General features: G+C 41.7%; 5 protein-coding genes and 1 long non-coding RNA gene across 12 annotated transcripts; 2 read left to right on the forward strand and 4 right to left on the reverse strand.

Annotated features, from left to right (window-relative positions):
• Nucleotides 1–2,528: 2,528 nt before the first annotated feature.
• Nucleotides 2,529–18,492, reverse strand: LOC137140214 (uncharacterized). Its single transcript, XR_010916429.1, has 4 exons — nucleotides 18,364–18,492; nucleotides 11,680–11,821; nucleotides 6,116–6,215; nucleotides 2,529–5,398 (listed from the first exon to the last, which is right to left on the reverse strand). It is a non-coding gene; the product is annotated as an uncharacterized lncRNA (long non-coding RNA).
• Nucleotides 18,493–20,348: 1,856 nt separating this feature from the next.
• Nucleotides 20,349–26,836, forward strand: LOC137139037 (transmembrane and death domain protein 1-like). Its single transcript, XM_067525705.1, has 6 exons — nucleotides 20,349–20,546; nucleotides 21,436–23,512; nucleotides 23,854–24,045; nucleotides 24,289–24,408; nucleotides 25,215–25,367; nucleotides 26,375–26,836. Exons 2-6 carry the CDS (start codon nucleotides 23,443–23,445, stop codon nucleotides 26,560–26,562), a joined length of 723 nt encoding a protein of 240 aa, XP_067381806.1. The 5' UTR covers nucleotides 20,349–20,546; nucleotides 21,436–23,442; the 3' UTR covers nucleotides 26,563–26,836.
• Nucleotides 26,837–34,093: 7,257 nt separating this feature from the next.
• On the reverse strand, nucleotides 34,094–42,100 carry LOC137139041 (solute carrier family 26 member 9-like). Its single transcript, XM_067525713.1, has 21 exons — nucleotides 41,941–42,100; nucleotides 41,276–41,402; nucleotides 40,931–41,070; nucleotides 40,728–40,838; nucleotides 40,393–40,568; nucleotides 40,111–40,275; nucleotides 39,706–39,858; nucleotides 39,496–39,578; nucleotides 39,246–39,393; nucleotides 39,036–39,149; nucleotides 38,808–38,885; nucleotides 38,603–38,698; nucleotides 38,401–38,507; nucleotides 38,234–38,303; nucleotides 38,051–38,143; nucleotides 37,819–37,959; nucleotides 37,446–37,670; nucleotides 36,444–36,498; nucleotides 35,995–36,131; nucleotides 35,221–35,280; nucleotides 34,094–35,101 (listed from the first exon to the last, which is right to left on the reverse strand). The coding sequence occupies exons 1-21, from the start codon at nucleotides 41,966–41,968 to the stop codon at nucleotides 35,090–35,092; spliced, it is 2,319 nt and encodes a 772-aa protein (XP_067381814.1). The 5' UTR covers nucleotides 41,969–42,100; the 3' UTR covers nucleotides 34,094–35,089.
• Nucleotides 42,101–42,130: 30 nt separating this feature from the next.
• Nucleotides 42,131–45,495, reverse strand: slc48a1a (solute carrier family 48 member 1a). Its single transcript, XM_067525714.1, has 3 exons — nucleotides 44,773–45,495; nucleotides 43,626–43,793; nucleotides 42,131–43,491 (listed from the first exon to the last, which is right to left on the reverse strand). The coding sequence occupies exons 1-3, from the start codon at nucleotides 44,900–44,902 to the stop codon at nucleotides 43,355–43,357; spliced, it is 435 nt and encodes a 144-aa protein (XP_067381815.1). The 5' UTR covers nucleotides 44,903–45,495; the 3' UTR covers nucleotides 42,131–43,354.
• Nucleotides 45,496–46,265: 770 nt separating this feature from the next.
• rapgef3 (Rap guanine nucleotide exchange factor (GEF) 3) lies at nucleotides 46,266–64,698 on the forward strand. Of its 6 annotated transcripts, none has more exons than XM_067525708.1 (28): nucleotides 46,266–46,488; nucleotides 48,430–48,515; nucleotides 52,313–52,357; nucleotides 56,430–56,536; nucleotides 56,622–56,743; nucleotides 57,233–57,410; nucleotides 57,598–57,682; nucleotides 57,942–58,002; nucleotides 58,357–58,433; nucleotides 58,548–58,694; nucleotides 58,814–58,920; nucleotides 60,100–60,188; nucleotides 60,309–60,387; nucleotides 60,624–60,774; nucleotides 60,910–60,995; nucleotides 61,082–61,112; nucleotides 61,222–61,297; nucleotides 61,457–61,594; nucleotides 61,735–61,832; nucleotides 61,998–62,123; nucleotides 62,433–62,614; nucleotides 62,733–62,823; nucleotides 62,974–63,024; nucleotides 63,193–63,280; nucleotides 63,387–63,451; nucleotides 63,566–63,620; nucleotides 63,721–63,792; nucleotides 64,043–64,698. In XM_067525708.1, the coding sequence occupies exons 1-28, from the start codon at nucleotides 46,281–46,283 to the stop codon at nucleotides 64,156–64,158; spliced, it is 2,817 nt and encodes a 938-aa protein (XP_067381809.1). In that variant the 5' UTR covers nucleotides 46,266–46,280; the 3' UTR covers nucleotides 64,159–64,698. The 6 variants fall into 6 exon arrangements, 5 of the variants coding, with proteins under 5 accessions (XP_067381809.1, XP_067381810.1, XP_067381813.1 ...); XM_067525709.1 differs by having other exon boundaries at nucleotides 60,913–60,995; XM_067525712.1 differs by lacking the exon at nucleotides 48,430–48,515 and having other exon boundaries at nucleotides 46,407–46,488.
• Nucleotides 64,699–64,724: 26 nt separating this feature from the next.
• itga5 (integrin, alpha 5 (fibronectin receptor, alpha polypeptide)) lies at nucleotides 64,725–95,585 on the reverse strand. 2 transcript variants are annotated; one of them, XM_067525707.1, is made up of 31 exons: nucleotides 95,141–95,585; nucleotides 86,782–86,912; nucleotides 83,129–83,229; nucleotides 82,550–82,673; nucleotides 82,365–82,426; nucleotides 82,239–82,284; nucleotides 82,017–82,142; nucleotides 81,881–81,925; nucleotides 81,635–81,678; nucleotides 81,354–81,410; nucleotides 80,763–80,815; nucleotides 80,377–80,585; nucleotides 80,002–80,193; nucleotides 79,862–79,907; nucleotides 79,566–79,679; nucleotides 78,274–78,329; nucleotides 77,773–77,930; nucleotides 77,519–77,656; nucleotides 75,104–75,171; nucleotides 73,452–73,602; nucleotides 73,233–73,325; nucleotides 72,607–72,686; nucleotides 72,398–72,478; nucleotides 72,190–72,295; nucleotides 71,687–71,842; nucleotides 70,978–71,085; nucleotides 68,619–68,732; nucleotides 67,837–67,938; nucleotides 67,596–67,718; nucleotides 67,394–67,492; nucleotides 64,725–66,759 (listed from the first exon to the last, which is right to left on the reverse strand). In XM_067525707.1, the coding sequence occupies exons 1-30, from the start codon at nucleotides 95,347–95,349 to the stop codon at nucleotides 67,409–67,411; spliced, it is 3,177 nt and encodes a 1,058-aa protein (XP_067381808.1). In that variant the 5' UTR covers nucleotides 95,350–95,585; the 3' UTR covers nucleotides 64,725–66,759; nucleotides 67,394–67,408. The 2 variants fall into 2 exon arrangements, with proteins under 2 accessions (XP_067381808.1, XP_067381807.1); XM_067525706.1 differs by having other exon boundaries at nucleotides 64,725–67,492.
• Between the last annotated feature and the right edge of the window lie 18,534 nt (nucleotides 95,586–114,119).

The raw sequence follows: 114,119 nt of genomic DNA on the forward strand, positions 1-114,119 counted from the left end.
TTTTCTACATCAAACATCAGACTTTAAGTTTATAGTTATTTACTGTGGATAGTTGCAGTTTTTAACAAGCCATTGTGTGTGTGGTGATGTTTTCCAGCGTGACTTTAACACATCTTTTAAGCAACCATGTGTCAAAGATGTGTATTTCTTTTTTTTTTTTTTTTTTCTGTGCTTTTCTTTCAATGCACTTCAGGTGTCTTTGAATCCGCTCGCCCTAATCAACATGTAGACAACGTCGGTGGCTTCATCACAAGTGATGGCAACTGAATGTGCTGTCAGCTTTGTGTCAGTCAGCTCTATCAAAACAAGAAGCCTGGTCCACAATTACAGCTTGCTGTCACTGCTTGATGAGGCATTAAGACAACAGAACAAGTTGTCAGATTGAAGCTCACACTCACTCTGATATTGTATACATGACATCAAATACAGCACGCGACGCTTGTCTTTGCTTCCCACTGTACAGGCCGCGCATCTTGATGTGCAAAAAAAAAAAAATTAAAGAAGAGGACGTTTTGAGTGACAAATTAATCAACAATTGAATCTCATTATTTAAAAATAATGTACTAAAGCTGCACTAAAGTTGAGATATGGTCTCATTACCGGTTTGTCCAACAGAGACCGGGAAAGCTTTACAGTACACACTAGGGGCAAATGGGTTTTGTTGGTAGCAGCTATTAAAACAGAGAGAGTTGTTCCCATTAGTTAAATGGGTGATTAATGCACTAATGAATCATTAGAAGAGATCATTCTGGGTTTGGGTATGTCATTTCATGAACTAATTGAGCTTAATTAAGTCAATCTCTTGAAGGGCTTTGCCTGGTTCTCCCACTGTCTGACCACTGTCTGATTGACCTCCAGTCAGCACCGAAGGTTCTTTAGTCATGGCAGCACCAGAGGGGCCAACAGCAAAGCAGGCAAAACCCACATGAGACGAAGAAAGAACAGAAAGGCAGAAAGCTTCGTGTATACATCTTCGAAATAAGCCTATGCTCCCAAAACAAATTGGCACTCGCTCGCAGTCCAAGTGCTGCAAGGATGCACCACGAGGGAAAAGAATCAATTCCACCTGACCGTCCAACTTAATCACCTCTCGCTCCACTGCCGCTCTGTTGAGACCCCCAGCACTGTGAGGTGATGCAAAGGGCAAGGCCTGCGGTGGGCCAAAAGTCACTGGAGAAAGCTAAAGTAAGCATTTTTGATTCAGTGTCCAAGTCGATACATGTAAGTCCTCCGACAGTCTTTACTGTCTTTATTTTTGCAGTGTTTGAAAGAGTACTGTAGTTTAACAAAGTATTCATGTGTACAAGGATTTAAAAATTGCTTAGTATAATAGTAAAAATGTGTTTTGGATATTTGCAGCATTTCAAGTTATATGATACAATACAATATAATACACATAAACCTACACAAGTAGTGTAGTAATTGTTGCCATTTGTCCCCTTACTGTGAACAAATAACCAACATAAATTTTAAATGTACTTAACTAAAATGTCAAATGTCGGTACTGTCATTGACTAAAGTTACGTTGTGCAAAGCATCACTTTCACTATAAAGCATTTTATAAGTGTTTGTTTGTTTGTTTAGAGGAGGAGAATATGTAATAGGACTGAAGTGAAACACTACAGTAGATTCACGTATACTATATATCAAACACTGCAGAAACTTGTTGAATGTTTATAATAATAGTTTGTGTAGTGACGTGTGCCGACAGTGCAAGATGATGCTCACAGATATGAAAATGAACTTTATTTTGAAAGTAAGTTTAAGCTGTTTAGGAAAAATAGACATACAACAGATTCAGTTGATGTAGAGACTTTGGTGAATAAAATCTGATTTACTTTATACTAACAAACAATTTAAAGCTTGTTTAATATATATATGTGTGTGTGCGTGTGCTTTTTTTATTTTTTATTTTTTTTACCATTCCATCAATTTCAGATTTTTAGTGTTAAAGCTCTTCACCCTTACAAATTCCATATGTGGCCAATCAACATCCTTCCATAGCTTAGTTGTTGGCTACTTCTTTTGATATATCACAACCCTCTACTTCCTTTTATCCCCCAACATGTCAATTTTCCCAGTCGAGTGAGTCTGGTGTTTCACCTTATCCATATTATCCACCTGCTGGCACTTCTCTACCACAAGGTCCAGACTAATGGCTTTACATTGTATGAAGCTGCTAAAATTATGTCCACCCAAAGTCCAGCCAAATAATATGTATGATAATCTGAAAGCTGTTTGCATGTAAATATTAAAGTGGTTTTTTTTTTATATCTTCAAAAAGCACAATTCTCAGCCTTTAAATGCAAAGGTCATTACAATAAATATTCCTTAATTGTATCACTTATTGTATCATTTATTGTAATGCAGAATGTTCCAAGATTCTGTACTGTAAATCATCTCAAGTTTGTTAAGCTTGGGAATGTAAGGCCCCTTGCCACCTTGAAAAAGAAACTTAAACTTTGATTGAAAAGTTAGCAGAAATTTATTTTATAAATTATACATTTCTCTGTATTATACATTTTTCTCTGGATATGTTTTCTCAAATCCAGTTAACTAAAGATATTTATGTTGACGCTGCAATTTTGTTTAGTTACAGAGAGATTTGCTTTGCATATCTTTCTGTTTTATGATTCAGTTTTTTATGCGACATAATGAACTTCCAGCTGCTGCTGGTGAAGTAATTTTGTCCTACATCAGTCCAAAGACAGAATCTGAGGCAGTGACTTAATTGCTGGAAATTCATCATTGTTACCAATTACTTTAAGAAAAAAGTGTAATTATTTTACAACCCCAATTCAAAAAACGTTGGGAAGATGTGTAAAATAAAATAAAATAAAACGGAACGCAATAATTTGCAAATCTCATCAACCTAAATTGCATTCACAATAGAACATGTTGAAACTGATACATTTTACCATTTCATGGAAAATATTAGGTCATTTTTGAATTTCATGGCGGAAACACATATAAAAAAAGTTGGAACAGGGGCAACAAAAGGCTGGGAAAGTAATGGCTGCATATCAAAAACAAATGGAGGAGCATTTGACAAACAATCATGTTAATTGGCAACAGATCAGTATGACTGGGTATAAATAGAGCATTTCAAAGAGGCTGAGCATCTCCAGTGTAAAGATGGGCAGAGGTTCACCAATCTGTGACAAATGGTGTCTAACAACTGTGGAATAATTTTAGAAAAATGTTCCTCAACGTAACATTGTGAAAACTTTGAAGATCCAACCATCTACAGAATATTATATTAAAAGCTGTATCATGCAAAGAAGAAGCCATTTGTGAACATGGTCCAGAAATGCAGCCGTGTTCTCTGGGCCAAACTTCATGTAAAATGGTCAGAGACAGTGTGGTCAGATAAATTTGAAAATGTTTTTGGAAATGCTGTGTCCTGCAGACTAAAGGGGAGAGGGACCATCCAGCTTGTTATCAGTGTCTGCATCTCTGATGGTATGGGGGTGCATTAGTGCCTATGGTGTGGGCAGCTTACACATCTAGATAGGAACCATCAATGCTGAAAATTACATAGCGGTTTTAGAGCAACATATGCTCCCATCCAGACAATTCAATTCAATTTAACTTTATTTATATTGCACCAACTCACAACAAAGTCATCTCAAGGCACTTTACAGAATAAAGTCAAGACTGTAAAGATGTACTGGATCATCTTGAAAGTAGGGAATTACAGTAGTCCAACCTAGAGGTAACAAATGCATGGACCAGTTTTTCGGCATCACTTTGAGACAGGATGCTCCTAATTTTGGCAATGTTCCGTAGGTGGAAGAAGGCTGTTCTAGAAATTTGTTTTATATGTGAGGTAAAGGACAAATCCTGGTCAAAAAGTACCTTGCAGTAGTACTGGAGGCCAGACTTTTGGCAACTAGAGTAACAATATGGTTGGACATCATATTTCTGAGATTTTTGGGCCCAAATACTATGACTTCAGTTTTGTCTGAGTTTAGAAGTAAAAAATTGTGGGACATCCAGGCCTTTATGTCTTGTAGACATGCTTGAAGCTTGATTAACTGATTTTTTTCATCTGGGTAGATATAGCTGGGTATCATCAGCATGGCAATGGAAATGTATGGAGTGTTTTCTAATAATGTTGCCTAAAGGAGACATATATAAGTAAAAAGTACTGGTCCTAACACAGAGCCTTGTGGAACTCCATAGCTAACCTTTGTGTGCATGTAGGATTCATCATTAACATTGTACAAATTGTAATCTAGCAGATAGATAAGATTTAAACCAACCTAGTGCAGTTCCTTTAATCCAGTGTTCCAGTGTTTACACAATGGTAAACACCTGTTCCAAGTTTTTGGAGATGTGTTGCTGCTCACAAAATCCAAATCATTATATATGAGACATACATTAATAAGAAACATACAGTAAGTTTCCATCATAAATTCAACTCTTCAACAAAGGCTGAATAGTATGAACAATGCATGCTACTTTCTTTAAAACTTTAAAAATTCATTTAATGAGTTGACTCAGCAACACATTAAATCATCTCTTTATTGTTGTAAGTTTAATGGTCAATACAACTCTGGAAATGAAAACTGGACATTCCTAAATTAAAGCTTGGCCACTAAATTCATGTATAATGTTTGACAGTGTGCCATGAAAGAATATGTTTTTTTAAAAACGTTTGAAATTAAATATGAATAATCACATTTACTGCATTATTTATTATTGGTACCACAAATAATCTGCCAAATACACTGACATTTTTAAGTAAATAACGTTCCTGTAAAAAAAAAAAGAAAAAAGAAAAAAGAAAAGAAATGAGTTTACACAACTAAAAAACTATCGGGTCCAGTAAAAGTACTGTGCACTTATTAGTAAGTAAAGTCAACTAATGTAACATTACCTGACCTTGATCAGCAATCTGGGTTTATTGTTAAAACCATGCAAACCAATTGCCTTAAAATGACCAAGTATAAATTACTTATACAGTACTTTTAAAGTGCAGCAGTGCACTTTCAAAAACTGTAATCCTACCTCCATCAGCACTACAGTCATCTAAAGAGCTTCCTTGGGAAAGCTGGTTTTTAACTGTCATGTGATCTAAAAAGCTGCTTTCTGAAATCAGGATGATTTTGGATCCTGGAGACCGCAGATTTCTTTGCCATGTATTCACGTAATCATATTTCTAAACAGCACATGTGCAGAGGCTGCAGACAGGGAAGGCAGCAGGAGGAAAGGCTGAATGAGGCAGTGATCATCAATGGGCGGATGCCACTTTGTTTTTAATCAGAATTCCCCTAAAGTCTGACACAAAATGAAACCAACACTAACATGTTGAAATAAGTCACTTACAATTTTTTTTTTTTTTTTGTATTCAGACTCCCTTTACCTCCTTCCCCCTGCACTCCGCCTCTTCTCTCTGCAGGGACACAAACACAGCAAAATAAATCAGTGAGTCATGCTTCCAAAATCAGTTTAACGTGGAGGAAGTCTCCTCTATGTATACACGGATTTCCAGTAATTAGGTTTCTTAAGCATATGTAAATGCAGTCAGTGATCTTGGCTTTTCAACTACACTAGGTTGATGAATTGCAATAAATGCTGTGCCCCCTTAATACTTTCCTGAAAGTTTTCCAGAGCAGGCTAAGCAGCTCTTTGTGAATTGTTGCTTCCCCTGGTGTTGTAGTGCCATTGCCTCATTAGCTATTGTACTGTTGTGATTGTTTCAAGTTAGCTTCACTAATAATTAATTAGGTTTTTTATGATTAGCAATTAACTGTAACTAGTAAGAAGTGCACATCGTTGATTACTGAGTAGAGTTGCTATTGTATTTTACAGTGCAGTTCTTCCTCCCAGGAAGGAAAATTAGGGTGTTCACCACCACAACATTAATGTTTTCCACAGTTGTTGAAATTATTGTGGATATTATGTGGATAAGGGAGCGCGTTGTTTTCGAAAAAGGCTCAGTTTAATTACTGCATTTGGTCCATCTTGTCTGACAATATGCAGATTTCTTTGAGTTAAAACCAAGCAAAGACATTTTCATAGAGAGACTAATTCTACAGAAAATGTCATCCATTATTCTATTTTCTCTCGTGGTGATTTTGCATTTACAGTCATTGCTTCTGAGTCCTACCTGTGCAGAGCCCTCTCCAGGTGCCCTTCAATGAAGGATAGGGGAAAATAGCTTCTCTCCTCCACTTGCTGATAAGCACACCCAGGCACAGCCGGGCCTCCTGAGACGACACAACACATGAGCGCTAGTCTGCCCTGCAGAAGGTCAATGAGAGAGAAACCTGCCTCTGCCTAGGGACCGGGGCTGTAGAGAAGACTCCAGTCCAACTAGTTAAAGTGGTAAATTATATATGATCTAGTTTGCGGACAGCAAATGTATCCTTGTTTGGCTTCATGCACTTGAGAACATGAGATGGATGATGAAAGGACAGTGGACTTGTTACGTCAAACATATGGCAAAAGAAATTGAAGTAATGTTTTAGATTGCCTCAGGAGTTTGCAGACACTATGGCTTTCCTCTACATTTCACAGGTCAATATTTGCTGGATGTATTGGATCCAGTAAATACTACAGACACACACACAATGCTCATTCCAGCAGAGTCTGGGAATAGAGTTCTCAACTAGCTGTAGAGTGTGAAATGTGTTGTGCCCCAGTAATGACACCACACAAAGCCAGGCAGGTGGTAATAAAGATTGTCTTTCTGCAGAGATGCCTCATACCCTCACTCTTCTTCACCCTTAATTTATTCCCTGAGGTGCTATGAGTGATTTTGTCTGTTCTTTCCCTTATATTAAACATCCCACACTATTAGCTCTCAATAATCATTTGCTGCAGCCCAGGACACAATGATTTCCCATGACACATAAAACTGCAATAACGTCAACTCAGTTTCAGAAATAATATTGCCAACATTCTTTTTTTATGTGTCTCCCCTGGCTGCAGAAAATGCCTCTGCATGACTCGCCCACTCTTGTATGGAGAAAAGAGAATGTGCCGACTATTTGTATCTTTCAGAAGTTGCAAAAATCTAATTTCTGCACATTCCTCCAAAAATCCATATCAAAGCAAAAGAAACATTACAGAGTGAGAATTGACTTCACACTGAGAGAGACAGATTGAAGTTGTCTCATCCACAGTGTATGCACAGTTTCCACCAGTTCCCTGACCCTACTGTAAGAATTACAGAGTCAGTGTGCAGTTGCCATAACCAAAATAATGTTGAACAAAGCCAAATGTCTACTGTACAATCTGCAGGGATTATTTCCAGTGCTGCAATGTTAAGATTCATCTGTAAAGAAACCTCCAAAACCTGATTTATTGAGAGAAAAAACTTCTGTCCAAAAAGACATGTACCCTTGGAAGAGCTGAATAACATGATTAACAAAGAGTTTGCAGATCTGCCTCCAAATCCTCCAGGACGGTCCTGATCAATCTGTTTGGGGTTAGAAAATATCTGTTTATCTGTTTGCTTGAGTAAAGGTATGGATGTTGCACTTTTTGCACATTTCTCCAAAAATCTATATCTGTTTTCCAATACTCCAAAAAAAAAAAAAAGTGCAAACAGGCAGCAGGCTACACACTGAAAAGGACAGATAGTGGAACGTTTTCCATAAACGTATACAAATCATCCACTTTTAAAAACAAACTTTTATGAAGTAAAGTGTACAAGGGAAATACAGGAAATGATATTTAAAATTGTCTAATTGACTGTGTTAGTGTTGATGCTTTGTTGCTTTTTCCAACTCATTTTTTACTGAAAAGCTGTGATCGCTCCTGTTCATGGACAATAATAACTTCCCAACATGTTCACCTCCAGTGTTGAGTGTGTATCAGGCAGAATTAAATTAGATGTCAAAAAGGGAAAAGAATGTGCTGGAACCTATTGAACAAGGGCAGGGAAGTCTGCCCATTTCACATTTCTCCAGTCACACACACTGCAGACACACAACAAATTTCTATGGTAATAAAAAAAAAAAAGTCTGGGCAAGAAAGGTCCAGGAGATATTCTCAGGTAAATCAGACAGAGTAGAAGGACAAATTCCACTAAATGTCAAGTTTCAAATAAGCTGTTATAGCTCATTTAAGTTAGTTATCAACTGATTAAAAAAGACAAGGTAATGGCGTATTGTGTCACACATGCAGTGTTTTATCACACTGATGTGAGTTCTGATTTATGCTGATGATATAGTAAAAGATGTGTTTTTTTTTTATTTCAGGGAAATTCATTCAGTGTTAAAATAAAACCAAATTTCCTCCTTTTCTCTGCTTGCCAGCTCCACTGTTGAAAGCTTATCTTGAAATTGTTATTTATACGTCAGTTCGTGTTTCTTTCTCAGTGTTTTCTCAAAGTTCTGTCACTTGCCTAAAACCATTCTGGCCCGAACCCTCTTGAGAACTTCCCTCTTTGCTTCAGTAGATGGCGCACATGTGCATTTTCGGTCTCACGCTTTTGCCATGCAAAACAAATACTTAATGACCTCCTTGCAGGTCATCAGTGTATCTCTGCTGCTGAGATTGTTTCTGTCCTCTTGCAATTCACTTTTGTTTCATTTTCCCGAGGAGTAAATTGGGTAACTCCAGGAAGTCTCTTCACTAAGTATTTTCCTTATTAAAGGACAATGGGGTCGCGTTTGCCTAACTCAGGGATCTCTCCTGATCTTTATCAGCATCAGGGCTGATAATGGTCAAGCATTGCTGCTGTTAAAGCTTAACTACCCGACCAAAATGAGGTTTCAAATTGTGCACCATTATCAGGGACTCATATCCCATTACCTCCATGGAGATGTGTTGCACTGATGCATTTTGATGGTGCCGTACTCCCACATAATAGAGAATGTCAAGAACTGCCTAACTACTATCCACACTTGCGGCAGGCAAACTGTATTACCTTTCCATTTCAAAGGAAATATCACCTCTGGATCAGGTTTCTCAGGCAGCCAGGCAGGTCCAGTGATTTAACCGGAGCGGATCACAGAGGACCAGGAGCTTTACAAAGCTGCGGCTCATGTTGCCCTATGTCAGCATCGTTTGGGAGAAAATAAAGGCATCCTCCACTCTGTCAAATTCCTGCAGAAACCTCAGTAGGATACGTTAGTGTGTGAGGAATGAAGGTGGAGGAAGAGATGAGAGCACAACATTCGTTTGTGAGTCGGCCTTAAGCACATGTAGAGCTTTGCCTTCGTAAAGCCGCAGTTTGAATCTTCTTTTCACATTTATGTTTAAGACTTGAATTGGTACAGCAACAGATGATGTTGTATTGTATGTTTAGGAGGTGAAAATGTTTTGCAGTGCTTCTCTTCTTCCTGCTTGTTTTGCCCAGGGCCTGTATCCAATACTGTACATGAAAATGGTGTTGGTAATAATAGCTAAGCATTTTATTAGCTTCTAGTTCCGCGTAGTGTTTGTCCTGATACGCAACTTTGTGGGACGTGATTCATTTCAGTTGTGTTTTTTTAATGACTGTGCTAGTCTGCACAGACATTCGAGGACATTATTTTCTGCACACAGTGCGAGAACCGAAGACGTGCTCCATCCTGTCAACATTCCACAGCTAAGATGTAAGAAACACTTGTGGAAATTTCCGTCCTCAACGACGGTGGGGAAGACAGAGGGGTGGAGAATTTTCCAAAAAAAATCCACAAAAATCTGTCCTTTAAATGCTTGAGGGGGTGCAAAATAAATGTTTCGTTGTCGGCTAATTCCTCAAAACCAACACCAGCTTTACACAAACTGCAGACTTTTGACAAGCTGCAAGTCACAATGAATGCAAAGCCCTCCCTGAAGCTTTCGCACGAAGGAGGCATTCAAATGTCATGGATCTACGGCACGTCTTAGAGCTGACCAGATAAATTCCCATTAATTCTGAGCTCCACAACAATTGGACATAAAAGGCCACGGGATGAATATTTATCGCAGATTAGATGGCAGTGCCTTCAGTCAAACCCCAAACCCGAGAATGCCATTGTTATCCACGTGTAAAGTAGCAAGTATTTATTCTAGCTGTACGTACTTCAGCCAAATAAAAAGGCCCACGCTGGGCTATACATCTGCCATTCTTGTTGCCCTCTCCTCATGTAGAGAGCTAGGCCTGTGCAGAGCAATCAGCATTAGATGTCGATACATAATTTAGTCTCCCAGCTGCGTAATCCAACCTTTGCTACCAAATATGTAAAGCCGGCGGCTGTAGCTGTTATTTTCAAAAGTCAGAAACTCATTCTGCTCCTCATGTTCTATTCAGATAAGCAGAGGCTAGAAAATAACCAACGCCAGATTACAAACTCTCAATTTAGTTCCAATGAATTCCACAAATTGAATGATGTAGGAATTGTCTCTGGGCTAAATATCAAGCCCCCTTTGTCTGTGTTTGTCATTCGGGACAGTATTGATGTTGTTTCTTTGGAGTTGGTTAGAAATCCTTACAGCAGTCAGAAAAGTCACTCAAAGTCTTCCTGCTCCTTTACAAATGTATTCACTTCAATTTAATGTATACGATCACCGCTTTAAAAAAATCCATACAATGTTTGAACGTATTTGTAACTAACGCAGATAAAAAAGTGAATCACCAGCATGTACACACACACCCACACAGACACATACACACAAACACCACACCTGCAACCTGTCATGTACTCATCCCTCCCTTCCACTGCTTTTCCTCATCCAACGGGAACCAAACATTCTCAGGAAATGCTTCTGAATGCCAACATTCGCACACACGTTCACGACAGATCACACCTCTCTCCGTGGGAACCTAACGTCACACCTGTTACTCATGGTAGCAAACGCATTATTATCAGCTCTCATAGCTCTGTTGGTGTACATGAGCAAGGGACAAAATGGGATCGCAGCCATGATGAGGGTGGGACCTGAAGACCTGTTGGATAAAGTGATTCTAATGAAGTATCAAATTCCAAACATGGCAATGCTAAGAGCCTGCTTATCTTACATCTTACCCAGTGGGACGTGTTGGCACCTGAGGGTTTGGGTCGGGTTTGAGAGAAATAAAAAAAAAATCTCTTCATTTTCATGTTAGTCATCAGGTTTTAAAGTTTGATTGTTTACATTAGTTCTTTTCCTACTGTGACATGAAACAAATGCGCTTCAGTTTATACGGCATCACAAAAAGATCTGAAGATAATGAAGTTATACCCTCATTTCCCTATATCAACTATAAGCTCATGTGCCCACCAATAGCAGCAGTCTGCATCCTGATTTCATTTTTAAATTCACATAAAATAATACAATGCAGTTTGAAATCATCTCAGCATTAGTTTCAAATCGTCACAGGAAAATGTTTGAGAAAACCTACCATGTATGTCATCACTGCATTGTCTATGTGATCTCAATATGCAGCCCTTCAACGTTCATCATACTTTCTTTTTCTTCTTGTTGTTGTTCTTTTCTGGACCTTTGAATGCTCATCAGTTAGTCGTCCACTGTTTTATGTTATTATGTGGTTTGCAGAGGATTTTTACTAGAGTTGACCTCTATAACTAATCACATTACTAACTTGATCACATTATGCACAGTTTACTGTTTATAACAAATGTATGTATATAATAGTGGTAACGTGGTAGTTTGACTTGGGAACATTAATATGAATAGCAAGGATATTCTGTGACATAGGGCAGGTGTTGGCCCACAGAGTCTTTGCAGTGTGGAGGGAAATGAAGCAGGCCTTACCTAAAGGAAGCTCCACGTGAACAAGATTCTTCTCTGATGACAGCACCTTCCCACGCATACCAGACACAGCTTCTCTCTTCACATCTCAGATGTAAATATGGCAGCTCTGCACCCCAATGAATGTCCCTAATGAAAATATCATCTGTTGCAAACATAACAAGTTCATTTGCAAAGCGTATGTCAAGTCTACCACAACTCATGTCCACAAACACACACAATATTACGTACTGTTATACTGAAACTGGACTGCAAGATCAATACGCTTAATGAAATGCAGTGATTATGTTAAACATTCCAAAGATTTGGTCATAAATGTTTACAATTAATGATCATGTTTATATGTTATACAACAATATGATGTCATTATATCATAATTTGTGTATCTTGCTGAATAATTAATTCATTACTAATTCATTATTTATTTAATTAATTAATAATTGATTACAAATATTTAAAGGACATTGTTATGTGACCTATAAAGTATAAACTCCATGAAAAATGTAGCACTTAAAGAAAGCAGAAAGTATTTGTTAAGGTTTCAAAAAAGATGTACTACTTAATGTACTTAAGGTCCTATTATGGTTTTCAAATATTTATTGCTGGGTGAGCAATGTCAAGTAAAACCTGCTAAAAAAGTGTTGGCTTTAAGTCGAGGAAGAGCACAGACAAAATACCTTTCCCCTTTTCTCAGGTAGTTATCAAGCATCCCTGTCTATGTGCACAGTTTCCATTTTCCTCTGTGTCTGATCTTGTAGACTCTTAACTGACGTGCCACTAAGAACTTGGTGTCACCATTAATGTGCTCCGCTGGGCTTAACTTGGATAATCCTGTAACTCTTCGTATATAGAAATGAAATTTGGAGACTTTGGAGGAAAACAACTCCATAAGATCTGGTTTAAGCTTCAGCCTTTCAAAAGCTATCCGGCTCCACCAATCCTTAAAGATTATAAGCTTCAGAGTGACAAGTGCAGTTGCTTTGTTGCAGGTTTCTAACTGCTGCTGACCTTTGCCAAAACCTTTCCCACAGGTTGGCATCAGTGTTTGCTGCTGTCAACCATTTGACATCAGTGTTACTGGAAGTGACTGGCCATTAAACCGCATCCCTGATAAGTGAATGTGAATCTTGTCAATCATAACTAAGCTCAGCTCTTTCAGACCAGAGCAAGGTTCTCCTGGTGGTAGAGATAGATCCTTGACTTTGTTGTGTTTTCCTTGACGATATGCAGACGATATGAGTGAAATAGCCACTATTTAGCGTTATAATAACTATGGGCGCGATGACTCACAACAAACGTGGAGCATTCATTTCAAATCAGCTATTCTTTTGCAAATTACTGTTAATTTCGAATGAACATCTGTTGTTTAACTACACATGCGACATGCTGTTATCATGAGGTTTATATTGGAGCATTAAAATTGCTACTGGCCACTGTGTCACAAAAGGCAGTTACCTTTTTAAGAGAATGCCTGGTTTTTATGTGTCTATAATAAAAAGCTGTGCTCTAAAAAGTAGTTTTCATTTTATTAAAACATCCACTATCGAACACACAAAAGCTGAATTTGGGAAATGATTATTTAAAAATCCAGCATATTGTTACACTGTGCACAGCACTTCGAGGATCCATTGTAATTTTAGAATTTTCACATCTATGGCTATAATCAGCCGACAGTAACACTTTCCAACCGAGTCTATGTGAAAGCTTTAAATACCTTTAGGTGAGATTGCACCGTGTGCTTGAGAACAGTCTGGCACAATGGACCCACTCTGCTTCGATTCTGCCAGGCCGGTTATGAACAGAAATCCTGCTGCTAAATTGTTGTTTTGCATAGCTTCGCGATCGCACTTCCTACTCATTTCACAGAAACGGCGTGCGTGTTGATTCAATTAAGAAATTAATGGTTACCACCGCATCTAATTTCAGTTGTCATTATTTCTCTACAGCAAAACGAAGGGTTGATGCCAGTCTGAACTGAATTCCCTAAATTAAAATCTGGCAACATGATGACCTGATATTTCATCAATGTTGTCCCAATAGCAAAAGGTTCCGTATTGCCTGTCCATCTATAGTAAATACAATTAGTTTATTTGTACATATGTAGTAGACGGCAATAAGCTTGAAGCTACTGATAGCAACTGCTCAGCTTAGCTCAGCATAAACACGAGCTTAGCTCTGTTTAAGGGGGTCCAAATCTGTTGAACAGCACTATTTAAATCTACCCATTTATCAACAGCCATTTCCTTATATTGTGCCCTTTTTTGTTCTCCGAAAATATATTTAGAGCTGTTTGTTTTTTTTCAAATATCTGTTTATTATGCTGTAGGTGCTGGATTCAGTATCCACAGAGACCACTAACATCTTGTCTCGCTGCCTGTCGAATGTGACCAAATAACCTTTACAAATGACAAACTGATGCAGTGTGCCCACCCCCCCACCCCCCCACACACACACCTTGCTCACTTTTTCTGCAGCCTGTTTTGTCTCTGGATTAACTTTTGACTTTAGAGGCTGAAGAATCTAAATTGGCTCTCAGTGACCCCTTTCAGTCCCCTTGAACAATGTATTTACTTTCTGTGTTAAGGCCCCCAAATGCTCAATCCAAAGTTTGCAGGAGCACGGGGGAAAATAATCAATCCATCAATGATCGGCGCATTTGAAAGCAGGGATTCAGGATATGCACCCTGACCAACCTTTACTTTGTCCTTTGAGTTTAACACTCAGGTCGGCTGACGCGGCTGAATTGAAGAGTGAAACTACGGATGAATTTAGATATGCTTTTAGACGGCGCCTGAATCGAGGGACAGCACTGAAAGGACAAAAAATAAATAAATGAAAAATTAGACAGCATAGTGCAGGTCTTGATACAGAACTCAACACACACACACACACACACACAAAGAACAAACCCACTGATCACCATTGTACACTATCATGTGGAAGATGAAATTATGTCTGTTGTCTGCAGATTAACTCATTAAGTAGCTAATCAAAGAGTGTTGCTCATGTTTACCTCCTCTTTGTCAACACAGTGTTGACCTCACAACCACACCTGCCCCCTGTCCCCACCCACGACAGAGACACAGAAGCCCCAAACACACTCAGTCAAACAAACCAGGACTAATCAGCACCTCTAGCCAGCTGGAATGTCCCCAGTTTCTATAGAAGTAGAGGCTTAGTGAAAAACCAGACAGGTATTCTGAACTGAAAACAAGCCCAGACTCATTCACTGATGAGGCTGCAGTGCACCATTATAAAGCCTGGGAGTGTTGTGGGAGCTTTTGTATTTATGGTTTCACTGAGAGAAAACACATTTGGCGGAAGAGAAAAATACTGCAAACGCCGGGAAATGTGTCTGTGAATGCAGCCAAACATAATGAAATAATGTCTCTTATTACAACTTAATGTGTCGAGTCCCATGGCAGCAGAAGTGATGGGTTTTCTTATTGGACTGGACAGAACAAAAACAACTGATCTGGTGTCTGTGGCATTGTGCACTGCAGTGATGGCCCTGACTGGCCATTCACGCTCCAGTAATATTCAGATAAGGCCTGATGTTGCAGCAAAATGGAACATTTTCAATGATTCCTGTTGCGATGCCTCTAGTGTTATTACTGCACGTTCCATTACACCATGTCAGCGAGAGAAGTACATAAACACAGGGTACAGACAGACCCCCTGTCTCACACATGAATGGGAGAATTACCCAGCTCCCCACTGCCTCAAGACATTCATTTTGGGAAGCAACATTTGACGTGTTGTTCTGATAGTTCTATTTAATCTATTTTTAAGGTTTCCAATGTGCACTGTGTAGTGCTGTGCACTAGCTGCTCAGCATCCAGACTCATGCAGAAAAAGCTATTTCCTGTCTGATGAGCAAATGGACTGTACAATATATAAAATTAATACCTAGCATTGCATGGCCAATACTTTGTTTGGCAATATTTTCAGCTTTGCATTGTGATAATGGAGCGTACACTGAACCTCTGTGGGTTAAATGTTTGCAATAGAAAGAGTAAATGCAGACCCTCATTTCAGTCGGTTCAACTGTTTTACAGTCTCATTATGGTCGGCTGGGTATCTTCTTTTGGGACTGGCCATTAGAAAGCACTCTGTAAAAGGGCAAAGTGGTGGCACAGTATCCAGCTCTCATAGCCTAATATATCCGTGCTTGCAGCCCAGAGTTGCAGTTTATGGTTGGTACCATCTTTTGTGCTTGGAACCAGGACCTTCCAAATGAAGCTTAGTTAATGCTTTGGCATCAGATCTACACTGTAGGTTCACTGTGGCCACATAGCCTACATGCCACCCTATGCCAACATGGTGCCCTTAGCTTGGTGTGCACTTCTCTAGCAATGTAACTGCTATGATGCAGATCACAACAAGTGCGAATGGGCCATCTGGTAGCTGTGCATTTCAGACAGACCGTCTCCTCTGGTGCCTTCACTCTTTTCTCCGTCGCAGTAAAAGTAACTGCTGTTCAACATGTATTAGCTCCAACACCACAAAATTGTTTGCTCGGTTTTCGTTTGTCACCATTTGTAGCACGCTAAAATGAAACTCACCACACTGGTAAAAACAGAAAAAAAAAAACTCAACCCAGTGGCATAGAAAGTGTTTGGTGGTGTCTTTGCAGAGCAAAGTGCATGCACAGCGTCCGGGGTTTGCATTTGGCTGCACGTCATTCCCCAACTCTCCTCTGTTTCCTCTCTGCATGGCAAGCAGAGTGGCTCCCGTCAGAGAGGTAGTTTATACATGTGTAGGTAACTTTAACCTAGCATCGAAGTCATTTTGACTGGTAGCTTAGTCTATTTCTTATTATTATATGCTGGAAGGTGATTGTGTCAGATCTTCAAAGAAGCCAGTAACTAAAGCTGCTAAATACACGCAATGAAGTAAAAAGTCCAATGTGTACTTCTGTAGTGCATTAAAGCAGAAAATATGTATTATTATTATGTAATTGACATTGTACATAATAAATCAGGCTCACTGATGAAACATCACCAACTGTTTCCTTTTTAAGCACTTTTACATTTCGTTTTGTGATTATAATTAAGGCTGGAATGAAAATAAGAACAATATTAGCAATATGCGCGATACTTTAAAAAGCCAAACTGTTGGTCATTTGTATTCCTGGCTCTTTCCAATAGCAGAAATCCTGGGATTTGATTATGAGTCAGACTTCATTATTCATTATTTTGTTTTGTTACAGTGGCAGTGATTCCCAATAAAACGTAATCACATTGTGCCATATTTGAGTGGAGCTCACACAAATCATATTCACACAGGGCCGGCGTTACTTTCCAGGGGAGAGACAGTCCATTTGTATTCTGGGTGTGAATCTGCATCCAAATGAGGAATGAAATATTTATACTGCAAAATTATGGCACTCTTCATTGTCAATTTGCCTGAACACAGAAGTGTGTTAGAGAAGGTAGGTGCATTCCTGCCCAGGCAAGTCAGAACAGAATCAGCCAATGAGGCATCACAGAGAGAGAGACAAACAAAGCGAAGGGAGTATGAAGGTAGAGAGACAACCTCTGGGCGGCCTCAGGCTATAGAGCCTGCAGACAAGGCCAACACCCAGGAATCTCACACAGAAACATTCAAATTGCAATAAATGTCAAAAGCCTGTGAAACAAATGCCATCATTAAAACATGAAAAGAGCCTTTGTTTCATTATTCAGAGGTAGGATTATTATGTACATTTGTTCTGAGGTATCGCTGTTTTTTCTTTCATGGGAGTAGAAAATGCAGAGCCGAAATGCGAAGCAATGGCAGCACATGAAGCTGGTTCATCTCGTTACGGCAAAGCATCTGTGACAGCTGTGATATTTTCCTGTAACATTTAAGTGTGTAATTAGTGAACTAATTTCTGTGGTAGTGTTATAGTCCAATGTGGAATTTACATTTTAATGCAGATGGTAATGATGGAAAGTTTTGCAGTGATGATACACTCTAACATCACACAGCAGATTTTCCATCCCTGATGGAGATGACATTGGGATTCACATCATCTGTTCTGTGTGTAAAACCACTTTTTCTATCACTTCAGCTGATTGGCACAAGTGCAAAGCAGCACAGACAATATCAGGTGTATCACCATGATCCTATTGCCAAATTACTTTGTGGCTCTTTCATTTTGACATTTATTTTGTGCCCTTGTCACAAACCAAGATGTTTTGAGTGATTATGAATTTAATACAAGGGATTTCTTCCTGGTATTATGTTAAATATCGTGCAATACTGTTGTGTTTCTGTAAAATCTATGTACTGATTACAGGAGAAACACACTTGCAGTATTTCAGCCGCCTGTGGAGGAGCTCAGAAAATGCACCTTTTCACACCAGCATGTTGGGGCGACCCTGCCCCTGCGTGGGTCAGTGTCAATTGGCTGCACCTGGACCCTGCGTACTCCAGTATTATATTAGGCTGTGTGACTTGTTTTGTCTGCCTCTCTCCCTTTTGCAGGTCCCTAAGTGTTTTCTTTGGAGTTTCTTGTCTTTTTTCAGTTAATCTTTCATGTTCCTTTTTCTATTTATGTTGAGGAAATGACTTCATTCCCTTCAATCTTAGCCCGTCTCTCCTTTTCTCACTGCCTAGTCTTGTGCCGGTTTGTGACATTATGCACATTATGTGCCATCACAGATACTTTCTACAAAATCTGCATGCGACTTTGAAACGCACCTTCCTCACAGCGATGTGTTTCAACGGAGCCTTCGCTGCCGTGCTGCCTTCAGGGAGTGCAGTGCTGAAATGCAGCACCTCTTCATTCATCAAATCTCTCTGTCTAAAAGGATCAGTCCTATCCCCCCCAAAAACATCTCTGAATGACTGTGCGAGTCTTAGCGGTAACCTTGTTTGTCACATTCCAGCAAAACCTGGAAGGGCAGCTTTCTTAGAAACATTCATTCACCAACCTGTCAGCTTGGAGGTGCGACTCCCACTGAGCCAAAAACACACGTTTAGGCTAAAAACAACAGCTTTTCCCTCAGTTAAATCACTCAGAATAGTAGAAGTAGCTTTGAAAACACGGAGAAATTTAAGACACCATCCTACACAACGCCAAACAATTTAAAGTGTGTAAAACATGGAAAACTAACATTATGTAAGACAGATCTGAGGCACAGCCATAAACAGGCAGCAGCCAGATCTACTTAGCATCATGTTGAAACAGGCAAACACACTTTGTAAACTGCTTGTTATCATTGGATGCTTGATGTCTACTTGTTTGCATATGGTTTTAGTAATATGAATTAAAAAAAAAGTTGCTAACACAATACTTTTTATGGATATAAGCTGCCAAAAAACGTGGATCCTTTGATCTGAGCTGAGGCAGCTCCCAAAAAACAGCCATTTGTCAGAGGCTTCGCGGAGATGAGTGGATTTATTCGACGCATACTGATTGACACATGCAGTAAAGTCCGGCCTTGAATACAAAAGATTATCTGTTCATTTGCATATACGTTTTAAACTATTAGTGAGAGCCACCGCGGCCAGTGGAGCTAAAAATACTGGGAGCTGCAGAGTGTTTCTCACTGTGGTTAGTAAGCCCGACGTTGTGCTGCCTTCGAGCAGAGTGTTTTCAGAGGCTCATTTTTCAGCTGTCACCTTGCAGTGGTCCACGAGATTACCCTGAACAAGTCACACTGTCCACAGCTATCTGGCCCACACAGAACACAGAGGTAAAGCACAGTCTGTCTCTGGAGAACAACAGCTCATAACTCAAAGATATTGGTGTCCTTGTCAATAAAATCACATATAAAGAAGATTGGGCTCAAATAAATGTGCTCTCAAGAGAAATATCTTGTCAGGTGGGGCTTGGTGCAGCTCTCTACCTCAGGAATGTGTCGGCACTGCTCCTCCTCACCTGCCCACCCCCCCAGCCCAACCCCCCCCTCCAAGCCCCCCAACCTAACCCAACCCTGCCATTGTGACGGGAAGGAATGTGTTTCAAAAAAGTCCTCCTTTCAGTCCCTCTCTCAGTGAGGGATGTCGGGTGTCACCCCATCTTTCATTTTACGCTGAGAGGGGGAGTGTGTACGTGCAGCTAGAGTTTCTCACTAAGTGGTGTGGGTGTGTGGGTGTGTGGGTGTGTGGGTGTGTGTGTGCCAGAGAACAAATAATGCACATGGCAGCTCAGTTACCTGCACTGATTAATTATTTGATCACCATATGGATAATAGTAGATACAACAGAGTATGTATTTCACTAACTTAAAATAACTTTTTTTTTTGACAATTAATCTTTCAAATACTTTAATAAAAATAGGATTTAAGGGCATTTGAAATGCTCCAGAGACGCTACTGGCCTAATGAAGAATGGTGTTTAATCTAGAGAATGACTCAAAAAGGAGCAGATAAAAACAGAGACTCACAAAATACTGATCACAAGGTCCTTAGCAAAGAATAATACTTGAACCTTCTTTATTACATTTGTGATGCGATGCCTTCTTTGGAGTATTTGTTCAAAGCATTTGAAGCACATACCGTATGGTGCTGTGCCTGCTGAGTTATTAAGAGATTTAAAACATGTTGATTTTTCTAATATTATCATTTGATCACAGCAGTTTTGAAAATACATCTTTACTTTGATTCTTGGAAGAAGAAGAAGAAGAAGAAGAAGAAGAAAAAACAAGCCACATGGCAGGGTGTGGTAAGATTTAATGACTGAAAAATGGGTGGGCCTACTTAGGTGCCTGCATCTTATTGGCCGAAGCAAGCTTCTAAAACACCAGTACCTGTATCAGGTGGAGAAAAAAGTCTGAAAGGGGAGACAGATAGCACCTTGTGAAGTCTGCTTCGTGTGTTTTTGTTGTTTGATTTGTACCACACTCACAGAGGCACTGGGGACCTAAAGGAGCAAATAAGGTGAGTAATGTATTTTAAGCCAGGGATAAAAGGAAAGAAGTTTAATCTTGCAAATACCCCAGAAAGATTTGTCTAGAGCTATAACTATACTAACCAATAGTTTGTTAAAAAAAAAAAAGTATGTGTAGTCAGTTTATTAAAATGATAAGATCACCCGGAGAAATTGTATGTTTGGAAGCAGCATTAAGATTCAGTGGGGCCAACAAAGATTCTTGGGCGTAGGAGGGAAAAAAGCCTGAATGTGTTAACTGCATAAAAGAGGGAGAAGTAGGACTAGGAAAAAGCTTCAGGTGTGGGAGGTAAGCAAAGCCTGGGCTGCTGTTGTGTTTCCCCAGGAGCGGGACTCTGAGGTGGACGGATAACAGGACTGACCGTGGCGTCTGGTGGCAGCGGTGGGCTCCAGGAGGGCTGTGGTGCTGGGGTTACATCACTGATGACTAAACAGTCAGTCAGCCCAGGCCTGTGATAACGTGCCAGAGCCGAGCATTTCAACAGCCGCCTGAAAGCCTGGGGCCACAGAGTCCGGGCAGGCCTGGTCTCGCTCAGACTTAGGCTCAAACTTAAACTCGAGAAAAAAAAGGGAGAGGCCGGCATCCAATTCCTGCTGCACTCACAGCCACCCCCTCAACCTCAGAGGCTTCCACAGAAATCACACAGTCCCAATCGTCTGCTCTGCACCAGATGCCAGGGTCGGCCTCCGTCCTGAAGCCAAAGCGTTGAAAGACAAGGCCTAAGGCTTCCGTTAATGTAACTTAGCAGCCAGTGCTGCTGCACAAACCCTCTCAGTATTGTGGATCACTTTGGGAAAACTCTGATGTATCTGAGAAAATCTGAGAGTGAAGTGTTGTTGTTTTTTTTTAACAATGTACATTTGTATCTTTCATTTCAGACACTCTCTGGGAGAATATTCCATGTGTTCTATCCTTCATTCCACCGGAGTCTGTATCTGTATTTAATCAGATTTCAGTGGTGTGAAGTGTAAGAGACATGGGGATACGGCTTCACAAGCTTCACAAACAGTCAAAGTACCAGAAGGCAAGTCAAAGCAAACGCTTTAATAATTTGTTCTTAGTTGTTCCGTACTCACTACGGTTGTACTTTAACAGGATCCTACTGTTCATGATCTTTATGCTTATGTATACTGCATGTAATAGTTTCTCAGACATATAGAACAAAATGTAGAATAATATACAGTGCTATGTAACACAGTAATGTGAATAAATCTCCTGACCTTGTGCCCAGTGTTTCTTTTTTCTACAAGTGCAACATCTCAAATCATTACAGAACCATTATACCACCCACACCCAAGTTTCTGTGGATCTCAGCCCCAGAGCATGATTTTTTTTTCTTTTTTTCTTTTTCATTAGCCAACATTGAGAATTTGAGACTCAGCCCACACAAACAACCTTTACTGTTTGGCAAATGAAGCTTATTAACAATTTAAAATATGCCCTCGCAGTAGCCCACACAATAATGTCATTAAACATGTTTCTCTCTGCTAGAGAGATGCATCTCAAGTCCTCCCAGCACATTTCTCTCCAGCAGTGCACGTTGAAGAAAAATACAAACATTATCATCTTTTCTGTCTTTGCGTTTCCGTAACCGGTGTCTTACAGTTTCACTTTCTACAATATATGCATTACCTTCTTTTGCAACGCAAGTAATGACAGTTCTAGATGTAAGCTAGTGCTTTGTAGTTTTTGTAAAGCTGAGAGTCTGTAACTGCAGGGTCTTTCAGCCAGACCTGGTTTGGGTAAAGCTTTTATGTTCAAAAGAATTTTAAATAAAACCGAGCATTGCATCTGTGGAGGTTTGTGAACATGTCCCTTCACTGCTGGGGTCTGTTTTTTGGTTCCTGCCAATCAATCCCCTCTGGAGACTTTTAAAATGGGAAATAATAATACAACAGAGCAAAGCAGCATGTTGTTGCCCCGTGGTTATGCATGTGTAAACTCAAATATATATATAAATGCATCCTCTTTGGCCCCCACCCCACCCCCCACCCCCCACCCCATTGGCCTCTAAAGTATCTTTGTGGCTTCACAATATCAGACCTTTAAGTGCATAGCTACAAGTGATGCTAGACTCTCAGTGTTCACCATGTAAAGAGTTGACTTTGACCATTTCATATAACTGTAAATGAAATGTGTTGGATAAATAAGCAAAAACATTATAGACAGTTAATTTTCCTATTTTTTTTTAATTATTTTTATGGACGATAGCTTTTTTTCCTTGATCAGAAAAGTGGTTGATTAATCAGCAACATATTATCAACATATTATCATTATTTGATTATATGATTGGCTGTTTTAATTTAAAAACACTGTAGAGGTGATCTCACTCGTATCCCGTGGTCCAACAATCACCCGCTCCAAACACTGAACATTTATCGAGTTCCCCGTTTCCCAACTGAGCCGATAATTTAGCGTAACCCTTTTACGAATAGTCATTTCACAAACACGTTCACAAATTAATTCCACTCAACAAGTCTCCACAGCTACACACGGAACCTCTCACTTCTACTTTGTTACCATCCCAACTACCTTGTAGTCCAATCTTTCTGTCAGCTCTAATAGCTGGACTTAAATCTCTAATACCTGACGTAAAAGGTAAACTTCAAAGGACAACTTAAAATGGCAAACTTCAAAGGCAGTTATATGACATCATTAATGATATCATCAGTGCGCTTATACATAAACTTCTTAATCTAACTAACCTTACAATACACAATATAAACAAAAACAGAGGAAACTCATGAGGGTTTGCTCATAGAAACACTTTTTAGTTGTATTGTTCTCAACTGAACACATTCTAGAGTCTGTGATTTAAAAAAAAAAAAAAAAAAAACTCCCTTGATATCAGCAGCATAAGTTGAGTCTATAGTATTTTAGCTGACATGAAAGTCAGGAAATTCTGTCTGTTCTTCATCCTTCTACATCTGGGCTCAGCACTCGGAGAAGGCACAGGTGAGAGCTACTGTTCTTAGCTTTTTTTAAGATGCTGATTGCTCTGTTCTCTGTCATCGATTGTTGATTGCTGAGTTTCTATGTTCCACAGCTGAGGAGGGTAATATGACAGTTTTACACCACACGGGCAGCACTTGCTAATTGAGAGGACGACCATGCTGCAGAAATGTTGTATAGTGTCAGCGCCGCCGCTTGCTTAACTGCAACGTACACTGTTCTGTATGGTTCAACCTCCATTTGACAAGCTGTAGTTGTGTCAGCTGTTAGTTAAAACCAGTATTGGTTCTGTTTCTCCAGCAGTTTGCACAAACCCCTAATTACTCTGTGTTCTGTGTGTTTAGTGGCAGAGGACATCAGCGTCCATCAGCTGGAGCGTTTAGTGGAGCTGCTGGCACCTAGAGAATGCGAGGACCTTCTGCTCACCCTCTCTGAACCGGAGGAGGACATCTTCCAGCACCTTGACCACCTCTCACCAGAAAATAATCCACTAGATCTCAGGCCTCGGGACAAAAGAGCCATTTCTTCTGCTCAGGGTTAGTACACGTCTCGTCTGACACTTTGACACTTGAGACACACATCCTCGATAAATTCCAAGCTAAATATCATAAGAGAGAGTCCTTATTACACCATGAGCTGTAATGAGGCGGACGTTAAGAAAAATCCAAACCCATACCCGTCTCTTCCCACACATCCAGCTCAGCTTGGGGGTGTTGGTGGCAACAGGCTGACTGTCAGAGACCTGTCTGTTTGAGGGCCATATGTTCTGTGTTTACCAGGTAGCGAGGCTCAGTGCCGAACAGCCCTGACAGGCTGGCTGCTGAAGTACGGTGAGCAGACCTACTACGACAGGCTTTCTCGTGCCTTGCAGCACATCGGCAGGACAGACATCGCCATCGGTGAGTGGAGACAGGGAGAGCAAACGTGTTTGTATTTCCAATAGTGCCCATTTGTGTGGGGCCACTGATGTAATGGCTTTCAAATCAATGTAGTTCACTTTCTATGTACAGAACAGTGTTGTTGGTAAAAACAAATCTCACAAGCACAGATCACAGCATGTCCCTCGACAAAAGGAAATTGGAACAAAGCTTCATTTGTGTCCATGGCCGTGTATTTTCAAACGTGGTTTATTTTGGTCAAGAAGGCCTCCTCAAGATTTTAACAACAGCGTATAATTGCTTCATTACTTTGAAATTCATTTTAATTGGAACTTCAAAAGTGGCATATTTTGCACACTGCCAGTCTCTGGCATGTGTTGCTGTCCAGTGTGCGCACAACTCCACAGCCGAGTGGCGTTGGATAGAAGGAGGTGTAAATGATCTGACAGAGGACTCGGTGGAGCTGACACCAGCCACAGAACAAACCATCTGCTCCTTTCATCAGCAGCTTTGGAGGAGGGAAAAAAAAGGCAAGGAAAGGATGGGAAGAGATGAGTTATAAGACATTTGGGGTGGGGGGGGGGGGATTGCAGAATGCAGCAATTATCGCACACTTGATTGCCGTTCAGAAGAGAACTACTCATACATGGAAACTTGAGTGGTTCATTTTGTCGTTGTTCTGAAGGACAGTGGCTGCTCTTCTGCCAGAATTAATTATGCGTGGGGCAAGAAAACAACAATTTGTATTTAAATTTACAAGCTTCAGTAAGATAGAAAATGTACACTTGAGGTTTTTTTAGACTGAGACCGTTCTTTTGTTTTCACAGAAATGGGGAAGAACATTAACCAGGACAAAGCCTTGAGCCTGAAACGCTATGTTGAAGATTATCACAAATATGCCACTTCTTTAAATGTCCCACCAGTTCAAGCAGATGCAAATAGACAGGAGAATCTTGACCAACAGGCCAAAACAAGAAAAGGTATGAACATTTGTCCTAAAACTTGAAAAAGCCGTATTAGTTTGGTAAATGATAAAATACAGACCCCATGTCCAGAAAAGCCAGGATGTGTAAGATGTACATGAAACTAAATAGAATGATTTGCATATTATGTCAAATCGGGACTTGAGCAGGTGCAACTAAATACTGGAAAAGTTGTGTTATGCTAAAGAAATAAATAACAGATAATAAATAACAACCGCAACTAATGAGTTTAATTGGGAAGAGGTCAGATTCATGATTGGGCAGAAAAAGAGCATCTCAGCATTGCTGTAAAAAAAAAAAATGCTCAGTGCCATGAGATTAGCATTACTCAACGTTAAATTGCAAAGGATTTGGGGGCTTCATCAATTACAGTTCATAATATCCTTTAAACTTTTGCAGAATCTGGACACAAGGGACAAGCTCTAAAACCAATATGGAAAGACCATGATCCTCGGGCCCTCAGGCAGTGCTGCATTTAAAACGGACACGAGTCTGTGGGGCAAATGACAGCGTTTGTCTCTGAATGCACAAATGCTAAAACGCTACCATGCAAACAAACGCCCTTAATATTTATTTACACTTTAAGCAGCTTCCCAACGTTTGTGGAAATGGGATTCATTGAGTCTTAATGAGAGGCCATGTCTAAGCCTAAATATCTTGGGCTATTGATGTCAAGAGGAGGTTTTTGGGTTGTCCCTCTGGAGACTGTCTGAATGACAAATGATATAATGTTTCACTGAACCCTGAATCTATTAAGCCTTTAGATGAGATGCTGGATTAGATTCGGTGGCCGTGGGCATGCTTCCAACTCATTACTTCTCAGTATCAACACTCTCACTATGTGCAGAGTATTTCCCAAGACACCTGGAAATTCAAAAATGTAATTATCACCTGTCCATTTATCTTTTTTGTGTTAGTCTCCCGGGTGCTGTGTTCAAGCTAAAACTTGCTCCTATAGTGCTTTGAGAGGTTACGTGTGTTTCTTTTGTGTGTTTGTGTGGTAGTAAGGGATCTGACATGGCGTGACGTGGACTTGATTGTGGAGCGGGCACCTGTCCCTCTGTATCAGAAGGGGTCTTTGCATGTGGTGCTACCGTTCCTCTATGGCATCCTGCTGGGCTTTGGTGGTACCTTGCTTGCAGGCACACTTATTCTCCTCCTTATCATCCACATCTCCCGCAGAGGCATGTAGAGCCTTCAAGCCGGGGTCAGGATCAGCCGTAAGCTCACGGTTGAAGATGTGATGTTGGAAGATGCTGTTTCTGGAAGGTCACGTTACATGTAACAACTGGCAGCGATGCACAAATAAAGATAAAACAGACTGTTTTTTTCTTTGTCAATTCATTTTTTATATTTCTGTGGAAGATGTAAAATGCCTAAATATCATTGTCCACAATAAACCAATACAGAAAGTTTGCATCAAGAAAACCCACAGCTCATTATGACAAACAGGACAAGAATTCAGATAAAGTGATTTTCCACGCTGTGTACTTCTACACTTGTAAGCACTATTGTCTTGCCAGTGGGTAGATGACTTGTGGTGTGACAGATGCGCTGGAACCCAGCCCTCACACCAAAGGTTGTTCCGGTGTTACTGTGATAGCGATGCCACTTTCCATTTCCCCTCCAAGTGACGGCAATGTGCCCAACTGGCATTAAGCAACAACTAATTATCCAGCCTCACGCCTGCCTCCCTGGAGCCTGCCGATACCTCCACAGGCAATCCAGAAGACTAATAACAATGACAATGCTAGCACACAATGGAGCACGCTCGGTTGTGATGGCAGCTTCTGGCAGGTTGCAGGAGCCAAGAAAGACAACGCAGAAGCTATACAGTATTTTTGAACATACGAAGTAGCGAGAATCGTCAGGAAGCTGCAATAACGTGATGTATGACATGCTGCAACAAAGAGGGTCCCAAGGCAAAGCAAACAGAAGAGGGGGGAAAAAAATCCATATTAGAGGATTCAAATTAACTTTGCTGAATTAAAGCTGGAATTAAAAAAAACAACAAAAAAAAAAAAACATTTGCTCATAATCAGGCTAGTTTCCCAAACTCTGCTGAGACAAACAAGTTTTATAATAGCAAGACGAAAAACCCGCTCATGGCACCAGAGTATTTCTAGCTTCTTGTTCTTACATTATACCTACTTTCGTCTTTGCAGCCGAACTAATTACTTCATTACACAAATCTGGCCTAACGTGCTTCGGGAGACAGACAGCTTGGATTAACAGTGGCACACAGCAGCAATTACAGACAATTAGTTCATAAATCAACATTTATACAAATTGTAGAGCAAAGCAGAACTGTGTGAACAAACAACACACCAAAAGGCCACGGATTTGAGTTTTGACTAGTGATTGGCAGATGAAGCTTTACCACTTTCTTCCATTAAAATTTCTGCAGCATCGGACTTATTTTAATAGATTATTTAGTCATAGATGTTGTCGTGTTGTTGTTAAATCTGTAATACGTCTGTGACGCATCAAAATAACCTTGTACACGATGTGACAGTAAATTAATTAATACTTACTTAATACTACACATTTAAATGGGTTTTATTCCTGCTAAGACTTAATGTAAATGTACCTTATTAGTGTAGTTCAGGTCGAGCGTCGCTGTGTTTCACTTGTTATTCACATATTCATTTTAATGACTTTTTATATGGTTTGCATGAGTCATGTGTTATGACAGGAGAATGCTATTAATTAAATTAACCTTTTATTACTTGGTATCGAGTGGAAATGTTCTCAGACTTCTGATTAAGTGCCAGCCAGTTTAGCTGCAAACTTCCAGCTCTCCAACTCAGTGAAGAGGCTTTTTCAGCACCAGTGACGTTTGAAGCATCAGACACCACCAGCCACACAAACCGTATGTTCACAGGAGGGAAACGTGCTTTGGAGCTGCAGTATCATCTGCTCATAACAAAAGGTTTTGACTTAAACTAAACAATCGGACGTGCAAAGTTAGATTTTAATAACTAAATCCCTGAATGCGTTTTGATCTCATTTGAAAACAACAGAAATTAGCTGATTTCAGTTTGTAAAAAGTAAAACCAGCGAGACTTACTGGAGTAATGAAACAGTGGTAGCAGTTTGTCTTTCTCACCATGTGTCTTTAGACAACACTGGGTTTCACCTTCATCAGTGGACTTCCCAGGTGGCACAGCAGAACTCTTCATGGCAAAACTTCCTCTGTCCTTCAGTTTTCCCCTGCTGGCTCTTAGGATCCTGCAGGTGCTGACTATGACAGGTTCTCCTGCTGTGGGCTCATGTGTATTTCTGTAACCAGTGGAGAGGAAAGGCAGAGTACTGTATGCCTGAATAACTCACAGAAACAGCATGCCACACGGGGTCTGCATCGTGGTTGTGACACTCCTTAGCATAGCCAAGGTCCCACCAGGAGGCTTCTCCTAGTTGGTAAAGAAAACCATAGGAAAACACCTCGAGCCTGTTTAAGCACAATGCATAACTTTAGAACTTCGCAGTACAGTGCATGATTTCAAATTCTATGAAGCAGAGCAACCTGTCCCATTTAAGATGCATTTCATTTACAGACATCTGAGCGCCAGAATGGGCCAATGTTCATTTCCAGCCATTCTCATGCAAAGGGACGAAGCAATCACAGACGTCATGGATGAATAGAGAAAGAATCTGACATGAAATTGACATTTACAGCCAAGGCGAAGCCAACATGAGAGAGTACGTTTTCCAGGCATATCCATTCTCATGTAAAATAGTGTTTTTTTCCTTCTTTTTTTTTTTTATCCTGGCGCTTTCTTTGGTATATTTAATACTTTGCCACGCAGCAGCTTATCAAAGTGGATTCTCTGAGGAGGGCACATCTGTCTCTTGTCATTGGCTCATCTCGGCAGAAGGAGTCAAGTGTTTGTCTGGATAAAAATGTAGATGGACGTAGATGTGGCGTGCCAAGGGGATGCTCAGACGGAGGGGCTGCGTCCTTGATGTGCTGAGGCTGAGCGTTCTGCACCAGGGCCTCTGGGGTGTGCTTAGTGTCACTAAAGGCTTTAGCTTCCCCCTCCCTCCATTTGCATCTTCATTCATCTGCTGGGCCACTGAGGTGCTGCAGTCCCCACTCAACCATCACTCTCCCTTTGCTCAATATATATGGATCACAGGAAACAAGATCACAACACCAGCTCTTTTAAAGTCATACTTTTTTTTTTTTTTAATCGCCTCAGCTCCAGCTTTCACAACTTTGTCTTTCATGGTTTCCTTGGGGGGAATCTGAGACTTCTTCAAAGTTTTTAGTGCTGATGAGACAAGAGCAGCTCAGGGGGGTTTACAGACAAACCCACAGTGTCATCCTGTGGCCACAGCGGGTTATTACAGCAGCCATAGAGCGAAATCATGTAGAATTCTGCTTCCTGTACTCGGGAGCTTTTAAATGTGTGTAATACGAGTGCTTCCTCTGATAGCAGGAAACAATGAGTTAACAATTAGTGTTTTTTCACAGTGACACACACAGAGCAATGAAACTAAGAAAAGGCCTTAACGTTTCTACTGCAGTTTCCTGAAATATATTTGATTAGTTACATGTTTACCTTCATGCTAATTACTCCTAAAGTTTGCCACACTCACATGCAAGGTGTGTTATTTTTACTGCTTTACGTGTAAGAGCAGCTCTGGAGAAGTAGTTACACCGTAAACAGAGGCAGTTGTTGTCAATTAAAATGCAAGAGAGATAAAATGTGGCGCAGTCAGGCAGCTGTTTTTAGAACACAAGCAGCACTGAATCACCAGCTGCTGTCACAACCACAGCAAAATGCTTCATGAGCCTGAACATGTTAAATGGCCAGAGCTTGTGAGTGTAATGTCATGGGTGGATGTGCTTCCAATTTGAAAATGAACTGTTGGGAGGATTTCTGCTGCAAGGTATCGAGCCAACTATGCTGGAAATTTGAAGCAGTTTACTTACAAGATATGTTTAAAGAAACGGTATGATTTGAAAACAGGAGCAGGTAATTAAAGACTGATCGGTATTATGTTTAATAATATCCCCCAGAGGTAATATTATATCCGTTCAAAGCCTGGGTAATAGGCTTCATGTCAATATTCATGCATCCAAAGGATGAATTTAATTTAGCTCTAATGTAGGAGAGCTAATAAATCACCAGCGCAGTTAAATTCCCCTGATGAGAGGTGAGTCATGATAGAGAGGTAAACAAAAGCAGTGAAGGGTTTTGGATAATGGCTGCCTGGCTTGTCTATTTATTGAGAGAAAAGCAGATTTCTCCTCGGAGCTGCAGACAGGTGTGTTTCCTCTGCAGAGACAGAAACCGGCATCTATGGGACACTTGACAACAAGAGAGCAAACAAAACAGGGCTGAAACTTTTAGTTGAAATTCAAAATCCAACAAATTTCCACTGCTGTTTCCCCCCTTTCCTTTTGTTAGCAATGCGTTATTATATTATTATATATATATTATTATTATATATTACAGTATTATGCTATATATTATAGTATTATAACCCTCTTGCTTTCCCATAGGGCTTAATGGAAAGCTGAGTTGAATGTGTTCGTGTTTATGATTCCGATATATTATGCAGCAGGGGTCAGTGTCACTAATGCACATGTGGGTTAATTGTCTCCGCCTGCCCTCTCTTACAGGCATTTGCAGATACTGTCAGCTGAGCCACACTTGACAATTGTCAATTCTGAAAGCAGAGTTTCAGAATTCAGTACAGAATAGAATGTTACTGATGTGAAAGAGGCTCTTAGATATTTGAAGTTTACTCTTATTCTACATATCGCTACTCAATACTTTAAAAAATTCTGTTCCCTACGAACATGTATATGTGCATGTGGTTAACATATAAAGTCCCCTCCAAAAGGACAAATTAATATGAAGAACAGACAGCTGTCTATGGGAGAAAAAGAAGACATTTTCAAAGCATCAAACACAACAATTTCCAATGTCCTAAAGTAGAAAGAAACCACTTGTGTACTGAGCAACGTACACAGAGCAGTTCAGCCAGTGGAAACAAAAACAGCTGATGACAGAGGCTTTTGAGAGCTGTGAAGAAAAATCCAAAACCATCCCTAACACACAATCACAATCCATGTTTTAAAAAAAATAATACCAAGAAAAATAGAGGTCATGGCACAAATTTCTGAGTAAAAATGTTCAATGTTGCTTTTAATGTATCTCGGTATAAACATCGCCAAACCTTTTTAATCTCAAACCTTCATTGTATAGCACAAACACAAACAAATATGAATTTGACTTGCAGATCCAATACTTTTGGAGGGCATTTGTATTCATTTTGATCTCCTGTCTATGGAGTTCTTGAGAAATGCGGTACACAAATATATTACTTACTGACCGAATCCAAGCAGCTACAATCATAAACGTTTCCTTGTTTACAGTGTGTCGTTCTTGGCCTGGGTGTTTCTCATGCAAAAACCTCAAAATTAATAAAGTAATTGTGCACAAGCTATTAGATTATGATTGTGTAATAACACTCACAACACCCCCCCCCCCCACCCCCCCAGATTGGAAATCACCGTGTGGCTTCCTCTCTGCTGTACTCTTCTAATGAGTTCCCTTAGCGTTGCACCACACTGTGTTGTTTTGCATTGTCGTGCCTAATTTCCCCACTGATACCGAGCACCTCAGTGAGGAGCTGGTATCTGCAGTCACCACGCCGCGGTTTTCATCTAATAAGAAGAGAGAAGTGCAAACAGTACCTTTTATAAGCTGATGGGATGATAAAGTGCTCCACTGATGCCAATCACTTGCATATCTATCCAACATGATAGCTGCATAACTGCGTTTGTCAATTTGTTTATCTTTAAGCATTAAGTTCCTGTTTCACCGCCGGCTTAGGACATTCGTTATTAAATTTTAATTTAATCCTTCCTTCTGTTTCTCACAGAAGAATATAAAAATAAATAAATAAAACCGTTTTGGAGCTTATTTGCAGCCTCAACTTCAAGTTCTGGCGGTTTGTAGTTACTTAATAAAGGTCAATGTCTTCTAAAAAATAATTACCCGAGTGATTACTTTTAATTTAATAATGGTAGCATGAAATCAAAGTGCTCATTACATCTATAAGGTGCAAAAGAGAATAAGAAAAAACAAATGGCGAGCAGGTTGAGCAGTGTTTTCCATCGGACGTGGGGTTGTGGCTTGATTTAACTCTAAATAATTAATCCTGCAGTCAGCGATGCAGACTCAATAATTTTAGGCCTTAATTAAAAAGGAGAGAACGCTCCATTGTTGCTGCACTTAATTGATGCTGCACTACCAGAATGAAACAATACGTAACATTAATTAATACCAGCTATCAGTGGTCAGATTTGCCCTCAGTAGCTCAGTAAACCAACCCCGCCTAAAGAGAATTTGCTGACATTGCACCATCAAGATTTATGATTCCCTGGCTGCAAAGTGGTTTGTTAATGAAGTAGAATAGATCCCCAAACAGAGGTCTATAAAATGCATATGCAAAGCACCGACTGCTGGCGCTTGATCAATGTCAAACAAGCATTTTTTTTAAATTTACAGGAGTGGTTTTGGTTGCTCTATCATCCTCATTCCCTCAGATGACTCGTACAAGCAAAGAGCCTATTAGAGCAACAGTCCTTTAATAAGATTTGACTTCCTGGCTCTTTATTAAAGTGCTCCAAATTTAAATCTCCATTCAGAAAGGTCAGAGCTGAATATTTTCTCAGGGATGGCTCTTCATAAAAGCCGGCGAGTGCTAAACGACAAGGTCTCATGACTCAACGATGAGATACCCTCTGACACCATGCAATTACTCTCCACTGCACGAAACCACCGGGCGTGTAAACAAATTTAATACATAAATCTCTCAGTCTAAAATTTACTAAAAGGGACCTTGTTAATTAAACCATCACGGTCAATGAATGTGCAAGATGTACAAAATTAATTTGTATGTGAACTCGCAATTACAGGGATTGAGAAGCCTGTGTATTGTAGCAGTATCTACTTAACTAAATGTTTTTGTTTGGGCATTTCATATTTTAATGTAATCTTCATTTGACCTAGAGAAAGGTTAGAGTTTTTCCGCCTATAGCTTTACTGATGAAGTTTAATTATATGTTGCAGTGCTTAGGAGGTGAAATTAATCAGCAAACAGGCCAAAACCTATAGTGAAGCAAGATAAATGAAAAGAACGGAACCCGAACGCCTTAACTTTAGATGTAATGAGGTAAAAGAAAAAGTGGAACTAAAGGCTGAACTGACAATAGTGGGTGGCTGTGTTCCATATGTGAGCTTAGTATTAGGTAAATCTCTGGAAGAGGTGCAGCCACACAAGTTGAAAAGTGATGAACAACTGATGTGTGCTGCAATTTCTGAAAGAAGAGATGATGGTAACAGACTGCAGTGCTACTATAAAGTACACTAAGCAGTTAGTACACAAGAAAATGAACGTACAAAGCCATGGGAGTAACCTACTTTATTACGATGGATGTAAGATGTTATATGGTTATTAGTAGATTTTATTTTGTCATTTTTTCCACTGTTAGAACACTAATATATACAACCAGGATAGAATATGAAAAAAAAACTGTGACATTCTCTTTTCTTATGGATTCAAACGTTCAAAGACAAAAAAGGCAGTGCAGGGTGGCACAATAATTTATAATCTAGTGACAAACAATGAACTATGTGATTCTTTCAATCTAAATATTTCCCCATAACATTAATAAAATCAGTTCCTAGCAAACCGCTACTACAGACAGTGTGAAAACAATGATTGATAAAAGAAAGAGAAGGATGAGCTGCAGGTGATGATATTAAATACAAACACGTACACACACACACACACACATTAAGTGATGAGAGATTTTCCCAGAGCTCCAAATTAAAGCTGATGGCCATAGAAACCTTGTAATCACTTGTGGTGCCAATTTGCCGCAGAGAGGACGGGGAGCAGAGGAGCAGATGTGTGCCAGAATACCTTCGGATGATTTCTTAATAGCTTCATAAATCCATTCATGCATCACAGGCGTAACAGCACCACTGTCTGCCTGCATGCTGAGAGGCTACACAACACAGGCCTTTAAGCACCTGCTGCACAAACACAACTTAGCCGGCCCACATCTTTCTCTTTGATGCACTGATGATGCAACTGGCAACAATTACAAATGTTGTTTTGGTCTCCATCACTTTCCTGTGGCCCTCAGTGGAGTTTATAGGAGACAAAGTTTGGTTTCTGCCGACTCCACGCATTCCTCCTTTCATTCGAGTTTAGCTGTTCTCTGGGGCCTTGCTTTCACAGGGACTTAGCCAGGCTGCTCAGCTGGCTCTACCTCACAGCTGTGCCCATGCACATTCTCAGTTAATTACAGGAGCACCTCAGTATGACTGCACAGTCAGCAGGTTCACTCCACAGTTATTGTGAGGGGTGGGTGAGCTGAGCCTCAGAGTTACTCTCATTACCTGCTCAGCACTTACTTTTTGTTGGGGTCTCTTGTGCTGGTAGGTTTCAACCCATCAGAGGAGTCAGTCAGGTAATTCTTACTGTGCCCTCCCACAGATTAAAGCATTTTTATTTAAATAATTGTTATTCAGCAAACAAAAAAGGAAAAGAAATCAAAGCAAAACAAAAAAAAAGAAAAGAAATCAAAGCTCTCTTTTTGCAACAAATATATCCATACATTTCTGCGACCATGAAAATTATTGTTAGTATCTTCAGTTTCTTGTGCTTATATTCACTGCAGCAACCGCTCAAAACATTTCCTGTAAAAGTAAAAGCTACTTTTAAAAACAGAATAATGGCTCAGGAGAAACGCTGTAAAAGTACTGTAGGTAGGCAAAATTGGCATTTTGTCAGCTTGAATGGGCAAAGCAGTGCGTACCTGTTCCAGATCTGTCCCCTCATTAATGGAAAAGGCAAGTTCCTGCCTCGCTGTCTGGGCCTGAATCCAACATAGTGAATATTCATTTTTAAAGTAAAAGAGACATGTACACAGGGCAATGTTGTACACACTGAAGGATTACAGCTTAAATATGATAAGTTGCTAACATGTAGTGACCTGTATTTAAAATATATTTCTAATTTTTAAATCAGAAAAAACTTTGTTTTCCAGTTTAACATGATTATAAACATGATACCTGCTACCATACAGCTAAGGTATGATTAGTTGTACACACGCATGAGATTATTGTGTTCACATTTCTTGGTTGAGCTTATAGACAAGACACTAAATGACCAAAAAGTGACCCAAAACGGACCCTTCTCTAGTCTCCTGATGGGCAGAATATTAGAAACACCTTCCATAAAATGCAGTCCAACATGTTACGTTACAAACGTAGTCTTTTGTGTATCAGTGTTGCATTGGATTGTATTAAGATTGAAGAGCTGTACCTAATAATGTTGCCGGTCAGAATCATAAAACGTTGCCCATGCTCATAAAAAGACACACCATTCATTCAACATGCAGCAGGACCTTGTTTGTTGGAGCTCTCAATGGGATATTTCTGTTTACCCATGATGGACCAGATAAGACAAGTATGAGGAATAAGTCTTGCTTTGCTGCTAATTTTACGTCTTAAACTTTTCCTAGAACCTTTGAACAGCATGTGGTGGTATTGGATGATATACTGTATATGATAAGGTTACTGAAGCGTACCTTTAAGGAAGCTCTCCTATCTGCAGGTGTGTGCTGAGCAAACAGAATGGCATCGTGGACGGAAAGGAAGAGATTACTGCGCTCAATATTGCCATCTTCAAAAGCTCCTCCAGCCTCCAGTTCCTCATACACCTGGGCTGCGGGTGGCAAGTCAAAAAATATCACACAGTGAAACTCAGATTTTTGCTGGTACTCGTATTTAAAATGAAATTACACAGCAACGCTATTTACAAAGAGCACAACACTCAGTCACAACCACCATGGATTGTCACGTTTCCTTTTGGGAAATTGGGGACATGTGTCCTCTATGACAACTCTTTCGAAATGTCTGACTGCAAGTTTACTCTAGATGTGTCCTCCACAGAGCCTATAGACTCAGTGTCGAATGTACTGTGTGATTAAGATTTAGTTGCCATGCCAACACGTCAACAGAGCAAGTGTGATTTTACCTTGAACGTTAGCCAGGTAAAGTTTGATGCCCAGCACTGCGTAGCGGGAGTTCATCTGTGTGCAAAATAGAAGAGAAAGATCAGTTCACAGACGTGTAAAAGAAATTGCACGTGCAGTTTTAACTCAGCAGGAGGTTCAATTTGTACTAGCTAATTGTGCCTAAAATATTATATTAATAAAAAAATAAAAGACTTTGTTTGAATCTTTTTGTCATTTCCAAATAAGGACATGCAAACCTTTGAACCCGACTGTACTCATGTATAAAGTAGAAAAAACTGCACAGCAGCATGCTTGCCATGACAGACAGGTGTCAGAACACAGTGGATCACAGCGTATGAGGCCGGTGACCGATGTGGATGTGAAATGAAAACAGAGCCTTACCATTAAATTGACAGCTACTGGAGGTTAGAGCTGCACTAACCCAATTCTGTCTAAAGCAGTTTTCATTTTTACAGAGAATAGTTTAGCAGAACATTAATATGTTAATGTAAAGGGAAACGTCTACTTTAGATCAATGAATAACTTTGAAGGTTCCTTGCACATCATTTAGATAAACTACGCAGTGTATGGAAAGTATATTACAACACCTACACGTGTTTCTCTTTGTTTAAGATTTTCTTTGAGGACAATAGCTTGTCTAACAGTAGTACTAGCCATCCTCATATTACATAGGTATTGTTACTCAGAGGCATAGAATATGTATTTAGATAAGGTTGCTGAATAATGTGCAAATAGATATTTTCTACACAACAGCTATTAGTCAGAACTGAATAGAACTATTTTTTTTGTTCTCAGTTTTTCCATTTCTATTGTGAGATAAAGCACTGATTCTGTATCAACTACTATAAACAGGAAAATAATATACATTATGATTATTATATTTTTGTAGTAGTACCCTAGCAGTAGCAGTATTACTTGAACTTAGGGTTTTTCTATGATGTAAAATTTCACAACCTGACTCTCTTGTACAGTAGCACTGCAAACAGGCTTAAAGCAATAACCTTTATCAATACTTTGATGCCCATCAGATCAATGAAGCAGACTCCTGCCAAATCGAGGATCAGGGTGTGGAAGGGCATTGGCTGGGTCTCCAGCGTGACGTCGGAGGGACTGGGTAGCTCTTGCTCACTACAGTGGAAGTTGACGTAGCAGGTGGGAGTTTCAGCTTTGCTGGCACTGCCATCATTCGTATCAAAGTCATTTTGCAACTCAAGTTGAGATATGGTCTATATTCAGAGGAAATAGATACACAGAGGTGCACAGAAGAGGTCACATGTATTTTCAGGAAACATTTGGAATGTTTAAGCCAAGCTGTGTATGTTTCTAGCGATGGCGTGTGTTTGTGTGTCATGCATCCTGTACAATTGATCTCACCTGAGGTTTCATGTTAACCAGAGAACTGGGTTTCCTCCTTCGCGTCTCCTTATCCTTCTTCTCCTCCTTCTCTTTTTCCCTTTGTTCTTTCTCCAAGAACTTCCGTCTGGCTAGAATAAGTTTGCAAGGATCTAGCCCAGTCTAGACACAAACATGGCTATGTAAACATTTAACACTTCCCCTGAATACAACCTTCAGTGATGGCCAAAAAGAGGTTAATTGTTAACTGTACCTTTCTGATGACCCTCTGGCGAAATATTTCCGCATTTGCAAAATATAGTGGCGAACAATAGTTCACTATTTTCACGCCTTTTATTGACATGACCTGTGGAGGTGTTGAGAATGAGTGGCTCTTCCCATTACATTTTGTATTTTTGTAACAACAGAAAGACAGAGATGTATGTTCTCTTCCTACCTTACTGTACACTTTTGGGTTTTTGTAGATGTCTGTATCCATAATCCGCACCATTGCTGAACCATTACGACTATGACAAATCCATTAATCAACATTTTACATTCTGCTGCATTGTCCTTTTAAAATATTAGTAATAATGTTACATATATAAGATGGAGTTTACTTACAACTGAGTCTTGAATATCACTACTAGGATGGAGAAGGCCACTCCGATGGCGACACCATAAGGCAGGCTAAGAAAGAATGTGGCCAAAAATGACACAACCCAAACACACTGGAAGAGAACGATAGAAATAAAAGCAAAATGAAAAACAGAAACACTACATTTTGCAGCAATATTAATTGCTTGATTAATTAATCAGGACTTACACAGTCTAATTTGCTCTTCTTCCATAGGAAATAGGGATCAGAGAGCTGTAGGAGGGTGTTTTTCAGATTGACTGCGATTAAGGCTCCAAGCACTGACTGGGAAAACAAACGTAACACAGGTTACTAATCATGTACTCCGTCTACCTTTACATAAATGTTGTATAGTTATTCAAGATGCTAGTATGAAACTCTTATATGCACGTACTTTTGGAAGTGGTTTAAGGTAGGTTCCCAAAGCCAGCATGGTAACCATTACGACCAACATCACACACATACTGGCAAACTATGAGAGAGCAGCAACAGAGATGCACCTGATAGTAGCTTGAGGTATTACAGTACTGTGTTGTAGTCCGTGCTGTTTGTCTTGGTTAAATTTAAATACACCAGACTAAATTACAGTTACAGTGCAGTGGAAAGATAATATAGCACGTACCTGTGATGTTCCCCCCGCACTGTCCACAGCTAGGGTTACAGACAGGGCACAGCAGATGACATGGATCTTAAAGAATGCCCCAAGGAAATTGCTGCAGCCAAGTGCCAACATTTCCTGTAAAACAACACAGGCATTTACAGGAAGAAATAAAATACACAAAAGGTATTTAAAAAAAAAAAAAAATTTAAAAAAGCAAGGCAGTGCTCCTACCTGGTTGGGGTCCACATCGTATCCATGCTTGGCTGCCAGTGTCCTGCCCATAGCCAAGTTAATGACATACCCCACTATGGCCAGGGAGAAAGCTGTGCTCAACATTTCTTCCCATTGACTCACCGTTGGCAGGATCGGTGCTGGGAATCTAGAAAATGGGGACAAGAACCAAACTGGACGGTAAAAAAGCACGAGTCGTTTTAATGAATGAAGCGCTCACCGATAATGAATATGCTGATACTCGCTTTACCCCAAAGGAATGTCTCCCACTATATCCATATGATATTTCTCAGGAAGGTGGAGAGGGCCTGAGATGGCTGTGGCCACCACCACCTGTGTAGAACAGCAATAGGAATCAGTGACCAGAATTGTTTTAGTGCCACAAGCGATGTACAACAGAAGTGTCACTCAGTCACATGCCACTACACACAAACTGAAGAAGTCCACACAAACTACTCACAATGATGATCTCCATAGGGATGGGGAAGGGCAGTTTGTGGCGATAGCGTGCACTCAGCTCCTTCACAACAATCAGAATTACGCTGCTGACCACAGCAAATACTAACGAGGCGACATTAGTATCCAGGAGTCCACATATTATATCTATAAGAGTCTGAGACAAAGAATTAGACATGTTTTATTGCGAAATCAACTACCAACGTCTTTTTGCGGCGTCTTGTGACGCGGCTGTAGCTCAGTTGGTCCACGAGCTAAAGGGTCAGTGGTTCGAACACCCGGTCCTCCTGGCTACATGCTGAAGCAAGTTGTCCATAGTCTCTACTGCTTAGTCGTAAGTGCTTTGGATAAAAGCATCTGCTTAATGAGTAATTGGTTTTTTGAATCACTATTTAAAGGAGTCACTTACATAGATAACAGCCAGTGGGCCACTATAAGGTGGCACTTTGATGCCGAAGATGTATTTGAGCACTGAGATGAGGATCTGCAACCCTGCAGCGGTCATGAAGCCTCTGACGAAGGATTCGGACAGATAGATGGCTACAAACCCAAACTGCATGAAGCCAAAGCCAATCTGCACAGACACAGATATAGTGGACAGGAGTCATTATTAAATCAGATTGGACCTCACGTTTCTTTGATTGTGTTTCAACTTCACTTTAAAGCGCCGAACTTTGAAAAGTACAAATACCTGTATGATTGCGGTGAGGCATGCCAGGGTGCCAGATATCCCCAGGCGAACGTTATTCATTGTCTCTGTGTCCACTACAGTAGCATTAAGAGTGGCATTGAAGTGACTGAAGTCTGACTCTGGGGCCAATCGGAGACACACGATTCCCACCATAATGCTGAGGACAGCGAAGGTGCCTAGATAGAGATAGTAATGTGTCACATCTTTTTTTTTTTCTTTGTCAGTCTACCAACCGGGCAGAGCGAGGCTGAGAGCAGCTGATCTACACTGTGCACCAGCAGCAACTTATCACTGCCATCGGAACAAATTGCTAGAGATAAATCACCCTGATTTACCTGGGACCATCTGGTGAGCTGTGCCCATGAAGAAATACGGGATGAGGGGGAAGAAAGAGGAATAGAGACCATTGACCGGAGGAAGGTTTGCCAGGAGGGCAAATGCCATGCCTGGGAAGAACAGAAAGCTTTGTACAACTGTCAAATAAATCATGATAACATGTCATATCAGAGACATCAGAGAAAGATGAGGACTGACTGACCTTGGGGGACCTGAATGGTGCCGGCGCTGACCCCGCTGACGACATCACACAGCAGGCTGTCTTTCACTTTGTACTTGGGAAGCCAGCTCAGCACAGGCAGATGTCTAAATAACAAGCCCTTCAGTCTAGACACAGAGCATCTGACAGAAGCAAACAAGAGAGATGCTTTGAATAACTCTGGTTTCCTTGTTGCTACTTTGAAAAAGTCCATAGCACACGTCTAAAGTTTGTATTGAGTCATAGCTACAGGGCTCTCTGCCGTTTGATCACGACACAAAAGCTTGTCAGAGGCAGAGTTCGTGTGATAGGAAGGAGTTCGTGTTGACTGTGCAGCAAGATGTATACCTGAAGTGTTTCTTCACTTTCTCTCCAACGTGGAACTGTCGACTCTTCTTGTCAAACTCTCTGTCAAAGTCTGGAAGGCTGTACGCTGGCCTATCAATCACATAACGTGGGCGGTCCGGCTGCATTGCTACAGCACGGAGGAAAGTTCAGTTCAAGCAATGTTCTGTTAATTCAGCGTAAAATTGTATTATCCGACTCATTTAAAAACCTTTTTTAAATTCATTTTATTTATAATAATCTTTCACTTAATTTGTTTACTTCAAGTGCAAGTACCTAATCTGACCTTGAAGGATCAGGTCGGTTCACTGCTAAAATATTTGACTACGCCAGATAAATAATCACGCAAGTTCACCCTGCCCTCTGTTATCCTAGGCAAAAAAAAATTCATTACATGTTGCTCATTTTAGAAAAGTATATATAATAAACAGATATAAAGCCAGACGCAAAAAAAATAGACACTATTTAATGACAAAAAGTTTAGTTAATAGAAGTAAATACCATTTTCATTACTTTTAATTTCTGCGTAAACAATTAAATAAAAATGTCAAACTGGTTTTTACTTATGAAACTCATCTAAATGTTTAGATGCACTGATCCTCTATTCGTTTATACAAAAAAAAAAAAAAGCATTAACATCGAAAAAGTGAGAAAACACAACACTGTACCTTTGTGTTGAAGCACGTCTGCAGTCATCTGGCTCTGATGTCTGTGTTGCTCACTTGTTTGATTTGTTATCAAAGACCCTCTACACCTGTTGGGTGGAGCTTAAACTGAAAATCTTGAAAACTCTGGCAGATGCAGCCTTGCAGAGAAACACTACTTAAATCCCTTAAATGACTGAAAAGGCATCGATGATGTAATTAACAATAAATGCATCTTTAATTGGTTGTATATACACATAATAGCATCATCACATTCATTCTCTCATCAACAAAAATACAATTTTACACATTTTATGGTAGAAGGTAGACATAAGCTACAGCTGAAGCGAAACCACTTACAAAGCGTAATCTAACTTGACACGGAACATACTATGTGTAAAATAAATGATACATATAAATAGTGTATTTCAACATTAAAAAGGGTGCGACAGGGATGACAATATGTAAAATGTGATTTTGTTCCATTGCGTCAGGATCTGAGTGCAAAACAATGGCATCAATATCAAAGCCTAAAGTGCAATTATTTATCAAATCCATTTGTGTTTTCTCTAAAGAGGAATGTCAGAATTTTCAAATGGACTCAACACAGAAAAGCAAGTCTCCCCCTGGTGGAACACAAAATGAAAAGCACAAATTCCATAGGAATGCATTTTCTTTTGGGCATGATATTTGTACAACTCAAACAAGAAGTTTCTTTGCAAAAAATGTATCAGGTGTATAAAGAACTACTTTTCTAAAAAAAAAAAAAAAAAAAAAAATCTCTGACCGTGCAACTATGCAAATCTGTGACTGAATCAAAAAAAAAAAAAAAAATGCTTCACTAATGATGAATGGAGCTAAAAGGCTATTTTGACACTACGGCGGTGACTGTTTATGTGACTACTCTGTGGTTTGAAGTGCAGCAAAAACAACCACGGTCGTCTTAGCGTTAGCAGAGTGGTTTCAGGTCGGTGGTTTTAGTTTTGGTTTAGAGGATTTTATCTTAGGAGCATTTTCTCTTTCATTTTAACAACTGCTCAGTGGATTAAAAAAAAAAAAAAAACTGTTAGAATGGGGATCTCCATAAGTCAGTTCTTTGACGATAAACTATGTCAAGGTAAAATATGTCCCAAAGTTCGCCTGCATCGCTCAAGCATTTTTCCTTTCAAATGCAGTTCCAATCATAGCTTTAGTCTTGTGACCATTTACAGAAATACAATGAGAGTCATTAAGAGTAGGAGAACAAGTTACAATCCAAATACAGAGCTTGTTAAGCAAGTGCAACAAGAGCAACTTCATGTGGTAGAATTCAGAGGACTTTTTAAAATCAAGCCACGTCTGAATTTGTCTTCTCTTTGTTACAAAAGCTCTTTGACCAGCACCCACTGACAGCCTATAAACCCTCAAAGTCCATTGCAGTGTGTAAAATCAGTACTGACTAGAAATCGCTGAGGATGCTGATGTCTGCAAACTCCTGGCGGTATCTGTAAGAGTATAAGCCCAAGAGGAAGGACCATTTGAAAGTCAGGAGGCTCCACACACAGGAGAGGTAGAGGCTCCTCGGGTCAGTGAGAGCTGCGGCACAGAAGAAAGACAAGGTGATGAGAACTTGCATTAGGACATCTTTTGGCTCGGTTGTGGACAAATGTTTAATTCTCTAAAGTAAAGATAAGTCATTATACAACAGGAACAAGGAGAAGGAACGTTACATTGCCGCTGTGTGATGGCGAGAGTTAGGAAGGTGATGAAGGCGGTCACGGCCAAAGCTGAGAACATCACCCCAACAATGATGAAGAACTTGAGCCCTTTGAGCCAGGTGCGCCAGTAGTCCTGTATGTACATGATGTGTGTAACCAGAGCCCAGAATGCCAAGACTCCTGTGATGAGAGGAAAACAATTTAGTGAGTGGATGGACTATATTAAAAATTCATTGAAGCATTCATAATTTTTACGTTACGCCTGAGCTAACTAACTTTTATTTTTACTAGGGATGCGCTGGTTGTGACCAAAACCAATACTGATGTTTAAAATGTATTTATTTGGGGGTTTTTTTTGTCTTTTCGGCTTATCCCGTGAACTCAGGGTCGCCACAGCAGATCATTGTCCGCATATTGATTTGCACTGGGGTGTTGAACCACTGACCCTGTGGTCCGTGGACGACTGCCTTTGCCAACTGATCCACAGCCGCACAGTCAAACTTACAGTTGCATGGTGGAAATGAGAAGCTGATTATAGAGAATGCTTGGAATTTTGGCTGCTAAAAATAAAAACTTTAGCCAACAAGCAGCTTGTTTTATTGCCATCATTCTACTGTAATCACTTCAGATACAACTAGTTAAAACGTAGCTAGACCAATTAATGTGTTGTGACAATATACCAGCCATTACAACACATGAATTTTGTGTCAATCAAAAAGTAACACGAAATTCCTGTGCAGAGATGCAAACATAGGATGGATTTCATTTAGTGTCTCCACTACAATACGTGCCAAGATTTCTTACTCAATCCTTATTGAAATCCTTCAATTTCTTATTTACCTGTGTGTAGCAAATGTCAATATCAGGTGATGGAGGACAAAGGGATTCACTTGAGCTCCAAATCTGATCATATGCAAGTGCGACCTACGATGCAGGATTTAGCCAGCTGACAGCACAAAACGTGTTTCAAACAAATGCTGACAGCAAATGACGTAAAGATACGAACAACAAGAGAGTGAGTCTCATCTCACGGAGCGACGCTGTTGGAAACAACAGGCCGTGTGTGAGGTTCAGCTGCAGGCAGGCTCAGCTGAATGCTAACCCGTGTGAAGAAAACGACATTTATTATTTCACTCAACGCTGGCAGGTGAAAACTTACCTGAGAGGCCTCCCATGGCCGCTGTCCACGGCTGTGCATAAGCAATAGTCCAGACTAGAAAAGCCGAAAGTCCAGCCAGGGCACCAAAGGCAGCATAACCCAAGCTAATGTAGATCCTGCTGAACCCCATTGTAGAACACAAGTACCGCTAATGTTACCAGGACGTTTGCAGCAGGCGAGAGAGGTGAAGTCGTGACGTTATTTATTTTATTTTGGTTTTAAAAAACCAGACTGATGTTGAGCTACATCAACAGCTCACCGCCACATTATGTAACATCCTGAAACCCTAACGACAGGAAAGACCAGATGAAATTCCCCTCGGCCGCAAAACAAGCGAGGAAAAACGACGCCTAACAGCCTGAAATCACTGTTAGCAAAAGCAGCTAAGTTGTGGAAGTAGCTGAACAATCGTTAGCTGGTGACCCATTAGAGACACACCAACACACACAAATGAGATTTTTAGCTTTTTAAAAAAAAGCCGTAAAAAAAAAAAAACAAGAACAAGACAAGTGTTTATCTGATGTACACAGCAAAGATGGGAAACGGAGCCTGAGAAAACAACACAAGCTTCGTTTGCAGTCTTCAGCTAATGACAAAAGATATCAGCTAGAGCCACAACGATCCGGTGTTATTGTGCTAAACAGCTGCTCAGTTGTTAGTAAATGCCTAAAATCTTAAATAATGGTTGTTTTTATGCGGACAAAAATAACAGACACAAATAATCGTCTCCAGTTGTTTACCTACTCTGCTACAGAGTCATCTATCACTTCTGCATCGACCATCTTTGCACGGAGGAAACCCCCGACTGGTCCAAACACCGCCCCTAGTGGAAGGAAAGCGAAACAGCTCTAAAAATTCAAAGCAGTGTCATGAAGAGTTTTAGTTTTCAAATATTGGTTGTGAGCACGTTTTGCCTTTAAAACAGCACAGGTTGTGCATTATATTGAGATCACACATCTTGAGATCACATCACTGAACACTGGGTGCAGGACAGAGTTTTAGGTTAAAGTTAAGGTTGTTTGACGATAGAACAACTGACTGTTAAGAGGCTTGTAGTTTAAATTAGTTTGATGTTGCATAAGGTCATTTGGTCAAAAGGTCAGTCACTGACATAAACAGACTTCCCTTGACTACATGAACCCTGTGATAGCACATGCTGTCAGCTGGTAAGAAGTAAGGAGAGTAACAATTATAACATATTTTAAAAAGATGCACAATTTTGAAAGAACAAAATGTTTCATTTATTCCCTGCAGGAAACATTAAGATAAATATTTTTTATTTAGATTTAAAGAAACTTCTTAGCAATTGTTTTTACAGTTTGAATATAAATACAAACAGAGACTTTAAATCTCTACACCATGCTTCAAAGCTTTTTTGTGGCGGTTCATAGTTTTGCTGCAGTTGAGGATGTCACAGAAAAAAACCACAGCATTTATTTGTGTGTGAAAGTAAATTATATCAAAGACTTTGCAGTTGTGTGCAGCATCTAGTTCTCCTGTCCTCACACATGCACACACTGCTCTGTCTCAGTGTTGTACTCAGCCCCTGCCCTGGGGGGCTCTATTCGAGACCAAATACAGGAAACTGTTTCCAGCAACTCTCGCCACAACTCACAGAAACTACACTGACTGAGAAATCATCTTCATACGTATGGTTGGAGCAAAGACTGAGAAGGAGACAAGAAAACCCAAATAACTTACGAGAGTGTGACACTGGTGAGTTACCAATCGTCTATAAAGATAATGAAACAGGCTGTATAGTTTAGGATCACTTTATATTTTTTTACTTTAGAAAGAAAATTTACTCTATATTCTTCACTAGATGCAAACATAGGATTGTCTTGGCACTTGTCGTCATGTGTTACAACATTTTATCAGCAGCAGATATTTAAGGACCAACTTCGAAAGAAATGAACTTGTTTAATAAATAATATGTTGATTTATTTGCTGCCTTTGGTGCATATAACTGAATTCATTTGCCAAATATCGACATGTGACTAAGCCACATGAGGCAGATGTGCTGGAGCAATGCTGACGGAGACGGGGTTGAGCAGACATTAAAGTTAACGTCTCTGTTTTAAATGTTTTCTCTCAAGTTTTCTTTACTTTCTGCTTCAGTCCTTATTTGACCACAGGGTCAAAAAGATTCATTATGTCGCTGTCTGTTACTGTTAAGTGACCCCCAGGGAGGAAGGAAAAGGTGTGTGTGTGTGTGTGTGTGTGTCTTTGTCTGTGTGTCTGTGTGTGTGTGTCTGTGTGTACCAACATAGACAGTTGGCAAAGTATACATTCCATGGGCGTAGATGTGTCGCAGGAAATCCCACTCCCATTCCCATGGGATCTAAATATAATTACAGAAAAAGAGAGAGAGAGGCATAAATTCCCATCATCAAAACACTTAAAACCTTTTTTTATATCAATATAGACTCTTTAATGGGAGTCAATCAATGTGACTTTTGAAATAGTTTTCTTTCTGTCCTCTTCACTTGATGCAGATTGCAGACCATGGGAGTTCTCAGCAGAGGGCAGCATTTGTTTTAACAGGCCAGCATGTGAACTGAAGTCTTATGCAATGCAAAGTGGCCCAGGACTGGCGTCACTGAAGAGTTTCATGTGTCAGAAGCCCACATTTCTTCTTGATAACTTTACAATGCTCCTCTGAATCTAAAACAAGGTCATCAAACAATGCAGCAGTGTTAATGAGCTTTCATTTCAATCCCATGGCCACAAAGCAATTACCCGTCTCGAGCAGGCTTTTCTCAGATATCAATCCTGAGATTATCTCCATCCTGTGTTGATTAACCTTCTAGAAAGTTTTTTTTTTTTAGTTTAATGTAATACTTAAAATAAACTCACCATAAAATGAACCACTCTCCTTTTTTTCAGTGATGTGCTGCTGCTCAAACTCGATGAAGGCCCTGTAGTTATGTGTTCTCCTTATCAGCTAAACTATCATGTTAATGTTCCCTTGGGTAGTCATACGGAGCAAAGCTGGATTCCTTTATTGTGACCATTCTGAAAGTGGTCTGGGGGAGTCTTTGTGAAGCATTTAGACACACACACTCAAACATTTAGAAGTAGTTTTAATACTGGCTTTTAGGACAGCTGTAACAGGAGGATCCTCATGACTTCACAGAGGTCTAAACCTGGTGAGAAGTCACATTCATTTCTGAAACACAGGCTTTAAGACGGAGCCAAAAAGGTCTAAATCACTATGGACATTTAAGAGCAATAGGTGCCGGTGTTTGATTATGAAGCACAGAAGCGCTTGTTCCATTGCACTACCCTCGTACATTTCTCCCGCTGGATGGACGACCAAAATGAAAGCATGGAAAGCAGGAAAGAATGGATGTTGTTGTCTGTGTGCGTCTTGTGGAAAGCCAAGGCAAACTGACTCGGGACATTGAGGTCATTACAGGAAGGGCAGCCCTGCATTGAAACAATGGCTGGGATTTAAACAAGTCTTGCATAATGTGTACAGCAGCCTGCAGGACACAGTTGACCAGGATCCAGTTATAACTGGAGGTGCATGGGAAATTAGGTCATACAGGGTCCACTTGTACTTGTTTATTTGTCCTCTGTCCTCATCGCTTTTTTAGACACATTACTGACAAGTACTGTTAAAGAAACTAATTATAACCCTGTTTGTCTATACAGTTACTGTTCACACCAGCTTCTCTATGGAGAACTTGGTCAAATCCATCGGTTCTCCTCCGAGACGTCGTACAGCAGAGAATGGAGAAGTAAGTCATCCTCTTGTGTCCTGTGCCAAAAAAAATCCCAGCAAAAGATGAGGTTGTTCACACAAATCAGCCGTTCATACATCAATCAGTAAAACAAGGTGCATGTGAAAGTTTAAAACCTGTGTTCACACTGCAAGTGGACAACACCACTGATAGGAGACATCGAATGTTGTTGTTACCTAAACTGCCCTTGCAAAAGTTTATCTTCATGTCCATGTGCCACCGGACCCATTGAGCCAGACAGCTGCACTACCTGATAAGTCTGTGTGCTCAGTTCTGCAGCTCTTGTGGGCTGCTCTGAACTACTGCCCTGAACAAGTTAGACTATACAGTGCCTGCGTGGAACATTAGGCCTCTTAAAATAGCCCTTGAGTCCAGGTGAAAAGCCGGACAGGTGTTTCCAAAATTGAGTTTGTGTGATTTAATTGAGACTGACAACATGTTAAACCAAATTTTAAGAATGGAAATGAATAACAAAATACTGTGATGACATGTTTGTTTGGTTTTCTTCTTATGAAAGTTTTGGGGGGAAAAAAGTCTGAAAGTGCCAAAATGTGATTGTAGAGGTACAAAATTCATCCTGACATTTCTAACTCAAATGCCTTGAATTAGACTGTAAAAATGCCACAGAGGAGGACGTGTCTAATATGACTAATGACTCCGTGTGTTTCCTTGGCAAAGCCAAAATAGCGCACACACGCAGCTCAACAACAAAGTGCGCCTGTGCTGCGAGGGATGGTTGAACATTATACAGCCTGTCTCCACTGAGGCAGACACGTCTGGCAAGCTCTCGGTGCGGAGACAGGAACGACACACAGAAACCTGTGTGGACCCTGGAGGGCACAAATCCGGGGGACAAAATGTAGTCTTGACCGGAGAGTGTCGGGTTGCGGTGCCGAGTCGTCGTTGCGCGCTCAGGAGCTGGTGACGGGTCGATCCTCTGCGCTGGGAATAATGCCTGGACGTCTGCATTCACATCCTCTTCACACTGGGAAAGTTCGGCTTGTTTTAATCTGAGACAAGATGCATCTGTTTCGGAGTCACAATTACCAAGTGTTCCCGGACCGCTACTCGGGGGAAACAGCGACCATACGGGGCATCAGCTGGGTACGTTTCCTTCAGGAGCTGAGCACTAGTTAATGGAGCACAGAGCAAAGTCGTAGCACAGTTATATGATGAGGAGGAGATGAACAGATGATGATCAATGCACCATCATCATGTGTTGCACATTACGTGGAAGGGAGCTTCACACTTTGTTCTCTTCCCTACGGTGGATGTCACTTGCTTTATGTAGAAGTGTTGAATTATTCATTGAAAATATCAGTGAAATGTATATTCACAGCGGTCATTAGACGATCTACAAGACGATTATTACTATATTTAGTAGATGTTCTGCTACGTTTAACGGCATTAAAAATCCTAGTTTTCGTTTAGGTTGACAACCACCTTGTAGCATAGGAGGTAAAACATCTGTGTTGAAACTCTAAAACAGATTTGCAGAAAAGGTGGTGAGGAGATGGCAAAAGTGCTAAAACGTTGTCAGAGAGGGGGTGCGGTGGTTTTTAGAACTTGCAGTGTTCAGTGACTTGTCTTCCTCTGGCCTCCACTGTAGATGACACACTTCAGGTTCCCCAAAGCAGCAGGTTGGAGACATTCCAAGAAGGCTTCCAGCAGACTGATGCAGAGCTTTCTATTGTTTTAGCAGCTTGTGTGTGTGTGTGTGTGTGTGTGTGTGTGTGGGGGGGGGGGGGGGGGGGGGGGGCTCAGGAAGGTAACAAAGCACAAAGTTTTTATTAACCTCAGGTTATAAATAGTGAATTGTTTTTTTGTTCACCTTCGCAACAACCCCCCCGTTCAGCTTACAAAAGAGTTTATGGAAGAATGCTGGCGGTGGATGGGTGGGGTGGGGGTTGTTTCCAGGTTACAGGAAGACATAGAACAGTTGTGAGCCTCTTAGCTTTCAAGTTTACTTGACCTTTAATCATCGGTGGGTCAAAGACAAACATGAATCTGCAGCGTATTCTGAACTTCCTGCTGCTATACATTGCACTTCACCGTGATATTTCACCCTAAGAAACCAGGAGAAGCCTCTAGAATAAACAGTCAATGACCCACAAGGATGTTGTTTGACAACTGACACCCTGAGTTTAATAATCACTTACTGTACTCACAGGAGCGTTTAACTTGTCACTTAACCGTGTCTGTCTGTGTTTATTCAGGCTGTCTTTTATGTCATCGGTTACACAAGAACACTTCCACAAAGATGTCCTGGTCTGTTTAACAAGATTTGCACAAGTGTAGAGTCGACGACGCACTAAAAGCAGCCACTCATATTATTCATAAACACACCGCCTTTGACATTATACATGTGATTTTTCTTTTCATTTGGATCACTGTTTGTCCCCACTGGCACAAAAGCTGTGAAACCTTTCTCGTATGAGCTCAGTTAAATAGTGCCCAGTGTTCGGGCCTTGACGTGTCGGCTAATAGCTTTTTGGGGGGCTCAGACAGTCAGGTCCTTCTAACAGAGGCAAAACGGAGGCCAGAACAAAACCCCATACATTCATAAAGGTTCCTACGTGTGTCTAGAAAGACACTGGTTTTTCCAGATTTTGCTGGGGTGTGTGCTCAGGGGGGCAACATGTTTCAGTCAGGGGCACGGCTGATAAAAGTATGCAACAACTTTGGCTCCATTGAAGCCATGTGTGGTTAAAAATCCCTTCATTGGTACCAGCAGAAAGTCAGCTTTAACTTCATGTTACTCCAAGCTTTTCTCCACAATAGTTTTTTTTTTTTAATGAGTAACTTAGAAGTTAGCGCTGTCAGCCATTCAGACTATGGTCTTGTGACATAACCGCGCGCACAGCGGAGCAGACAAAACATGCCACGGAGTCTTGTCTGCAGACTGGGTGGATGTCACAGATGTGTATCAGTGATGTGAAGAGTCGATCAGTACCGGCAGCCAGTGTCAGCTACAGCATGGCGCGTGTTTGCTTTGCTTTTTGTTTTCGCAAGCTGTTCGTGTTATCACTCAAGAAAGAAATTCAAATGCCTGGTAAATATGTCGTCCGTGTGCTGGTTTGGTCTGTTGCTTCGTGAGAGCCCAGGCGTAACACTCGGTGGCCTCAAGCCATCAGTTATGGGCTTTGACAAAGGTCCTCATATGTCATGGTATTATGTTCATTGAAAGAAATTACCTTGGGAAATCAAGTACATTCAAGTACGGGATCATAAAAACATAAAAGCCAAGGGAAAAAAGGAAGTGCAACTTAGGCCAAAGTACGGACATGGCAGCAGGTTTAAGTTACAGCTGCACTGACTCTGAACATGTTGTGGTTATACTTATATAAGACTGCTGCCGTACATTTATTCTGTAAAAGGTTGGCCTTTTTTTTTTCAGAAGGATGACTGGCCAATAATTAAAAGCAACCTTTTAACAAAAATGCATGGCTACGACCTGTGTACTTTCTCCCGCTGATGTCTGTGCACTCTTTTCTCCCACTTCATCACACACACTCGACGCCCACACACACCACACTGGAGACAATGGCAACACAGCTCAGGTTCAGAGATGATGGATTTTCACTGACCTTCTTACCAAGCAAAAAGAAAATGATTCGTTTTTTCTATGTAGACAGTCCAGCTTGGTTAGGTATCTGTTTACCTGGTGCAGCCACAGTGAGATTTCTATCAGCAATCAGTTCAGCTCCCTGTGGAATGTCATATTTTAGTTCAGAGGTTTTAGAGATGCAGAAACGGCTCAGTTGTGATAACGTTTCTCTTTCTGTTTCTCCTAGACGCCGTTGCCAGAGGCCCTGAATTCAAAGGACACTATGAAGCAGGTGTGTATGCCACGTTGTGGAAGCCCAGCTCTGGTACATCATCTCCCCACAGCCTGAAGAAATCCAATGTTCTCACTAGTGTTATTACACTGCAGCTATGGAGAAACACGGTGCCAGTGACAGTTTTATTACGTTTTAGCCGCTGTAATCAGCTGACCACTGCTATTGTCACTTCTGAGATTTGGGCTTTAACTGACCTCTGCTATCATGTGGAGTTGCAGCGCTTGCATCCCCTCAAACCGCCGAACTCGTTCTTTTGTTGTTATAATATCCTGCATTACTACTCAAGTGTGTCTTAAAAAAACACATTCCCAGAGGGACATGCAGTCATGAGACGTATGAAGGGCACTGCAGAGATCACATACTGTATAACAGACCCCCCCCCCCCACCGTTCCAAAGCCTACACCTCACCCAGCCCGGGCCCCTCACCCGGCTTTATCTCAGCCTCTTCAACAGCGTGCGAAAGGAGAGAACCTTTAAAAGACTGATAACAGAGTCTGAGAAGAAAAAGGTTTCAGTGATCTCACAACAGACAGGAGTAGTGAGGGAACATCTTTTAACCCCCAGGGGACTAATGCCGGTGTGTTCTAGGTTGTCGAGAGAAGACAGAAAGGATAGACAGTCTGCTGGAGGCAGGTGTTGCCAACCGTATGGAGAAGTTAACACGTGTTGGCTCCAGATCTGTAGAATCTATTAGCATCATACATTATGATAGCACAAATCAAGACAAGTAGTTTTTTTATATGAGGTGTTTGGTTTTGCTCCAAGGCCCATGGCTCAGTTGCTAGAGCAGTTGTTCCAACACTTTTGACTCCTGCTTCTTCCTGATTGTGTCTCCTTGGGCAAGACACTGAACCCCAAGTTCAACTAAATGGCTAATTGTAGCTTTTGACAAGGCAGCTAATAGAAAAGGCCTCACCTACTTTTCACTTGTCCAAGGCTGAAGTGGTCCTGTGGTTCTGTTCTGCAGGTCCAGGATTTTGTCGATTGGACATAAAGTATTTCGTGCACAGCTGTACAATGTGTTTATGTTCTTTAGACAGCTTGATGCATACACCTCAAAGGTTATTAAAACATTCAAAAGGATTGAAACCAAATTTGTCTTGTACGGCAGAATGGAAATGTTGCCTATACAAATGTGGGTTTGTGTTTGTGCAGAGAGTGGAAAACGTCCGGTATCTGCAGACCACAGAGCTGCATTACACTGAATAAACCCACACCGTTCTTCTCACACAACACAGCCCCTCAAAGTCACAGGAAGAGAAATGTCTCACCTACACAGGAGACTTACAGTGCAGTGAACTCATCACTCGACAAGACACCAAGCCCAACCGCATACTACACATTTTAAAAGAATGAGTAACAAAACCAAATTGAAGTTGACGCACATAATGAATGAGTCACTTTCTGCAAGCAAATGACAGTGTTCTCTGCACCTGCCCTGCTGAAGAATGTTAGGCAGAAGTTATTATGCAGGTAAAAACTGTTAAGGCGTATAACACCGACGACACTTTATAAATATGGACTCTTGACTGTAAAATTATATCTACAGCAGAATAAGCCCCTGCCATAAAATAGGTTATGGCTGCCTATTCAAACTTTACACACGGCTCATATGTTGGTGACGAACACTGCACACTCGAGGAGTGTGTGTATTGTACTTTGTGTCATTGACAGAATCACCTGTGGGAAAGATGTTTGCTCAGTAATTTGACTCAGTTGGAACAATTATCTGTGTGTTATAGTTCTAGATAACATGATTAGGTGACCTACATGTAGATGGTAAACACACACACATCCCAGGCAGCCAGCACTGGAATCTGTTTTGCTGCTCTGTAAAATATGGCTTTTGATATTGTTTTTGTAGCTACTGAGGTAGGTAATGGAAACTTTCCCCCGTCAAGAAAATAACTTTTGGAGATGAAATGCCTGAGAATGTCCCCATGGGAGTCCAAGGGGTGAAATGGGCCCCTGGGAATATTGGTGACCTCTAGACTCCATAACTCTAGTGGGGCACAGTAGACGCCTCAGGCACTTGTACTCTGCTGAAGTCAGGTCTGGGAACAGACAGATGTGGGGATGAAAGGTTCAAGTGTGTGCTGCACAGGTTTACCCACAGTACTCTGTTACAGTACTACATTATAATTAGTAGTCCTGTGTGAACTTGCATGTATGTGTTACAGCCTCGAATCAGGTGACAGGGCAAAGGTTGTCATGTCTACGGTGAGTGGCAGAAGGCTAGAAGATGGGAGATGATGCAGCTAGATTTTGTCACTGGCGTCCTTAATTTTTTTCCAGTTGACAAGAGAAAACAGGAAGATGGTCATTGCTGGCTTCTGTGCGCATCTTAAGACCACCACCTTGGGCAAACAACAGCACCTTAAGGAAAATCCTAAGAACAAACAGGCAACCGTCTCGTGGAATCACAAGACTTGGTGCAGGGGGTAGAGACGGAGTCAAACAGGGAGGAGCCAAATACGAATGTCAACTTTCATCAATCATTAGGAATAAATATTGCTGAGTGGTAGTTTGGAGCCAGTTTGTTTTTCAAATAGCAGCAGAGCGTAAAGCGTGAAAAGGCCTGAAATAGGATGGTGGCATTACAGCAACAAAACATTATTCATGTTACATAAGTCGTGCTTTTGTAACAGTGGCTGACAGGGTTTTGCACCCCTGTCTGCAATCATTCTGGGCGTGGGAGGGGGAGAGAGGGAGGGGGAAATTGTGAAAGGAGTTCAAAGGAAAGTGAAAGTTTATCGTCACCACACGCCAGGCAGAGAGTTTGTCGTAAAGCCTGGGAACTTGGTGAGGTGTGGGAGAGTTTAACGTGGCCATTTTTAACACATTCTCAACTCCCTTCACACACACACACACACACCCCACATTACACTCCTACATCCACAGAAATCTCCACTCACGTACATGCTATCACACATGATTTCCATGCTCAGGGGAAAAACAAAGAAACACACCGAGTTCTCTCTGCTGCCACACAGTCAAACACGTCAACTATTTCAGTAAGACCATCTGTGTTACGTGTCCTCCTCTATATGTGGACTGCTCTCACTCATTTCCACTCACTTTCATAAATTTAGAAAAGAGAGGAGAATATTGTATGAGAGGAAACACAAAAGCTTAAATCAAATAATTTCCAGAAAAGTTGGGTCACTGTGAACAATTTAAATAAAAAGAGAATGCAATTTTAAAAGACAACATATCAGATGTTGAAGATAAGAAATATGATTCTTTGTTTAAAAATATCTTCTCATTTTGAATTGGATGCCAGAAACATGTTTTTTTAAAAAGTTGCGACAGGGGTATGATTTACCACTGTGTTGCATCCCCTCTTCCTTTAAAACACTCTGTATGTATTTGGTAACTGAGATCAGTTGGTTTAGTTTGGAAAGCAGATTTGGTGCCTTCACAGTTGTCAATGGTTTCTGGAATGAACCTCTGAAACTTGTTTATATATGGTTGTTTCTTTGCACGGTACATGTTTAACTTACAGTCGTGGACTCAAGAGACAGTGGTTTTGGTTCTGAGGCCATTTAGGGATTTCCACTGAACAATCATGCCTGTTTTTAATGCAAGGCTGCCTGAGGGCACGAAGATATTTTCGGCCTTGCATACGGATGTTTCGCTAGATTCTTTGAATGTTTTAATGATATCATGAGCCATAGAGAATGTTTTTTCATTGCAAAACAATATTTTCGAGATGTTGAACATGCCTTGTTTTTCACAGTGTGAGTGATGAATCTCGCCATTTGCTCATTTTTGGAAGACAGCTTCTCTGGGATGTTCTTTTTATAGCCAGTTATGATGCTGACCTGTTGCCAAGTAACCTCTTATTGACATGTTCATCTAGATGTTTTTTGTTTAGTTTTTTCCTTTTTTTTATTACATAATTGTTTTGCATCTTTTTGTTATTGGCATCAGATTCAAAATGACTGTATGTTTTCCCAGAAACTATTTCATGTCTCAGTTTCCACATTCGATAAGTTGCCATCCCATTTGTTTGGCAATGAGATTTGTCGATTAACTGATTAATAATTTTTTTATTTGTTTCTAAAGTTTCTTTCAGATCGTGTTGTAAAAGCAGCGAGATCCGTGTATTGTGTTATGACGGACAGGAACCCTGGTCTGATCCGTGATAGAAAGTATCACCTAAAAACATACAGGTATCTATTCTGGGGTTTTGACCTTTTTTCGGATGTGACAATCTTTGCAAAATACATGGCAGTTAATCTTCAGTTTCTCTCACAGGCAATGTTGTTCTGGAAAAGAACTCGTTGACTGGCTAATGAAACAAAATGAATGTTTCCAATCAAGAAGCCAGGCAGTTGGGATGTGGCAGGTCCTGGTGGATGAAGGGATCCTTGTTCATGGTAAGAGCTGAAGAGCACCATTACTGATACAAATGTGAAATTGTATTTATTTATTTATTTATTTTTGACCAGCGGCTAAAACTACAGACACATCAGTGTTAATAATTGCCATGTGCTGGCCAAATTCTTTTATTTTCAAATATATTCTGATGATAATATCTCAGGCAGCACTCAAGACTTTCCCACAAGTGTTTGAGCATCTTGAAATCTGGCAGCTGAGTTTGCCAGGGTGTTTCTTCTACAATGTGTTCTCACTCAGTCAAGCATTCACTAACCACTTATGCTCCTTGGACGGGACGCTGTCCTCCTGAAGTAGACCACTCCAATCAGGACAGAAATGCTTCATCATCAAATGAATTGGAACTTTCAGAATTTCCTGGCGCTTATTCTTATTATGAATTCTCCTTAGGGACAATATTTACTAGTCACCACATGTCTACTGTCCTAGTTCGTTTACACTGTTTTTATTCTTCTTTTGTCTCAATCAAGTGAAACATGAGTTGAACTTCAATGACAAGGACACGCAGTTCTACCGCTTCAAGGACTCTGAGTTCGGCCTGAACCATATAACAAATGTGAAGGACTCAGAGGATGAGCTGCAGGAAGGTCTCTCTCTGCTGTCTCAGCTGGGTCCTGATGCTCTGCTCACTATGATTCTACGCAAATGGTCAGTATGTTGAGACATTTCTAATGCATATAAACCTATAGAAACTGTGGAATAATTGGCAAAGTTTGAAGTTTATATTTATCAAGTATGACAGCCGTACAGGAACTGGTACACAAGGATTTTACCAAGAAGTTTGCATCTTTCAATAGGGTTTTTAAGTGCACCTGTGTTGTCTCACTGTGTTTAGCCCCAGTCAGAGGAGTGCTGAGGACCTGGAGGTCATCTACGAGGAGCTGCTCCATGTCAAAGCTGCTGCTCATCTCTCCACTTCAGTCAGTCACTATCACCTCCTTGTGATTAAAGAGACTTTATGTAGAACTTTCACGTTTTTTCTCATTCATATCAACCATAAGTCTCCTGACATTTTCGTCTAAATGAAAGGAATAATGCTTTGCCGTGCTATTTGGGGTTCATTCATGATAATCATTTGCTTTGATTTTCAAATTATTTTGACCAAAGTTTCTTTGGATATTGTGTCACAGAGACAGGAATTACCAATAGAGTTCACTTCTTGCCTTGCTGTGCCCGTAGGTACGTAAGGAGCTGGCAGCGGTGCTGGTCTTTGAATCACATGCCAAGGCCGGAACAGTCTGTGAGTGTTGAGCCCGTTTGCAGAGAGCCTTCCAAACGCCTTGAGACACACACAGTTTCATTTTGGGGTTGAACCACACTGTGTTATGCTGAGAAAATCCCCGATGAACACACTCCCCTGCACAACAAGCACGGGACTGTGAATATTCAAACATCATCATATCTAGACTTATTCAATACTTCAGTAAATGCAATCAGATCATCGTGTCATGTTTTGCTCCCTTATTCTGCCATTGTTAAACACAAATGTTCCAATACACATACTGTACATAAAAAGCCCATTTTTCCTCTGTCAACATGATTATCAGATAATCGCTGTTTAAACATGTTGAATATTGTCTTTGTTGTGATGCAGTGTTCAGTCAGGGGGATAAAGGCACCTCCTGGTACATCATCTGGAAGGGCTCTGTAAATGTGATCACACATGGAAAGGTAAATCTCAGTTTCTCAAAAAAAAAACAGCAAATACATCTTACAACCATCACTTAAGAAATGACTAGTTCCATTGTATAATATCATAGTGCTGAAACTACTGTGTGCATACAGGGGCTGGTAACCACATTACATGAAGGTGAGGACTTTGGGCAGCTAGCTTTGCTGAATGATGCACCTCGAGCTGCCACCATCATATTGAGAGAAGACAACTGCCATTTCCTCCGGGTTGATAAACAGGATTTTATACGCATCCTCAAGGTCCGTCTCAATGAGTGTGGAGCAAATGTGTACTTGTTTTGTAAGGCCAACCGTGTATTTCTTTAATGTGCATCACCGATATATACAATTTACTTTGTCTGTGTTTCTGTGTTCCTCAGGATGTGGAGGCTAATACAGTGCGCCTGGAGGAACATGGGAAAACCGTGCTGGTGCTGGAGAAGTGCGCCTGGTCGGCCGAGCAGGGGGGAACGGGCAACAACAGCAAGTGAGAAACTCTCCCTCACCTCATAGGAGACAAAACAAGCACTTCGCTAGCAGGTTCACAATCAATAAGACACTTTATCTGGGTGAGGCAGATACTGTATCACACTTCCATTAGTCAAAGCACAATGAGGGACAAGTGTACAGATCTTTTTGTCAAATAAGGTTAGGTCTGAATATTAGATATTTAGCCGACAGCCTGAAAAGAAACGGACTTTAACCCTTGTTGAATGACTTCTTATCAGCCGTGAAGTATTTTAGCAAACATAGAAGAACCTCCTGTTTCGATTACTTTACCTACTTTACCTTGTTCCTCTCTTGACTTGCACACCTACGTACACTGCAATCATCGTGTTCTTTCCACTGAGTAAGATGGATTATCTAAAGGAATCCAGCCAGTATGGCATTTTTGGACCAGATGCCACCTGATAAAGAGCCTCCAAATGTAGATATGAGGGACACTGACAGACATGCAACTGTATCCTGGAAGGCAGGGTGTTTTAAACAACAGTGAACTTCTGACCTGTAACTTATGACCTAAGAGAACACCACTGTTCATTTAGTTATGATATGCTACTGCCAACTCACCTGTGTTTGCTGGACAAACTATGCAGTGGTTAAGTCAAGAACCTTATTCTTTTTTTGAGAAAGGTATCAGTCGACAAATCCAATGGGTTGTAATGTAATGTATTTGTATACTGCTCACCAGGAGTTTGTGTTTAATGCTACTTAGTGAGTGTTACCATGCCAAACACTAAACCGAGATATGAGGAATATCTCTGCTCTGAACATCTGATCCAGACGTTTCAATGAGTCTGGATCACAGTAGCCTTGGACAACTCCTCCACACTTTAAGATGTTTGGAGCATATTTCTACTAATTATTAAAACAAAGTTAAATATTGTATCTTGAAGTAAAGCCACGTGGATTATGTTGTGGCTGTAGACTTTTTGTGATGTTACACAGCCTCCATAATAAATCAAAAAATGTCCAAAAAAGTGACCATCGAAGGATTTCTAATCATAGTAGCAGTGATAAAACTAGGATAGAAACATACAAAGCAATGATAATATGAATAAACTACATTATCAGACACTAAATAAATAATAAAAGTTTAACAAAGTGCATGTAAAAAAAATCAGCGGTTTTATTTCCTTCTGTCTTGACACGTCTGTCTGTGCAGATACACAATAATGTCAGGAACACCTGAGAAAATCCTCGAACACCTACTGGAAACAATGAAGTTGGACTCTAACGGAAATGATGCCATAGGTAGGATCCTGCACATACATCCTTATACAATTTATTCTGTTTTTTGAGTGATTCACGATGACCAGGCTCAGTCAACTCGTTCATAAACAGTGTGTTGTTGTGCTGTTTGTCTTCGTGCAGATCCCTCCGTGAGCGACTTTCTGCTCACCCATAAAGTCTTCATGCCCTCCAGCCAGCTCTGTTCTGCACTACAGCATCAATATCCTGTCCCGATCAATAATAATAATCGAGATATGGATGATAATAACAACAATTTGTAATCCCACTGCCACCGCTGCTGCTGCACTTTTACTTTTGGTGGTGATTATGTCCAAAGTCCAAACAGACACTGGATGTGATATTTCTCAGTGGATCTACAGTATGTCCTGCTGAAGTACAATGTCTTCTGTCTGTTTGCAAAGTGTGTCATGCTGTGCACCTTAACAGCGATTTCACCTACCAAGCAGAGCTCTCTGAGGGTTCAGATCAGGAGAAAGCTGCCTTCATTCTCAACACCAAGCAGAAGGTAGTGAAGCTCATTTGCCAGTGGGTGGTGCTGTATGGGCTTCTGCTGAAGGAAGACCATGGTGCTCTGGATTTCTTGGAGGTGAGATGTTCAGCAGCATATCCAATGCGCTGGAATGTTTCCATAGCATTTTATGAATAGTAATTTTACTATGAGGAGGATTAATAATTATGTTTGTGTCTTTTTTCTTTTTTTATTTCCATGTTTGGGCTGAAGCAGAGGTTGAAGAAAGAGGTTGCGGGGGATTTACGTCTGTGCAGCCTGCTGAAAGAACAATTTCGGGAGAGAAGAAGAACAAAAGTGTAAGATAACATTATTTCATTATTGTTAATTATAAGTGTAGTGTTTTAAAACATGCATTGTAAAACGTGTTTTAACACTCTGACAGGTTGGAGAATGGATATCAGTCACCGAGCAGGGTAAGCATCTTTGGGGGATGCTGTTTGATGGGGAAACCGTTTCATCTTTATAATGCTGCCAATTTCAATTTAATGTCACTAATTTGAGTAACTCTGATGCTGTCGACAGAGCCAGCACTTTGATTGGTTTTCTACCTGTGAGGAGCCAGTGGGGAGGCTACAGCCAATCAGAGGGCAGGATAAAGGTGTGTAGCAAATCAACTCAGTCCCACATTATGCTTTACAGTGCTACAGTATGTTCAAGCGTGGAGGGGTTACCTCACATGCGTGCGTGCTCAGCACACAATGTTTCCCGCACCATCATCCCATCAGCAAATCTTTGAGTTGGTCCCTTCTCCGTGCAGTGTTGTATGAGATCTACAGGACAGACAACAAACCTCTCACCCTGATGCTCCCGGTAAATTCATCCGTCCAGGATGTCATGTCAGCAATAGTCAAACCTGGCGGAGATCACATCCTAGTGAAAGTGAACTCCAGTGGAGGTAGGTCTGAGACACAATTTTTCAAGTGTATAGCAGATATTTGGTATTTATATTGCTGTGAAATTGTATAGAACTGATGATATTGACCAATTAAGTTCAGTGTGCTAAAAGCTGCATTTTTACATTCTATGTGCTCACAGAAAGAGCTCAGCTAAAGCTTGATGCCACAGCATTCTACACTGCCTTGGGCCTCAATGAGAGAGTGTTCATCTGCTCAAGCACTCAAGTGGAACAGCTGGTGAGGAATAGTCCTACATAGGTTTGCACACTTCTTTTGGTGCACACAGCTGAATTTGACACGATGGTTTTGTTTAAAGTGCGTTGTCCTGCCCGAGAAGAATCAGTCAGTCACACACCATAACCTTTTTTATAACCTAATTATTTTTCTCTGTGTGTCTCTCAGATGCCCCTCAAGGAGCAGCAGGGTCCAGAGCAAGGAACGATTGACATCCTTGAACAGATGGGCTCTAAAGATATCGCAAGTGAACTCACTAATTATGACTGGGAACTGTTCACTGCCATGCATGAGGTTAGCATCTGATCATCAGGCCTCAGCTTCCGTGTCTGTTTTTACAACTAAAGCCAAAGCTGCAACTGGCATCCAGACAACAAGGCTGCAAACATACATGAGTCACACCCCTCAGCACCTTTTATCTGATAGTACCGGCTTTGCCAACAGATCATCTGGTCCTGTGATACAACATTCCCTGCCTGCTTCACATGCTTCTGAATTAAGTCCCCTGTAAAAAGCTGGTCTTGCTTCATTCTCCACATTTGTGATTTCAAGTGTGGTGTATTTAAGTGGTGTGTGACTCGTCGTCCTTGTCTCCTGTCTCAGGTGGAGCTGGTCTACTACAAATTTGGGCGTCATAAATTCCCAGGTGCCACCACAGCTAATTTGGAGCGGTTCATGCGTCGCTTCAACGAGGTTCAGTTCTGGGTGGCGACTGAGCTGTGCCTCTGTGAAGACCTGGTGAAACGAGCCATTCTGCTCAAGAAGTTCATCAAAATTGCCGCAGTGTAAGAGACAGTCGCATAAAATCTGCCGGTCAATCGGTCTCCCACTTTGGTCCAGACTACAAGATGCCATCCCATTAATTCGAAAATAATATTTATAGCCATGTGTCCTCTGTCGCAGATTAAAGGAGCAGAAGAATCTTAATTCATTCTTTGCTGTGATGTTTGGTTTGAGCAACAGTGCAGTGCAGAGGCTTTACAAAACCTGGGAGGTGAGAAGACCCTCAGTGCAACACCTAATAATACGAGGAATGAAGGATGGTGATAATAATACATGTTCTGCATAAATATTGTGTCACAACCAACAGTAACTTTGGAAATACCTCAGGACTCACTTGTTGCTTGTTATTTTTCCACTACAGAGAATACCCAACAAGACAAAAAGAATTTACTGTGCTTACGAGAGGTTGATGGTGAGTTTTATTATGTGCTCTCACTTGTCCCAAACCCCTCAATGCACTGTTTTCTTTATAGTTTCCTACTCTTTTTTAACATTGTAAAGCAGCTCACTCACATCTTTTCTAACCTCTAATAGCATAAAGTGTTTTGTTGGTTGTCTGTAAATTGTCTGTTTCTTTTAGGACCCTTCACGCAACCACAGGGCCTACAGACTGGCTGTGGCCAAACTCAGTCCTCCTTACATTCCCTTAATGCCTCTGCTGCTCAAAGGTATAATGCTAATCAGCAACGAGTGATTGCTAAATTACTACCATCATGGCTTAAATCACCAAGGGTCTAACTAGCAATATGTTTTCCTCCTTCTGTCTATGTCCAGACATGACATTCATCCATGAGGGAAACCCGAACTATGTAGACAAATTGGTCAATTTTGAGAAGATGGTAAGACAGGAAATGGTGATGCGGACACAGCTCAATAATTTTCAATAATTGAGTCCCAAGGCCCCCAGTATAAAATGGAAATTAAATGTCTAACTTTTCCTCCTACTGTCGCAGCACATGATTGCCAAGACAGTGAAAATTGTACGAGGATGCAGAAGCCAGCCTTACGGTAAGTCACCCAGCTAAACAGACCAGGTGAAACAATGAGTAGGTAAATAGATCGTGTCAGGTGTGTGTCATTGAAGGATTTCTCTATGCTTCCCCCACAGTGCCTTCATCTCCACAGAGGGGCCTGGCAGATCGGATGTTTCTGGAAGGGCCTGCTACTCGCATATCTACATGTAAGCAGTAGCTGTTGTGTCCAGTGGTTTCCCCTGCAAGCTGAAAGCTCTCTTTTATGATTACTACAGATGTACTTTGGTTTTGACTGGCTTTTTCTAATGCCTGTGCCAAGTGTTCTTTTACATATTGATGAATGTGTTCTACAACCCGATAACTGTTTCACAACTTTGCTTACTTTTATACTTAACCGCAAAATGAAAAGGAAAGTTTGCCAATCTAAGTCAACCGTGATTTCTCCCTCTCATCCAGACTCTGACCACGCCCTTCCTCTGCGGAGCCCAAGCAACATCCGACACTACATTCAGAACCTGAAGGTGATTGACAACCAGCGCAAGTTAACACAGCTATCGAGGACAATAGAATAATGCAGATGTACAAAGACTATGGAACTGTAGCACTGGATCAACAAAACCTCTGGAGCTGTTGCCTGAATGACTGAGCACAGTGGATATTTGTCTAATTCAAGTACTGCTTACATTCAAACAACTTCAGCAAAGAGTGAAGTTGTGCTGTGTGCACAGTAATGACCATTAATGCTGAACCACGGAATTAAAATTCTGTCCATGGGACTTTGTGGGACACACTGGTGTGTAAACATTTACAGTGGCCGCAGAGATATATTCCCTCACAAGGGTGATGTTACAATATGTATTAGGTAAAGTGTCAGTACCAAGGTTAATTTATGATGTTTTGTATACTGTTGCCTGTTGAAGTGGTGGTTTTACAAAAGGCCATAACACCATATACTGCAGACCTTTACCGTAATTAATCACTTTAGGTCAGTTTTTGTGCACTAGTATTTTCACATTAAAACTATCGTGTATGTATCAGATCATTATCTGGCGACCAACATTCATATAATTTTAATACAGTGTTGTTTTCTAAATAAATTATTTTCTCATCTATGCATATTCAATGAATGTGTAACGAGTTTTACAAAGAGAAATATTTTATTAAGTACAAACAGTAACAGGTAAAAACTGAACTTAAAGGCCCCTCCCCTCACCGATAAAAATGTTTTCCCCCAATATGGGGTGAAACAAATTCACAACAAATCAGTTAAGTTCAATACTCTCCTTGTCAAAAATATGTACAACTTCTTTTTTTAAAAGTCCTGGAGAGTGGAAATGGGCTAAGACGTGTAAAAAAAAAAAAAGAGAAAAAAAAACCCAGTGCCTTCTCCTGATGTAACCATAAAGGAAGTAAAAAAAAAAAAAAAAAAAAACAAAAGTAAAACAAGTCCCCCATCATCAAAATAATGGGTTAACATTACTGGTAAAGAATTTTCATATAGATGATGTTGAAAGATTTAAATCAATTACCGAATTTAGATTTTTTTTTTTGGACCATTTCACAAACAGTAAATTACTTTTAAATGAAAGGGGGCAAATCAGACGAGTGTAATAATGTAAAACATATGGTTATTATAATGGTCGTGTTTAAACAGGTGCAACACCAGAGCCCATAAATACTAAATTCTGTAAACACGCCAAAGTTCAACTCAGATATGTTCAGGTGGTGCTGATTCTATGGCAGTCTGTGGTATTACAACAGCGAAATCAAGAAAGTCAAGCAATGAAGTGGTGAGTGCATCTGAAGTGAAAAAACTATTTCACACTTACACTTAGTGAGAAAGCAAGTGAATGTGAAAAGCCAAGACCATCACAAAAGATTTAGCCTATGTGCTAATTTACTATGAAAAGTCCTGGCTCATCACAACTTAATGAAAACTTATAAAACAAAAGAAAAGCACTGTAATAATAAAAAGAGGGAATATAAATATTGCACTTCCAAACAACATAAAGTTCCCAGTGCCTAGCTGTTATCCTTTGGTTTAAGGTACAAGGCATCCTGTAGGGCGCTAACATCAGTATGGTGGCCTTACAGTCATTTATTGTAATTTTTCACTGAGGTAAACACGTCATCCTGAATAGTGACTGTTTGAATGTTAGGCCTGTAATAGTAAAACACAACGGCTTGACCTCAATGATCTAATGCTACAGATCTGCCAGGGATAAACAGGACTAGGAGGCGAGAAACATTAACAACCGATTCAAACGCAAAACAAATGTTCATAAATACACCAGTCATACATATGCATATATGCATGAAATCACACATGTATACACACACACACACACACCTAACTTTAACCCACATACATGACGTATTTGCATTTAAAGCACAAAACAAATCTGTATAAATGACAAAAGAAACCAACAAAAAAGCTTTTAAATGTTCAGTCCTTGTAGCCTTTTGGCAGTGGGACAATTTCAGCTACTTCTCTTTCTAAACATGGACAGTTTTTCCTCAAGACAATCAAAAATACAGTATCTCACAGTAACACATTGTGAGCTTAAAGAGATTCTTCGCACTCACAAAGAGTGATGATCCTGTTAGATGACCTGTCAAAGCTACAACTGCTGATTGTCACTTCTTTGGTTTGAGACAAATGTTGGGTTTTCCTCTAAGCGTCATTTGCTTGTGCGCACTCTGCCTGCAGTTTAAGCCTAAGCCCAAACAGAGCAGAAGTCGAGTGAATGAAATATTCTTGAGGAGAACACTTTCTTTGACAGGAGCACCAGTCTGATGAGAGGTTAAACAGGTCTGTGATGGTTCCAGTCCCATCCCAGTCCACTACACAATAGCATTGATAACTCTGAACAAGACTAAACAAGATTTAAACAGAGGAATTAGCAGGAGTCAAAATCAGAACTCAAAGGAAGGTCAGTGAAGTCAGTCTTTGGTGTCTTTGGAAACATATCAGTAGATTTCCTTTGAGTGCAAAAAGAACTAAACCCAGCACCGTCCACCATCCTGAGGCAGAGAGAGATCATTTTCATGAACAGTTGAGAAGCATCCTTCCAAGCATTTACTGTACCCACTGTTCTTGATTGTTGGTTGTTGGAGCCTCATTCAGGGTGCAATGGACAGGAATCAGGGCGTACGCCTTAGACAGGGTTTGACTAAAAAAATAAAATACAAATAATTTTTTTGCATTAAAGGCTACTATAAAACTATTAAACCCACCTTGTTTTAACATCTAGGTTTCTCTTGGCTGTAGCCAGGTTCATTTTCATCTGAAGCATATTCTGTGATCTATTCTCAATAAACCAATGTTCTCAGGACGTATAAAATAGAAAAAAAAAAAAGTACAGGCCTCAGCAGGCAGCGTAATTCACAGCTCCTGGCTGCCACAAGCTACATGTGGTCATATCTTGTAAGAGGCTGTGAAAATTGTATAATTAGCACCGCAAAAAGGTAGTTAACAGGGTATTACACAACTGTCCATCACGAGAATCCATCTGGCTGCAGCAGAAATGCTCTGCCGCAAGTCTTTTGTAGTCACTTTTATGTTGTTCAGGCTGTTGTTTGCCTTAAGGCACTGTGAAAAGTTCTACTTGATATCAATTCCAACAAATAATACATAAATTAGAAAAGAAAACAAAGAAACATTCATTTGGCTTGGAGATCTCTGGATATTTTAGTGCAGCACAGTGGAGTTCCAGTGGTCTCTCTTTCCCCTAACTCTAAGACTGTTTTCTGATGCACTCTACATGTTCTGTTGCGTTTCTCCATTGCAATCATATGGTCAGGTACTGTGGATCTGGTCGCTTAGGCCTCAGAGGCTGCCTGTGGTTTTAAATGTGCTTTCTCCATGGCGGTGCCATAAGGTAGAGATCGCTTAAAGAAGCCAAACTGCAAAAAAAAAAGAAAAAAAGAAAACAATTCACAGATATAATCAATCAGTTTTCATCAATCAGTGTAAAATATTATTTTGGGATTTGACAGCAGTACCAACCTTGTATAGGACGTAAATGAGAAGAGCCAGAAGCAGTAAACCAGCCAGAATGGCCAAGATGATGATCCACAAAGGAACTGAGGTCTCAAGGTCCGGTTTGTTCCACACCACTGGTGTCACCACCTGAGAATGAGCACACGGTTTGTCAGGTTACTGAAGAAACATTAAGATGATACCACATAAAAAAAGAAGGCAAGCTCGAATGAATGAGCTAATCAACGAGATGTTGGCTTTTAAATACCTTTTTGTATCCGCTGGGTGTATGTTTAGGTAGGATGACATAGGGCATCTTCTCCACACTGTACCTGGCCAGGCACTCCAGCATATATTGCTTATAAGCCCTCTGAGGAGAAGAAAGATCTCAACTTACGATCGGATTGAAAGCCCACGCGATACAGGAGTTGTCAACTAGATGGCGACACAGCCCCAGTAAATCTTTCAAAGAAAACCCCTTTCAGCATTCCTATCCAATGAGAAGCTGTAACTTTGAGGTAATAAATTCTCAATACACTCAAATATGGGGCTTGTATTACAGCATGCGGGGGTAGTAAACAGTGTGTAGTTCAGATGTGGCAGGAAGACACAAGTAAAGGCAGTGTGCACAGCCAGTATGGAGCAATCCGCACTCTCTGTTAGCAACTGTCAACCCATTTGTTGAGGAAAATATGTAAGCCTGTGCATACTGGCAGCCTAAAGACGCGAACCAGAAGCAATGCCGATGCCAAGTAAGAACACAAGCAAATATGTGACACTAACTACTGCGGAGATTCGTCTTTGCTAGCCACAAATTTGGGGTTGTAATTCGCACTGTTTTCTTTATTGATGCTTTAATGTGAAATGGCTTCTTACTTCCTGCCAAGGCTTGACATGAAAAAATACACAGACACCAGAGGGGAAAAGAGCCGTCCATAGTGGACAGCCTTTTTTCCTCGGACATGCCTTTGTCATCTCTGGAAGGGAAGACATGTTTATGTACAAAGCATGTCGAGTGAGTTTGTATGGCAAGAGTCGTGTCCCACAAACCTCCATGAAGGTCTCAGCCCAGATGCGGGAGCGCACTTTGATGTTAGCAGTGGTCCCCTTCTCCAGAAGACCTACTTTGCAGCGGATCGTCCAGCACTCTGTGTTAGAGCAGGACTGTAAAGAGAGAGAAGGGTGTCGAATTATGTCATTACTTGCCAAAATAAATTTTATTTGGCTAATTCTTTGAGCATTTTTCAGCCTCTAAATAATTCTCCTGCCCCAGCTCATGACCCCTTAGTCTACTAGCCCTCCCACCAACATAACAGAGTCACAAGACTTAGATGCAGTTGGAGGTCACACAGAGAAAGTGAAGACTAGTGAAGTAGATATTAGGAGGACAGAGAGCAGTCTTGTTAAGGCTGCAGTTTAAATAAATATCACAAAGAGCCCAAAGTTATCATCCCTGTTCTTCGCCTGCTCTGAATTACACTAAAGGAATGTCATGAGACTGTAAAAATGCAGCATGCACCACTCTCCACATTATTGCCCAACCGCTAAGACCAGCCCATTTTCCTCAAGACTGTTAAATACACAATCTTAATTAGGTCTCCATAATGCAACTTGATATGTTTAACATTTAAAACACAACGTGTTCTGTAAAGCTGCTGCTGTAGCCAGAAACCCCCAGACTGGGAGGTTGCAGTGGGTTTCCTGCAGCACTGCATTTGTTTACTTAATTGCACTGAGCAGGGCAAATATTGGAGGGAAGCATCTGCCTGGTTCCTCGAGACGGATTTAATGAGGGTATTCAGACAGACAGCGAGTGAATCAGTCTACTTCCTCCCGGTGCATCGTTTGATGCCCCGAGGCCGCTGGGGCCACTTAGGCTGGTGGAAATGCCATGAACGTGGTCCAGTGCCAAGACACCTCCAACCCAATTCCCACATATCCTCTATGGTGGGATTATGTGGTCAAGATCTAAAGCTTATGGGCACTAAAGCTGTTCCCACAGCTACAAAAAATAAATGTCTGGCCTGTCTACACAGCTACTGTACACCCAAGGCTCGCTTTGGTTCACACCACAGCACTGAAATTATTAGCGGATTAGTAATTTGGTCGATTAAGGAAAATTGATATCGGAAAATTCTGATCATTAATATATAGAATCAAGCAAAAAGGGCAAATCTGTTTATGTCTTATGTAAATGTGACACATTTGGAAATAATGCAGTGAAGAATAGTGTTATTTCATTATTGAATAGTATCTAAAAAAACCATCAAGTCTTAAATTACACATGTTGGTAAGTTGTCAATGGATGGATCTTTGTGAAGAGGTACTGCAGGTTTTTCGAGAGGTGGAACATCACGGGGACTTCCAAAAACAATTGCCCCAGACATTTATGATAGCAACTCCATAGTGCCAACAACTTTATGAAGGATTAACAATGGAAACAAATTTGTGTATGCACAACAACTGTTAATGCATTTAAACGTGACTCAAGTTCTTCAAAGTGATGTGATAATAAGAAGATCCAGAACCTAAGTAATCGTGATGGTTTTTTTTTTTTTTTAGATTACTGGTGCACTTAGAGCGTGTCCTTTGTTCTCTGTGCACAGCTTAGCTTTTCAAAGAGTGGGCAGGTCATTTTAACTACTCACACTTTGACCTGAGCTGACAGCGTCATCCAGGCATCACAAACACCAACACGCTTTAATCAAGAGACACTCTGTATAGAGATGTGTCTGACTGAGCGTGGAAAACAAAAGTGCAGACGCAGTGGAAAGAGGAGAAAAGAGTCCTTCATATGACAACATGTCTTTGGACACGCTTGATGAACGAGCACAGTCGGGAGCAACAGGCAAACAGACAAAGACGTCATTGATTGGAGGCAGGTATCAACAAAGGGAGGCAGCAAGAGCAGCTACCTGCAGGTGGGTGGATCAATAGGGCCAGTGTGTGTGGGCCTGGGGGCCTCAAAACACCCTGAGCCAAAATCAGTGCATACAGACAAAAAAAAAAGTCCCCCATGTTTCATGTCTTCCCGACCTCTCTTCCCCCTTCTCTGCTCTTGTTAATGTTAATTGCCACAACGGGACAAAACGGTGCCCTTTTAGACCTCCCTTTTAACGACATCATAACCTAATTACCCAATCCCAGGAGCCCTGTGTAAGAGCGAGGCCTGTGTCACCAAAATAGATCCAGATTTGCACAGTTAGAAGTCTCAACCTGCTGCATAAGTGACACGAAAATGTGTTTTTTTTAACTGCATAACCACATTTACCATCAACTATAAACACAGGCTCCTTATTCTCTCCCTCTCAAGTCACATATTCTATTACACTTCACCTTCTGGCCTGCTGATGTTCATTCAAGCATACCGTGTTTAGAGAAGCTGGTAATTCCCCTCTAAGCATCTTACCAGATTAGTCAAATGAGCGAGCTGATTCCTGTGGGCGTCCCTCCTCTCGACATGATGCTCATGGGACTTCAGCGCCAGAATAGGTGGTTCTGTGGATACGTGCTGGAGCTAAAGAGAGAGTGAGAGAGTACAAACATTAAGACACTGACCTCACCAGGCCGAAGAGCACACCACCCTTTCTGTCAATATAAGACCTAATGTTAGCACGACCCTGAGGGTTTTGTGTCATTAATCAGAAGCATGTGAGCTCTGCTCCACATGCATTCCCGTGGAAAAACACCACACTTAGCAATTCACCAGGGGAAAAAAAACATTAGATCACAGCTAAGACAGATGACCACTTCCAGCCCTGTTCAACATCTGTCAGGCTTCACATGTAAACACAAACAACTGTACTAAGCACTAAGCTGTTTTGCCCACAAAATCCCAAAGCTACAACTTGGTATAGGAGGCACATCACTAAATGTTGAAGATGAGTAAGTATATTGCTGGGCGAGGTGGCATCAAGCTGAGCTGAGCATAGGGAAGAGCAGGAACTTCAAAGCAGTGGTAGGGAAAGTGTCCTGGGTGGGGCTGAGAAACTGCGAGAAGGAGGTGGGTGTGGCCCCGCCAACTGTAAATCATACATCTAACTGGGGAACAGCGGGTGAGCTTCGCTGTCTGATTTCACCCCATTTGAACTTGTGAGGTGTGCATCTGTGTCACTTACTTTGAGGGCGAGCTGATTCATGTTGTCAGCCGTGCAGTTGATGGGACCTTGTGTGGAGAACTCCAGAGGGTAAAGGAGTTTATGGGCCTGGATCTTGATGGGGCACCGAAGATCAAGAAGGGTATGACTGATCTGACTGGGCCCATTGTTCACCAGCTGAGGAGTAAAAAACAGGAAAGATAAGCGTGCGAAGTGTTAGAAAACCTGAAGAGCAGCCTGATCATGTCGTGGTTTAGTTGGAGCTGCAATAATAGGTGTGAGACTGTAATAGATTTCTGCATGGCTGAACCATTCAGATCAGTCACCTAAAGTAAAGTACGGTTAAATGGCAACCGATTTAAAGTGGAGCTGCACAGCCTGAAGATACACCTCACTGTGTAACCTGGATTAGGTTTTCTTTGGTCTGCTGCCCTGGGAGGTCAACTTGCTTTATGAATAGTTCAATCTACGTTCAAAACCAATGTGCTCAGCTCCAATGAGTCTGCACAGCTATGGCTGATTACCTCATAGATATGTTCAACTACAGGCCCAACATCCTGCTCCACCCCATAACTTTTGGTCACTTTCCAGTTGGCCGGTGGGAAGAAGATCTTATCAGGTCGGGACACACTTAAAAAGAGAAGCAGGAATATGAGAACATGTGGAAGGAGGCCCTGGAAACTTAATTACATCTTAAAGGTTCATATGAGGAAATCCTCATGCTCAAATCACCCTCGTAAGATGACATCAGCCTGAACAACAACCTCCAGCCTGTAGGGTACAACCTCACTGTGGGAGTTATTCTCATTTTTACTGTGGGAGCAGAGAAAAGAAGAAAGAGACACTGATTAGCTGACAGCACTGGAGAGCTGCATATGTCAGCAGAGCTGAATCAGAAGCCACATAGTGTATAAACTGTGCGAGTTTGCATCGAGTTGTACCTGCGAATCTGCAGCTCAAACTGAACAGTTCTGTGTGTGTCCTTCAAGCGTGGCACTGTGAAGCGCAGACCTGCCCACAGCTGCAAAGATTCAACACATTAATCAACATGTAAAAAAAAAAGCTATTTTGAAATAATTATCTAACAAGTGATAAAAAAAAAACGCAGATGTTTTTTATTATGCATTTTTATGATATTGTTTTGTCTTGACTAAAACATCTCACTGTCTAGATGAGGTTAATTGCTACACTACACATCTCTGGTATATTAAGTTTCTCTGATTCTTCCTTTTTCTGACCTGCTTCTTGTTCACACTTGGCAATAATGCTCAATCTGAAAGCTTACGGGGGAGGAAAAGGTTTTCAAAAAGGAGAATTATGTGTACTACTATCTTTGTCTTCCTCTACAGACAGTTTGTGACTCCTTCAATAAAAAGAGGAACTTTACCCAGCAGGGAGCAGATGGAGTCTACACTTTGTGTCATTTTCATTTCCTGACACATACATTTTGGTGCATGACATACTACAACATTTTACCTGTTTGTGTTTTGTTCTACAGATCTTACATGTATGAGGCACAGAGATAAAGGAAAGAAAAACACCTGAAAAGGTGCAGTTGTGTACTTACATTGGCCCCGGACTTCATCGGGTTGCCTAAATCACAGCTGAGGTATCGGGTCTGGTTTTCTGTCTCATAGCTGCAGGTCAGCTGGGTCAGGCTCTGAGAAACAAGAGGACAGATTGGCCAAAACCACAACAAAAGAAGACTGTAACCATGCCTCAGGACATGGAGGACTCGTTGCAGGAAGTTGAAGGTTTTCTCTGGGTTTTAGAATTTTCTACTCACCTCATTATTGCGGGCAATACCGCTGTAGTCAGCTTCTGGGGGCAGCACCACATACAGCTCTGCTTCATACGCCCCTCCCTCACCCTCATTCTTGGCATTGAATGTCAAGGTCAGGGAGTTGTCGTCACCCAGGTAGACTTCCTTCCTGTCCCTGAGAGCCCAACCAAAGAAAAAACCTTTACTCTAAGGGTAAATGGTTGGATTAAAAGGCATCAAATATGAAGTAGGTAAATATGGATAATTTAGGATGGGAGCACATAACCAGATAATTTGTTTGTGATTACTGGCCGTGCAGTAGGCAGTAAACTGCTGTTGCTCTATTGATTCTAACACATTTTCAGGCTTTGTGCCATATTTGTTCCCTTAAAGCCATAGCAAAAAACAAAAACAAATCACCAATTAGATTATTCTCGTGAAACGAAACACTTTCCACTGCGGTAATGAACTCATACATGCTGTACGACAGAGTGGGTCTGTTAAACACCCCCCACCACCACCTTGCTTTCTTTTACTCCCTACGTAGCTACAAACAACAAGATATTCCATATGGAGGGCCCACACAGACGCTTTTAATTACAGCCCACTCTCATAAAGCCAGGCAGGACAGCAAAGGGGAGGATTTCTGAGGTTGATTCTATGCCTCCCTGCCAGTCAGCCATCGTCTGATTCTACCTGGCATCTCACTTTTTAACCAAACAAAGGCTCAAAATCAAAAAACACCACAAAACCTTAAAGCTTCCCACAGGGACCCTCGCTCTAATAGGTTGTGTGTTTTGGCAGTGGAATAGAAGAAACAACATTGCAGGGACTGATGCTTTTTTCAGAAATTCCACTAAATCATGGCCATCTTGTCAACCCCTCTAACTACTATTAAGCTTCTATAATTTGCTACAGAGCAGACAAAAACATCAAGCTATTATTTTAATTGCACTAATCACGTTTTCTGTAGTTGAATTTCTTGAGTTGAATTTGGATGGAGCGCAGAACTAACATACTAAGACACACACACACACACACACACACACACTCAGCAGCAGGTTATTCCATATGTGACAGATCTGCCATACGTTGAGAATATAAAAATAAAAAAAATGGAGGCAGATGGTAGATAAATATAGGAATGTAAAATCAAAATGACAGAGCAGAGAAGGGAGTATCAGGGAAGCTGTTATTTCTGAGAAAAATGCTAACAGATTTCTTGAATCAAAGTGTGGCAACAGCAGGCTGCTCCTGACAGCTTCAGAAGCCGGCGAGGTTGCACTCTGGCACACAGCTCCCCTACTTCCCAAACAAACCCTTTTCATCTCTCCTGTCTTCTCCCCTCAGCTGTTTGTCATGGCACCTGTAGAGCTTCGCCCTGTTTTCACAGGCTGATGTTCCCCTATACTACTGCTGCAACACTCTCTGGCAATTAATGGCCCTTCTCTGGTATTCTACACTGTACCAAGCAGCACGACAACCAATCAGCTGTGTGCATCCTTTGACAATGAAATCCACGGTCCCATTTACATACTGTAGAACAGGTGAAAAGTTCAGTGTTTATTAACCTGGTTGCAGTTCACTGTGTATTATCCATTGCTTTATAATATTTCCTGAGATCCATATGCTATGGGCTTTTTTAGAAAGGTATAAAGTGAAATTAACAGACTCACCCGTGGACGGCCAGCTTCAAGTCAGGAACACAGATGTTGTCATCGCCACAGTCCAACAGAATCTGAGCCTAAAAGACGCACATTGGGGGTGATGAGGTTTTATTAGAGGCTGCAGACCGTGATGAGCATACAGTTGGTTCCGACTGAAAACTCTTTTACATGTGAAGACAATCAGGGACAACACAAATCATTTATCAGTTTAAAGGAGACAAGAGGATGAGTACAGCAAGATGCAACATGTGGTGTGACTAATACCTTCCACCCCTTCCTCTCGACCACCACCGAACACACACGCACACACACACACCTGGACTGCAGTCCCCATTATTTACAACACATCATTACTGCACTTTCATCAGACAGTTAAAAACTAATGCTGGGCCTCAGCAAGACAATGACTGACTCAGTGAGGTCATGATGAGCACAGGCACCCTCCCCTGAACCAGCTGTCCCAGCACACACATGCTTTCTGTTTGCAACGTAAGAGGAGGAAATGATGAACCGGGTCCAAACCAGAGCCCTGTGCCAGAGGACGTACTCCTGCAGAGCTGAGCAAGAAGCTGCCAGCTCCCAGCTCTTACCAGTGTCCCACATCACAGTACTATGTGGCAAACTTTCACCACACGCTACACCACCCAGCAAACCACAGCAGTATATGATCATATGGAGAGGGAGGAGCTTCACTGAGACATATGATATCTGTGTTGACCTGAAAAGCACAAGTGGGGGTTCTGAGATTACAGTGGAAGGAAAGAAATGAAAGGAACAGAAACACAACTGGATAAGTGCTGAACGTGTGGCAGGGCAGCAGCAGGGAAAGCCCTGCGGGTTGCTAAATTGCATCCCGCTGCGACTGTGACAGTGCGATGATGCTCTAGACAATGAGGATAATAAATATAAATTGAGGAGATTAGAGAGAGCTGAGCACCCCCCTTGTCATTACACCATCCAGGGGCTCTAATTAAGCACACCATGCTAACTTGGTCACATGTGCGTCCTAGTCTGTATGTCTGCTTCAGGCAGCAAAGTGCCATTTGTAGGCCAATGTGAAACAACAGTGACACTGAAATAAACAGGTGACATAATGCAGGCAAGCAAATATGAGTGTATCCACTGATCAAACTCTGTGGTCAGGGGTTATTATTTGAAGAACCACAAGGGCACTCATGCATAGTTTCAGCTATTTCAAAGAGGAGGCAACAAATGGGATCCTTTCTAGTTTGGCACAAATCTTTTCCTACGTTCAGGATCTGAGAATAATGACAATTAATAAAGCTTAATAATGCCACAACTCTTCATAGAAGCATGTGGAACATGTTAAGCTGAGAGAGACTCAGAATGAGTCGAGCACATGAACAATCTCTCATTCTCACTCCAGCTTAGCCAGAGAGAGAGAACTTGGCAGAGCCAAGTTGACATGTTACAACTCCTGCCACATATTCTGAAAGCATATGTGGAAATCAGTAAGACATCGTGTGTGATCAAGGCCAAGGTTTTGGTATAATAGTCACTGTTTATGCATCGTTACATTCACACAGTGTAAAGCTTGATAAATGAATGAATATGCTGGCGAACTGACACCACTCCCACTCCCCTTTTACACATATCAGATTTGCTCTCTTTGGATGTTTGGCCATAAAAATGGCTTTCTTTAGGTTTAAGGTTGATTTTTTGTGCTCAGGCTTGCCTCAAGGTCTTGGTTCTGCTGTAGACCACATCTGTTGGAGGCCTATCAGCTTTGATATCTAGTAAGGGCATCAATGACAGGGTTCAGTCTTGGGCTAAAAGCAAAAAGACAGGAACATTCAAGGACACACAGAGAAGTGGAGAAACAGGAGGAAATAAAACGATGATGACTGCTCCAATCAGGTGGCTCATACTCTATACTGCATGCTGTGCCACAGCTGGAAGAATGCCCACTACTCACTGACAGAGGAAAACTGGCTAAACCTGAAGCGACTTCAACCAAATAGGCTAATACCCTGTTCCCGACCCTGAAATGTCTACCAACCGTGTGTTACCATGTCCTGTTACGCAGCCATGCTGGCTTAGAGCTTTTCCTCCGGGGACAGGGAAGCACGCCACTGAACTTATGCCACACATTTTCATTTTAAAAAACAGCTTTCCAGACACTCTGGCCTATTTCCCAGCAGGGTAGTTTAGCATTTACATTAAAAAGAACAGACTCAGTCTTTCATCGGGGGCATGGGAGATTCAGAGGAGCTGGCTGGCGATACAAAGAATGATTACTCAGTGTGGTGGATATTCTTATCGCCAGCTGACAGGGAGAGTCTAAGCACCACGTGCACATTATTATTGAACACTCCGCCATTGTATAGTGATGCTGGACGCTCTGTAAATCACTCAAGGGGTTAGTTAACTGTGCAGGACAGAAGATCGAAGAGGTCACTGTACCTTCTGCTCATATACGTTGGTGGTCTGATAATTGAGAATGGGCCGCAGGCCGTGGGAGTCCGCTGCAGCTTTTGGATCCAAGCTGAAGTTCAAAGCTACATAAATGGGAGAGAGTTTATCCCTGAAGTCCTTGTCATCCTGTAGTAAAAGTAACGTGTAGTGAAAATCAGTTCGAATCACAGCTATTGATTCACAGGATGTGTAATTAAAGTTATAGATGGGGGCTTTTTATTACTGAAAGAGAGGGGGCATACCCTTAGGTAGATCTTTGTGTGTTTGCACACACGCTCACCATGGTTCACCCTCACACTCTTCTGGAGCCAGGGCTGATGAGAATCCAAGAACAGAGTCCTCTTCACGGCACTTTTCTGCTTGTGCTTATGACTATCGAGCTGTACCTCCACCTGGAAATCTGGACCACATAACACATTCGCACACAAATGAGCATTCATGGCATGATGAATGCTCGGAGTCACATAGCGACAGCTTTAAAATATGACCACCATAAATACTGTGACGCACTCACAATGTAGTCAGTGTAACTTAACATAATGGCACAGGGGCCGCGTGTATATAGAGGAAGGGGTAAAATAATAACCAAAGGTTCAGGGAAAATGAGATCGGACAAAGAGAGGTTTGATCATTAAATGTGGATCACAAGTTATTATCTACACTTTTCCGTTTAAACCACTGCCACGAGTGTTAATGGGACAGTTTTCTTGCTTGCAATTAAGTGCAGATTTGCATTGGCTCACCTAGGATGCCTGGTAGGTGCTTCCCATCAGCAGATATGCAGAAACTCAGGTTGACACTGTATGTTGGACAGAAAGGACAAGGACATTTTGAGGGAATATTCATTTATGGCAGAGATTTTCACTTCTTCTTAAGCTCCACTTTTCTCATGCCTGCTCCTTACATGGTTCCCATTACAAGGCACAAGGCGCAGTGGGAATACAATGAATAATATGATAAAAATGCCAAGTGTTTGGAGACATACTGGCATTGGACCTCTTTCACCAGCCAGGCTGATAAATCAGTGTGTCTCCGTTTCCACACAGCGCGTCACCACACACAAAGGAATAACAGAGTTAAGAAGGGTGAAATTGGGCAACGACTCGGGTTTCACTGCTGACCAGTCAATGGCGGTCTATATAGCTCTCTCCCATGACATCAGCTGCACAACATGCTGCTGTTGTCCCACACTCTGCAGCCCCCAAACCCCCAGTCCTTTTCCTAAGAAACTCATGCAAAGAGTGCAAAAGCTAAGATAGGAGGGAGAAGACTGGAAAATGAGACAGAGAATACGAGGACTTCTTCTGAGGAGTAGTAATAACTTCAAATATATATGCTCCTGTGTCGGCCTGTTCCTGCACAATTGTGTGTGCACGCTCACGGGAGCGTACGTGTCCTGATGTTTCCCAGCTGTGTTCCACCACTAAACAATATCTCATTCAAAGCAACTGCAAAAAGCTTCCAGCACCTCCCCTCCCATTATCCCTTCTGCACTCCTTTCACCCCCACAAAAAAGCTCCTCATCACCAGGCAACGCAGCGTAATCAAGACACATGTGTATACAAGAGTTTCCTTTATGGATCAGGAGTTGGAGAGGGGAGAAAAGAGAGGGGTGGGGGGTGGTCAGACACATGAGAGCGGTGTCAACCATGTCGAGCTGCAAGCAACAGTCATCTGTTTCCTCTCCCCTTTTCTGGAACTGGATCCTGTGCACATTCAGAGGTGGCCAAAAATTGCTAACAATGCTGCTATTCAGCACGTTGCTTCTCAGCTCCTCAACTGAAACAAGTGGGATATGGAGACCTATTTTGAAAATAGGTCAGATAAGAGCAGTGCTTAGCACAAATTAATACAGTGACTGCTGATGGAAAGGATATTCCTTATCAGAACATCCTCCCAGGATAAAAATGTTTATATAGGAGGAAAATGGGGAAGCCCATCTTTTGACAGTTGGGTCAAATAAATACCAACAGAGCAGCGCTATGGGAATGTCACAGGAAATCACATGTTCGAACTTGGCGAACTGATGACTTACCAGGAAACAGGAATGCTGCTGTTTCCATGTGTGATCACGCAGTTTTTCTCTTCTGGATTAATCATTTGGGGGGAAACTGTCAGAGAGGCACTGGTGTTAACTATTGGCCGAGATCTATGGGAAAACAGAATACAGATAAAAAAAAATTAGTCATCAAGTTTGAATTTCTGATTTTAAACTGACTGTTGTGTATAACTACCTTTACTGTTTTTAGCAATTTAATACAACTTATTGACTGTGTCCATTAAGGGGGCAGTTATCTTAGCTTAGCTTAAAGACCATTCAAAACAACATACCTATAGAGAAGTGCTTTATTAACACCAAAGGCACCAACAATTAGATCTGAAGAAATAAAAGAACACAATTAGAAAACATACTAGGAAATGGCTTAAAATTTAATGATGGCCATTACATATGTGCTTCTATCCTCGCTCACCTGGGTATCCATTCATATCCAGGTCCTTAGCACCTCTGAGGGCAAATCCAAAACTGGCAGGGATAGTCCCAGCAGCCCACTGGCCCGTTATCACCTGAGATGGCTTTTCCCAGAGTCCTTGTGCGTGTCCATTGTAGATGTAGACCAGTCCTTGCTGATCCTCCCCTCCAAAGGGACAGCTGATGGCCACATCTGCCAACCAGCAGAAAAATATAACGTTTCAAAACTTTTTAATATACATTTACCTCATCTCTCAAATAAAAAAATGTTTTATGACATATTTTTGGAAATATAACATATATTTTCTGTTTACATTTAAACTTTCCTTTGTTTACTAATTTATTATTATATTCCTACAACAGCCTCCATTCATACCATTGAAACCATCCTGGTTCAGATCTCCCAATGGTGCAATGGTGCTGCCAAACCTCCCAAATTCCTGGGAGCCCGTAAGGTGAGGTAGCTGAAGCTCCAGGTTCAGGGGCCTAAGCTGTAAGTAAACATAGACCCGGCCCATTTCTTTCAGTCGGCCTTCAGAGCCCCGGACCATGAACGTGGGAGCTCCAACCAGCAGGTCAGTCATGCTGCAGACAAATAAGGAAGATCACACAAACCTATTTAAACTCAGACCCGATGACGCCCAAGCCTCCAGCTGTAATGAGTTGTTGGTGGCATCTGATCTAAATTCTGCAAGCTTATTATTTAGCAAGAAGGTCAGACGAAGAAGGAAAGTGTGAGAAAGACAGAGAAGGAGCACTCACCCATCATTGTTGATGTCAGTGGTTGCCACTGCATAGCCAAAATATGATCCCATCTGTGAACAAGAGTTCCCATGAATTTGGCCAGTAAAAATGTGATTGTCAAAAGAACATCAAAGATTTGGTTTGTCCAGTAATACAAGACAGACGTAGTACTGCACAGAGCTGGCGTGCATTCGGCATTTTTATAATACGGTAAAGGGAAACCTGATGGATTTTACAGGTTAGGCCCAGTTTGGTGCTTTGTCTGCTCCAGCTCTGAACTGTCTGTCTGTGTGTCTTGAACCTTAATCTAACAAGTAAAGACATTACACAAATGAAGTTATTGTAAGCAGATTCACTTGTAATCTTATTTATTAGCTGAGTCAATCATCAGTGTTAAAACCAGCTCAGTGTTTTTTAATTCCTAATACCATTTAGACAAATCACGACTCAATAACTCAGCTTTATGGCAAACCACAAAAGAGACCAGTAGTAGAGGAAATCATTTTTGCTTACAATGACTCAACCAATAAAGAGCTCTTGCACATAGCCAAACAGTGAAAACACAGAAGCAATGCATGAAGGAGCTAGGACCGGAGTTCCTGTACCCACCTGCTCTCCAGTGTAGTTAATCATGATCTTTAGATCTGTACCATTCAGAATGGACACCTGCAACACAGCAGCCACATATGGTAAACGTCTTTTTATAGGTTCTAATACAATAACAGTCACTAGTATGAATTCACTGAAAAAAGTAATTCTCTCTGTCACAATATCAGTGAGGCTGTTTTCTTTGTTTTATATTTTCTCAGTCACAAGTCTAAAGCCTACATTTCTCATTCTAAAAGCACCAAATTGAAAACCAAAATCATAACAATGATGAAGTTTCTTACCGAGCCATAAAGCATGAGTGCTTTTGGAACACCGGCCACAAAATCTGAGGGTTGCATAGAGAAATAAAGCAAAGATTTAGGGGGGGAAATAAGCAGGTCAGACCCAGAAGGAGAACATGAGAATTGCAGTAGTGACGACACTTCCAGCTCAATAATTGTGTAAAATATAGTGGCTGACTTCAGGTTAGGTTCACTTCAACTGCAATATTTGCACTGCTTAGAACTGTACGGCACTTATGGACTTACCTTCCACCTGATCGCCACTGAATTCCCCAACAGCAACAGAGTAACCTGTTGACAAGAGTAGAGACAATAGCCTCAGCTTGCAAGGTGAACATACTATGAAGTGTAAGAATGTGCAGTTTTAGACAGCCTGTCTTACCTTGATAGCTGTCATCGTGTTCAGTCCGGACCTGTTTGGTCTGGATCTGACCCTTCACAGATTGCATAAAAAAGCCTGGGTAGTAAGATGCGACAATTTCCTCTTTAGCTGCAGAGATCACTTCACCTGAAGTAAAAGCAAAAAGAAAAACACTATGAAAAATACACTTTAATACAGGGTTACAACTTTTTGAGACTTTTGCAGATGTCCTGTTGTACATACCTTGCCAGAAATAGCTGCCAGGCCCTCCCAATACCACTTTGCCATCCTGAAAGAAAAAACGCAATTAATACAATAAAGAACTTCGGGAAATCTCCTTTGGAGCATTAGTTGTAACACAGTTATTACCATTGTGAAGTCAGCGCTGAATCCTCCCTGACAGTATCCTTGACCTGCTTCACTGCTAAATTCTAGAACACACAGGAGGTTGGTGCATCATGAATAACTGCAGGTGATGACCATCATAATATTAAACATGATATCTAAGTAATGTTTATAAAAAATTGTTGTTTTTTTGGAAAGCGGTGAGTTACCTGTTCGACAAGGAGCATACTCCACAAATTTTGTGAAATTATGGACTGAAAGGTAACAGGTTCCCGTAGCATCAGAGTGGGGGTTGTCTTTATTAGTCCGCCAGGAGTAGAGAGGAGCACAAGCCTGGGGTGTAAAGCAGAGGTGGAGAAAGATAAGGATTGGTGGGGAAGATGGAGGGGGAGTGAGGAGATTTGGTGATTGATGAATGGGGTGAACTTTGCAGTGGGAGATGTTTTTCCAGTTGCAATAACACCCTGGTGAACTAGAGACCAAGCTGAAGTCAATAGTACATCTGGATCAGAGTAACAACATAACTCAAACCAGGTCAAAACCTGAACTTTAAGGCCAAACAACAGGCAGCTAACTTTTGATGTCTTTGGGAGGAGGCACAACACATACATAACCTTACAGTGTGTCAAGACTGGAGATGAAAATTGGAACAGCAATTAGTCAGAGAGATAGTTTCCTAACAAAGACATTCAAAATATCAGAGTCAGGTACCACGAGAGCGTAGATAATTTCTCCCGGAATTGGGAGTTATGTGGCCAGAGCAGATTTGATTCTCAAGGTCACCTTACCAGAATTGTGTCACCGTGGGAACGCACAGTGGCGCCAAACCATTGGTGGGACTTGAAGTCAGCCTGATGCGTTGTGTCGTTGAGGATGACGACACGATCTCCTGGGAAGAACAGGGAAAATAAGACACTGAGTGATAGCATTATGATAAAACATGCATTCCTTCAGCTGCAGTATCTTAACATTCTAATTCTGCCTTTCCATCCCTCCCAGGCACTTGGAAACATCTGGACAACTGGCAAAAATAAAGATTCCAGTCACACAATGATTTATGCAAAGACAACTCGAGTATGAATTTAAAAAGATGGTTATTGCTACCTGAGCACAGTACAGGAGAGAGTTTGGATTTGGACTGGACTAGTTCAGCTTAACCTCAATGACCCTTAGCTCTGTTTGACCACCTGGCTACTAACCCTGATTTCCCACTGAACATTTTGACAGCAGCAGGTGACATGACAGATGGTCTGGGGAGTCAGGCTTAGACACAACTTTTCTGGATGGCAGAAGTAACATCTGTGTTGCACTGAAGAGCGAAATGCAAACAAATTGATTAGACAGGGAAGCCACCACCATATTGCCGATTCCCTTTGGGCTGATAATTCACTGAGGCCGAGTGCAATTCACAAACTTCATGTTAACCTTTTGTCCTCAAACTAATTTTTCCTCCACATTTGACTCGCGCAATACAAAAGAGCGGCATCTCCGAAGGAGACAGTTAGAGATTGTGACTTAAGAAAATAAGGCAGGCTGTGTCTTGAGCCTCGCTATTGACGCCTGTTCACCCCTGGTCTTTCTTCCCAGCCAACTAGGCAGCCTGGAGCAGGGCCTGCAGGCCTGCTCCATGGCTGTGTGGAAAAAGCAAAGGGGCAGGGGTCCAAGGAAAACACACACTTCCTCATAGCAACCTCCAGTCATCTCTGTTTAGGAACACACTTCTCTCTCCACTGCTCTGTTTTCATTTTCAATATTATCTCAATCGTCCTATTCGTCTTTCTTACTGTATCAAACTCAAAAGTCTCCATGCTTCTACAGCCCTTTCTTTCCTTTGCCTTCAGGGTGTGCTGCTTCACCTCACACAAGACGCTATGCAGAGAGATTATAGTTTTTTAATAACCCAACTGTATTTCTGTTTAATCTCCATCACTGGGCTTTCCTGCTAATGTTATTCATCATGGGTCCAACAGCAGCTAGCCCTCCCCAAGTGTGTTAAGTGTTCAGAAGTCCATGTGTGAAAACAAGTGCTTTAGCCATACAGGCAATAACATGACCCACACTTCAAACAACGCTCAAACCTTATGAGCCTGTTACTGTAACTAATCTGACTTAGCAGCAAGGTACCTTTCCTTAAAGCATACACCTTGTTAATGTTTCGATAACTCAGGAGTCTTTGTTTGGATAAGGCCAATGCAAAGTCACGAGAGAAGGTCGGGAGCGAATGAGTGACTGGGTTGCTGTCAGTCATGTTTCTAAGGCAACCCCAGAGTAGCGGAGGATAAGTCATCTCGTAATCCACAAAACATAACTGTGATTACCCTGTGGCTATGCAAAAGGCAGGAGAAACATCAATCTAAGCAGGTGAAGGAACAAAGAAACGTTTTAGTTCTATGTCACTATAAAAAGTGAGGAGATGTTCTGTTTGTTGTCTGCAAGGTGACTGATGGCAGCCAGCTGGAGTCACTTAAAATGCTCCAAGATGGAAATAGAGGAGATTCAGGGAGAAGATAGAAGAAAACCTAGAGACAAACCACAGAAACATGTCATCTGACCAGTTAGCACAGTGTGCTAATGTGACACAATGCCTGGCCCAGTCTCTCCTGCCCCCCCAGGGCCATCAGAGGCATGTGGGGGTCTGGACTATGAACATAGACTAACTCTTACCTTTGAGGCAAGAGTGAGAGGACAGCCATTAGTGAGGTTAGAGCCTCTCAGTGTGTGTGAGTGTGTGTGTGTGTGTGTGTGTGTGTGCGCGTGTGTGTGTGTGCGTGTGTGTGTGTGTGTGTGTGTGTGTGAGTTTCAGTGTGGTGGAAGACAAATGGTCAAATTCACTCATCACATCAGCTGCCCCAGTGGGAGTACTGACAGCAGGAGAGCAGAAGGGGGTAAAAGCAGAGGAACAGGGATCTGCTTTCTCCCTTCTTCTTCCTTCCTCTCCCTCCCCTCCTCCCGTCCTGAATATACCCCTCTCACACCCTCCCTACTGCCCTCGCCACCCTCTTCTCCTCGCAGATACATGGACATGGTTCTTATCTCAGTGGAAGGGGAAGTGGGTGGGAGGAAGACCTCTGGCCACTTTGAACAAATTAGTTGGAACTAATTAAGAAGGTCTCTGGCCTGTGGGTCAGAGCTCAAACACACCAAGAGACAAGGAGATGCACGCCCCTTTGTTATGGGAATGTACTAGATGTCAATAGTTTAGTGTGGCAGAGCTCATTTGATTAGGGATTTATATTGGGGAACATGATTCATAAAAAAACTACCAGTGTTATCACTGAATTTTTTATTTATTACTTTAGTGTTTAGTATCAGAATTGGCAGAGAAAACAGTCCCAACTACAGTTAATGAATTGCAGCAGTAAATGTCATCCATGTAACAGCTGTTTGGCACAGACATATTTGCATGCAGATGTCCATGTACTGAGTATTACTCCACCGTGCAGCATGATCCAGATGTCAGAACCAGCTCTGGCAGTCTAATCAGTTCCTTCAAAGCCCCTTTAAAAATACGAAGGACATTCTCCGACAACCCAGAGGACAAACCTTCACCGTGAGGCCTCGCGGCTTATTCCTGACATCACTCACAGTGGCATCCTGCCAGCACCCAGGGATGTGCAACACATATGGAGCAAGAAAAACAGTGGAGCAAAGGGTACCGAGCAGCAATGACCGATTAAAGAATGTTTTTAAACCTGGCTTGTGAAACACTCAGTGGAATATTTCTCCCCATTGTGCAATATGGAGAGTAAAATAGCTAATCTAAGCTTTGAATTCTCAGGAAAACAGCTTAAGGTGTCTTTGTCTATCCTGATGCAAAATTCATCGTTTTTTTGTCGGAGTGAGTTTCTATGGGTGTGTTTTTAGAGCATGTTCAACATAAGAGCTGGTGACTCGTTTTTTTTTTCCTTCTTTGATTGTTCCTTCCCTCACTTGGCTCCATTGTGCATAACAGTTTGATGGGTACTCTGTCAACAGACTGAAACACGAATCCATTCATTAGACAACCTCACAAACTTCCTTGTGTTTAGTCAAACCACTTTAACTTAATCTGATTCAACTGGAGCCTTTTCTTCAAGAGCGTCACTGTTCACCTGTCTTACAAACAGGAAACAGCTTTGTGTGACCTATTTGTTTATTACTTGCTTATCTCTCCATAGCTCCCCAAGGCAAGGCAACACAAACACGGCCTGCAGGAAACAAGAAATATCCTTCAAATACTTCATCAACATCCCATTATCCTTTTCAACACCAAATGGAGGAAAAAAACAGGAAAAAAGGTTCAGCCATAGTTCCGTAGAGTGGAGCACAAGAGCAAAAGAAGATGAAGAGCACAAGAAGTGATTTGTTTAGCTTTTCTTCCTCTGCAAAAGTATAAATGAAAAATTCTGAGCCAGTGGGTTGACGAGTCCCAGACATGTCGGCTAACAACTGTACGGCTTACCTTCAGTGTCAAACTCAATGATGTGACAGTCTGATTGGGTGAGGCTCCATGGACAGTAGAACACAGAACCTCCCTCGGTAACATTGACCTGCCGTGTGGTGGCCTTGGGAGCTCCAATCACCACACTTGCACTGTGAAGGAGAAACAACCTGCTGTAAATTCACATATTACAAGTTTACATTTTTCATTTACAGTTTAAAATCACAAGCCTGTAACCCAACTGTTATTAACCTGAAGCCTGTATCTAGCAAAGTTTTGTAGCTCGCTGCATGGCTTCAATTAAAAACTGCATTCCAGACCTCCCACTTGACAGCTTTAAACACGATGCAGTATGCACATTTTACCACTTAGAGAGCTGTATCCTGACTCAGAAGCAAAACATTTTAACAGGTTGCAGCATCGTTTTACATAATCCCATTCACCCAGGAGAAGCCGCCTGGACGACATGTGTACACGTGATGTTTGCAGACACGCTCAATCCACTTGTGTGCAGTAAGACACGCAAGGAGAAACTTCTGCACAGTCACACTTGCATCCCTGCGGGGTGATTCAATAGGAAAACAAGAAAGCAGACAAGCTAAGTGGAGTCACACTCTTGTTTCTCCAGCTGTGACTCTCAAGCTCCATGTCCTTGGAGCTTCACAGTTAAGCTACAGGAAGAGCTGCAGACCACTTCACCAGACACAGAAAAGAAATCTACCAAGATTACAGGTGCAACTAAGATGTAAGCCGTGTAGGTTATACTTTAACGATAAAAAGAGGCAAAGAGTCATAGCAATGTTAAGTCTACAACAAATCTAGATTAGATAATGTGTCTTAAACAATTGGTTTAGACATAACGTCACTCTGGACCTACTTGACCTCACGAGCGTTACAAATGCTGGCATTGATGTGGGTAGAGGAGCCATGCAACCATTGAAAGCAGACGGTATCTTGGGGGCTCCAAAGCAGGAAGAGCACACCCTTTCCTGCCCCATATCTTCCAATAGCGCATGCGGGCTTACATTTTGGCTAAACTTAGCATCCTGCCCCCAAGGGTAACTATTCAGCTTGGTCCAGAGGAAGACAAAAAGGCCATGAGTCAAACAGCCATTAAACGATGAAATATTCCATTGCCTTGTAATCCACGATAAGTAATCCCACTGATCCCGTCTATTATCAAAATGACAAAAGGCAGAAAGTTATGCAAAAAAAGAGTGGGCCTGGTGTGTGTGTGGTCAGTAAGCTTTTAAATCATTTAAGCGTCTCTGGATTTAAAAACACACAACTGTGGGAGAACAAAGGGCAGAAGGTTTGAGTTTAACATTACACCGTTTCTGTGGTCTCAGTACCTCAGAAGAGATACAGTACAACGCCAGTTCAAAATGTGGAGCAGCAACCCCCAGTTTGTGTTGGAAGAGAGAAATAAAACAAACCAAACTAACTTGGAGAGCAGGAAACAGCGCCCCCTTTTTATAGCTGACCACACAGGAATATCCCCTTAGAAAAGCAGAGCTCCTCTAGGACAATAATCTAAATCACAGAGAGGTCTGCTGGTTCAGGTAATCTCACAGTGACGACGTCTGAGGATCCAATTCTTGCTGCCTCTAAACTCACACATACAATCAGCAAATATTTCAAATTAGCTGACCGCACTCCGTTTATTTCTTTGAGTCGGATAAATGCAGATATGCAGACACACCTTCATGCACAAACACAAACAAACAGATAGTGATCTGAAAGTGCTGTTATTGAGGAGTAATTAGCATCTAATGGTCTTTATCTGCTGAGAATCAGTCTAATTCTAGCCAGCATTTCACAACTCCTTCACCTTATCTGTTAGCTGTGGGCTCAAAAGGTTTGTATCATTAGCATTTAATGAAGCTCTATCTGCAGTTGGCTTAGTGCTGCATTGCAAAGTCCTTTGTAAATGCAGTGGCTCATTGGTATGGGTATGCAAATACTGTAGGTAATTAGCAAGGGGCGAGAAATTCTCAGCTGTTCCGCTGAAAGACAGACATGCCCAAACCACAGAGAATGAAGCGGGTCTAAACAAAAAGACTGTTCATAGTGGGAGTCAAACCATCCCCATCACATGTTTAATAGGAATCACAGCAGGAAGACGCCATGCTGACACATGTTGCTGAGTTTGCATTTAAAAAGAAATGAAAAGTCACCTCTAATTCCCGGAGACAGGATACTCTGCTTCACTTGGCCATTTGTCCACAGCAACATGAAACAGATAAACTGCAAATCTATTTTACATGAGACAAGGGGCTGTGTGTAAAAGCGTTAGCAGCTTCACCACGTCTTGCTTAGTCAATTCCACCAGCTGCCATACAGCAGCCACTAATGACCTCCAGTGCTCGGCAGACAATTAAGCATTAATTAAACTACAGAAAATGATCTGGGCTGCAAGGGAGGAATGTGTATACAACGGCTTCACTGTGACCAAGGACGGGGTTGGTCTCTTTTGAAGCTCGAGCAATCAGAGGACATTCTACAAAAAAAAAAAAAATAAAAAATCTCTCACCACACCATAATTGCCAGACTGTAAACCACTATTTTATGTGGAGTTGAGAAATTATGGTGATGCAGAGCGCTGGAACTTGCTGATGTGACACTGTCATGCGCAGCCATGGCTAATACGGTTTATGATGAGGTTACAGAAGGAGGGTGTCAAAGGGCAAATTCTTGTGTTCCCCCCTCCCATTTAGCTCAATCATTTTCCTCCTATTCTACATTTAATTGTCTTCCACCCAGGTGCAAAAGCTGATGTCACTTGAATGCTATTATAACCTTTTGAGCTAGAAAGAGCGGAAAATAAATCGTAATCACATTCGCTAAGCTTGCCAGCCGGCTGCGGCCGCCATCTGCAGTCGTAAACACAGCTCCACAAATGACAAGGCAGCGGCGCAAAGGGGGTGAAGGGAAGAAGCAGTGGCCTCCAAAGCTCAGCAACACCTAATGTTGAACATTCTGGCCATTCAAGCCATCAACGCACTCCTTAAAGCTGGAGTGGCTCTGCATCACTAAGACAAGTCAGATGCAGTGACCTAAACTGAGCCAGAAACTTCTCTTGACACCCTCACTCCCACAATGGAAATGTGGAGAGTGCCATAATACAGCAAACGTCCCCACGCATCCAATTCTGAAGAATAACTTCATTAACATAACTCTGCAACATCTGCAGATTATTGAAAGTTAAAAATATGAAGCTGGACTGTGAGTTGACAAGCTCAGCAGATTGATGACTACTTGATAAGGTCGTCCTACAGCAGGAATATCAGCTTGTCAAAGCATGCGTAGGCGCTTCAAGTGAGATCAGCTAATTGATAGAACTGATGACTTATTCTAGAGGAGCCAAAGGAAAAGTCTTGCGTCCTCTGAGAGCCAAGGCCAGACAGAAGCTGTTTGATTCCTCATCGCTGCTATACGACGATTGTCATTTCTCAGACACGCACACACACAGGTTTTTAGTGCTTCTGTCCAGGAGACGGAAGCCTGATGAGAGTAGCAGTGCCTGCTGGGACGGTGTGTGTTGACAACAGAGAGTCTACTGTGCTGAGCTAAATACACATTTTTTTTGTTAATCCAGAACTGGATCAGTGGGGTCTGAACAGTATGTTGCTCTACGGGTCTTAAAGAATAGCATGTCTTTTATAACGTCTCGACATCCCAGGATGTCCTTGAAATAGACCCATTAAGATCGGTGTTGATCAGATAAAACAGTTCAGTCTGTGCAGGATCTGATGTCACTATCACCACAAAACCATTTCTTCCAGCAGCGGAACAGGTGGACTGTAAATTTTAAGTGCTGCTGGCCAGGGAAGCCACACAAAGTTTTTTTAATTTTCACACAAGAAAAATGCGTGGACGTGCATTTTGACATACAAAGAGGAGTATGTGTGGGGACTCCAACATCTTTCAACAAGAAATAAAACACACAACTTCCTCTTGCTACATTGTAGTTTAGACTTGATGATTTAACACTACTCTGCAGCTGCAGTGTTAGTAGTCTGGCAACTGATTTAGCGAGTTGGCGCCGAAATTATTTAGTAGTCACAGTTTTGACTTTCTTCCAGCAAGAGGCAACCATTCTTTAGCATTATTAAACCATCCTTATGGGTGCTTTTAAAGCTAATGTGCTAAAACCAGCAGCTGTTTTGTCAAAACCACCAACTATGTCAAGCCAGTGCAAAAAGCATTTCGCAAGTGGCAAGTGAGAAATGTAGAACATCTTCCCACTACTGCAAAACATCCAATGACTTGTGGTCTAGTCTATGCATTTTCTCATACCAAACTGTTGCGCCCACCACCCGCTCCCACCATATACAACTCCTCCCCTGCCATTCAGAGACTGATTGCTCTAAAATCCCCCTGCAGGGAGTTTAACTGCCGGCGGTTCACACCTCTCCACAATGTCCACGTCAGGGGGTCCAGTCCTCTCACCTCAGGATAGAGAGGCTGTTGTATTAAACGTGGGGATTGAGGGGAGGGGGGGGGGTTAAAGCAGCTGTTGAAACACTTTGTGCACCCAGGACCTCAGAAGCATCCACACAGTCATACATGCATACAGACACACGCATAGACAGTACTGGTCAAAGGCTACAGCTTATTTCCATCTCAACTCTGAGAACTCCTGCTAATTTGAATTTCAGCCAACTGAATTTCACAGTGCACCACCAAATGATGAACGTCATTTGCCTATTGCCATATAAAGAGTAGCATTATCACGTTACCATAGCTGTGACTCAGTTTGTGACCTGGGGTTAAAATAAACCAGGCCTGCTGGCGTTCACAGATGAAATCTAGCAAAGTATGAGTCAGGGTGACCCTGACCAATGGTCAAATCCATTCCAAAGTAGACATGATGTCCTTGGGGCATTTCTTATCCCGTGCAGCGGATGTGACAGCAGGGTGCACAGGCCCTTTAAATACATCATCACCACCTACACTGAGACCTTTTTTCAGTGAAACACACGCAGGCTCATTATTTAAAGTCCTTTTTACTGACAGACCAGTAAAATCTAGACAGGCCCTTCTGAGACAGACGTGCAGTGCAGCTACGTTAAGTATATCCTGACTGACTTTTACAGCAACAGACACTAACGTTCCCAAGCTGCAGCACTGATTATCATAGGTGCATACAAAGTCGGACAATATAAAATTAAAGCAGTTTCTCAGAAGGCCACTAAATTAAGACAGAAATGAGTCACAATGAATGAATGACTCCAAGGGAAAACAGTAAACAATTTCTGCCCTCAGACAAAGGGCCCCATTGTCTGCATGCAACTACAAGAACCTGGATGAAGAAAAGCTTGGCAGCCCAAATATACAAGCTGCACTCCTGCAGCTCAAACATTTACTGGTTTAATTTAGAAACAGGCCCATGGAAAAGGACACCAATGAAAACAATAACAGAAATGAGAGTGATCATATATGCAGACAGACCTCTGAGTAGACACAGAGGAAACTTCACCTCTTTAGTGGCAGAGTGAGACCCCAGACCAGTGTCAATATTAGTTCATCTCTAACCTTGTTTGAGTGAGTAAACTTTAGGCAAGTGACCTACAAGGACCTGCTGACCTCAGCATCATGACCAAACCACCCATGAACCGACTCACATCACGACATGTCAATGAAACACATGCGCGGACTGGAACAAATTACTATCTTCACCAGAGGGTCTGTACAAGCAGACATAGCTCATTCAGTTCAGCTTAAAAATTCCACAAGGTCTTTAATATTGCAAGTTTCCTCAAAAGTTCAACAGAAAAGATTTTTCCAACATCCTTCTTCGTTATCACTGTCTTCACTTTTTAACAGGCATCACAACCTGTTTCATCTGCTCATACGTTCCAGGCCACCCCTGTTATTATTTACAGCCCCTGACCTTTGACCTTTTCTATCTCAGTATGATCCACTCCCCTTATCCCTGCCTGGCACCAGACAAAAGTCAAAGCCGAGTCGATTACTCTTGTTTGGTTATTAAATGTTTGAGGAGACAGTCGGACCTCAAAGGTCCGTCCCATGATGCAGATTGGCTGACATACAGACTATGAGGGGTCCTTTCACGCTTGCTGTGGACATGTGACAAGAGCTGTTACACACAGTTCAGACACTTTCCTCGGGCGTTCTTCCATGGTGGGCTGTCTGCCAGTGTCCAAACTACATTTTATTACATCCAGCCTAAGGGCATGACAGAGCCACATATATAAACTTGATGTCAAGCCTGAGCATCAAAGCAGGAGAAAGTAAGCCTTTGTGTTTGTAGCCTAATAGGCGCCTATGGGTGGGAGTATCTCCCTCCCTTGGTTCTCCGCATCTCCATCTGGCATCAGTCTTGTTTCACCAATGCACCACTGATCAGTGATGAGCACCACTTGTTGTAAAGGTAATAAAAAAATAAAAAAATAAATAATAATAATAATAATAATAATAATAAGGTTAAAGCCAAGCTTGAAGCAGTTTACCCTGACACGAAGAAACACCCTGTGCAACCCTCAACTGACCCCTCCCTAGCATTTCAGCTACTCCCCCACTCCCCATGAGTGCAAAGTGTGGGTGATGATGATGATGATGTGATGGCAAAACCAAAAGATAACAGAAATTCACTGCTGATATGTTTTGATCTGTCATCTTCTAAGAAGCTCTCGATGAAATGTTGCACACACGCGGTTTAACAATAAAACAAAAATTTATAATCCATCATCTTCTCATACTTTGTTCTACTTGACATTTGACTTCTGGATCTATATCATCTACGGGGAAATTAAAGGGCGTCGGGTTGTAAGAAGCTTCACTTGAACATTTTTGCTTCTCTGAACCCACAAGCCATTGTCTCATCTCCTCCCCCATAAGCATGGAGTCTCACTTCTTGAAAAGTTCAGATTAAGTCATCAGTAAGATGATGTCTACTCTGTGTCATACTTAATGAGATGAGGAAAGATGATGGGGGAGAGAGGCTAGACAGTGGGGGGAAGGTCTGGGCACATGGATGAATTAAAAAGCCCTGCAGAATGACATCAGCATAGAAGGAAGTGAGGAGGGGGATGCTGGTCCATGCATACGAGCTTCACATACTAAATCATATTGCTCACATAAAGCCCATTCTTCCCAGGCAGAGAAATTAATACCAATAGCAGCCGGCTTTTAAAGAGACATGGAGGGGGAAGAGGAGGAACGTCTCCCCATGTCTGGGTGTCTGCTGTCCAGGGAAGTGGGGTGGAGAAACAGGGAAACTAGAGCTGCTGCTGGCGGCCCACTAGGCACAAAGCCCACACTCAAATCCCAGCATGCTGGCCGGTCGAACAGTGGGCCGAGACACTTCTGGTGCTCAGACACAAACTCAGCCAGGAATTCTGATTACGTCTGACTGAAAGCTTGACTGTAGCTGCATAAGCTTGTGTTAACCGATTACAGGATTGGACACAGCTCACCAAACTCTATTGAATGGGTAGCAACACACAGGCAAATCTGTCAAAAGAAAAACTAAATTAAGCTGTGCCACACATTTCACTGCATCCTACTCACACAGACGACATGCTCCTACTACAGTCAGGTCCTCTATTATTTTCTCCCCAGACCACTGGGGTATTAGACGTGACCACAGGCATGTCGTGCCAAAATCTCTTAAGAAGGAATGCTGAGGCAGGGGCAGCATGCTGACTGATTGTCGCAGGGATCCCATCCCCGCAGAGCCGGGCAGCAGTCACAGTCCGCAGCAGAATTTCAATCCAGCAAGATGTGGGTACTCAGGGTTGCACGCAACAGGCTTTTCCCTGCCCCGTTAGAGCAAGGTCGGATTAAAAGGTCAGAGTGAAATGTCATTTTGGGAGGGCAATGAGATTTCTGGGCAAGTTTCAAAAGGCTTGGTTCTTTGTTACGGTTTATGGCTGTTTTATGGTGAATGGCCACTCTTTTATATTGGCATTAGTGGAGCTTTAATGTAGGAGTCATGTGGAACACAAATGCAATTCAATATATTGAATCACAGCGAGCAGGCACACTGAGGGCGCGTGCGCTGTGCGTAAAGCATGTTATCCACAAGTCACTGCCTACACAAAAGCTTGATTAAATGTAGGCAAAGAAACATCCCACTCATGAATTACGTTTGGGTTTTTTGTTTTTTTTCCCAAACTGGAAACTTTCTCTGTAACTTTATCGGGGGAGGAGGGGAGCGGGGGGGATTGTAAATGTTCTGAAGTCTGGCAGAAAAACCTACGATTTAGCCCAGTGGAAAGTTTACACGCCGCGCGCAACATACTTGTGTACTGGTGGGTATTGTGCCCAGCTGAAATTATAAACAAATGTTTAGAGCTCGCGCTGGCGCTCGCTGCTGAAACCTTCCCAGAGTTCTGCATTAAAAGGAACTCACCTCTCAGAATCCGCCAAATAAAAGTCCACAGCATATCCGAAGTGGCTCCCTGCAGGTCCGCTGTAAACAGCAGGGTTATCCACGTCCAAGTTGAACGCCTCGCAGACAGGCTGAGAAAAAGTGAAGAACAACCCAACGCTACAAAGGAGGCAGCGGGCGAGAAGGTCTCCTGTCCGCGGCGTCTCTGCGCGAAACCTCTCCAATCCCATGATGAGAATAAATGAAAAGCAGTGAAGTCGGTTGTAAACTGGGGCAATTTCCAGTTCTCGCGCTTTCAAGTCCACAGAGCAGCCCTGAAACCTGTAGCGACAGTGGGCTTAAAACAGCATCCCCGTGTTTCAGATAACCGGCCAGTGTCTCATTAATGCTCCGTCAGCTCCTCTCAGAGTCTCTCTCTCTCTCTCTCCTCGCTTCTCTGCAGCTCCACGCCTTCTCTGCTCACCTAATCGTAAAGCGAAGCAGGGAGTTCCCATACCCCGGACAAAGTTTGGAAGGAGGAGGAGCCTGTGATTCCCTAAAAAAAAAAATAAAAAAAAAAATCTTTGAAGAGTGCTCTCATCCACTAACCTATCTCTGTTTATGTGTTTACCGATGTGCTAAAACTGTGCTCTCTTTTGAACTGTAGAGATCTGATTCCTTCTTATCAGTGGCCCAAAGATTATTAACCTATAGAACAATGGATCCAAATCCTGCTTTCGATTTTGCCCCCTCCTCATATTGACCTTTTTGAGGCTGAAGCTGCTGTCAGAGAGAGGGCAGCCCTGATAGGTGATGAGGAGGTCAATGAAACTTCACCTCCAAAAAAATATACATTATAGCTCGTTAGTCTTGTGTGTCTTTGTTTAGGTTTTTACTGAGAAGTCAGGAATGTGCACTTTTATTTCGCGTGTTCATTGTCTCCTTTGGGAGCATTAAAAGTTTTGACAGTACTTTTCAGTATTTTGCACTAAGCTTCCTTCTTCTTTCTGAACTACCAGCCAAATGTACAGCTCTTATTATAAAGCAGAAGATTATTTGTGTGACTCCACACTAATTATACCTTTATCTCACGCCCTGGCAACTCAATGTGTGAGCCATATGTATTTCTATCTAATTACAGTGCTGATCTGATTTGGGCACTTGATGTCCCCTGGTGCGCTTGGGGAGGTGTGGGAACATGTTGTGTCACTGCATCTGAGTCACACGAGACCGTGGAAAGTGGTCAGGCTGCGAAAAGCAACTACTCACTGAAACGGGACCTTTAATAAACCCTATCCTGGACCAGGCTGGAATTAGTGACTGTTGGTTTAACGGATTCACTGGAAGCCTCAGGGATTGAACGCAGAGGCCAAATTTGGCTGTGCAGCAGCAGCAACATGAACTCTCTGTCAAGTGTTGCTTGTATTTATAACCGGGCTGAGGAACCCCAACACAAGGAGCAAAATCTGGTGGGAGTAATCCAGAGTGTCTGGAGGGGCCAGTTCACAGCTGTTGGGGGGCAACTTGATGGTTCAACGCCCTAATCCTGGAGGGGTCTCAGTCTCTGTCACTCTGTTTTTAGGTCGTCAGAGTGAGATTTTAGATGGCATGTCCAAGGCGTGGTTGACAGAGAGGAAAGGATAATGTGCAGCCAACAAAAATGATTTGGAGTCTAGACTTTCCCACTGAAGTCAACATTTGGTTTTCAGAATAACCATCATATGCAAAATCTTAAATTAGAAGATGATGAAACACACTGACAAATTAAAAATGATAGGTATTCAACCCCTGCCATTTTGATTTGTGTTTCTGGAATCTCAGAAAGTCTGACATCATTGGAGCTCATGACAGTATGAACACAAATGTCCCATGACCTCATGTTTGAAGTTAGTCCTGGGGGCTAAACAAAAGCCAAATACTTCAGAGATACTGGTATCAGGTCCTAATCACTGTCTGTTGTACAACACAGCTATGGTGTTATCTATACTCTCGCAATTATCGATTTGACGTCTTAAATGATCAGCATTTGCCCAGCGAATGGAGAAATATTTCTCTCAACACCCCCCGACCCAACTGGTTTTTCATACACATGCCTGTATGTGTGTCATCCAGTAACAACTCAACCAGGTTCCATTAAGCACATTTTGACTCTGAATCTAGAGCTTGTTCCTCTTTTTTGGTGACGGCTCTGGCTAACTGAACAGCATTTTCCATCTCGCTCCAACTGGGATTTCCGTTTGAAAAAAAAAAAAAAAAAAAAGGGGGAGGTGGTTTTCTTTCAATGCCTCTGCTTTGACATCATCACTCAGCCACTATGGCAACAGATCTGAAGTGCAGCAAAACACTTATGGAACATTTCACGGGGCTTTACACAGCTGGTCAACTTTTTTAAATATAGACCTGACATACTGACACTTCTGCAAGGCAAGACATATATAGGGCAATTCATGAAAAATAATAATAATAATAATATTAATGGCCTGTTGACATTATTACCTTTATACAGTGTTACCAAAATATTAAGGGGTTTTTTATATGTGTTAAACATTGCTCATGTATATAAAGCAGTTAAACAAGTGTGATATGCACAAAAGGAAATCTTCTTGTTCCCTGCTGTTACCGTGCAATTTAATAGAATACTTTAATGACATGTTCACCTTGTTGATGAGAGTAAGACTGACAAGATCAATATCATTCCTAAATGTGTTTCTTGACTATATTGCTAGAGTCAGGAGGCAGTAAGCTTAGTTTAGCTTAGCATAAACAGCTAGACTGGCTCTAATAAGAGAGAACAAATCCCTCCTATCAACACCTCTAAGCTTATAAATGAACCAGTTTTATTTTCTTTGTAGAAAAGCCAGTGTGAAAAGAACGAGGCTAAGTTACAAGTTGTGGTTTTACAGAGGGTATGTGGGATAGCGTCACAGGAGCCAGTAGGTGAATTTGATGACTAACTAATTCACTCTGCTCTCTGCTTTTATCCAAAGCGAAATACAAGTGAGGTACAAGGCAAGAAAAAAATCTAAGTCAAGGAGGAATCATCACAGCCAAGTGCCATGAGAAGTGTTTTCATTTCAGAAGATGCAAGAAATAACAGATAGGATTTTTTCCAATAGATGTAGGTGCATAGGAAGTTGCAGGCTTCTGTTTTTAGCAGTTTTTTGAATATTGGGAATGAGGCTGCTGAGCATCCAGATCTATGAAGCTTGTTCCCCCATTGTAGGATCACTGAGCCAAAGCGTTTTGCTTGGTTTCTGCTGCTTTTCCTGTTTTAGCATTTTTGATAATCGGCTGCTTGCTGCAGCAGCATTGCATGTACAGTAAAGGAGTCTTAGTGTTCTTACTGAACTTTAAGTTAAATGTTATCTTCTAATTCAACAAACAACAGAGATGGGGGGGCTCAAGCTGATTGGCTCCATGGGGACGGGGTGGGGAAGCACCTTGGTGGCTGCCATTAGGCAACTGTTGGCCTTTTAAGTCACAGGATAAACAACATTTTATCACTCTGGAACAGGCTGCAAATAAAGGCCACACCAGGGAACTCGATATATTGTAAACACCAGCCACCGGTCACAACAGTTTCGGAGGATTTAAATTCTGTTTGTTCCTTTAAGCACTTTGCCACTTCCTTTCGGATGTACCGGATTTGCAATTCATTCAGCTGTGGATAAAACATTTCGTTGAGCAAGGACACTCTGGGTAATGATGGAAAATGTGGTTTGTGAACATGCTGTCGAGAAAATCCGACATCAGCTCTCAGTCATTTAAGTCTTTGAAACGAATGAGCTACTGTGGCTTACATTCAAACCTGTTCTTGATGGTGATCTTAAAACCTAACTTAAAATGCCTTTCCAACACATTGAAAACGCACAAACAAACTTTCCTCTCTGTCTCTCTTTAGCGCTTGATACACATCTCACAGGAAATTCCTTCGATCTAGAAGGCTGCCTGAGCTTCCTGTTTCACCAGGTTCTTACTCTTTGTGTCTCTGTTGTGCTCACACAAATACACACCTTCCATACATACAGTTCTCATCTGCTTAGCTTTCCTCACTCTGCTCTGTAACATTCCCCATCCATGTACAAGGAGGAAGGGTGGTGAGGTGTCGCTGATAGCTCCGGCCGGGCTGAGACATTGCGTACTGGATGACAGATTTGTCATGAAGGGGTGGAAGTCCTGAGCTCGCCAGTGTTGCTGAGTGGACTGTCCATTGTTTTCAACACAGCCTCTTAGCAACATAGTCACTGAGTGAATCATATGATTGTTTTAGAAGGAGAAGTCATTCTGGTGCCTCCTTACAAGGCAAAGACCACCCGCCCTTCTGCATTATGGTTTCCTCTCGTGAGCTTTTACTGTCACTCCAGACAAATTGAGACGTGTGCGAGGAGCAAGGTGATCCCAACAGTGTCCATTGTCTAGTTGCCTCGTTAAAACACCCACAAAACCTCTGAAAACGGGCACTTTTGTCTTTATGTGCATCTGCAAATCAGTCCAAGGCAGCAGAGTGGTTAGGCAGCAGCGGGCTTCTGGTGGGAAATGACCCCGCTAACCGCTCCGCCAGCTTCGTTCGACACTCCATAACACAAGCTAGTGTCGCCAGACAGCCACTCTGAACTGCTTGCTTTTACAATGAGCGTTGTGCCTCATGGAGTGTTGAGTCTAGCCTACCTCACTAAACTTGTTTGCTTGTTTTGCAGCTTTTTAAGAGGCAGCATGAAATCCTTGACATCGCTTAATGGGAGGTCACAGCTGCAGAGTAATGGCCAGGCTGGCCAAGCATGACAAGATGCAAGCACTTGGCTACAAAACAGGGTACAGGTTGCATTTATATATGATTATCCTCTCAAATACCAGAAATAGTGAAACATAGAACTGGTACCACTGCGGAGCTGGATCACACCAGGCCATATTTACAGGTTTTCTTAAAGAAGAACTAATAAACTGAGGAGGGTGGGATTCAAAAACCAGGTAAAAACTCATCGTCGACTGGAACATGACAGTGAACAAATTGTGTGCACAGTTTTGCCTTCAAGCACAATGTTTAGGATGTCATGTTTTATTTGGATGTCCTATCCGTCACTCGGAGTAATGGTGTGCCCCCTGACCCCCCCTCCTGTGTGAGGCAGTGAGCTCCTGTAGGCCTCGGAGTGAAGGAATGTGGCTGTAAAATGTGTGTATGTGTGGGTACAGCTGGAGTGGGCAATGAACCAGTGTGATCACTGGACAGCCTCAGGGTATTGTTTCACCCTAAAATACACACACACACACACACACACAACACACATATATAACCATTCACACATTCTCACCAATTTGCTGCCGTTGCTTTCCCACACCCACTCCCTTGACACAATGCATATGGAAACACCCGACTTCCCATGACCAAAACAAAGTACAATTTAAAGTGAACGTAGATAAGTATAGATACTCTTTCTACTTATATTCATAGACAAAAATATAAACACGGTCTCCATGTTATTGTTGTACAAATAGCATGGCTAGGAATCCAACGCTGGGACTGAAGTGGACATATCAACCTCGAAAAGGCTTTTCAACCCCCAACTTGTGTTCATTATAATGAGAAACCTCATCAACTATTCCTTATCAGGGGGAATCTCATTGTAAGGAAGAGCTGATGGCGCCAGTAGACACAATACCATTGCAACGACTATCAACACTTCAGCTGAATGGCAACATACAATTTCCTCCACTGATGGACACACTCCTAACTGAGACTGATGAAGCAACAATAAGTGATGATGGCAGAAAGGAAGCCTCTATACATTTACAATAAGACAGGTGGATATTCTGTAGGTCAAGTATTTTTAGAGGTGGATCTCGACCTTTTTATTAGGTATTTACATCAACTTCTGTGTGTTGTGCGCTACTACAGCTTGTTTAACGTGTTCAAATTACCCCTTCCTGTCCAGGGTCGAACGTCCTAATTTATTGCATAGCTTTGTTTTCATACATCCTTGCAGTTAAGGATTGTTTAACACAGCCTGCCAATAGAGCTACCTCTCCCACACGATACTCAGTGTAGGTGCCAGCCATTTCAGTTTGACACAGTCACATTGACCATCCCCATCCCTTGGATTGCACAATCCCTGACTCTGTTAACTTCAAATTGCCATTATTTCATCTCTATCTCTGATCTGGCTACTTCCCGATGTATTGTGTGTTATGTCCTGTCCAGAGTGGGCTTAATCAAGGGTGATGAACACAACAGTGGGTCTGAGAAGAATGTCTTTTAGTTGTGTGGCCTTCTATAAACATTAAAAAACAATGCTTGGCATAGTGTGTCCCAAGGCCTGTTAAAAAGTTACACCTATCCCCCGTGACTCCCCTTAATCTTTTGCACTCCTCCTTATAAGCCATTGTTGATGTTAATACTGTCCAGACCACCAAGGTGTCAGGCGCACTTGCACAGCCTTATATAGAAGCCATAAGAGGTTCATGATTGGTGCATTAGCAGTATCTGCTACTGAGAACCAACATGCAGAGGGTATTCTGTCATCAAGTACAAGTCATAGCAGGTTCACATCCCAGTAGTGTGCGTGGTGATCGGATTTAGTAGTAGCTCATTTCCTTACCATAAATGAGTGTGCGCTCTACCGAGAGCAGGCACAGGATGTGGGGTCCTGGGAAAAGAATGGTGTGGTAAAATACGTTTTTTTGGCAGGGGATCAAGATTGATTAAGGCATTAGAGAAGCTTTGGTACATAGCATGTCCTCTGCCTGGATAGGGTTACATCACAAACAAACCAAAGCATGCACACAAGCAAACAGTGCAAGGGGAGAGGAGAAGCATCTTTTCTAGTGAAAGGGTGCCGTGTCAGTATGATTATGGTTCAACTGTAGTTTTTTTTCCCTCCACGTTGTAAACTGACTCATCCCCAAAGTTCTTAAGTTAAAGATCCTTGAAAGAGCTCCACCTGTTCATTCGTATGATTTGGGCCTTTTTAAAGACATAAGCAGATGTTGTAAGTTGCAGACAACGGCACGACGTGAACATGGAGTTTAAAGTCATCGTTGAAATGCAAATTATAGCCAGAAAGGAAAAAGCAATGCAAGCAGGTATTTTTATTGCAGCTGAATCCAGTTCTGGGACACCTTCATGGAAAATCTTTTTTGTGGGCCTTTTTTGCTTTGGGACAGCCATTAATATTGAATCTGCCACAGCCTATACAGCTACTCTCATGGCTGTAATAAACCTATAATTCAACTAGCTTTCCTGGACTAAAAATAGTTTGTCCAACTCGCCTTTTATTGTGCTCAGTAAAGGTAAGTTCATCCAATATCGCATCCAAACCACAGAGCGGGGTCCTGTTCACCTCTGCGTGACCCTTGCTTGTGGGTGTCACATTGATTAAGGGATTTTGTCCTTTTTTTTCATGGGGCAACACATGCAGCGTTATGAGGAGAGGGCCATGTTGCTGCAGCCAAGCAAAATATTTCCATCTTTATGCATTTGTCTTGAGGACTTTGGTGTTTTTTTGGTCCAGATGAATGGCCTCCTCTTCAGAGGGAGAGAGGCTCTTTTAACAGCTTGTTTAAGGCAAATGTGTTGACGTCTGCATGTGTGACTGCTCTTTCTGAGGCCATAACAGATGCTACATTATTTGTGCCAGTGGAAAAAAACGATAATCACTTTCAGTTTACTCTAATCATGGCATTTATGAAAATTATATCAAATGCATTATGGTTTAATGCATTTTTGTGACCGCAAAGGACAAGCACAAGTGGTAATGTAATATAACACAGCTTAGGTCTTAGTGTTGGACCACCTACAGACTGGAGCAGCAGTGGTGTCTTGACTGTGGGGAACATGACAAAATAGACATTTTTAACAACAAAGCTTTAGCTTTTATTTCCCTCAAAACTAAATTTTAACAGTAGAATGCCTGAGTTTATAGCCAAACAAAAGACTGTAATGAAAACTACTGTTTTAATTTCACATACTGTACATATTTATTTGCTACTATCTACTATCTCTCTAAATATAAACTGAAATATGACATTACTTTGTACTGTATGTTTCTGTTTATTATTCAGGAAATGACTGCACCGCCCTGAACACTGACTCATTTCCACCACCTGAGACAGAAATGTCTCACTCGGCAAAGGAATTGACCATTCATGGTCCTAGTCGCTGACAAAGACAGGCGTCTGAGCATAAACACTAATATTAAATGTTTGTGCTAAAAAGCTGATTCATTCTCCCTGATGCCTTCCTTAGGAGACACCGTGCTACTGATGCCTTGTGACTCAAAACCTTTTCAAACTGTGACTCTAAATAAGGTACTGTACTTCTCAGTGCCGTTTATCACTCCACTCCACCCACTAGCACTCATTGTCCCTGCTTGTGATCTGGCATAAAGTACAAGCAGGCAGAAAAAGACTCGAGTAAAGCTTCTGTTTTGGCTGCATGTCTCATGCATGACTAGTATGGAGTGGAATGATGTGAACATTTGACGGAAAGGAAGAGGAGAGGAGAGCAGTGAAGAGGTGATGTGGTGACTGTCTCACGTGATGACTACCACCTTTGTTGCTTTACAGTGGGTTAAGTAAATGATCTTGTACTTATTAGAAAATCTTTCCTTAACACAGTGGACAAACGTCTGAATCTACTGAAGGAGTTACAGGTAACTAGAGAGTTTTGCTGATATACTTCATGTAGTTCAGGTTAATGGATGTATTATCCTCATCCTCAGACATCATCTGACAAATAGCTTCTATGCTGTTCATCTTGGCACTTTTGTCACAGACATTCACTTTTTGAGCAGCGTGTTAGTTTCACCTGAATTAATTAAACATCTCATCCATCCAAGATCAGACTGCTAAACTTTCTACAAATGCAAGTCTTTCAGTTTATGTGAAGGGGTTGAAATACATGCTAAAAGGAGGTTCGATCCCCGGCTCCCCCGTTCACATGTCGAACTGTCGTTGAGCAAGACTCTGAAGCTCACCTCAATTGCTCCCGGTGAGTGTTGGCCAGCTGCATAGCCCCTCCCCCCATCGGTGTGTGATTGTGAGGGCGAATGGGGGAATGAGAAGCGGTGTAATGCGCTTTTGGGTAGCAAAAAGGTAGGAAAGCACTACATAAACGCAAACCACTTCTATAATTCACATCCAAAATGATGAAATAAAGACTGTATATAATTTTACTAAATAATGATTAATAGATTTTGTTGGATGGGAGAAGTGAAGAGTCACATAGTGAGGAACGGGCAATGAACAAGGGGAGAGAGAGACCTCGGTATTTCTAAAACCCTGCATACTGACTTTTCTGGTGGTCTTAAGAAAACAACTGATTCTCAAAATGATGGCGATGAATCATGGGAGCTGATCCCAATAGCCCAAATTACACCATTCTTCCCACTCGATTTCAGACGTAGTTTGTCTAACAAAAACTACACTATTACACCATACTCCCCTTTTCACACACATGGCTACATTTCAGTGAACTGTCAGTTGAGTCGAAGCTGTGGGATTATCTGTGTGTGTGTGTGTGTGTGTGTGCATGTGTTTGTAGTTAACGTCGGTGCCTTATCCGCTAAGCCTGATCAATAAGACGAGCAGTATGGCTTTTTCTCACGTATACAGCCGTCTCATTTTATAGAGTTACCTCAGTTACGTGCTATGCCGGCCTCCATCTTATCAGTCTGTGGTGCTAACTGCTGATGAGAAAATCTTCAGACACACACAGGGGAGTTAAAGTGCTCCCATCTCTGCCTGCCACCAGGGGAATGTAACAGTTAAAAGTTTATCTACTCTCTTTCTTGCATGTCTTTCTTTTAACCTCCGCCCCACCTCTCCTCTGTCCAGTGGTTCCCTCCGGAGCCATGCTGCAAAAGCTTCACTACTCGTGCACCATGTGTCTGGTTTCCATTAGTGATTTGGCGCAGGCTTCCGTGTGCGTTCTGCCTAGGTACGAGAGCTGTTGAGGCAGAAGTTTCCCTTTGACAACACAGCTCTGATCCCTCAGTCTGGCTATCTCACTTTGACCCCCACACATATGCACATACTGTATAAGATGGCTGTCCCCCCCCCCACCACCCTGCAACTAGGGGAGCTGGACAACCTGGAATATTTGAGTCTCTAAGTAAGCTTGTGTGTGTTAGTACATTGGTTTCCATGAGTAACCCAAAAGGCTGGACTTCCCAAGGAGCTGCAGTCATGGGCGTGTCCAGCTTTTTGGACGGACCGACCTCAGCTCATCAGGATCTGGCCGAACCACGGTCACCAAGGAGCTGCGTTAGTCTTTGAAAGAAAAATACACCTTGTTGTCGTGTATGTAAACAAAAACTGCACCGGTATCATGGGAATTGTCGAAAAAGAAAATGTTGAATGAGACTGTGACAGCGATAGGTGACATTTTCATTTGGCTTTGGAAGTAATTACACGAATTTAAGTTGCTAGTGTGGCTCCAGAAACAGAAAGTGATGTCAAGGACCTTGTCTTTGGCTTTGCATTTTTTTGTTCTCGTTCTAAATTGCATATATGCTGCATCACTGGGAAGCATTTACAGCACGTCCTAATTTATTAGTGTGATTTGTTACATGAATCTGATATTAAAGTCAGAATGAAAGTAATATACTTAGGTTGTCTTTATTTGTTGTCAGTGTCATGATTTTGTTGCCTAGTGCTGCAAACACTGGAAGGTATTTTCACTTCTTACTGCCAAAAACACCTTATTACCGAAATCAGAGCTGTTCCGACCCTCAACTCTCAATCAAAAGTACATGTTATATTGTGGAAATCATTACCAGTAACAAAGTTGTTAATTGTGTAAAGCGCACTCCCATGAATGTGAATGTGACCTCTTCTGCTTGGATCATCGTTCAGTTAAAAGCCAGATTCCACAGTTTCACAGTGGGGGGGTCACATCGAAAAGAGAATTTTTGTAATGATTGACTGAAGACTGACTTGCCATCCAAGTTAAAATGAATGAAGGGGCCAAAACATTAGTACTAACTTTAATATGACTCCAACACCAGCTTTGACCTCAATAATAAACTCATAGTAGAATTATCACCTTTCAGACAGTTTCAACCCTAAAAACTGAGAAATTATAACCTTGTAAAAGAAGAACTCATGGCAGAGCTGCTGTTTTGGATTGCAGTGTATTTTCCAGAGGGACCTGACAAATCTTTCCTTAAATTGAAAGTCCACATACTGCTTTCTGTGGGGTACTACAGAAATTATTACTGCACTTTGGTTAAGTTGGGCTAGATGTTAAAAACATAATTAAATAAAAATAAACAGAACTGAGAAATGCTGAGAAATGCTGACATTCATTCCGTAAGTCAAGTCACGCTCCAGAAGCCTGCATTCTACTTCTCTTAAGACTTCATATAATAATCAGGAAGAAATCATCATCTTTCTAACTGCACTCTCACCAGGTTGTAACGCAGACTCTGCCCAAGCTCAAGACTTAACCCTCATAACAGCAACAAGGCTATTTTAATCAGAGGAACAGGAACAGAAACTAAACTTTCTGTGACAAACTGATCCTCGTGTCTTTAACCAACATGCTGCTCAAACATTCTCATTCTCACATTCTGCCTGTCTGAACCTACAATCCGAATAAAACCGAGAGTTTTCATTTTGCTAAGTTGTTCAGATTTTACTTCACCCCGCCTATGCTGTATACTCCCGTACTGGCTGCTTTTAATTGCTTCCATGTTTCTTAGTTGTGGTGTCGGCCATGCTGATGATGTTAGTGAGAGGTGGAGAGAGGGGGGGTTTGGATGAAGACTGCAGAGACCAATGGGTGGGGTCATGTACTGGCTGTGAAGAGCTCAGCCTCTCTCAGCTGAGAGTCCTGTACACTGATGACTATGACTATGGAGAGAACTCTCCATGTGTGCTGTATGAGTAAGGTTTTCCTTTGCGCTTAACATGCTATTTCCATAGCAGTCACGTCGGGCGTCCTTACATCTTAAACCGCAACCTCCTACAGCCAATTAAAGTCACCACACGCTTAGCAAAAACGAAATGAGGTAAACTCAGTGCATGGAAAGCTATTGCAGCTTTGTGAACTGTGAAAGGCCCTCAGATGTGATATGAAGATATGCTGACTATAAACACATTGAGAAGATTTCAGATTTCAGAAGTATTATGCTTCCAGTTACAGAGGTCTTTTTGAGCCAAGGCCTTGCTAGAAATCCGCAGCTTCTGAAGTTTTTTTTTTTTTTTTACACTTATCAACACATGTCAGTCTGATAAACCCTCAGACCTGAAGAAAGGCACACAGAAAGAACTCTGTGTTCAAACTCTGTCCACGTGTTTGGATGCTCCACATCCTGGCAGCAGGTGAAGAGGCTGGATTCCACAGGTGCCATCTGGTTCCTTCTGACCTCGGTCTGCCAGCTGTTCACACCTCGCTGAAGAGAGAAAAGAGAAGATTTGAGGTGGAATTGGGACAAACCTGTGCATCTTTGTTAGTGAGCCAAACATGCACTGACAATCGCACATCCCACATCAGACAAACTCCAGCTAGACAGGCTGAAACATTAACTCAGGGGGAACAACACCCAATTGTTCCCCACGCCTGGGATCTGAAGTGCCTTCATTCACCACATTCTCACTGATATGAGCATCGCCTGCACATCCTTTGCTCGTGTTTACCACAACTGTGGATTGTACACTCAGTTAATTATCAGATTATCAGTTGATATCAATTGAATACATTGTTACAGGGGATTGAACACGGCCACAGCCTCACAGATGAGCAAATGTTGCAACATGGAGACTGCACAGCTTTGTCTCTGACTCCACTTCTACTCACTTCCGCTGTCTGAGGGTCGAGTTCTTTTGGGGGTAGCTCTGGTGAGTCGAACACATCAGTGATGCAACGCGAACAAGTTGTGGTTTTACACGGAATTATATACTGCAACAATCTTGGAGAGGCTGCTGTGATTTTTTATTGTTACTGTGAGGTTGCTAAATCTTTCTGTGGTTGCCTTTGACAGAGTGAATGACAAAATAACTGCTTGGCCCTTGAAAAATGTTACAGAAAACTGTTACAAAAGGACAAATGAAATCAAAAGTAACATAATTTCTCGGATTATTAATTGCAGAGCATCTGCAGCCAAGAGCCTGCAGCCAAACATCTCAATTTCAACATGTGAAGAGCAAATGTATGTGCAGATATTCACTCTCCTGCCTAGATTTTATGCTAAGACCACGCTCCTGTCTCCTGTCTTTACAGTAATTATAAATATAAATGCCAGTAGCTGCTTAGACTATCTGAATGTAAAGATTTGAGAACGGAAATCAATGCACTTAGGGTGTCACTTACTGACACTTTGTCAAAACACATGATGTGTCATAGATTAGCACAAGGGTCAGCATGTACCACACAGGGTTTGGTCTTCTCGGATTGGTTACAAGGATGAGCCTTGTTAAAAAGAAAGAAGTGAATATTTCTGCACTGCTGCTAGTGCTGTTCTGCAAGTGTGGGTCATGGAAGGTGTCAACCACTGCTATCAGCATTAAGATAAGGCACTGAGCACAGTGCAACTCAGAGTAACTAAAACCGAATCAAAAAAGCCAAAGTGACAGCAGAAATGATCTGGGTTTATTTCATCATCATTGAATTTCTGTGTGAAGAAGTAAGTGTGAAAATCTTACTCACATCTTGTTTACATTCTATCATTTAGTTTTGGAGGAAGTTACTGCGGTTACTATGGCAGCGCTCTGATGTTGTGTTGTTTGTACAGTAACTGCAACCACACTTAGAGCATATGAGACCAGCTAATTACCCATTTGAATATCAATATGAATGGAGAATAGCAAGAAGCAATATTTCTGGAGTTCTATTGTAAACACACGGGCAATTTGTCTTTACACCTTTACATATAGTATCGGGGGAAATTTAGGTGTGAAAGCATCCCCAACATGACCAACACAAACATGCATTAACAGGTGTGCAACAGTTTCACATATTTGGAAACGATCGAAAATGAAAAAAGGCCCCAAAATGTTTGTGCACACAACACGAGGACTGTTTTGTTTCCAGCGAAAGCAGCTAGGAAGCTGTTTTCTCTGCTTCCGGCCTCTGCGATAAGCTAAGTGGGTGCTTAAAAAAAATGGACACACACCTTGATGACACAACCAGCCAGATAAAGACGTCCAACTCACGAAGTTTCTTCGTGATAACTTTCTTAAGACCGTGGAACATTTTTCTCATTGCTTCTGTTGACTTCCTAACTCCAATCTCCCTCAACCTCCTGCACATGTAGGAGCACCCATGCTGGGTAAAGGCACCGACTCCTCTCATTAACACAGCATGGGATTTAACTTTTCTTACTCTCTAATAAGGACACACCCTGTCCTAATAGTCAGTGTTAACAGCAAGAGTTCCCAAACCTTCCACATTTATCATTCTCCTTCCTCTGGTTTCCACCTCCTTCTGCACTCCAGCATGCTTCATTATTTTTTTGTCCCATACATTGATTTGTGAGGCAAAAAAAGCGAGGATTGCAAAGACAGACAGAAGAACTGATCGCGAACACACACACACGCACGCACGCACAAACACACATTCATATACATAAATGCAATAGAGTGCTTCGCTCTATGATGACAAAGACAGAAAGAAAACATTAAGGTAATAACAGGAGCAGCTGCCAGTAGGAACCCAACAAAGGTTCTTCTCTGAGTCACTCATTTTTACCCCATAATCAGCAAAAGAAAAAAAAAGATTACAGTGGGGGGGGGAACAGACCTTCAGGTGATTCAACAAAGAGCACGTTGATTCACCTGCCAGCTGCTGGTGAGGGCGTCTGGCTGCTCAGGAGGGGAGGCTGTGATTAGTAAAGGGCTTTGAGATGACCTCCCCTCCTCCCCGGGTGAGTGGTCACACTCTGCAGGAGCCCAATAATGGGCTCTGCATGCAAAGAAAGGCCTGCAGGGTCACAGGCTGATGTCGGTGAGAAACTACAGAACTTCCTAATCTGGTGACACCCTACACACGGTGCAGACGACCAGACATGTGCATATTGGTCCTATGAATAGGACCTAGTTTACAGCCATGCAGACGTTTCTCAGGAATAGCCGGTAGGTTTACGTGACAATCCACAGAACACAATCTAATAATCTGTATGTAATGTGTAAAACCTGAATGTAATATTGTTACAGGAGAAGATTGACACCATGAGAAAGTTTCTGTTTTTGGGAAGTTACACGCAGGATGGATTTCTTAGTTCTTTGAAGGCAGTAATATGTTAATAAGTAAAAGACATTCATCAAGAGAAAAAATGTACAGATTTTATTGGTTTTTGTCAAACCATTTGCACACGTTTCACATATTTTTGTCAGGGCGGGAAAAGGAGATAATTACATCTTCTTTTTGCAGCCACGCCAAGCAGAGACTTTTAAGTCCAATAACCTGAGGGAAAAAGCAGGGAACAGTGGGAAACAGAGGGTTTAATGAGGTGGATCAGGACATTCTAATCATTAACCAACTAGCTGCTCTGCAGTTCATGTTTCTTTGGCAAGAATTTATGGCTGCTTGAATTCCTCATCTCTCTCTCTCTCTCTCCCTCTCTCTTTGACCCCTGTTGCTTAATCTCAGGACAAGGGACATTTTGGGTTTCTGTTGAAATATTTCATCAGCTTCCTGGATGCTGTCTGTCATGGGAGTCAAGTAAATCTGTACCGAGGTCACAACGGAGTCTCACTGGTGTCATTTTATTAAAAATGGTAACCAGACTTTTCGGGGGGCCTGATGGGAAACCCATCGCCATTTCACAGAAGTGCTGAACCGTATCATTTTCTCTGAGAGTGTCTGGTCATTCGAGGATGAAGAAGGCGATCAAATGGACATTGAGCAGTGCTGGGACCTTCTCCTGCTTGTGCATTAGCTCCCCCTTTTTAACCAGTTTCCACAGCTCAAGGTGACACAAAGAACTACAGCATCGTCTTTTCAGTGTTACGCTGAACGCAGTTTACAACAGGGAATCTTTATTTTGCACCTGGTTTTTTTTTAAGTGATTTACTAAGAAAATGTAAATTCTAACCGTGACTCATGAGGAAGAAAGAACATAGTAAACAGAAACCGCAGTCAGCATTCCAGAGCATTAGAGAGCTTAACCTGTTACTGATTGCTAACACTTAAAACATGACATCAGCTGACAGATTTTTAAAGAACCAAACTCAATGACCTCACGTTGCTCTGTTTTGTGTCACTGGGTTGTTTCTCAATGCCCAGAAGAGCAGGTTAATCTTAGAGAAAGACCTCAGATTCTCCCATTCTCGCTGAGGGGATCCCCTATCCAATAATGCCCAAGAGAGGGGCTATAAATAATGTTCTGAAGTTATCCCTGATGTGTAATTAATTTCCAGCAGTAGTTCGCCGGCGATGAAGCGCTGCAGCGTTATGACAAGCCCCTCGATCAGGCCCATCACCTGTTGGACTCACGCTACGCCTGATTTCCCAGCAGTAACATGAGACCAGGGCTTGATTCCCAGCACTAATGGACACCGATGAGACAGTGGGTAAAAAAAAAGTTTCTATCCAATACAAAATTGAAGCACAGATCAAACGTCTCCCACAAAAACATTGTCTTTCCAAAGCAGGAACTATGTGGCGACATGCCAAACATCCCCTAAGCCAACTAAGAGTTTATATTTTATTTCATAGCTCTAATCACCACTTTTACTAGGAGCAAGATTCAGTTTCTTATCGACGACAACACCACGTCTGAGCAACATGATCACAGCGTTAACTCCACCTTTGAGATTATTCCAAAACTCGAAACCACCCCTGCCCGAAACACATCTATCTCTAACATACATATAAACACGCTGCTGACCTCTGCACATACAGTCTATGTTTCCATGACGCCAAGGGGCATGAGAGGGGGAAAACAGCCATAGCCCAGGCAGCGCACACACAGTACGGAAACTCGTACCCACAGGGATGACATTGTTTTTACAGGTAGATCAGTGAACCTGTTTGCTAAAGGAATTTGGAGAGAGCCCCTACTGAAAGTTAAACTACCATAAATGTCAGCACATGGCCTGGGCCCTGCTGGGAGCAACTACTGCTACCAGTTTTGTACAGGAAAGAAAAAGAAAAACAAACAAAAAAAAATGACTGTAGAAACGTGGCATTGATGAAGTTTGAGGAGTCACTTGCCTGCAGTGGTGGGAGTTAGATGGCGTTCGACACAAACTGAGACTTTTGGATGATTCACCTAATTGTCCATTGGGGAATAGGGCACTTGCACAGGAAGAGATTCTACATCCTTTCCCAGAACATGCAGTCACATGTGTCCCTCTCATTCCCACCACTTAAACAGCAGCCCCAGTGTAAATTAGAGTCTATATTTCTGTAATAAAACTCAATTCACAACGTGTAAACTATGTGTCAATGTCACTCATCTAAACCTGCCAAAAATGATCATCTGAATCTGCAGCTCCCAGGGGGTTTCAGCTCATTTTAAACAGTCCAGCCCTCTGCTTTACTGTTTTGGTTAAGTCTCACTGCTCACATACCATCGTTTGCACCAATAGCAGGAAACAGTTATCTGTGGAAAAGATAAAAGACACACTGTCCACTATCTCAGCCCACTGTGAGACGCTGTAATTAGCTGGTGGAAAATAGTGGAGATTGTTCGCTCAGGAGCTGGTAGAAACCAAAGTAGAGCTAAAAGGAGCAAATATTGTGCTTACAGCTGAATTGAAACGAGTGGCAGGGTGGTACATACTGTGGTATGTATTCACCTTCTCCACCTTTCTGAACTTTCTAAAGAATAAAGTAGTTGATGGTCAGCGATCCATGTAGCAGATGTGGAGATTTTTCTGAAAAAGTGAAGACTCGGGCAAATGTCATGGCAACAAGTTTGGAGCTCTTACTGTGAAAATCTTTTTTCCCGCTGTCCACTGAAATAAATGTTACTCACTTACAAGCTGTCATGCATGCGGATGCGAAAGCATGAACTCAATTGTCATGTAACAGCATTTTTTAGAGGATGTACAATTACTGGCCACTTTATTAGGTACACTGCTTGAGAATGCAAATATCTGTTCAGCTAATCAAATGGCAGCAACTCAGTGCATTCAGGCATGTAGACATGGCTAAGACAATCTGCTGAAGCTCAATCTGAGCATCAGAAAGGTGATCTAAGTGACTCTGACTGTGGCACGGCTGTTGGTGCCAGACAGAGCTGCTCCGATTATTTCAGAAACTGCGAATTTACTGACATTTTCACACAAAAAAGTGTTTAGGGTTTCAAGAGAATGGCCTAAAAAGGGGGAAATATCAGGTGACCAGCCTTTCTTTGGGTGAAAATATCATGTCGATGCCAGAGGTCAGAGGAGAATGTGAAAAAAACGTATAAAAAAAAAAAAAACAGTAATTCAAATTCCTACTTGTTCTAACTCAGGTATGAAGAAGAGTATCACTGAATGCACACACAACCTGTCAGCTAAGAACAGGAAACTGAGGCTACAATTCATTAGTACTCACACTGGACAATAGAAGATCGGATGGTAGTGAAAGCATGAATCTATCATGCTTTATATCAATTGTTTAGGCTGGTGGTGGTGATATTATCTTGGCACAGTTTGGAACAGGCCCCTTAGTACCAACTGAGAATTGCTTAAATGCCACAGCCAACCTGAGTATTGTCGATGACCATGTCGATCCCTTTATAACCACAGTGGACCCATCTTCTGACACCAACATAACACCATGCCACAAAGCTAAAACCACCCCAAACTGCTTCCTGAACATCACAATGACTTCACTGTACTCACATGGCCTCCACAGTCACCAGATCTCAATCCATTAGAGCAGCATTTAGGATGTGGTCAAAAAGGAGATTCACATCAAAAACGTGTCGCTGACAAATCCGCATCAGCTGCGTGATGTTATTATTGTGATGACATCACAGTCAATCCATCACTCCCCGAACCTCGTCACCTTTTGCGACATTAAAGTCGATGCAGCTTTTAAGAAAAGTCCAAACAATGAAGGAGATTTTTGCCAAACTAACATCAGCCAAAC

This window comes from Channa argus, chromosome 13 (genome assembly GCF_033026475.1).
Source record: "Channa argus isolate prfri chromosome 13, Channa argus male v1.0, whole genome shotgun sequence".
Classification (NCBI taxonomy): Eukaryota; Metazoa; Chordata; class Actinopteri; order Anabantiformes; family Channidae; genus Channa; species Channa argus.

What these genes read in the sequence shown, in the direction of transcription:
- LOC137139037 (XM_067525705.1), top strand. Translation starts at nt 23,443, where the DNA reads ATGAAAGTCAGGAAATTCTGTCTGTTCTTCATCCTTCTACATCTGGGC. An exon ending in AGCACTCGGAGAAGGCACAG is followed by an intron (nt 23,513 to 23,853) that starts GTGAGAGCTACT and finishes CTGTGTGTTTAG; the next exon opens with TGGCAGAGGACATCAGCGTC. An exon ending in CAGGACAGACATCGCCATCG is followed by an intron (nt 24,409 to 25,214) that starts GTGAGTGGAGAC and finishes TTGTTTTCACAG; the next exon opens with AAATGGGGAAGAACATTAAC.
- LOC137139041 (XM_067525713.1), bottom strand. Translation starts at nt 41,968, where the DNA reads ATGACTGCAGACGTGCTTCAACACAAAG. An exon ending in AGACGTGCTTCAACACAAAG is followed by an intron (nt 41,403 to 41,940) that starts GTACAGTGTTGT and finishes TCCGTGCTGTAG; the next exon opens with CAATGCAGCCGGACCGCCCA. An exon ending in TTACCTGGCTAACGTTCAAG is followed by an intron (nt 36,132 to 36,443) that starts GTAAAATCACAC and finishes TGCCACCCGCAG; the next exon opens with CCCAGGTGTATGAGGAACTG.
- rapgef3 (XM_067525708.1), top strand. Translation starts at nt 46,281, where the DNA reads ATGCACACACTGCTCTGTCTCAGTGTTGTACTCAGCCCCTGCCCTGGG. An exon ending in GAGAGAAGAAGAACAAAAGT is followed by an intron (nt 60,996 to 61,081) that starts GTAAGATAACAT and finishes ACACTCTGACAG; the next exon opens with GTTGGAGAATGGATATCAGT. An exon ending in ATGCAGAAGCCAGCCTTACG is followed by an intron (nt 63,621 to 63,720) that starts GTAAGTCACCCA and finishes CTTCCCCCACAG; the next exon opens with TGCCTTCATCTCCACAGAGG.
- slc48a1a (XM_067525714.1), bottom strand. Translation starts at nt 44,902, where the DNA reads ATGGGGTTCAGCAGGATCTACATTAGCTTGGGTTATGCTGCCTTTGGT. An exon ending in GGCCATGGGAGGCCTCTCAG is followed by an intron (nt 43,794 to 44,772) that starts GTAAGTTTTCAC and finishes CTCTCATCACAG; the next exon opens with GAGTCTTGGCATTCTGGGCT. An exon ending in CGCCATCACACAGCGGCAAT is followed by an intron (nt 43,492 to 43,625) that starts GTAACGTTCCTT and finishes TCTGTGCCGCAG; the next exon opens with CTCTCACTGACCCGAGGAGC.
- itga5 (XM_067525707.1), bottom strand. Translation starts at nt 95,349, where the DNA reads ATGGGATTGGAGAGGTTTCGCGCAGAGACGCCGCGGACAGGAGACCTT. An exon ending in AATAAAGCACTTCTCTATAG is followed by an intron (nt 79,680 to 79,861) that starts GTATGTTGTTTT and finishes GTTTTCCCATAG; the next exon opens with ATCTCGGCCAATAGTTAACA. An exon ending in GGGCTGAGACCTTCATGGAG is followed by an intron (nt 67,939 to 68,618) that starts GTTTGTGGGACA and finishes TCTTCTCCTCAG; the next exon opens with AGGGCTTATAAGCAATATAT.